Genomic DNA, 144,179 nt, shown 5'->3' with positions numbered 1-144,179 from the left:
ATTAGGAGAAAGCCTTGGGTATAAAGCTTAGGGAGAGATCCTATATTTGGATCTTGGTTCATCCATAAGGAAAAGCTCAAGAACAAGAGAGAAAGGTGATCTCTCTTGTGCCCAATATAACCGAAATCATCATTGTAAGGACATGATTTCTCCTCTATTTTATTATTGTTTGCATGCATAAAATCCGTTTTAATTTTATGACAAATTAATTTATAACATATATGAGTATGTTAGTTTGTATATGAATCTACATTTCCTTCAAGATTGTCGTTGTCGGTAGGAACAGTGATGATAAGAGACGGGGTAATTGGGTATGAATGTGTGTGTGTGGCATTTGGGTTATGCGGCTACGTGAGCTTCAAATGTCTGCGTGGCTTTTTTTATCCTACGTGGCATTGTCTACGTGGACTTAATTAGCCATTTTAGGGTAGCCTTTTAATAATTTTTATAGATTTTATTTTATTGATGTGAAAATAACTCTTGCCACGGGCTGGCGTATAAGCTTAAAGCTTGCTCAAAAGACATTATTCTCGATCAACTTGCTTAATCAAATTGGTTTGAGGGGTTGGTCCAATTATTATATTACATGTTATCTTGTTTTAAAAAAAATTGACAGGAACATTGTTATCCTGAAAACTTATAACTGAATATAAATATACAAAATGTGATTTATGTGATCAGTGATCACCTAAATTTCCAAATTATATTTACTATGCGTGCTACTCCGTATAACTTGTTGAGATCTATACCTTTTTTTTTTTTAAGTATATGTCCATAAACAAACTTGAGGTGCTTCTTCGTAAACAATAAACTTGTCTACTACTCCCTCCGTCCCAGTCAATTGTTGTCCTTTGGTTTTGGCACAAAGACCAAGGAAAGAGGAGAATGCCAATAACTAAATGACAAGTGGAACAAAATTGAATGAGAATGATCAAATTACTCATCAAGTTCATTCTTAAAATAGAAAGGACAACAAATGACTGAGACACCCCAAAATGGAAAAGGACAACAAATGACCGGGACAGAGGAAGTATATAGCTAGGCCAAAATTGGTTTGAGATTAAAAGATGAATAAAAAATTTCGATGTATGTCACCTCGTTTAGTTTAAATTTGAGCCGGGTAGGACCGGGTTGGATGAAGCCAATCAGCCATGCAGCCGCATCATTGGACACATGATCGAACGTAGTTTTTTTTTCGACAATTGTATCGAACGTAGTTGTAATAGTCCAGGTCCATCATTCTTTGCTAGGTTTTTATTTATGTCCTACATTGTGTATAAATAGAAAGATCCCTCAACTATATACGGAGTATATTGTAAATTACAAGTTACAACACCTTATCGCCATCAATAAAACAGAAACCTTCCCAAATATTTCGCATTTATTTCATCACCATAATGGGTGATAAAGTTGTCCCTCCCATATTTGGACATTGTTGAATTGTTAGGATTCGAACTTGAGACTTCTTGTTAAGCTAAAATAGCCTTAATATATTTTTGTAATTCAAGAGTTTTCTTTTACATTTACTTTATTTTTAAAAAAAGATTCAAAAAAAAAGTTGAATAATATGTTTAGTTAGAATCAGAGGGGGACCCAAGTAATAACAAAGTGTAGAACTAGTACCCAAAAAAGTTGAATAATATGTTTAGTTAGATTCAAACTTCCAAAAACATTGTTAAGATTATCGACTTTTACAACCAAAAATTCTTAAATATAAGATTTTAACATAAGTATAAAATAACATGGGAAAAATTCGCCACCCAAAATTTTATTCTAAGTCTACCCCTGGTTAGAATGACTATTACTCAACTTATCAGTAAACCATGGATAACAACTTATCAGTAAGTATACAAACGTTATTCTACTTCAATATCTCAAAGAAGCACATTGTAGTTTGACTTTGCTCTTCGTATATAGGATTAAGATATGTCAAACAGTAACACGTTATTATAGAGATAACAGCTCTTTGCTTAATGGTAAGTAAACAATGCATTACAGAACAAGAATTCTACATAACCCAGTTTGTGGAATTTTTTTTCAAAATAGGGTTATGGAACAAACTATTTCTCGTTTTGGTGTCCGTTTGAAACTATTTCTCGCCAATGGGTCCACGTCATCACTTTTTTTTTTCCCAGATTTGTACCAAATCGTTAACTGGGAAAGCGATTTACCTATTTTCATACGAAATCGCCAAGTGTTTCTGCGATTTGGCTCTAATAATTTTGGAGTCCACAAGCTAAAGCTGCATTAATAACTTAGGCTAATCGCTTACCAGAATGGCGATTTGGTTTGCTTATATAAAAAAAAAAAAAAAGACGCGTCATTCTTTTACCTTTAATTACCCATACATTACACACACAAAAAACCCCAAATTGTAAACCCTAGAAATTCGACTAGTCTAATGTATTTCAATGGTAAACTTTGCGCTTTTTGTGGTGTTATAATTGAATAATGACGATTGAATGTGGAGCATTGCTGGTTGTTTCGGTTTACAGGAATTTCTTCATATTTTTTTGTTGAGGTACTGAGAACAATCGTTAGTTCTTGATATGGTACATGCCCAAATCGCTAGCCAACAAGACGATTTTGCTGAAACTCAGGTAAAATCGCTATATTAAATGGCGATTTGCTTATTTGGGTAATTCCAAAAACAAACAGAAGCGTCTGTTTCTTCCAATTGATGAGATGAAATCGCTTTCTGGCCAAGCGATTTGGCTCAATTCGAAAAAAAATAAAAAAGAAAAGTGATTTGTATGAAAAGCTCAAATCGCTTTCCGGGTTAGCGATTTTCTTCAAATCTGAAAAAATAAAGAAAAGTGATGACGTGGACCCATTGGCGAGAAATAGTTTGAAACGGACACCAAAGCGAGAATTACTTTGCTCAATAACCCTATTTCGAAAAAAATTTCCAGTTTGTGAAGCTTTTAATTATTGTTTCTTTAGTAATCCAAATAATTATGATCACAAAGTTATCATAGATGCAGTCATGCGGATGTTAACTGACTTAGTTGGTAAAGTCATGAGAGTTGTTAACCATAACCTGAGTTTAAACTCCGGCATTATTAAAAACGTCCTTGTGGCTCCTTTTACGCCAAAGAAATAACAGAGCTATCATAGATATTTTCAAACAATGATTTAATTTGTTTAATTATGCTTATAATAAAGCGGCTTATATTTGTTCTCACTAATCATGTTTGTGTCTAATATCGAACTAGGACAGACCGACAGACGAATGGGTCCAAATATACGATTAAATATACTCCTTTGGAAGGTTATACACTTATATACGGAGTATTTAATAAACTTCTAGGTCTAAATTAGGTACTATTCAACTTAGGTGATTTTGCATGAGATACTGCTCACCTAAGCCGATGTAATAACCACAAAAAAAATAGTATTTGTAAACACATATTACAAAAGCATGAATATATTTTTTATTTAATAAAAGAGGAATCTAATATATATGCTCTAATTTGCAAGTCGGCCTATATGTTCGTGATGACTAGGGATGACAATTGACGTCCTTTTAATCTCATTGTGATTTTTCATATATGCAACTAGTTTTTATACCCGTGAAAATCATGGGTGCGTTTAATATTAATTATATAAGTTCATGCATAAACGTGACCTAGTTAGTTTGAAATTTTTTAACATCTTTGTTTTCTTGTATTGTATACACTGGCACGCAAAAATATGCATAAGAATTGTACTTCATGTATTTTTGTGAGAAGCAAGAAACATCTTCATATTCAATTTTACATAAGTTAAAATATTGACCGGTAATTAGATATAGACTTAGTAAACAGGTAAGTTGAGTCTGGTCGGGGTCTGGCCAGTTCGAGTGTCACATTTTAGGGTTAGTTCGCGTCAAGTGGGGTCATTTCGAGTTTTAGATTTGTTGGTCTGGTCATTTTCGGGGCAATGATTAATAGAGGAAAAAGTTCATTTAAAATTGGATCAATTATTGACAAAAACATCCTTTAATGTTGCACTTTTTAAAATTTAACACCTTATGAAAAGTTTTTTAAAATTTAATACCTTAATGTGCATTTTATTCACATTTTGGTACCTTAAGTGGATTTAAGCCAAAAAATGGAATATTCCGGTCATTTTTTAAAGACATGACGACGTATTTATGTTGCACTCCGTTCACATTTTCAACCTCTCCCCTTCCCTCTTATAACTACAAGTCGTGGTTGATTCAATCTCGGCAGTCACTACTACAGATACAGGCTATAACAACGGGTAAAAACCGTTGTAAAAACAAAAAGCGGACGTTGTTAAAGCGGCCGTTGTAGAAGGTATTTACAACGGTTTGGTTATTTAATGAAACCGTTGTCGAAAGTCACCACGGTTAAAAGTCGTTGTTGTTGGGTGTTCTCCGTTGTGGAAAGTGTTTCAAAAATTTGGAGGGAATAATATAACAAGGGTTGTCATATGTATAACCGTTGTTGTAACTTTCCCTCCAAAATTGTGAAGTCTTTTGACAACGGGTTTATGCTACATACTCGTTGTTGAAATTGTTAGTAACAACGGTTCTTAGTTTAAAACCCGTTGTTGTAACTTTACCTCCAAAATTGTGAAGACTTTTAACAACGGTTCTTCGTTTAAAACCTGTTGTTGAATATTATGCGCGGTATTTGTGAAAGTCATTCACAACGGTGTTTATTTTTATTAACCGTTGTGAAAGGTCTTCACAACGGTTTTTTTTTTTAGTAACCGTTTTTATTACGAACTCCTAATGTTTTGAAAAATTAAATTTGTTTCATGCCATTCAAAACCTCGCATATATCAAGACACCATATATACCAAAGACCAAAGATAAATCACAGCTGGGTTCATCAGAACTCAATAGATTCAATTCAACCACAACAGCAGCATCATATATATATATACTTACAAGGAGTTGAATTTACATGAACTAATCATTCCCTAACTTCAACAAAAAATTTACTAATAAGTTGATCTAAACTCTGAGTATCATGAATTTCTATTTTCTAAGACGTAATTGCCCAACATGTCTCTTACCTCGTATATATCTATACTTGAGTACTCCTCAATCTGTTGTGACGGGTTGATTACATACTGCGGAAAAAACAAAGAGAAGACATTATTGTAACAACATCAATTACTGCATAGCAACATCATGGTATATATAGCAGCAAGCAAGACAACATTAGCTCTAATTTAAAAAAAGTAATAAACACATTATTAAATTACTAACCTTTTCTGGAATAATGATATATCTTCGCCTAATAATCTCCAACATGAACCGACAAACGTAGTATCCACATTGTATGCTATGTGGCTGGCGAGGGGCCTATTATTACATAAAAACAAACAGACGAGAGAATGCTCACATCAGAATCTTGAACTTTAGGTATTGTATTAGTATTAAACACAGATTTTTGCACTTAATGTTATTGTATTTGAGCACGTACCCTTGTTATCGTAATAAAATCGGGGCGCATCGAATCTTTCGTGGGTTGATCCGCTTTCGTTTGCTCTTCTCTTCTCAAAGGCCCTTTTTTAAAAAAATAAAAAAGGAGGCAGAAACTCATTTTTTTAGGGGCAAAAATGAGCTTTTTTCTATAAATAAAAATTGAAACTTAATGTTATTATAAATAAATCAGTATTATAAACTTACTTATTAATCAAGTGCTTAAAAGTCTCGCTTGGTTGATGATGTATAGAGTCCAACCAGAAAACTTTATTCCTTGTCGGCATGATGGCTGCTAGCACCCAATGAGTCCTACATCAAGAGACATCATCATTATTAACAAGTACATATATTAGTTATGAAAATGCAATTGTAGGGGAAAACGTAATATTAATTTGTTTATTACCCTTTTTCATTATAAGCGCCAAAAATCAGCTTCTTGGTTGTCGCCAATTGCTGAGCAATATAATCTACCCGTTCTTCGAACGAGAAATTCGGAATAAATAAAGATAAAACATAGGGGCACAGGAATCCGTATTGATCAGATGGAATATTCTTCTCGGGGATCACTCTCAACTTCAATATCCTACATTATTACGGTATTAATTCCGGTATTTAAAACACTATCTAGTAGTCAGAATATTAGAATATGAAATTATTTATTAAGAAACTTACTTCATCCAAACAAATAGGTGTTGGACATCAATCTGGTCTAGGCCAGCCCAAATGGCTAGCATATCCCATAATAGATGTGTTTGGCGCTCAACCCCTAGAATATCCTCCTCGAGCGGAATAACTATTTTCAATTGCTCGGTGGCTATGCGATGGCCAGCCTCCTCATGCAGTTTCCTCATCGTCACCGTTCTTACTTTTTGCATGTAATCCTTCCCAGTATATTGTGTGGAGTCTAAACTCCTAACTTCTTTCAGGTCCGGGAAAAATGAGTCTTTGATTTTGTGCTACTACCACCAGCCTACACATGTAGTAGATAATTAAAATAATAAAAAATCCAAAGGTAACATATCCTAGTTGGAGTAATAAAAATAAAAGCGTACTTAATTAAATACCTCGTCAACCTGCTCTTTCAATGATGAGGTAGTAGTAGCAGGTAAGATTGGGGACTTAGGCTTATCAGTCTTTTTTGTCCCCTACACAAAATTACCATGCTTTTTATAAATACAGACAAAATATAAATAAAGGGAGCGAGGTTTTTAAAAAAATGGAGAAGTTAATTAAATACCTCATCAAGTTGTTGTCTCGACGAGGTCGTTGGCATGTCTGTGGACTTAGGCTTATCCGCCAAAGCCGGCTTTTTTGTTCCCTACAAAAAAAAATAACATATAAATTTAACATATAAAAACATTCAACAATTAAAAATTTAACATATATATAAAGGTATTTCTTCTAACCCCAACTGCTTTCCGCTTCTGAGGCGGAGACGGTCGAGCCAAGTAGATGTGAGTTTTAGGCCATTGGATGAAACTTCCAACCGCATCTCCCAGAATGGTAATGTCGTCACGAACTGGGACAGGCAGTTGCAATTTTTCATGGCCTGGAAAGACTATAGTTATCTCTACTTTGGTATGATTCGGCAAAAGTTTTTCGCCATGAACTACGTTTCATTGCCTGCAGATTTGGTGTGCATTTCTACAAGACCCCGGCCAACACGCACATGTGGCTTTTCGGTTTTAGGGTCAGCAAGAATAACTAGCCTCTTGTTTACGGCCTGAAGAATATACACATACATTATTATATCCCAAAATTTAATAGAATTCATATAAATTTAACTAATTAAACACTTCATGCATACCTTACAAAAAACAGGAACCGACTTGAAGGGGATGTATCTTGTTTTCCATCACCGTCTTCTCAAGTTGCATCTCCTTTTCGGACCCATTATTTACCTAATAAAATTAACCAATGGCACGATGTCAGAAGTTATAGCATTAGAGTTGGCAGGGAACACACCCCCTGATCTTACCAAAAAAAAAAAAAAAAAAAAAAAAAAAAAAAAAATAAGGAAGTATTATGTACTGACGATCGGCTTTAGTTGTTACAACTTGAAGTATTATTAGGTACTGATCTTTCTGAATCTCGTTGACCGATACTTCCTTCTCATGTATTGCCAAGGTAGTAGCGGCCTCTTGACCAATCAGTTGTACCTTATTATTACCCCCTTTAGAAATGACATCCTCCATCATCTTCACTTCTTCTTCGGAAAGCTTGCCTCCAAAGCATTTAGCTTTAGTAGTACGGATGCCATTAATCAAGTCGCTTGCCAAGAATGTAATGTGTCGGCAATTTTTATCCCAACAATAACATGTGAATTGAACTTAAATGAAAATAATAGAATAAATGTTACCATGTCACCTTCTCGGACTTAGTCTTCCTTTTCTTCTTTATCGGGGCAGTTGTCCCATAATATTTCGTTACTCCAACCTGTAACGGGACGCCCCTCAAACGACCTGGATGTTCGGGTCGGCCGATCGCTCTAGCAAGAACGTCATTACGACCACTGGGAGTGAATTTCCTTTCTTCTACCTCTTTCAATACGTTGTCCTATAATATATTAAATAAACTTCAAATTATATTTGTGACTAAAATAATAAAGTTAGTAATGAACTCGTCTTAATAAAATAATGCTTACTATGTTGGCCAACACTTCCTCATCATATTTGTCACGCGACCGGGATCCTTTAGGCGTGTGCCCTTCTTTATAAGTTAGATGCCGATCCACCTCTTTCACTCCCTTTGCCACCTACACATTAACATGGTAACATTTATACACGTAAATGTGTATCAATGCAAGACCAAGTGTGATTAAAAAAATAAAGTCTCACAGGGGAATGAATAATGCATGCTACTTACGAGGTTCTCTTCTATCTTTCTGTAACCGCCTCGAGAACCATACCATTTCCCCTTCTTGCATGAAATGTTAGCACGATTTTTTCTGCTAACGGCCTTCAAATAATTATATAAAAGCGCAAGTAGATGAGATAATAAAAAGATTATATAAAGGACTCATTAATTAAAAAAATGATAGGTAAATCGTTAAAAGGCGATGATATTTAACCTGAAACTTCTCAGTAGTTCTCATCTTTTTGAAAAGATCCCATTGTTCCTGACTGATGGTGGGACACTTGTTTTCCGGTGAGCTCTTACGCATCTCCCTCGTTGCCTTGTCCACATACAACCAATCCCTAGCAACGTCACACCTCCACTGCATGTGGACATCCGCTGCCTTATGCATTAAATACACATCATGGCTTTCATCGGGTATAATAAAGCCTTCCTTTACACGAGCCAAGTATAACTCCGCCAATTTTGGATTCAAAGTTCTAACATTATCTAAATGGATAGGCACAAACTGTCTTGTGCAAGTACCAATCCAATCGGAGAAAAACCCGCATTTGGACCAAAGAGGGAAACCCATCTCACTCCATGTTATTTCCAACGGCTGTTTAGCGGCTATAGCTGCAAGGACTTTCTGGCACTTCGTAGAACCCCTCTCACCAGGCTTATTATCACCAGGCTTATTATTCTTTTGACTTCTTTTACGTTTTTCACCCATGATAATCCTAAAACCCAAATATGAATGATATAGGAAATGAACAACTTAACAACATACATGCAGAGTATTAACTAAAACCCTAAACCCTAATAGGAATGAAAATTTAAAACAACAGATTGAGCTTCTAAAATCCTAAACCCTAATAAGAGGAGTGAAGTAGATGATGCGGGATGATAAAGATAACAAAGAAGACGAAAAACAAACAGATGCATGAAAAAGAAAAAAGATGATCGTCTTAAAACCCTAATGACGAAACACAAAATTAAAGTGAACATACCCGATGATGATGATGATAAAGAGAACGAGCAGGATGATAAGGAAGGCAACGGAATCAAGGCGTCGGAAATTGGGCGGACGGCGCAACGAGAATGTAGAAAGCGAGGAAGAGAGAAGAATTAAGCGAGGATACCAACGGTTGAACTAATGTTGTGTGTGTTTGTGTATGGTATGTTGTATGGGTTTGTAAATTAGTTTTTTATTAAGACAAACTATTGACAACGGGTGCTCAAAGAAGAACCGTTGTTATATGTTAATAACAACGGGTCAATAAAAGTCAACCGTTGTCAAAACTTTATTACAACGGTTAAAATATACCCGTTGTAATATATTTTCACCAAATTTGCGCCAAAATGAAATATGTCAAAAAAATCATTGACAACGGGTAGAGGTACTACACCCGTTGTTGAAAGTATTAACAACGGGTAATTTAAATATAACCGTTGTTATTGTTGAACCTTTTTTTTAAAAAAATTACTGTAATTCCATTACAGTCCAAACCTGTAACAATACATACTGTAACAGCAGAAGCACCATATACTGCAACATTATTCAGCAATTTCAACACCAGCATCCACATCTAATAATAAGATCAACAAAATAAGACAACACCAGCATGCATGCATACTGCATATCTAAGCTACAGGATTTACCATGCCATGCAAATTTGGGAATTTTTATTTAAGAATATAATGACCATTATTGATTTACCAATAAATTAAACCATTAAATTATTGGTCTGAAAATGACTCAAAATGTTGGTCGTCCATATCACTGTGTCCTGATGAACTATCTGAGGATCGGGGACGTTTCTTGGATGTCATAGTTTCTTCGTTAACCCAAATACGTTCACCATGGTCATCACGCATATAGATGCTTTCAGTGTCCTCATGATCAATGTCAACATCATCGAAATAAGATACAGTGGTAGACTGATCCATTCCCTCAAAAACGACATCCTGATCATCATCACCATTATCGGATGGACTACTCCTTCTACTCCTTATAGACAGTACAACAGACCACTTCTTATCCATAGGATCGGTGACATAGAACACTTGTTTAGCTTGGGATGCCATTATGAAAGGATCATCCTTATTATTGCCAACCTTACCCAGATTGACCAACGTAAATCCCATCTTATCCTTTCGGACACAATGGATGTTGTTATCAACCCAGTTACATCGAAACAAAAGCATTGTGAAATCAATGTAATCTAGTACCAATATTTCTTGAATAACACCATAATAAAGGCATTTTCCCCAAATAGGCTTTTTATCTTTTGAAGTAGCAAAGTGCATTGCCTCAAATTCAGAACTCACACCACTATTTTGCATTGTGCTCAACTCATCTTGCTCGCGGGTGTAAAAAGTATATCCATTAATGGCAAAACTATTGTAAAAGGTGACCCTGGCATTTGGACCTAAACCAAGACGTAGTAACCTAGGAGAGATGTCATCACCAGTTTGATCAGTACACTCTAAGACAATATTCCCAAACCACTCTGCAAACGTCTTCGTATGCTCGTTCGCAATCCACTTCTCGGTCTTGTTTGGGTGATCGTATTTGAGCTCATCTTTGTGTTGTTGAATATAAGGTTGCACCTCATCTTCGTTGTTTAGCACATACGTGTGTGCTAAATACAACATTTCACGTGTCACAATTTTTTCAACCCGGCCCCTAATACCTTTTCCGGTCATCCAGTCACTATGACGATTCTTAGGAACGTCAATCAACTCCTCAGGGGAGAGATGAGCGTAACAATATGAAAGAGCTTCGTCTAAAATAGCGCGTTCAGCAATACAACCTTCCGGACGATACCGATTAGATGTATAGTCCTTGTAAACTTTCATCAATCTTTCGAAAGGATGGTATCTCAAGTACACGGGCCCAAGGTACAAAATCTCCCTAACCAAGTGAATGGTCGGATGAATCATGATAGTGAAGAAAGAGGGTGGAAAATACATTTCCAACCGACAAAGAGAGGTTACAACGAGGTCCCGCAATGAATCGCGTCATCGGGATCGATGACTTTCTCGCATATGGACTGGAAGAAGAGACAGAATCTAGTTATAGCATATCTTACCTTTTCAGGTAAAATGGAACGAATAGCCACATGTAGTAATTGTTGCATCAAAGTGTGACAATCATGTGACTTTAACCCGGTGAGTTTTAGGTCTTGCATCGACACTAGGCTTTTGATGTTCGACGAATAACCATGTGGCACTTTAATTCCATTCAAGCATGCACAGAACTCTTTTTCTCATTCCGGGAAAGGGTATAAAGTCTGGCGGTAAAAATGTACGATTACCTCTCTTCGTGGTGCCAACTCTAGCCTAATACCCATCATTTTCATATCTTCCCTAGCTGCGGCGTTATCCTTTGTTTTACCGGGAACATTCGGAAGGGTATTGATAATATTATCACAGACATTTTTCTCAATGTGCATGAAATCGAGACAATGTCCGACCTCCGTGTCGTGCCAATATGGAAGTTTATCAAAAAATATGGATCTTTTCTTATACCCACGAGTAGACAATTTAGAGCCGCTCTTCTTCCCATAATCTATCTCAATATGCTTTACTTTCTGATAAACTTCATGCCCACTCAAAATTCTAGGAGGTTGACGAAGTTCTTGTCTTCCATTGAATGCTTTCTGCATCTTGCGATAACAATGGTCATGATACAAGAACCTCCTATTTTCCATATACACATACTTACGAGAAGACTTCAAGTATTCAGACTCGATATCCTCCCCACACAATGGACAAGCCTCTTTCCCATGAACCACTACTACAAATCCAGGCAACTACAACGCCCCTTTAACAACGATTATTCACGAAAATCACAATAGACGTTGTAGAATGTATTGCGCGAATTTTACTAAAATTAATTACAACGGGTATGGTTATATAAACCGTTGTTATTAGTTTTAACAACGGGTCACACATGCACAACCGTTGTTAATAATTTGGCGCAAAGTTAGTGAAAAGTAATCACAACGGTTACTTTTGTAACCCGTTGTTAAAACTTATTTGACAACGGGTGTTTTTTACAACCGTTGTTAAAACATATTTCACAACGGTTGTTGTTTAATAACCGTTGTCAATACCTTCCATACTATAAACCACACAAACACAAGTCTGCTGCAGCCACAAAACACAACCCTTAATACACAAACACAAACACAGCAGACAAACACAAACACAAAACACACACTTTCTCTTTCTCTCTTTCTCTCTTTCTCATCGTCGCTTTATCTTCTCGCCGTCACTGTTGATTTCATCGTCTCTTACGTTCTGTATTTATCAGGTAAATCTCGCCGTCACTGTTAGTTTCATCGTCATTATTTTCTTTTTCTATTTATTTCTTTTGCATGTATGTGTTTTTATCGACCATTATGTTATTTGTTTAAGTATTGTTCGCATAATTAGTTAGTAAAACAATGAAGAAGCAAGATGAAGAAGCAAGATAAACATAATTAATATATATATCGTCATATATTTTCATAGAGGATCTTATTCTCCTCTATCGTATCCGTCCTCTCCTCCTTGGCTATTTGGAGGTTCCGTTCAGCAGTTGCTATATCGTCATATAGCCGCAAACTCTTCTTTGCTCCGTCAAGCCATCTTCTTTGGCGTGCTTCAGTACGGATCGAGCATCCGCAAGGTAGCTCCTGAAACTTTCCTCAATATGGAGGAACCGGCGGATGAAGCTGTTGTTGTTCTCGATCATAGTAAGAGTCTTAAGGATGAAATCATTCATTTTGTTGGAGTTTGGAGTTTGTTTTGAAAAATTAAGTAGAGTTATTTATTTGGAGTTTGTTTTAGCAGTTAGGGTTTTGAGATGTATATATTGAGATAATGGAAATGTTAGTTGAGATAATGCAATGTATTTATACTAAGCAATGTGTGGGTTGAGTTGTTTTTTAATTAATATATATGTTAGGAAGTTGTGCCATAATCATCATCATATCTCTCAATGCTGCTTCAAATATTATTACTAACCCTTCTCATTCCATATTGTCCGTTCATATGCACAGTGATGTCAGTAATAATGCATGCATCGGAATTCTAACGGGCCGTAATTATGCATGCATCTAGTAATATTTAATTTTTATTTTATTTTTTAAGAACAAACAACAACGGTTATTTACAAACAACCCGTTGTCTTTAGTTATAACAACGATTTTGTATATTAAAACCCGTTGTTATAACTTTTCCCCCAAAATTGAGTCACACTTTCCACAACGGGTTTTTATACTTAAAACCGTTGTTAATATTTTTAACAACGGTTTCCTTAAGAAAACCAACCGTTGTTAAAACCTTTTACAACGGACGCTTTAACAACGTCCGCTTTTTTATATAACAACGGTTTTTGACCGTTGTTATAGCCTGTATCTGTAGTAGTGAACTGTGTGCCCAGAAAGGTCGCCATAAGCCGGATAGTCAGTTATTGTACACAATAACATCGATCTCAAATTGAAAGTTTCGTTCTTATATGCATCAAATACTTCTATCCCACTATCCCACAACAATCGCAAATCATCTAGAAGAGGTTCCAAATATACATCTATATCATTTTCAGGTTGTTTAGGGCCGGAAATTAACAACGACAACATCAAATACTTTCTTTTCATGCACACATATGGAGGTAAGTTATAAATAGCCAACACTACTGGCCAAGTACTATGTTGGCTACTCATGTTTCCGTGTGGGTTCATTCCATCAGTGGACAGCGCTAGACGTAAGTTTCTAGGTTCATTGCCGAACTCGGGATACTTAGCGTCGAACGATTTCCATTGCTTACCATCTGCCGGGTGTCTTAGCTTTCCATCATTTATTCTTCCTGTTTCATGTCAAGTTAACATTTTTGCATCATCGGGATTCGCATAAATCCTTATGACTCTTGGTATCAATGGAAAATACCACAACACCTTAGCCGGGATCCCTTCCTTATCCTTATAACGCCACTCCAAACATTTAGGGCAATTGGTTAAGTTTTGATATAATTTCCGATACAATATGCAATCATTTGGACATGCATGTATTTTTTCATATTTCATACCCACTCCTCTTATTAGTTTTTTCGCCTCATATGTCTTAACAGGTAGAACATTACCATCAGGAAGCAACTCCTTTATCAAGGCTAAAAAACTAGTGAAACACGTGTCACTCACCCCATTTGCCCCCTTGATATTATACAACTTCACCACAGCCGACATTTTTGTGAACTTACAACCAGGATACAAAGGTGCTTCAGACTCACACAACTTCTCATACATATTGTTAAGGTCATCCCAATTACTAGTGTCATCACCTACATCTTCAAAAGCAATGGACTCATCATCATTCTCTTCATTATCTATAGACCCAACATTCAACTTCTCTACTTCCAACTCTTCCAACTCAAAAAACTCGGCAAACTCAGGATCATCAGTTAGCCTTTCGTGTCAACAGCATCTTCTTCAGAGTTATTCTCTTCCTCTAATGATTCCCCATGAAAAATCCAACGTGTATAGGATCGACTAAATCTCCACTTTTCTAGGTGTATTTTAACGTCCGGAAAAGCCATATAGCTAATATTACCACATCTTTCACAAGGACATGCAATACTAGAAGAACCTTTCAAATTGTTTGAAACGAATTCATAAAATTCAGCTAAACCATCCTTGTAGGTGCGGTCACTCATATTTGCATCAATCATCCAAATACGAGTCATTATTCTACATTCGTAATAATAGGCAACTAATTCAGAAAATACAATAATAGGCAAACAAATAAACGAAATTCAGGAAAGCAATTAAGCTAAATTATCAACAAATTAGATAATAACCCAAAAAATCCTATATCTATAAGCGTTGCTAAGAAACATATATATACCTGATTGATAAACACGATGAGGGAGAGAAGACGGTGACAACAGTGACGGAGATGAAGACAGAGAGACGATCAGGGAGGAATGGAGGATGATATAGTAGCGAGATTAGCTTGTGTTTGTGTTTTGTAGCGTATAGCAGAATAAAGCAATCTGTTGTTCTTAAGATTTTCATAACATTAATAACAACGGTTATTGAGTCTACAACCGTTGTTAAAAAGTATTAAAAACGGGTTCTAATATAACCGTTGTGATTACTTTTCACTAATTTGGCGCCAAACCATTAACAACGGTTAAAATTTAACCGTTGTTATTAGTTTTTTCATTAACAACAGTTTTTCAAGTATGACCCGTTGTTAAAACAAATAACAACGGTTAACAACACAGAACCGTTGTAATTAAGTTTGGTAAAATTCGCGGAATCAATTCTACAACGTGTTTTGATGATTTTCGTGAATAAGCGTTGTTAAAGGGCCGTTGTGGTTGCCTGTATTTGTAGTAGTGAGTATTTAACATTTCTTTTTTGGTCTAAATCCACTTAAGGTACCAAAATGTGAATGAAGTGCAAATTAAGGTATTAAGTTTTAAAAAACTTTTCATAAGGTGTTAAGTTTTAAAAAGTGCAACATTAAAGGGTTTTTTCATCAATTGATCCTTTAAAATTACTAAATATTTATAGATTAATTTTGATAATTGATTCTTTATTTTAACGTAAGTAATATTAAGTGTGTTTTCATATTTGTCATTTCAAGTTATTTTATCTCAATTAGAGTTATGTTTTGTCGCGTTATTTTTGAGTTAGGTGTTTTCAGATTGGGCCAATTACTGGTCAACAAAGCTTACACCACGTTTGGATCGGCTCGGGTTTTAGTTCACATACAGGTGTTGTAGTTCGGGTCAATTTAAACCTATTAACTAATTTTTTTCAATTATGGATCTTAATTTGATTTTAGAACATATATTTGATCTATTTTATTAGAAATTATTCATTAAAGTCAATAATGTTTCTCTTTTCCCCTTTCAATATTTTTCCGTTTTATTTAGGGTTTGATATGGTTGGTAGCGGTTTTGTTATAGCCAGACATAAAAGAGTTTCGCTCGGAAGGGCGCGAATAGTGGTGAGCAGTGGGTGAGAGGGGTTTTGTGTTGAGCAAGTCGCCAAGACGGGCAAGTCATGTTGGTGGTGGGCTTGGAGGGGGTTGATGATAGGTTGGTGGTGGAGTGGAGTGTTTTTTATTATTTTTAAATCTCTATGTAATGTTAGATTTGTTTGATTCTCTCTATTTTTTTCATTTTGTTTTTTTTTTTTGAAATGAATTTTTTTCATTTTGTTTTATTTTCTCACTATAATACGGGTTTTTACGTAACCTTTTGTTGCGTTTGTTTGTTTTCACTTATGGTAACACTTGATTTTTTATATGTATTTTTTGATAACGTCATTTTAAAATATTTTATATAGGGTGCTTTATATTATGCGTTTGCAGTATGATATATTAATTTTGCTATGCTATATAATATTTGAAGATGTTACATGAAATAAAATATATAAAACATTAATTTTAAGCTCTCTCTACGTGTCTAATTCAATGAAGTTGATGGGCTACATCGGTACATATCAAAAGAGGAGATAATATTTTCAAACGATGTAAAAAATTTGAGTAGCATAGTGTAATTTTTATTTGTCATATAATTTATACAAACATTAAATCCCCAATATTTTAAATTACCATTTACTTTAATGTTTAATTAGTTTATAAAATATATATAATTTGATGTTGTACTCTAATTTTGTATTTAATGCTTCACATTTATTCAACTTTTTCTTTTTTTCTTTTTTAAATAATAATGATGATGACATGGCTTGTTAAAATGCTATTAAAAGCGAAATGATGAAGTTTGGTGCTTTGTCTAGCCTTTTTATAATATATATAGATTCGATGCTTGTGGCATATTTAGGGATAACGAGTAACTTTATGATCAATAATATGCTGGAATTTTTTGGATAATGAGTGTTTATTAGCAAATTAATTAGGCAATTAGCGTTCGTTTGAAACTATTTTGGTTCTTAGCTAGTGTCCACGTCATCACTTTTATTTTATTCCAATTTTTATATGAAACCGCCAAGAAACCTAGCGGCTTCACTTAGTTTTTTTTTTTTATATGAAAGGCATAACCGCTAGGAATCCTAGCGGCTTACCATGATCATTACCATTTTGTAGTGTACCTACTACTACAATGTTGTTGGACAATGTTGGACAAAGCCGCTGAAGAACTCAGCGTTATTGCACTTTTTTTTTTTGAAATTTTAATCTACTAGCTTTATGGAATGTTATGAAAATAGTAAAGTCGCTAACTATCTTAGCGGTTTCATATAAAATCATAAAAAAAATACAAATGATGACGTGAACACTATGAACCAAAATAGTTTCAAACGAACGCTAATTACCTAATTAATTTGCTAATAAACACTCATTATCCAAAAAATTCATATATGCTAGTTTGACGTTGGTAAATGGTAGATTTCGGTGATATTTTAAAGACAATTTACTATTTTCCGATATGCTTCAAAGAATAGCATATTTTAATAACAAATTCACCATCTCATGTTTTAGTTATAAAAAAATAAATTCATTGTTATCTATCATTTACCAAACTCTAAGTGTTAATTTTGAGTACGTAGTCAAACTTGCTACTAAAATATGGAGTATTGACCTTATTCTACTATGCTTACCTGCTATTTAAACCCCAATTCTGCTAATTCTCAAACGGGTGAAAATATATACTCATCTTTTATCGTACAATTTTCTAATTTTGGAAAAAAATTAATTTTTTTTAGAATTTGAAATTTATAACTCAACTCGAAGAAAAAAAAAGTCTTATATAAATAAAAAATGAAGGGAGAAACAATTCTTTAAAATGCAGCACTAGTATTAGTATTTGCAACTAATGCTAAATTTGAGATAATAAATAATAACATGTGCTTGCATTTAGTGTCACAAGTCACAAATTCTAAATGATTGAGAAAAAAAGTGAATAAATGAAGGATGAGGCATTGAGGCTGCTTGCTCCTATTAATGGAAATGAATGTGTCCATCAGTCCATGTGCTCATGTGTGGTATGCATGGTGCCCTTAAAGACTAGAGTAAGTCAATTTTATAAATTTAAGCCGCTCTTTGATCAAGCTTTAAAAGTATTTTTGTAAGTGAAAAAGTAGTAGTTAGGTAAATACTTTAATTTAAGGAGTTTTAAAACTACTTATAAAAAGTTAAAAGTTGATAGTTAACCCCTAAAAGTAGAAGTAAGTATTTGCTACTTTTACTTCTACTTGTGCAAATAATTCATTACTTGCCCTTTTTTTATACTCCAAGAAAGAACAGCTAGTCTTGCTTGTGACGGACTAATCCCGTCACAAGCTTGTGACCTCTCACAAAAAGGAAGAGGGGATAAGGTGGGGCACCTCCCATGTGCTTCTCACTCACCTCTCAATGGGCATTTTATGAGAGGAAACGGTATCCGTCACAAGCTTGTGACGGATATCGCCCGTCTTCAATGAGATTTTGTGAAGAAACAATTACTTCTTTATATATGTTGTTACTCCACTTATTTTGATTTGCTTCCCTCCTCTCACAATATTTGTTGACATAATTTTGATTTGACAATGGTGTGTAAAATTAAAAATTGGAAGAGTAATTATATAGTTTTAGTATAATTGTCGAGTGATTACATAAATTTTTTAAACGTTAATTTTTATTAAAATGATGAATCTACAAATAACATGGTTAACGAAAAAAAAAAAAGAATAAAAAAAGTATGAAAGTAGTTAGGTCAAACATATAAATTTTATAAGAAACCGCTTTTACAAAAGTATGGCCAAACAATCAAAACTTTTCCAAAAAGTAGCTCGGCAATAAACTCATTTTAAAAAGGAAAAGCAGTTTTACACAAGCAAGGTCAAACAGCACCTAAGTTTTATTTAAATATCGACTGATAATGGCTTAATGGGTAGAGTAATTCGTTGATTTATAAAACTACCTGAAAAGGTAGTTGAAACCTGAAAAGGTAACTGATAAGGTAGCTGAAAATTAGGAGCTGATAAGGTAACTGATTATATAAAAATGTGTTTGGCAAACTAGCTAAAAAGGTAGCTGATTTTGGTAAAATGACGTAAAAGGGTATGAAAATTATTTAATATTATAGAATAAAGAGGTACAAAATGGGAAATAAGTCATTTCAGATACCTGATTTCTGAAATGCTACCTGAGGTAAGGTAGCATTTCATTTCAGGTACCTTATTTGACCAAATAAGCTACTTGCCAAACACTTGCAAAAAAATGTAGCTGAAATTTTGGTCAAATAAGCTATTTTGGTCAAATAAGCTACCTGAACTGTCGTGCCAAACAGAGCTTAATTTAAAATACTTGTATTCGATGTTTATCATAAAATTGAGCTATTTCTTCACCTTATGAATATGAATTTATAAACGTATACAATTAGTCTTGCTGAAAACGGGTCGGAGTAAGTGACGGATAATACCACTCATAAAACGGATAGGGGGACAAGGTGGGGGCACCCTCATGTGCTTCCCTCTCTCCTCTATTTGGGCCATTTGTGAGGGAAAATGGTATCCGTCACTCCAAAGTGACGGATACGTGCCGTCACAAATGAGATTTTGTGATACGGCATATATGTATATGATTTTCTCTTTCATACTTTAACCATTGTCATTCCGCCCATGCAATAACACGAGTTAATTTTTTTAATTAATTTTTATAAAAGTGGGAATAATCCTTGAAAGATGAGTTTATACCCATGGGATTAATTCTTAATTTAAAACACCCTATCAAAAAGATGATGATTGTCGTGGTGCCCTCTTTTTTTTTTTTTTTTTGAGGTGGTCGTGGTGCCCTCTTTTAATCATTTATTTAGTAGACACATTATTTAAGCCTTAAATTGTCTGTCTTCATCCATTACTACGTAATCTCGTCATCATACTGCAATTGGCAACATTTGCATTCTTAAAATAAAAGTTAATTCAACTATCACAATCATTTAGAAGATCATGGAAATATTGCCAAGGTTTAGATAAAACAAGTGGGATTAATAATTTACAATTTATTTATTTTGGGTTTAGAACGAGTCACGAAGGTGAATTCGTCGTTGACGGAACTTGAAGCCAGGTATTGAGTACCAACCCTCGTGACTTAATTTATAATTTACAAATTAGTAGTCTGGTACCATAACTTAACGATGTAGTCGTGTATTATGGTAAGTACGCATCGTATAATGTTGGACCAATATATGGACGGAGTAGAACAAATTGGTTGCAAATTACGGAGTATATTGTATTCATATTATCATATGTGTGTACTGGTTGCAATTAACTTATGAATATATGCGGCAAAAAAAAAAAATGATTTTGACTGGCTCAAATATATATTCAAGGCCGTCCATAAGCAGGTTCAACAGGGCCCCCAAAATTTTGGGGCCCAATATCTGTCCAAAACTCTGCAAAGTACAGATAAGAAACAAAAAGAAAAAAAGCCCAATTCAAGAGAGTTCAACTGCTTCACTATCAAAACAAGCCTTCCATCTACTTTAATGATTTCCCAATTTTTCTCTATCCTCAATCAATCTTTCCAAAAAAAAGTCAAATTTCTTAAATTAAACAAACCACCATTTTTTCCCTAAATCAAATCTCCTCCAAATTAGAGAGCAATTTTCAATAATTACCTATAAAAAATAGCGGTATTTGCCTATTTGGTATTCAATTGCAAATTCTCTTAATCATCAGCCTTATCACAATTTTCCATAATTATTTTGAATTTTCGTTTATTCTTTGTTTTTTTTAGTATGCGATATCTCTACCTTTGATGGTTTTGATAATAATTGGATTAGCTATGAACTATTGAGACTAAAGTTTTGGTCTTTTGGACACATTTTGTTACGATGAAATAATCGATGATTTTGTTTCAAAGAAGTCAAGAACATTTTTTTGTAATGTCTGCCATTTTTATAATTGTGAACTTGTGGAGAACAATTTTTTGTGTTTATGAAAATTTCCATCTTTGCAATTTTTTCCTTAACTAGTTGCGCGCCGTCCCTCAAGTTATTTTAATCGTTTACGTTTCAAATGCATAGTAGCGAATCTTGATTTGGTTTGGTTTTCTACATTTTGATTGGCGATCACAACGAAATTCTTGTCGTTATGATTCTTTGGAAATTTGAATCGATTGCAAACAAGATCACATTTGTAAATATTTCGTATCTAACTTTGTTGGGAGCATAAATATATGATATGGTTCGGTTTATGCGTATACGTTGAAGTGTCGATCACAATGAAACTCTTGTTGTTATATTATTTTGTTGGTTGAATCGATTGCAAACAAAATTACAACAATTCGTAAATAATTTGTATTTAACTTTGTTGAGCATGAATATCCGAATATAACTACACTTTTTGCTTAGATGGTTAACTGTTAAAAAACATAATTACATGGAATACATAAGACATTAGTATTATATTATACTTTACGAAGTAACGTAAACATCACACCTCCTCCTCCCCTTTCTCTTAATACTAATCGTTCTTCTCCCCTTAGCCCTCCTTACTCCTCTTCTTCCTTCTCCCTTTCTCAACCCTCCTCACCCCTCTACTTCGTCATCCTCTTTTATCTCCCTATTTTCTCTTTAACGTCGTCGCATCCTAAACCACCTTTTCTTCGTCAACCTCGTAGTCCTCCTTTCCTTTTCCCTTTCTCTTTCTTTATACCTTCTATGTTTTCCTATCCTCCTCTTATGTATTCTTTATTTCCCCTTCTCCTCTACTTGCTCTCATATTACTTCTCCCATTTTTCCAAGTACTTCTCGTCCTCCATATCTTTCACTTTCTCCTCCCCCTTCCTCCCTCTTTCCCTTTTCTCTTATCGTCCGCATCCTTTCATTTTCCCCTCTCTACCTCCTCTTCTTTACCCTTACTCTCTTTCTCAACCTTCATCCATTTCCCCTTCATCCTCCCTTATACCTTCCATTTTTCCTCCTCCTCCATTTGCTCGCATATTATTACTCCAATTTTTCCTCGTACTACTCCTCCCCCTCCCATCCTCTTATCGTTCACATTCTTTCATTTCCCTCTCCTTGCCTCCTATTACTTCCCTTTGTTCTCTTCGTCGACCTTCATCCCTTTCCCCTTTCCCCATTTGTATTCTCTGACTTCCCTTCTCCTTCTACAATTTGTCCTACTCCCCTTCCCCATTTTTTTCATCCTTTATCAAATGAGTCTAATATCAATGTGTTTAAATTAAAAAAAGTATATGACTTTGTAAAAAGAAAAAATGAGATTAAAAAAAAAGATATCTAAGAATATCATTAATTTATATTCAAAAAACCGTAAAAAAATGGAAACTCGACTTTCCAATAATAACGGTAAAAATAACAAATTATAAAACCCAAAAATTTATATAATTGCAAATAATGATAATGAAGTCAAATTAATATAAGTGTGAAATAGTAGAATGTAGATATGGATAGTGCGAGGTATAATAAAGTATGAGAGAGAAGGAAAATGGAGTGAAAATTGGTGAGAATTAACTAATGCGGATGCGGATGCAGATGCTCTAATACTGAGAAAATGTGAGTTGCGAAATTTGGTGATGCTATAATACTGAGAAAATGTCAGTTGCGAAATTTGGTACTTGTTTTGTTTGTGTAATGAACATGTGATGATGAAATAAGAAAAAGGAAACAAATGGCTAAGACTAAGTTGAGGAACTAAGGCCCAACTTTTAATAGGAAAAATGCCAATCGAAAATATAACTTGCTAAACAATAAGCCCAAACAACACCTACATACATTCCCCTGGAAAAAAAAAAAAAAAAATCATACTATTCACTTTGTGAATAGTAGAAGGTCTTAGAGACTTTTAATAAGGTGTTGATATATTAAATTTAGGGCCCTATTTTGAAAATTTGTACAGGGCCCCAAAATTCTCCCAGACGGCCCTTATATTGATGATTTATTGGCAAAATATTATTGATTCCTCCATTTCATTGAATGAAGTTATTAATAGAGTAAATCTATTGTAAAATCGTTTTACGATAAAATACTGTAAAATGATCAATTACAAACCACCTTAACGTCTTTCTGACCCAAACATCTTAATAAGTAGTGTAGAAGTTATTTTACACACAGAATATTTACTACTTCTATCAGACAGTACATTTGAAAAAGTTGGTGTGATTAAACTACGCGATCAAAATCTATAGGGAGTAACATAAATGAAAGATAACACTGAGTAATAATTTGTAAATGTCATTCCTCATATATTTCAGTACTAGTTTGAATGCCCGTGCGTTGCAACGGGGTAATTAACTTATTTATAATGGAAAAAAAATATAAGAGTTTAATGTTTACATTCTATGTCTAATGATTTGTTTACATATTATTAAAATATCTCTTTCAAAAAAAATAAAAGATTAATATATTCGTGGGTTAACTCTTATTTATAATCATATAATCACCCCCACCTTATACTAATCTTTCGATGTGGACAATTCTACTATTTATAAGTAATATATTCACCGAACTTGGATTATGTTTCTGATGTGAGACAATTCTACTATTTATACGTAGTATATATTCATCAAACCTCCATTGTTTTTCAATATGAGACAAATAACATACTCAGAATTAGATCATCTTTTTTGCACTTAGTTCGACATCCAACCAGATCCCGAATACCGAATACGGACAATTGCTACTCATTATATATACTTCCTCCATTCAACTCCACTCTACCACTTTGTTTTTTCACGTTTGCCAACGCGTGTTTTACGCGCTAAATATCTTTAGCTACGTATTTGCAAAAATTATAAAAGTTAGATATTTTTAATGTACTCGTAAAGATGAATCAAACAAAATCCCACATGAATATATTTTCACTTATTTATTTAAAGAAAATTAGAATTGAATGTTAATTTGTGAATAGTTTACAAAATAGAAAGTGGTAGAGTGAAGTTGAATGGAGGAAGTAATAGTTATATTTAAATTTAGTAATATGATCAAGTACTCTCCATTAATATTTGTACGTTGTTTTTCTTCATTTTTTTTATCATAATTGAGATACGGAAATGTCCCGTGGTACCCCTTAATTTTGTCAGATTTTCCATGTTACCCTACTTTTAAGAATCTGCCTATGGTACCCTTAAGGTTCTACTTTTTTGCATATGATACCCCCTAATGTAAAGGCTGTTAAATGGACGTTAAGTTTGATGGCATGTTAATAAAATAACAATTAAAGAATAATATTCCCTTTCTTGTTTTATTGGTACGAATATCTCTCTCTTTTAAATGAAAATTTAATTAACTATATTGATGGGGCATATTCTGCACCCACTGACCAAGTCAACACATTGAGCAAGGTCAAAGATATCCACAGCAAGTCAACGGCTTGGACAGCCTAACCGACGAGGCCTGTCGGCCTGTCAGATGGGTCCCGGCCGGGGCAATCAGCCAGCCGGGGCACACATCCGCGAACTCATATCCAAGACCCCTCGGCGGTGAGTCAACAGGGCCCGCCGGCCTGCCATAGGTCCCTCGGCCGAGGGGTAGATCAGTCTTTCCACCTGCTAGCCACTTGGCCACTTGGCCACTACGTGACAAAAGGTGAAAGTCTATAAATACTCCTCAACTACCATTGAGGAAAAGATCCACAATTTAACCTAAGAATCACTATTCATCTGGTAATATCTTCTTTATCTCTCTACAATACGTACTTTGCCAAGTAACAACCACTTACCTCTCTAAGTTACTGACTTGAGCGTCGGAGTGAGTTCGCTCGGTCCAAAGCCGAGCCCTCAGTTTGTTCATCGTTTCAGGAGACCGCAAGGAGGATTCAACTAAAGACGTCATTCTACGAGCACGGGCGGTAACATATAACTGCTCTGGAATTACACCCGGAACAATTGGCGCCGTCTGTGGGGAAAGATACTAGAAGCTAGTCATATTCATTCCCGAACAAAACAAAAACCCACCCAAAAAGCTAAGAAGATGTCGAAACAACCAGAGAAGGTGTTGGTGGAAAACAAATTCTACCAAGACGACACATTCCACAACTCAGAAATCGGGCAGTCCCCCACCGGCCGTATCACTGATACGACGAACGGGACGCCAAAGGAACAAGATATGCCGCTGCCCACCGACCAAGTCACCGTCCTGGGACATGTGGTTGATGCAGCAAAGCTGAAACTACTCCTGGACATAATCGCTAGTACGCCGGCTCACACTGTCACACCGACAAGAGCGGCGGAACCTGTCCAGGAGACCAGGGCCCAAAATGTGACCCCAAGAGACTTGAATGGAACACTGGAAGAAGCCGGCCCTGTCAAGACGCCGGGGGAGCCCAGAGCGCTTGTGGTAGACCTTAGTCCTTCCCGCACTCACGGGAGGATGGCGTCGCCGCAGCGCCGACGAGGCACCTCCCAGAGGAGTGGAAGAAGTCCGACTCACCAGAGTCGGAGAAGAAGCCCGACTCACCAGAGTCGGAGAAGAAGCCCTTCCCGCCACGGGGAGAGGAGCCGGACTAGGGATGCGAGGAGCCGGTCGTCGCGTGGCATTCGACACATGGTCAGACAGCCCCTCAGCGCCTACGTCCTAGATACCCCGGTGCCGGCTAAGCTGAAGTTGCCACCTATAGCATACAGAGGAGAAGGCGACCCAACCGACCACGTCGAGGCTTACGAGTCTCACATGTCAGTATGGGAGCAACCCGATGAGGTTTGGTGCCGAGTCTTCCCAACGACACTGCATGGGATGGCACAAAGTTGGTACAAGGGGATACCCGACGGGTCGGTATACTGTTACGCCGACCTAAAGGACACGTTCCTAGCCCAGTATTCCTGCAACAAGAGGAGGGTCGTGGAGACCTCGGACCTCCTGACTATCAGACAGGAAGGAGGCGAATCTCTCCGAAGTTATGTGAAGAGGTTCGACGCCAAGGTTCAGCAGATTCGTGAGCTGAACAGCGAACTAGCAGCCTTCGCGCTGATGAAAGGCCTCCCGAGGGGAGACCTAAAGAATGAGCTCATCAAGTGCGGCGGCCAAAGATTAGACTCCGCCAGGAAAATGGCCGATCAAGCCATTAAGGTGGAGGACTACCACAAAACCTGGGCAGACCCCAGCGAGGCCGAGCACTCAGAAAGAAAAAGCCGCCGAGAGGACAACCCGGATGAAAGACGCCGTGACGATAATAGGTCACGGTCTGACAGGTCCACCAAGAAGCAGAACTCGGCGGACGCCGGGTGGAGTTCGGGAACGAACCGCCAGAGGCGGTACAATGATCACACCCCCCCTGGCCGTGTCTGCCGCCGAGGTTTTCGCCCTGAGCAAGAGCGAGGGTCGAAGTGGGAGAGGCCTCCCGGCCGAGGAGTGACGGTGACACGAGCCGATCGCGAGTACCACGGCCACACCGGTCACCTTATCGACAATCGCGTCGGCATCCGAAGAATGCCATTGAAGAAGCGATCCGGAAAGGGAGCCTCGGCAAATATGTTGCCAAAGGCCAAAAGCGATGCCGACGATTCGGATAAGAAATCCGTCTTGAACGGATAGGAGTAATCCATGTCGTCATCGGAGGCAACGAGAGCGGTGGGTCCGCTCATGGGCACAAACGGCACCGAACGAGCCGTATCGGGCCATCAACTTTGTGCCCAACACGGCGACTCCCCTTCCAACATCCCCGATATAACTATTGGGAAGAAGGATTACGAGGGAGTCATCGCCCCTCACAACGACCCACTCGTAGTCCACTTGGACATAGCCAACCACCTGGTGAAGAGGTGCACGATTGACAGCGCCTACACATACGTTATGTACGGCGAATGCTTTCTCAACCTCGGTCCGAAAGTTGAAGACTTGAGCCCCGCACCAACCCGTTGTACGACTTTTCGGAGCTACTGGTACCCTTGGGTCAATCAGCTGTCGGTGAGATTCGGCGAGGGAAGTGCGGCCAAAAACGTTATGTCTGAGTTCGTGGTCATTGACGGCTCGTCCGCCTACAACGTTCGATAGGCCGAGTCACCCCGAGCGAGGCCGATGCGGTAATGTCCATCCGGGCTCTGACATTGATGTATGTCTCGGACCGGGGGGAAGCGCATAAGCTCGTTTCAAAGAACGAAAAGGACGAAGCGGTCAATGTCCAAGTGTCCGCCCGAGGGTGCAACAGGCAATCCTTCAAAGTGGCGAAAAAGTCAGAGAAGGGGAAGAGCCCATCCTTGCAACAGGAGGGCGAGCACATGGATGCCACCGTCGGCATGGTTGAAGGAGCGGAGACCGAAGAGGTAGAGATTGACCCAGGCCGCACCGTAACTATCGGTGTTAACCTGGAGCCAAAATTCAGAGCCGCACTCCTAGACCTGCTGAGAAAGAACAAAGACGTCTTCGCCTACTCAGCGGCCGAGATGCCAGGCGTGAGCCGGGAGGTAATTGTTCACAAGCTGAACGTACTCCCCACCGCTCGCCCTGTCAAGCAAAGGATGAGGAACTCCTCAGCCGAGAAGGATGAGACCATCAAAGCCGAGGTAGATAAATTACTGGCGGCGGGCTTTATCATGCCTTGTACTTATCCTGAGTGGTTAGCTAATGTTGTAATGGTGAGGAAATCATCGGGGGCATGGAGGATGTGCGTGGATTTTACCAATCTTAATAAAGCATGCCCCAAAGATTGCTATCCCTTGCCTCGAATAGATAGTTTAATCGACGCGACGGCAGGCTACACTATGCCGAGCTCGCTAGACGCCTTCTCGGGTACCATCGGTGTTCATGGCCGAGGAAGACATGCCCAAATGCGCATTCATCACTGCTAACGGCACATACATGTACAAAATGATGCCGTTTGGTTTAAAGAACGCCGATGCAACTTACACAAGACTGGTGGACAAAGTGTTCCAAAATCAAAAAGGGCGAAACATTGAGGCTTACGTCGACGATGCTATTGTAAAAAGCAAGTCCGACAAATGAGCACTTAGCCGATTTGCACGAGACATTTTGTTCACTAAGGAAGTACAAGATGAAGCTCAACCCAATGAAATGCAACTTCGGTGTCCGAGCAGGTAAGTTCCTCGGCGTACTTGTCGGCGCCCGGGGAATTGACGCCAATCCGGACAAAGTCCAAGCGATCCTAGACTGTCGGAGCCGAGGAATCGAAAAGAGGTCATGATCGACGGGAGGATGGCGGCTCTAGCCCGTTTCATCTCTCGGTCATCCGACAAGAGCACCCCATTCTTCAAGGTGTTGAAGGGGAATAAAGACTTCTACTGGGGGGAGGAGAGAGCGCAGCTTTCAAACAACCGAAAGCTCATCTTCGACTCTCCCAACCCCGTCTGTGCCGATCCGGGGGAAACACTATATCTCGTACATAGCGAGTTACCTCGGCCACGGTCGGTCGTGATCGTCGAGAGAAGAGGACAAGCAAGCACCCAATCTACTTTGTCACCATACATTGTTGCCCGCCGAGAGAAATTACCCGCCGATTGAAAAAGGCCTTTCTTTGTCGTCGTCGCCGCAAGGAAATCGAAACCCTACTTCGACGCACATCCCGTGACGGTCCTAACCGACCAGCCGTTGGAGAAAGCATTGGAAAAATTTGAGCAATCCCAGCAGCTCATCAAATGGGCAAGAGAGCTATCCGGCCGGCATTCGCACAAGCCGAGGCCCTCGATAAAAGGACAGACCGGCGATTTCTGGCCGAATGCACGTACCAAGAAGAGCAAAACCCCGGAGTATGGGAGGTATACACCGACGGGTCCTCCACGACGAACAGCTCAGGAGCCGGCATACTTATCATCAGCCCAAACGGGGACGAGTTCGAGTACGCCTTGAAATTTACCTTCTCGGCCTCAAACAACGAATCCGAATACGAGGCGGTGATAACCGGAGTCGAGCTAGCTAGGGCCGCAGGGGCGGAGCACATCATTTTGAAAACATACTCACTTTTGGTGGCTAATCAAATCAGAGGAGAATACGAGACTCGAGACGACGGAATGGTAAGATACCTGGAAAGGGTAAAAGCTGACACCTCAAAGTTAAAATCTTTTCAGATACAATGCATTCCCAGGTCTGAGAACAACCGAGCCGACGCTCTCTCAAAACTCGCCAGCTCAACCATCAAGAATGTCAGCCGAACCGTGCTGGTGGACATCAGGAATGCCAAGAGCATTACTGAGGCCGTCGGCATGGTGGGTAACATAGAGACCGAGACAACGTGGATGACTCCGATAATTAAATACAAATTGACAAGTGAACTACCGGAGAACCGCAGTCTCTCGCAGAAAATAAAGAGGATCGCAGCAAGGTACTTGGTGTTTGAAGGGGAATTGTACAGGAGGTCCGTGACGAGGCCACTCTTAAAATGCGTCGGTCCAGCCGACGCGAGCTAATCTTCGACAGAGATCCACGAAGGCATCTGCGGCCATCACATGGGGGCAAGAACACTAGCCCACAAAGCTCTCCGAGCCGGCTACTTCTGGCCCACCATGCTTGCGGATTCCAGAGCCAAGACCAAAAAATGCAACAACTGTCAAATGCATGCTCCGGTGATACATGCGCCTTCCCGAGACCTGCAACCGGTACTTAATCCCCTTCCTTTCGCACAGTGGGGGATGGATCTACTAGGGCCATTTCCAACGGCATCCGGCGGAAGAAAGTTCTTGATTGTCGCCGTTGACTACTTCACCAAATGGGTTGAAGCTGTAGCAGTACCTGCAAAGACGACGGCAGCCGTAAGAAAGGTAATCTGGGAAAATGTCATAACTCGTTTTGGGCTACCCCAAGTCATGGTATTCGACCACGGCCGAGAGTTTTGGAGTGACACACAATAATGAGGTGGTGGAAGAACTCGGTATCAAATTTGCATACTCCTCCGTCTGTCACCCACAGAGCAACGGGCAGGCGGAGGCAGCCAATAAAACAATCCTCAATGGTTTGAAGAAGACAGTTGAAGATCTAAAGGGAAGATGGGCCGATGAACTACCCGGCGTCCTATGGTCCCTGCGAACCACGGAGAAGGAAGCAACGGGGTACAGTCCGTTCCACTTAGTCTACGGGTCCGAAGTCCGATCCCCCAATTGAAGCAACGGTGCGACATTTAACGGCCACCTTTAACCCGGTTGAAAATGAGGAAGGCTTAAGAACCTCCCTAGACCTAGTTGAAGAAAGCCGAGATACAGCACGCCTCAACTTGGCGGTATACCAAAACCGAATGAGAAGAGCTTACAACCGAAGAGTCCACAAAAGGGACTTGAAAGTAGGGGATCTAGTCCTAAGAAAGTCGGCCGCCACCAACAAGGGAAACGTTCATGGTAAACTAACGGCCAACTGGGAGGGTCCCTACAAAGTGGTTGAAGAGATGAGGCCGGGTACATATCGGCTGACCGACATGGAGGGTATGCCTCTAATGAGCCATTGGAACACTGACAATCTCAGGAAATACTTTGTGTAGCGGCGGAGGTGTCCAAAACAATTGTTGGCACCCCAACGCATGTTTACATCTAACGAAGAATCACCCAATCTTTCCATCAAAGTGTTTACCCCCCCCCGCGGTCATATCGAGGTAGACGCCCGCCCAAGCCGGCAAATACCCCAAGAATCTTTGTCGCGTCGTAACCCCTAGTCGCCTCGGTCCGCCGACGGCCTGGCAGGGGACACAACGATCGATACGCCAACTTACGCTGTCGCGTCGTAACCCCTAGTCGCCTCGGTCCGCCGAAGGCCTGGCAGGGGACACAACGATCGATACGCCAACTTACGCTGTCGCGTCGTAACCCCTAGTCGCCTCGGTCCGCCGAAGGCCTGGCAGGGGACACAACGATCGATACGCCAACTTACGCTGTCGCGTCGTAACCCCTAGTCGCCTCGGTCCGCCGAAGGCCTGGCAGGGGACACAACGATCGATACGCCAACTTACGCTGTCGCGTCGTAACCCCTAGTCACCTCGGTCCGCCGAAGGCCTGGCGGGGGGACAACGATCGATACGCCGGCTTACGCTGTCGCGTCGTAACCCCTAGTCACCTCGGTCCGCCGATGGCCTGGCAGGGGACACAACGATCGATACGCTAACATGTTCACAACGGCGGTTGGGAAGCACAAATCCGACGCCTCGGTCAGACCGAGAGTGAAAGAGGAAGCGGCCAACGCGCTAACATGTTCAAAGAAAAAGACGTTAAACGCAGTTGAGATACGCATTCTAGCTGCCTCGGCTAGGCTGAAGGTAAAAATGAAAAAGCGCTCAATTAATAACGCAAGAAGACAAGAAAAGACCTCGGCCAAGCCGGAGGCAAAACAAGCAAACTTTGATTAATGACAACAAGGTTACAAACGAAGAAGAGTGCGGGACGACGGCCGTCCCCATAGGGATAAGCCAAAACGCAACCTACCAAAGTCTTACATAAACAAGGAAAAGAATAGCAAAAGATTACAGACATGATATTTGAAGCGCCAAAAGATGGCGGGGAGGAAAGGCTCGATGGTTGGCCCCGAACGCCTAAAGCTATCCGAGATGCCGGGTGAGTCCGGTGACGACCGCCCGTCTCCCTACGCTGATGCCGCCCACCATCGCAAAGCAGCTAGCGTCAACTTCGGTGGCCTGTCCGAGGAAAGCTTGCCATCTCCACATGCCTTGACCTTTCACCTCCTCTTGGCCTCCTTCACCTTTGCATCATAGGCCGCCTTGGCCTCGGCTATCCGATCCGCCTTCCGCCGCCTCCTCTTTTTCCGCAACCGCCTTTTCCGCGGCATCTGCCATCTCGTCCAGAAGCTGTTCAAATTTCTCCCACGGAAAGGAGTCTTCAGGAATGAGCCTCTTGATTGCCTCCCTGGTCGCTTCCTCGGCCTGATCCCGGAATTGAGCGCACAGGTCAGGGAGGATCTTATCTTGAAGCACCTCAATGTCCTTCTCCCTTTGGGCAAGAACAGCCCTAGTGTCCGCGAGAGCCTCCGACTGAGCCTCATACATCCTCCTCCATTCTTCCCTTTTGGCAACAACGGCGTCGTAGCCACCCTTATACCTGTCCCGCTCCTCCAGCAACCGGGCAGAGGTGGCATCAGCAGCCTCAACTTTGGCCTTCTCGGCCAGTAGCTGCTTCTCAACTTCCTCCGCACGCTTCCGAGCAGCCAGGAGGTCAAGCTTAGCCTTCCCGGCTTCGCCCTTTGCAGCGGAGAGATCAAGCTTGAGCCGTTGGATCAGTGGCCCAGCCTGGGCCATGGCCATGGCCATTCTTGCTCCATAATGTAGGAGCGGCCGTTGAGTCCACTTCGCCCTCTTGGATATTTTTGTACCCTCCGCCACAAGCTCGGCGGGGGAACCTTCTCGGAGTGCGGAGTCAACGGTGACATTCCTATCACCCGCCTTCTCAGTCGCTTCTCTAATTTCCGATCGCAAGAACGGCGGCGCCGCCGACGGCGGATCTACAAAAAATTTACATAGCGCATCCATGTCAACATTCATCGACACATCGAGAGTCTCGTCATCGGGAATGCATAATGAACCGACTAAGTCTCGAACCACGAGTTAGGTCCGTACCAGTCTGGACCCTCTTAGTTGGAGGACCGGGTGAATCGTATTTTCCCCGCAGCGGGCAGGCGGCAATGGCTCTTTTCTCTTCTTGGGAGAAGGAGGGCCCTTCGCAACGGTCACCATCTCCTCGGGGACATCGATGACCTCCACATGCTCCTTCTGGACCGTTGGGGTTGAAGAGGGAGCTGGGATCGACAACGTCGCAGACACTGGACCTTGCCTTTGATGTTCTCTTGACACACCCCGAGAACCCGTGCTTGAGCCGCCGCCGATCCAGCGCTTTCACCGCTTGTCCATAAGTTCGTTGGGAGCCAATCTACGATCACGCGTGTCAGCCTGAGGGTGCTGCTCAACGACGTTCCCGTCCTTATCAAGCCCCAACCTCTTCAAGGTCTCCTCAGACAGATCCTGGCCAAACCGGTCTGCAAGAAACCAGACAAGAGTTACATAAAAGAAGTAAAACCAAGCGCTAAAAACAGGAGCGTAATAGGCAAAGATGGGCCTCACACCGACCCTACTCACCCTGGTTGAGGGCCGGTATGAGGCCGACGCGGCAAAGCAGCTCATCCTGAAGAATAACTGAGTCGGGGCACCCATCCCTTCTCAAAGCATCAAACAACAGATCGCCCGCTCCTCGTCAAGCACTAAGAGCAACCCCGCTGGCATCCATCTTGTGCTTACTCGGGAGACCCATTTTTCACGCTCCCTTTTACTCTCGCACCGTAAGTTGACTTGGTCTTTGGAAGGACCGGGGCAACGGATAGTCATCCCAAGACTTTGACATACACCCACCACCCCTTCCAGTCCTTGCAAGAAGAAAGCTTATCAACGGAGAGGACGCCGGCTCCATCTCGCACGCTCGTACCACCCCACCTTACCGGTGTCGATGCCCGAAGATGATGAAGCCGGCAGAATAAATTAACTGTAGGTACCTCCCCCTTGAAAAGACAGAGCCACACGAAGCCAACTATCGTCCTAATGGCCAACGGATGCAGCTGAGCCACGGCAACGTTCATAGCTTTGACGATGGCCGCGACGTATTTATTCAAAGGAAACCGGAGGCCATACTCCGGATGCCACGATATATACGCCGATATGCCCCGGAGGAGGGCAACAGACCGACCCTGACCCTTCCGGGGATAACAATTTTGTACCCCTCACCGAAGTAGAAATGACCCTCGAATAGAGTTCCACCGAACAATCGGCGAATTTATTGGTCCAGCACGGTCGGGACCGATCGCGCACGCCTCGCCGTGGTCCGAATATGCGGCCTCTCCTCACCGAAGGAATCCCTTCCTCACAGCCATCATCAACATCATCATCCCCACCCTCCGGAGCTTTTGGATCGACTTCAGGAGACGGAGACCTAGGGCCCCCAAACCTTATCGGGATGGCGTTTAGTACCTCCTCCTCATCAAGACGCGACGGGAACCCCCGCGCAGCTTACTAGGTCCAAGCACCAGCAGAAGACATGTTACAACAAAACTTACGAGTTAAAGAGAGAATTTATTTGTTTACCTTGAAGAAAATCGCCACGCGTAGGAGTAATGATTCTGAAAGCTAGAAAGAGGTTTCGTCACAAGGGCTAGAAAGAAGAAAATTTTTGAGAAAATGAAATTGGTGGCCAATTTCAGGGACTAAGTACCCTATTTATAGAGGAAAGCCCATGAAGAGGGACCAATCAGGGCACAACCCATGAAACGTCAGCCAATCAACAAACAGACACGTGTCGAACATGCAACCACGAAATGTCAATCGTTGCAACAGTTGAATGTCAATCAATGCAACAGTGACCAAGCGTCTTCAACACGCCCCTCCATGTCTCTCTGCCTGTTCATCTTCCTCAACAAATTCCTAAGTATCCGCTTCTCCGCCGGCCACATGATCAACCAAGCCAGAAAGCACCGGCCAGGGGGCAATCAGAAACAACCGGCACTCTCCACCCTGGTCTCAGCCAACGTCATTGCCTTTTCCACATCGGATGTCCATTACACAACCATGTGGAGGGGGAATATGGTACGGCCTAAGCAGAGTCACGCCGAGGTAGAAGGAGCCGGGGTAGAAATTTTTCACTTGTGCAGAATATACGCTCGGCATACATCAGAGCCCATACCACGGCATAGACTACGCTGGGGGCAAATTGATGGGGCATATTTTGCACCCACTGACCAAGTCAACACATTGAGCAAGGTCAAAGATATCCACAGCAAGTCAACGGCTTGGACAGCCTAACCGACGAGGCCTGTCGGCCTGTCAGATGGGTCCCGGCCGGGGCAATCAGCCAGCCGGGGCACACATCCGCGAACTCATATCCAAGACCCCTCGGCGGTGAGTCAACAGGGCCCGCCGGCCTGCCATAGGTCCCTCGGTCGAGGGGTAGATCAGTCTTTCCACCTGCTAGCCACTTGGCCACTTGGCCACTACGTGACAAAAGGTGAAAGTGATCGAGTCCATTTCGTGTTCACAATTAAGCATATGTGGTCGTTGGTCAATGGTCGATACAAAACACAATTTATACTTCACAAACAACTCTACAATTAGTAAAGAGGCAAGTAAAGGTCGGATCCCAAGGGACGGGTATTGAAATGAAGATTCTATTGTAACTAGTGGTGTCTAGGGGTGTCACAAATTAGGTTGATGTAGAAGGTTACTAAACTAAGATAGCAATGAAAATAAACTAACAAGGTAAATAAAATAAGGGGTGTAAACAATTGATTAAAGGCACTAGGGTGTCATGGGGTCATAGGGGAATCATGGGATATGATCATACAAATATGTTCTCAAATTATAAGCAAGCAATTATTGTTGTGATGGATTGAGTTGGGTTATATCTTACAATCCTAGGAAAGTTTGGGTCCCGGAGCCGAATCTCTTGGATTGTACAACACCTACAAGTCGACTTAATCTTCCCTACTTAACACATGCATGGTCTAACAAGACTCGAGTTGGGTTATGTCTTACAAGTCAAGTTGAAAGGATAGAAGATGATAGTAAATGCAAGGATTCATAGGCTTAGCATTTCATCAAATATAACATGTGCATGTATTAAGATCAAAACAAGCAAGCAAATAAGATATGAAAGCATATTAATTTAAGCATGAATCATTCCCCATGTTGGTTTCCCCTAATCACCCATTAAACCCTAGCTAAGAGACTACTCACTCATTATCATATTGATCATGCTAGAAAGGTTGTCAATCATACTAACATAATGAAACATGATGAATAAATGAAAGTAATTAGCAATAATTAAAAAGGGATTAAGAGATTATACCTACTAATGATTCCAATAATAAAGCAAGAATAATAGAAGTACTTGAATCCTAGATTGAGAGGTTGTCAATCTCCCAATAATAACCCAAATAATCTTCAATTACCCAAAATAAAGTAAGAACAAGAGAGAGATTAAAGAACTAAAACTTGGATTAAAACTTGATTAATATTTGATTACAATATTGAAGAGAGATTTGATTGATATTAACTACACTAATTATTGATAAGAAGAACATGCTCCTCTAATTGGACTAATGGGGTATTTATAGTGAAAATTAGGGAGGATGCATTAGGGTTAACTAAGGGCTAAACTAGTAATTACACTTTTTAAGTTGAGCAAGGAGACTCCGGGATTCTCCGAGAGAAGGGCTTCTCTTATCGTTGCTAGAAGAATGCAAACGTCTTTGTGGCCGCAATCCGTGCGGATGGGAGTCGGGACGGCCGGATCTGGGCTGAGGAATCCGAGCGGATTCTTGGGCAAGACGCTCGGATTGGCGAGGGGGAATCCGAGCGGATTCCTTTGCGGGACGCTCGGATTGTGCTTGGGCGGACGGACGGATTGTGTACAATCCGTTCGGATTGTTTGTCAGCATCTTTTCTTCTTCTTTTCTTCCCTTTTCTTCATGAATTCCTTGGGGATTTCCTTGGGGACTCAAGGATCCTTTTCTCAACATTGCTCTTCTACTATGCTATGTACAAAGGCCTTCTAGTCTTGTCTCTCCTTGATGCTTGGTCATTGAATATGATCAATTTAGCCTTGTTTTGCCATGAAAATGCAAGATTCTTACTCCTTTCCTACCAAGGGATCAAAATCTCAAAGAATATGCAAAACAAAGAACTAAAGATAAGAAATGACCCAAATAGGCACTAAAAAGCATGAAAACAATGGTAATTCGGGGGCTAAATATGCGCCAATTATGGTCACATCAAATATCTCCAAACCGAACCTTTGCTCGTCCCGAGTAAAGAGGTGACAAAGACTAGGACCAATACTAACCTAACCTAATAATAATAGCCGATATGAGACAATTAGCGGGTCTCACTCCGCCCCTTCAACTCACAACAAGACAACCATGAGGTAGGATGCCTTCTTGCAAGGCAAGGTGGGTCTTGCCAAAATGGCGACACATCCAAACATTAAGCACACAAAAACACATAATGGATGCATCTACAAGAGAATAGCCACTTTCCTCATCTAAGTGGCGGAAATTATCTACAAGGGAAGCAATTCAAGGGTACACAATCCTTCATAGATGCAATTTGTTCAAACTACTAAGCCTAGAAGGATACCAATAAATCACCTCCAAGTTGTGTCAAGCTAGGGTACCTTTGTCCTCAATCGTTAAATGCTTTTGTCAAGAGTAGACTCCCTATGGTGTTAGAAACACTGGAGGATCGCGGAATTCCCCCTCTTGCCTAGACAAGAAGAAGGGTCGTCCCCTCTCTACCATGCACAAAAATGGATATGATGGATAAAGGGATCGATAGTATTTGAGTTTCATTTTGGGAGTTTGCTTTGTTTTTGTTTTCCCCCCAATTTATTGTGGCATATAACATTTGAGAACACTTTCTTTTTGCCATTTCTTTTTGAACATTTTCAAAGTCACCCCAATTAGTAACGAGGGTGCCTTGTATTTGAAGTTTTAGGAGTTCTATTTTTGCTCCTCTTTTCTTTTGATGCATTTTTGCAAACTTTCTTTCATTTTTCATTTCTTTGAACTCAAATTGATTTTCTTTTTGTGCCCATTCCCTTTGATGACAAAAATATGGTAGAACATGGATGAATGATAGAAGTATGCATGGTTTCAAGGGTCACCTTGGAATAAACGGTAGCCAAGGAGTTATCACACCACAAGGTACTCTTGACTCGGCTTTAAACCATGGGTCAAAGGATACTAGCATGACACATCCTAGGGTGTTTTACAAGTATTCTAACAAGCAAAGTCTTAAGAATAAAAAGCATCTACTAGGGCCTATATACACTTGTCAAGCTTCCCAAGTAGACGGTTTCGCAAAATTTTCTAACATGCAACTACATGCCATGATGCAACTAGCATATAAACATCCTAATGCATATGATTCTACCAACTAATATGACATATAAACTAAATGCAATCCTAAGTTCACATTGTTTTTACCGCATCAATCAAAATAAAGCCACATAGTCATTAATATAAAGAGGAAAAAGGAGATTGGAAAGATCATACCATGCGGTCTTCAATATCCTCATGTCTCGGATGTGGCGTAGTCAATCAAAGTGAACAAGGATGAACAAACACAATATATACAAGACAATATATACAAAGGAAATGAACTTGTTTTTGGTTTTTCAATTTTTCAATTTTTATGATTTTTTTGAAATTTTTCAATTTTTATGGTTTTTGAATAAAAGTTAAGTGTTAGAATTCCCATCCCCACACTAATATGGGCATTGTCCTCAATGGCCAAAATGATGGAAATTATGCAAAGATGATGCATGATTTCTATACTAAATGCAATTCTACACTAAGCTATACTACATGATGCATGGTTTTTGTTATGACGGAGAGGATAATTTAGATTACCTCCCGTTGTGTATGCATTAACTTCCCCAAACCAACTAAGACACTATTGCTAATGTCAAAGCATGGGGGAGTTCATGCACACACTATGCTATGCATGAAACTAGATTGTCATTTTGGATTTTCAAAAATGGGAACAATAAAGAAAGAACACCTCAATGGAACCGAGGTGTGAGTCCTTTGGTGTTGCTAGGACTAAACCAACAATGATCAAAATGAAATAAAATACAAAGAGATATAGACAAACCATGGGAGTGTAGGAGTCTCCAAGGCTAGTCTTCCATCATGCTATTATCATCACCACTTCCCTCATGAGAAGTGGTCACATTGCCACTTTCCTTGGCACTTTCTTCCTTGCTTTCTTCACCATCATCTTCCTCATCTCCACTTGCTTCTTCCTCAATATTATCATCAATTTCTTCACCATTTCCAACAACCTCATTGTCTTCTACCACGTCCCTTGATGCACCCGGAAATAAGGCTTCTCTATCCGCCCAACTAGGCAAAGGACAAGATGGATCAAGGAGTCCTTGCCTAGCTAGATGTAGGAGGGGAGGATATTGAGCCAAATATGCATTCTTCCGATCTTCATAAGCTTGCTTGTGCATGGCTTGCATAAGAAGAGTGACATAGTCTTTTCCAATTTCAACTCCTTGCGGTTTGAACTCTTCATACACAAAGGGGTAAGGCGGTATAACAATGGAAGAGGAGGGAGTTTCATGATCACCCTTTTGTTGTTGAATGATGTACTCGGCTTCTTCGGATAGGGGAAGTAAATAGTTGGTCCGGTGGACACTAAGACGGCAAATCTTTGCGGGTAAAGTGAATGATCGAGCCTCACTAGTAAGCCACCCATACTTGGTATCAAGGGGATTGTGAGCAACCCACTTAAACTTGTTAATCAAGATGGACATATCAATAAGATGGCCACCATCCTTAGCCTTGTACTTGCTATCCTTATTGAAATTAGGATCAAAGTGCTTGGCTAGGACCGTGACAAGGCCGCCATTAACAATAACGGTTTGACCCTTCTTCCCACTATCTATATGGAGCCATCTATCAACCAATAGCCTCAAAGAATTGTAAGGCTTGGTGTGAATTCTTCCAATATTCAAAGTTGATTCAAGGAGAATAAAATCGAGTCCCGTGAAATGATTGGTGTCTTTCCTAGCAATTATGGTATTTCCCACAACTTTGTGCCATATTCTTATGCCCGGATGATGGACCAAAAGAGCACGACAAGCTTTAAAATCTTCAAATTTCTTCCCGGAGATTGCCTCCCAAAGAGGCTCGGGATCATACTTCCCATATTGCTTATAAAATTTATGTTCATCGCTAAGACCCAAAATTTCACCCAATTCCGGAAAGGTAATGCGTCTACTAGTGTTAGCTAGACGAAACTCAATATTTTCCCTATTCTCAACTTTTGTCACTTTTAAAGAACTTAAGAATTCCAAGACAAGGTAGGGGTATGTTACTTCCTTCATTTCAAACAATTTCTTTAAACCCATGGCATTGAAAAAGACTCTTGTTTGTTCAAGAACACCCAACTTCTCTAAAGCATCTTGGCATATGAATTTGGTGGATTGAATTTGTTTCATAGCAAACTTGACAAATGTATTTCTATGGGAATCGGAAATGAATGTTACCTCCGGATAATGCAAGAGTTGATTAATTACCGGAGTAGAGGGTGATGCTTCCATAGGAATTTGTTGTTGTTGTTGCACTACCAAGCTTGGTGTTGATACCACCATTGCCAAAGCTTTCTTTGCTTGTAGAGCTTTTTGCCTTTGAGAGAGAGCCTTTGCTTTTGGTGCCTTTGTTGCTCCCTTTGTTCTTGCCATTTGATGAACTAACCAAGAAAAAGATCAAAAATCTTCAATTTGTAGAATGCCCAAATCGATTTTGAAGGTGAAAGGCTTTGCCTTTATGAGAACAAAAATCGACTCAAAGGTGAAGATTTTGTTCTTGGTTTTGATTGTTAATGAAGATGGAGTGATTGATTTGTTATTTGAAAGATGGTTTGATTTGATTTTGGTGAGTTTTGTTGAGGGTTTTTGTTTTTGAGATGGAGAGGATGAGGGTTTTGATGTTATGGGTAGTGTTTATGAATGAATGAATGAATGAATGAAGGTGGGGTGGGTATTTAAAGAATTCGACAATTTTAGGACGCAGGCACAATCCGTGCGGATTGGGCGCAATCCGTGCGGATTCTCTGACTTCAAAAATTTCAAAATCCCGCCTAAAGACGGGCGGATTCTGGGGAATCCGCTCGGATTCTTCTGAGATGAGACGGGCGGATTTCGTGCAGAACGGACGGATTCTTGTCCAGAGATTTTTCTTTGTTTTTCTTCACCGCAAGACGGACGGATTGTTCACAAGACGGACGGATTCTGTGAGACGGGCGTCTTTCCAGAAATCCGCTCGGATTCTTCAACAGTCAAGAATTTTTGCAATTTCAGCTCAGCCCAAGACGGGCGTCTTCTCATCAGGACGCTCGGATCTTCTTCAGACGGGCGGATTCTCAGGAATCCGCTCGGATTGGTCCTGTGTACACAGATTGATTCCATCCGTGCACCAACGCATTCCCTTATCATTCTTTCTTTCAAATCTTGTGTTCTTCATTGTGGGGGCACTACTAAGGCATGAATAGCCTAGGCAATTGCCATCCCCACACTAAGGTAAAGCACTACACAACAATTAAAATTATTAGTCCCTCCCTCACTTCTCTCTTACATGACAATTATTTTGATCAAAGTAAAAATAAATCCAAAAATGACAAAAATGCAATACAAAAATTAAATGTAAGTTAGGGAGTTAGAAATATTTACAAGTGGTGGTTTAGGGAGGACTCCACCAAACTCTCATTCTTGATGAGATGTCAAGGGGGCATGTTCAAGGTGTTGTTGATGTTGCTCAACACCTTGAAGAAGTAATCAAAAGCTTGTTCATTGTTATGGTAGAGGTCCTCAATAGACCGTGGCCCTTGTTGTTGATCATGATCGATGGCATGCCCAATGTAGGGATTAAAGATCCCTTCAAATTCGTCGTCCCAAAGACCACAAACTTCATTGAGTTGATCATTGAAAATCTCTTGCTTAGATGGAGACAACTCTCCCAATTTCTTTTCTTGGCCAATGAGGCCATCATCTTCTTCCTTGGTTGATTTTGATGAGCTTTGCAAGCTCTCCTTGTCAAAATTCACTTGCTCTTTGAATGGAGCATCTTCAACTTTCTTTCTCCATTGGAGTTCCGATTTCTTCTTTTCATCTTTTCGGCTATAATGATCAATCATGAAACATGGCTCATGCAAACGAGGAGCTCTCATGGTCTTGTCAAGATTAAAAGTTATGCTTTCATCTCCCACTTCTAGAGTGAGCTCTCCATGTTTCACATCAATCACCGCACCCGCGGTGTGTAGGAAAGGTCTTCCTAAGATGATTGGAATGTTGGAATCTTCCTCCATATCAACAATGACAAAGTCCACCGGGATGAAAAACTTCCCAATTCGCACGGGGACATCTTCCCATATCCCTAATGGTGTCTTCGTCGATCTATCGGCCATTTGAAGAGTGATATTGGTGCATTTAAGCTCTCCCATTCCCAACCTTTTACTTACCGAGTACGGCATGACACTCACACTAGCCCCTAGATCACATAAGGCTTTGTTGATCGTTGTGTCGCCAATGGTACACGGTATTGAGAAGCTTCCCGGATCCTTTAACTTTGGAGGTGAACTCCCTTGAAGTATTGCACTACTCACCTTAGTGAAGGCGATAGTCTCAAGTTTCCGGATCGACTTCTTCTTTGTGAGGATATCTTTCATGTACTTTGCATAGGCCGGAACGTGATTGATTAATTCCGTGAAAGGAATTGAGACTTCTAAGTTCTTCACAATCTCCATGAACTTCCCAAGTTGATCATCAAATTTAGGCTTGGCTTGACGACTTGGAAAAGGAAGTCTAATCACAATGGGCTCCTTTTCTTTGGCTTTGTCTTCATTTTTTTTTGAGCTTTCTTCTTTTGATGATTCCCCTTCTTGCACCACAACTTCATTCTCACTAGCTCTCACAACTTCATCCTCAACTTGCTTCTTTGGTGCTTCATATCTTGTACCACTTCTCAAGTGAATGGCACTAACCGTTTCATGTCTAGGGGATTACTTTGAGGTGGTAATTGCCCCTTTTGTCTTTGTGAGCTCGAAGATGCTAGTTGGGTCAATTGTGTTTCCAACATCTTGGTGTGAGCTAGAATGTTGTTGATGGTGGTGTCTTTTGCTTGGCTATCTTTTTGCATTTGGGTGAAAAATTCTTGTTGATTCTTTTGCATTTGGAGGACCGCTTTTTGGACATCAAAACCTTGGTCATTGTGGTGATTGTATGGATTTTGATTTTGGTAACCTTGGTTTTGATTGTAAAAGGGTCTTTGATTTTGATTTCTCATGGGTGGTGGAGTGTATGTTGTTTGAGGGTTTTGGACATTTTGGCTTTTGTATGAGAGATTTGGATGGAACTTGGTGTTTTCATTGTAAAAATTTGAATAAGGGGTACCACTTTTGTAAGCTTGGAAAGCATTAACTTGTTCGGTTGTTCCCCTACACTCACTTGAGTCATGACCCAAGGTTCCACAATTCTCACATATCCCGCTTGGGATTGATGAGGATGCCGTCATGGCATTGACATGATGCTTTGATGATTTTGAGTTTTCCTCAAGTCTAGCCATAGCTTGTTCAAACTTCAAGTTGATTGTGTCAATGTGAGCACTAAGTTGAGCACCCAATTGAGTAACGGTGTCCACTTCATACTTTCCTCCTCTAGTAGCCTTGCGAGGCCTACTATATTGTGAATTATGGACCGCCATTTCCTCAATCTTGTTCCATGTTTGATTGTCATCAACTTCGGTGAACATTCCATTTGATCCCATATTGAGAATGTTCCTAGAATCTTCATATAAACCATTCCAAAATTGTTGCACTAAAAACCATTCGCTAAGTCCATGGTGAGGACATGAGCGACAAATACCTTTGAACCGCTCCCAAGCTTCATACAAAGATTCTTCATCCCTTTGCTTAAAACCCGTAATTTGAGCTCTTAGCATATTGGTCTTTTCCGGTGGGTAAAATTTTTTGTAGAAAGCTAGAGCTAGCTTCTTCCAAGAATCTATTCCAAGGGTGGCCTTATCAAGGCCCTTCAACCATTGCTTTGCGGTGCCGATTAACGAAAAAGGAAATAAGACCCATCTTATTTGGTCTTGAGTCACACCCGTTTGAGAGATAGCTTCACAATAATCGCAAAAGGTTTCCATATGAGAATGAGGGTCCTCACTAGGCATTCCCCCGAATTGGCTCCTCTCAACTAGTTGAATGAAGGCGGACTTGGCAATAAAGTTTCCGGTAAGATGTTGTGGGGTAGGAGTACCATTTGGTAAATCCTCCTCGGTGGGTATAGAGTGTGACGAGAATTTAGGCATTGTAGGTGGATTTTGTGTGGTATTGTTTAATGGGTTTTCTTCTCCTTCTATTGCGAAAGGATTGACAAACTCACTAGTGGGTTGAACAACTTCACCAACACCTCCCAAATTCCTCCTAACAAGTCTCCTATTATTCGTCAAGGTTCTCTCGATTTCACGGTCAAAAGGTAACAAATCTCTTTGTAACCTTCTAGACATGCAAAATATCAAACAACTCGAAAACAATTAGAACAAACCTTGAGGAGTTTTACTTCCCAAGGTGAAAAAGACACAACTAAAAACAATAAAAGAAATCTTAAATCAATTAAACACCGTCCCCTAAGAACGGCGCCATTTTTGATCGAGTCCATTTCGTGTTCACAATTAAGCATATGTGGTCGTTGGTCAATGGTCGATACAAAACACAATTTATACTTCACAAACAACTCTACAATTAGTAAAGAGGCAAGTAAAGGTCGGATCCCAAGGGACGGGTATTGAAATGAAGATTCTATTGTAACTAGTGGTGTCTAGGGGTGTCACAAATTGGGTTGATGTAGAAGGTTACTAAACTAAGATAGCAATGAAAATAAACTAACAAGGTAAATAAAATAAGGGGTGTAAACAATTGATTAAAGGCACTAGGGTGTCATGGGGTCATAGGGGAATCATGGGATATGATCATACAAACATGTTCTCAAATTATAAGCAAGCAATTATTGTTGTGATGGATTGAGTTGGGTTATATCTTACAATCCTAGGAAAGTTTGGGTCCCGGAGCCGAATCTCTTGGATTGTACAACACCTACAAGTCGACTTAATCTTCCCTACTTAACACATGCATGGTCTAACAAGACTCGAGTTGGGTTATGTCTTACAAGTCAAGTTGAAAGGATAGAAGATGATAGTAAATGCAAGGATTCATAGGCTTAGCATTTCATCAAATATAACATGTGCATGTATTAAGATCAAAACAAGCAAGCAAATAAGATATGAAAGCATATTAATTTAAGCATGAATCATTCCCCATGTTGGTTTCCCCTAATCACCCATTAAACCCTAGCTAAGAGACTACTCACTCATTATCATATTGATCATGCTATAAAGGTTGTCAATCATACTAACATAATGAAACATGATGAATAAATGAAAGTAATTAGCAATAATTAAAAAGGGATTAAGAGATTATACCTACTAATGATTCCAATAATAAAGCAAGAATAATAGAAGTACTTGAATCCTAGATTGAGAGGTTGTCAATCTCCCAATAATAACCCAAATAATCTTCAATTACCCAAAATAAAGTAAGAACAAGAGAGAGATTAAAGAACTAAAACTTGGATTAAAACTTGATTAATATTTGATTACAATATTGAAGAGAGATTTGATTGATATTAACTACACTAATTATTGATAAGAAGAACATGCTCCTCTAATTGGACTAATGGGGTATTTATAGTGAAAATTAGGGAGGATGCATTAGGGTTAACTAAGGGCTAAACTAGTAATTACACTTTTAAGTTGAGCAAGGAGACTCCGGTATTCTCCGAGAGAAGGGCTTCTCTTATCGTTGCTAGAAGAATGCAAACGTCTTTGTCCGCAATCCGTGCGGATGGGAGTCGGGACGGCCGGATCTGGGCTGAGGAATCCGAGCGGATTCTTGGGCAAGACGCTCGGATTGGCGAGGGGGAATCCGAGCGGATTCCTTTGCGGGACGCTCGGATTGTGCTTGGGCGGACGGACGGATTGTGTACAATCCGTTCGGATTGTTTGTCAGCATCTTTTCTTCTTCTTTTCTTCCCTTTTCTTCATGAATTCCTTGGGGATTTCCTTGGGGACTCAAGGATCCTTTTCTCAACATTGCTCTTCTACTATGCTATGTACAAAGGCCTTCTAGTCTTGTCTCTCCTTGATGCTTGGTCATTGAATATGATCAATTTAGCCTTGTTTTGCCATGAAAATGCAAGATTCTTACTCCTTTCCTACCAAGGGATCAAAATCTCAAAGAATATGCAAAACAAAGAACTAAAGATAAGAAATGACCCAAATAGGCACTAAAAAGCATGAAAACAATGGTAATTCGGGGGCTAAATATGCGCCAATTATGGTCACATCAGAAAGTCTATAAATACTCCTCAACTACCATTGAGGAAAAGATCCACAATTTAACCTAAGAATCACTATTCATCTGGTAATATCTTCTTTATCTCTCTAAAATACGTACTTTGCCAAGTAACAACCACTTACCTCTCTAAGTTACTGACTTGAGCGTCGGAGTGAGTTCGCTCGGTCCAAAGCCGAGCCCTCAGTTTGTTCATCGTTTCAGGAGACCGCAAGGAGGATTCAACTAAAGACGTCATTCTACGAGCACGGGTGGTAACATATAACTGCTCTGGAATTACACCCGGAACATATATCATTATAATATTGGAAATTTCTCATGGTAACCTTGAACTTTGATAGATTACACATGGTACCCCTAATTTTAAGTTTCTAAAAATAATACCCATGTGTTCACCTTTTTCTTTCCCAGAATACCATTTGACAACTTTCGTCATTACTCCTATGACTTGTGACTCTTTTTTCTTTTGTTATCTATTACACAAATAGTTCATCATCTAATTCCTAATTCCATATTTTATTTAATAAACTGACATTTAATACCTAAATAATAAAACACAAATAGTATGACATGCTCAGTTACTCATAGGAGTAACGACATTATGAAAAAATTAAACACAAGGGTATTATATGTAGAAACTTAAAATTAGGGGTATTATGTGTAATCTACCAAAATTCGAGGGTACAATGAAAAATTTTCGTTGTAATATTTACCATTTTATCGCTCTTCCTCCCACCTAAAAAATGTTACAACTTTAAAAATTTAACATTTAATTCAAGATTATGTTTAAAGTCTCTTATATAATAAGTATACTTTGAGAGATTCAATATATTTGGGGTGATACCTAAGTTCCAAGGATAAATCCTATTTATAAACATGGGATCACCTCACCTTATGATAATCTTCTGATGTGGGACAATTCAACTATTTATACGTAGTATATATTTATCACACCTACATTATTTTTCAATGTGAGACGAATAACATATTTAAAAGTAAACCATATTTTTTTAACCTAATTCGACTCCAACCCGATTTAATAATAAGCAAATACTATGTTATCTATTAATATTCATACGTTTGTTTTCTATTTTTTTTATCATAATTAAAATATATGCAAATGATATGAACCTATACTCTAATAATAGAATTTTTTTTTAATACAATTCTAATTATATTATTTAAACGTAGTATATTTACCACACCTACATTATTTTTTAATGTGGGACATATAAAATCTATAGGTAAAAACTAATAATATAAACTTTAAGAGATCTCCAAGACAATACTTAACAGACTCAAAAGATTTTGGGTTATGACTTCTATTTATAATCATAAGATCACCCTACCTTATGGTAATCTTCCGATGTGGGACAATTCTAATATATATACATAGTATATTCACCACACTTACATTACTTTTCAATGTAGGACACATAACATACTAAGTACACCATTTTTTTTCGCACCTACTTTGACATCAACTCGATTTAATAATGAGAAAATATAATAGAATCTACACTCTAATGATAGCATTTTTTTGTCACCATCTAATTATATAATTTTCATACGATATTTTTTTGTCAAATGAAATATAAAGTTTTTGTCAAAATTATAAACATCACTTTAATATAATATAGAAAATGTATATATATGAGACAATTCTATTATTTATACATAATATATTCACCACACCTACATTATTTTTCAATGTGGGATATATAATATACTAAAAAGTACATATCTTTTAGGATGCCTCCTATTTAAATTTCACCCTACTAAAAAGTACATATCTTTTATATACTATTCTTTCGATGTGAGATACATAATTTAATTATTTAGATGTACTATGTTCATCATGCCTACATTATTTTTCAATGTGAAACATATAACATACCAAGAAGTAAATGTCTCTTCTTAAAAAAACCATTATTGTATACGTATTATTTTTCTTTGAAGGTAAAACCACTTAGTCTCGATCGACGATTATTAGATAGGGATCTTTATATCGTACATATAACGACACATTAACGCTCTATTAGTGCATTCAGAAGACAACCATTAGTAAAATCTTTAGTTTTGTACTGTCTTAGGAGACAACCATTAGTAAAACTCTTGGTTTTGTATTGTGCTTTAACTTTGTGTATGTTGTAATATTGTTCATTATAGGTTGCCTATATGACACCAACATTAAGTGATTTTTGCTTCTCTTGTTCATGTTCTTAACTCTTTCCCGAGTAGTTATCATGAATCTCCACTTTATTTTTTATATCATATCGTAGAGATAGTAATAGAAAATCTTAAGAGAGCTCTTTAAAACAATATTTATGAGACTCAAAAAATTTTGGGTTGATACATAAGTTTCAAATATGTCTCTTATTTATAATCATAGGATCACACTACCTTATACTAATCTTTCGATGTGGGACAATTCTACTATTAATATGTAGTATATTCACCACACCTACTTATTTTCCAATGTGGGACAAAACATACTAAAAAGTACACAATTTTACATATTAAGAAGTACACCATCTTTAATATGTGCAAATAATATGAAATATATACTCTAACGATAGCATTTTTTACCACAAAGCTAATTATATTATTTTCATAATTTTTTAACGATATTTTTTTGGCAAATGAAATGTAAAAGTTTGATATAAAAATTAGAAATATCACTTGAATATAATTTAGGAAATATACATATTATAATAATTAAAAGATTCTCTACTTTATTTTTTACATCAAAAATTATACTTTCCTAAATTGATTTTTGATGATGTGGACGCTCTCATATCGCTCGAAAAAACTCTCTTTTATATATATACTAGATTTAATGCCCGGGCAATACCCGGGCCATTTGGTAGAGAGTCTTTATAATCAATTGTTACATCTTCAAAATCAACTATGACAATGTCTTGTCCAAAATGATCAAGATGAAGCATAAATACTTAGCAGAGATGATATGTCAGTAAGTTACTGAGTGATCATTCTAACTATTTTTCTTGATCATCTTATTCTTATCGTGAGGGCAAAGTGAGTCTTTATACTTATTTTCACAATAAGTGTACGATATAATGGCTTTAGGTCTTGTTTTTTTCGGCTAAAAGGAGTTGGACTGAACTGAACTAAACTAAAATGAATGAAGGTGAAGTAAGAGTTATTTTTTGAAGAAATGAGTTAAACTGAACTGAATATAGCTGAAGTAAGAGTTAGGCCTTGTTCTTTTTCGGTTGAAGAAAGTTGAGTTGAGTTGAGTTGAACTGAACGGAACTAAATGAAGTTGAGCTTAACAGAACTAAACGAAATTGAGCTAAACTGAATTTAGCTGAAATAAAAGTTAATTTGTGAAATAATGAGCTGAACTGATTAGAGTTGAACTGAAATTAAACCAGAAAGAAGAAGTACTAATTTACGAAAAGATGATTCGAACCAAATAGAGTTGAACTAAACTGGACCGAACTAAAATTAAACCAGAAAGAACAGATACTCTAATTAACTTATGAAAAGATGAGCTGAACTGTATTGAATGAAGCGAGCAAAATGAGAACGGACTGCCATTGTGAATGTTATCTCGTATATAAATAATACATAATGATAATAGTACGTAAAGTTAGTGATCGATAAGGAACATTATAATATATAACGAAACCCGATAAAATATTATATTTGATAATAAAAAAAATAGGAAGGATAAGATGGTAATCTACTCATTTGCAAATCCCGTATGTTGTAGGACCCGTTACACTGTTGGTACGAAAACCCTTTTGTTTACTACTCAAATTCTTGTCATAGGGAAAATGATCTTAATATAAGGTTTTTTAATTTTCTCGTTTTGTCATCTTTTTATTTATAATTAAAATAATTACAACTTCAAATAGTAATAAAAAGTATAGCGGCATGTTAAGTAGTTTTTGCAATCATGAACTCTATTTCGGCATTATTAAATTCATTACTATAGATAATAGTATTATAAACAATCCCATCACTCACCAAACTCATGCAAATTAGAATTTTTTTTTTATAAAACTACATATTAAAATCCTTATACTTACCCAAATTCAAGTTAATTATATTATTAAAATTGGTAAAAAAAATTGATGCATATTCTATTTTTTAGCTCACAAACTCTACCCGGAGAGTCATCATCTTATTAACTATGTAACTAACCCTTATTATGTCACAAAATCCGGATTCTTGATGTTGTTTGAAAATCATTCAAAAACGTTGGACTCTAGGATGTAGTATCTAATCTAATACTCCCTTCAATTTCATTTATTGTTCCCCTTTCTTTTTGGCATAAGAAATAAGGGAATCAATTTGGACCACACAATACACATGACCCCACATCAAATTGATTTTGGACCACACAAAGTTGTCCAAAAAAGGAAAGAGGGGATTTCAAAAAAAAAAAAAGGAAAGAGGGAACAATAAGGAAAATGGATGGAAAGGGAAAGAGGAACAATAAATGAAATTGGAGGGAGTAGTTTATAATCAAATAAAAAATTCAGATATCTTTTCATTATCATATTACACAAATTCTTAACAAAATTATTTATTACGTTTACAATTTTTAATCTGGTAGTCTTCAATTTGACGGGAACTACTACATACTCCCTATATTGCTAAAAACTGGGAAGAAGAAGTTGTGATGAATAGTTTACCGGGCTAAGTTGATGATAAGTTGGAGTAATGAATACCAATATTCATATTCACATTAAGACTGGCAAAAAAAAGTATTCACATTAAAGATACTTAACAAAATCCACATGTTTGTAGTCAAATTTCATCCTCATAAACTTGTAGATATAATGAACTTTTCTCGATCATGTAAATAAGACCAATATTAACTTCCCCATTCCTTTGAACAATAAGATAGACTTGATAAATCCTTTTTCATTAATATCAAACTTCAGAACTTCTCATGGCAGATTGTCAGCCTTGTTTTGCCTTGTTGCCTTTTGAGTAACTAATTATACGATTTTATCGTACCGTATGAAATAATGATATACTGGATTAAAAAGACATTTCAATTCAATAATTAATAAGGGGAAGCAAATTTAAGGAATCGTGGATTAGTCTCCAAGACTTGCATCTCTTTCTCCTCCAAGAATTCCGTCCTCATTTAAATCATCATAATAATCAGTAAAGAAGATGTAATTCCTAAACATCGGAAGTTTTCCATTATATGTTGGGACGATCCAATTCGGTTTCCCCAACCTGAAATCTGCCTTACTAAATCCAAACTTACACCAACTACTAACATGGCACACACTCGGATTTGCTTGGCAAAAGGTTTGTTCCGCAATCCTTCGATCTTTAAGTATCTCCTCTACTCCATTTACGTCTTGATACACTTCGATTTCTCGATTTGGCCTTCAAAATGGTACTATGAATTTCCCCAACAAGCTCTGGGAATGGCCCTTGTATGTTGCATTGCTTATCATATCAGCTACGAAATTCCCCATTGAGTTCCTAGGAAATGGCGGGTTGGTTCGTGCCCTAATGTTAATGCTCATTACCGTAGCTGTCGTCTCTGAATCTAAAGTTAATAACACCACGTAGTTGTATGCAAATATATTACTCCGTATATAATAAAAACATTGAAGCCAATACTATTTATATAGGTTAGTGGTGTTTCCAACCTAGTTGAATTCCGGTACCTCAAAGTCAATCTATTCGTTTAGTTTTTTTCTGGCCAAGTGACCGTGTCCTACTGAGACTCGGCTAACTTGACTTTAAACGTTAGTTACAGATTTAAATGAGAGTATATCTTAATCGCATAAATATTTAATATATCAAATAGGTAGTCGGTAAAAGTTGGAGTCTCTAGAATCGCTCGAAAAAAGCTTCCTTTAATAATATAGATAGATAGATATAGATTGCTCATGAAAATCTCAATTTTGATTTCATGATCATAGGAGCTTATACGATCCAAAACGCTATGGTCTATCTAATCCCGATTTTTGGTAGAATCTTAAGTATATAGGATACTGCAATTTAAATTTAAGAGAAATCCATTAGTTGTATAATCGCTTAATATGATCTTATTTCTACTTCACAGTAGTTATATATACACAACTTTAGAAATTAATCGCTTTATAAATTACCTTTAATCACACTACAAAATACAAGGACTGTTTTTTCATACAAAACACACCGCTTAATCGCATGAAGAGTTAATAGTATACTTGCCCAACAGTCGTATTGATATTTATAAAACTATATGTTGTGTTGTACTCACAATATTACGATTTTCATTTTCGAGCTAGAATCATTTACCAAGGACGCAAGGGGGTATACAAGGGTAATGTCGAATTGCGAAAATGTCATGGGAATTAAGCAATGTATCTAGTACTATATGTTACCCCCTCATGGGATTTAAAAATGATTAGTACACTACTGAACTAGTGAGCAATGTTTCAATGGAACAGACGAGACAAAAGCTCTAATGGGCAACTTGGCGTAATGGAAGCCATGCAATTTCAGTATCAGCAGTGTGACCTTGTATCAGAAAATCAGCACAGTTCTTTCTACAGCCATGGTTGTATGGATTTCGAAATCGGCCTTCTGGTCCACGAAGATATGCGTACCGAGAAGCATTTGCCAATTCATTAGTTGTGATATTCCGAGCTATCTGTTGAAGTAGAAAAGAAACTAGTGAGAGTAAAAGAGAGATTTCAAATCCGAAAATGTCAATTTAAAATCGACAGAAATTCGAGTAAATGGGTTGAAAAAGGAACACGCCATAAAAATTAAACAACAACAACAACAACATCAGAGCCTTAATCCCAAAATGATTTGGGGTCGGCCGACATGAATCATCTTTTCGAACCGTCTATGGGTGAACGCACGCCTCAAAATGCGAATAAAAAAAGGGAAGATGAAAAACAAAAAGGAAGAACGAAAATGTAATGGAAAGTCAAGGTGAACTTAGGGGTTTTAAAATCGAATTCCGTCTTTCTTTTATAAAAAAAACTTAAAATTTAAATCGAGAGAAAAGATTAAAACGATTTTTAAAAACCGAAATAGAGTTAAGGATCTGGAATGAACCAGGTAAAATCTATAAGAAAATGGTTGGTGAAAAAGTGTAATAAAGGGGAGAAAAATAAATAAATTAATTTCTTTAAATTAAATAAAAAAACACTAAATCTGTCAAAAAAAAACATCAAATACTAAAAATCCACATGTATCCTTTCCCTCCATTGTGCCCTCTCCGTCACCATACTCTCCTCAAGCCCCAAAACTCTCATATCGTGCTCTATCACTCTCAACCATGTCTGTCTCGGTCTTCCTCTGCCTCTAGGGACCTTTTCTGTTCTCCAAGTCTCCAGCCTCCTAACGGGTGCGTCCATAGGTCTCCTTCTCACATGGCCAAACCATCTTAGTCGGTTTTCCATCATCTTGTCCTCTATTGGCGCCACCTTTACCTTTTCCCTAATCACCTCATTCCTTAACCGATCTTTCCTTGTATGTCCGCACATCCACCTCAACATGCGCATCTCCGCCACACTCATCTTTTGAATGTGACAATGCTTCACGGCCCAACACTCGGAGCCGTAAAGTAGGGAAGGCCTAATTGCCGTGCGATAAAATTTTCCCTTTAATCTTTGGGGCATATTTTTATCGCAAAGAAACCCTGAAGCACTCTTCCATTTCAACCATCCCGCTTTAATTATGTGAGCCACATCTCCGTCTAACTCCCCATCTTTTTGAATAATAGATCCTAGATATCTGAAAAAATCCGAACCCTCAACAACATTCCCATCGAAAATAATACTCCCCGCCTCTATCGATCTCAACCCCGCCACCTTAGTGAACTCACACCTCAAATACTCAGTCTTACTCCTGCTCAACCTGAACCCACGAGTCTCTAAAGTCTGCCTCCACAATTCCAACTTTCTCTCCACCCCCTCTTTTGTCTCATCAATCAACACAATATCATCAAGAACATCATCATACACCAAGGGATGTCGTCCTGAATATCCCTTGTCAACTCATCCATAACTATAGCAAAGAGAAAAGGACTAAGTGCGGAACCTTGATGCACCCCGATGGTAATAGGAAATTCTTCCGTTCTCCCAACATTAGTGCGAACACTTGCACTAGCCCCCTCATACATGTCCTTTATGAGGTCAATATATTTTCGCGACAGCGCCTTTCTCGCCAAAGCCCACCAAAGTACTTCTCTTGGTACCCTATCATATGCCTTTTCCAAGTCAATAAAAACCATATGTAAGTCCTTCTTGTCCCGATGGTATTCCATCAACTGTCTCATGATAAAGATCGCATCCATAGTCGATCTCCCGGGCATAAAAATTAAAAAAGAAGAAAAAACGATACTACGTAGAATGCTAAAATATCAAGGCACAAGAGAGCTCAATTGCACTGCTCTATTACGTTGTCAATATCATCCAACAAAACAGGGTTGTGACAGCCAAGAAACAAGAAATGGAGTAGTCTCTTTAATCCAACCAAAAGAGCTCACGTTTTATTAAGTAAACCGGCACCAAAGCTCTAAGTCCCTTTCAGGGAAACAAAAATAACCAAATTACCCTTACAAGATGAATATTACGGTACCTGGCTAGCTTGAGAGACTGACAGAGTTGTAGAAGCAGTGAATATTATGAAATCCAGGATCAAAAAGACGATAAACCCAGGATGTTGAGTAGCAATATAATGCATCCATGTTTGTCCAGATGACATTGGTGGCACAACCATCCAAATTCCTGCAATTTTATTAGTGTTATCATCTAATTAAAGGGAAAAATGTCATCATAATAAGGAATAATCTTGGAACTAGCGCATCTGTAAGTCGCTAAGTAACATACTTAGAAAAGCTACAATCCCAGAGATGGTTGAAGTTGCAAATCCCAGACAAAGGAAAACGAAGAAATCCCATTTGTTTTTCTGCACCAATATGAACATGGTCAATCCAAATGCTACTAGAAAGTACAGGATAATACATACTCACTCAGAGAAGTGCCTTTTAAATATGATTTAAAATTCTCATAAGATCACACCAATTTGAATACAGAAAAGTTTTGTTTTCAGTCAAGAATAAGAAACGTTCATTCCTCTTCTTGAATTGTATACATACTACCACTAGAAAGTTTGACGAAGGTCAGAGAGGCCTTTTCGCCTTTTCCTTTCTACTACTTTGACAGTTGAGGAGCATTCTCATACCAAAGACAAAACATGTCATATAGAAAGGAGTTTGTTCTTCAGATTTTTTTTCCCACCATCAGGTTTAGTCAAGATTCAAGCCGAGTAGGAAGCGACAAGAGCAGCAAAGCTCTGCATGCTGAGTTGTAATATCGTTCAATGCCTAGGGAATTGAACACGATGACTCCTTTAGCTAGATCAATCTCTTATCAACTGATCTAAGTGCTAAGTGTATGTATTCTTGTAATTGTGGTCTTCATTACTTCATTAGTCTTGTGATAATCCATCATCCTTTCATGTACTCAGCTCAATGAAATGAATTAAAGTATATTACATACTACTACTTATCTAAAAACTCCGCTACAATCAAAAAGCATTTCACACAAAACTACAAACAAGGCCAACCTATCTCTTCAGCATGAGCACACAAATGCCATGTAGTAGGCAAACGTGATCATTGCATTTAGTAAAGAAGAACATGCACCTAAGCGATGTTAGCATAAGCCATAGATTAGATTTCTAAATATGGAGCACCAAAAGAAGAGCTGGACAAGTGCATGGTTACACCTTATTATGATCATAAATTCTTGCATTTAAATGATGCCTAGTTGCCTACATAGTACATGATTCAGAACCTCAAATGGACTAGACTTGACTAAATAAGGTATCATTCTATTAAAAAGGAGTGGCTATTAAGATTTTCTAGGTCATCAACAAAATCAGAAATAAAACCATAATTGGGCAAAATGCGAAGAAAAAAAAACTGCTTTATTGTTCCCTGCTGGAGCCGGACCTCATCCGGCATGCGGCTGGATACTATGGATCTACCTCTGATTTAAAGCTATTCACTGAACAAGCAACTAATTCAGAAATTTCCCCCAGTCTAACTGCTGTTAAGCCGCCAAGGTGAATGAAACTATAACTATTTATGTTGGTTGCTTCCTTGTAAAAGCTTAAAACCACTCAGGGCGCGCTATTCCCCACCCTCATTACTGCTGGTGTAAATATTTTATCATTGCTTCTTGCATTGTGATCTGCTAACTTAAGTACAGCAAAAGTTTTTAATGCCATAGTAAGAAGGGTAATAGAAACTATTTCAATATATTGTTATGGACAATTGACACGCCCATTGTGTTAACCTTCGAGGATCATGGAGCAATGAAGTTGGTTCCTATCAGCATTTTTGCCTGCTGGTAGTATATAGGAGAGACACTTGACTACCGGAGCATCTAAATAATTCAGTGAACAAAAAACAAGTTTCCTGATTGTAACATATAGACTTCTTAAACAAATATTGCCTCTGTGTTTCGATTGCTTGTCTCCTTGCGCGAAGTAGTTACGAAGATCGATAATATGTGATGGGAAAATGCAAGTTCGGGAGAATTGTGAGGTCCCAAATGATAATGACCACGGATAACTTGGCAAAAAAAAAAGGAGAAAAAAAGAGAGAAAAATAGTTCAAGTAGCAACTTTAAATGTGGACAACCTTGACAAGTGGCGTAGATAATAAAGAGCTGAACTCAAGGAGGATTGAATATTGATTACTGATGTTTCAAATGAAATCTTCAAAAGTGGTTATAAATTTTCAAAAGACTAAAAAGGAGCAAGTGGAAAAAATCAAAGAAATGCACCAAAATAGAAATGTTTTAAAAATCAGAGAAAATGGAGTACATTTTGTATGAAATAGTGTCAAGGTTAATGAAGAAAAGTTCTGTCACCGATAAATAATCCAAATTATAAAATCAAGAACTAGGCAAAACTGCATCAAAAACTAACCTTCCCCACACAGTTAGAGATCCAAGGGCAATGATGATCAAATTGCTCTATGCAGTGTTTACATGTAGGGCAGTGCTTTGAGCGGATGGGTCTAATTATCTGTGGAATCAAAAAAACATGCTAATTTGTTCAGTTGACCTTTTGCAAACATAACAGAAAGAAAAGAGGAATCAGATAACAAAACAAATTGCCCCTAAAACTTTAAATTCGTGATTTTTAATAGAAGACGCTTTGCGTAATAGCGCAGACCTTGCACGTAGGGCACAGCTGAGACCAATTTCCCGTCCAAACAGAGGTGTTATTGACATCGATATTCAACAAGGGATCCTGAAACCAACCAAATGTGAAAAAATAGTGTAAATAATTGGAAGCATTTGCCAGCGAAAAGCTAGTATAGAATTAAAATAATATAATCTTTTGTTAATATAATCTTTTGTACAGACAAGGTGAAGTAAATGCAAAGATGACTATGAGCTTTGAAAACAACTTCTTCTAATTCTTGAATCTGTCATTCCTCTTCCTTTTATTCGATGTGTTTTTCAGCACCATACATTTATACACACCATTATCCTTACAAAAGTTCACCATTACTACTTGAGTCACAAATTGTTTTACGAACCAAAATTATAATTGGTGGTACAATCTACTCAAATAGTGCTTGGAAACAACAAATTGATTTTACTGTCATGATGTCAAGGGTAGAAATTTAAATGTTCTAATTCAATTTCATAAACCTGGTTGGAGATCACGTGGTATTCAATTCCGAATTTCAATTTCTCAATGACTTCCGGGAAGCCCATGGAATTGGAATTAGGCTAGGCAGGTCTGGTTAAGGGTGGATCACATCCTATTTGACAGGTCTACGATAGGAGATAGGATAGTGATGGACTCAGATGCACTGATGGAATTGAAATGACCACTCTGGGGTAGGAATTTGAGATCCCCAAAATTTAACTAGGTTGGAATTGAAAAAGTATAAAGCCGAATTCCAATTCCGAATATGGAAGTTTCTCCAACGCTAAAAATGTCCTAACAACGTATTTCAATTTCAATTTTAGGTTCCCAAACACATCCAACAATTGCCTTGCCCTAATAGCTAAACTTTATTTATTTTCAGATAAAAGGATTGCTTTTTCCTATTGTAAACATTCTCGGGACATTAGTTGAATACTACTTGAATCTTTCTTAGGTAAATTGCAAAGTGATCATTGGGGAAACATCGGCATTTGATTATTTTTGTTAGTTGTTACTCCCTCCGTACCATACAAATGATAACGTGGTAAAAAAATGGGGTTTTTAAGAAAAGAGGGTAAAAGAAGGGGTAAAGAGGGAAGAAAATAGGTGGGGTATGTAATTGTGGGTTTAATTGTGAGTTGGTAGGTGGGGTATGTAGTGGCATTTTATGTAAATATCAAATGGGTATAAGGGTAATTTGGTAATGTTGTGGGCCAAATAAGGAATGTTACCATTGGTGTGGTACGGCCGTATTAGGTAAGTGTTACCATTGGTCTGGTACGGAGGGAGTAGTAGTTAGTTTTTACTATTGAATAAATCCATATCCACTGGAACCGAAAACTCATACTTCTTTAGTTATGAATTATGACGGGATAAAGTAAAATGACGTGACCAAATGGTTGTGCTTCTTTTAATTGTGAAATGGAAGTCGTTAGATGCAATTAACTTGACATAACCTTTCATTTTGGGTCATTTGAAAACAACCTCCCTACATAGTTAACTTAAGTGTAAGGTTGCGTACAATGGAAACCTCCTTACCTACCCTTTGCGGGAACCATTAAGGCACTGAGGTAATGATGTTAGTACTGGACAAAAGGAAGTATTAAAGTACTATACCTCAACTTCCGTGTTTTCCCTGGACTTTACAGATCTTTGTATGTAACCTGGATCTTTACTGCAACAAAAAAGCAAGCCATAAATTACCTGTTTTATCAACAAAAAGCTCTGCAATTATATTTGCTACTAAAAGTGACTCAAACCAATACAACATACCCAAGTGAAAACATCCAAAATCATATATTTCAAATTCAATAAAATGAGTGGAGGCTACACAGATAATTTTAAAATAAGATGATGAAACAAAATAGTCTCCTTAACGTTTTAATTAATTACAGTAGCAATAAAGAGTTACTTAGAAACAAATTCTCGTGGCAAATTCCCCCTCCCCTTTCCCCCTTCCCTTTCCAAAAAAAAGAAGAAACAGGGAAACAGAGGAAAGTCGGAAACATTAGCCTGCTTATTCAGTTAGGCAGCAAAAATCAAACAATCCCTTTTAACATTCCAATCACAAATAAAGAACCTAATAATAAGGTCAATGAAGAAATTACCTGCTACAACGATAAAACATCATCAATGCACCAACACACAGAGATACAGCTATCCATCCCCAAAGCGCAACAACAGCAGTTACCTTGGGAAGGTTGGGAGCTGGCAATATATTTTCATGGCAGTCCAAAAGTTAGCAAAAATTGTCAACTATAAATCAACTTATAAAAAGAAATTAAAACATCACACACCTAAGAGAACTGAGTTTATGAAGACTATCATGAGACTGAAGATGGTGCAAAACAAAAATGGTGCATAACCGCCAATCATCTTCCCGGAACAACACGTGCCTTTTAGCTGCTTATTGTGTGCTCGCTGAGCATTAGACTGAATACAAACAACATTGTATCACCAACAGCAACAAATCAGCAGACTAAATTTTGAAACAAAGCTCTCATGTTTCAGCAAATGGCGCAAAAAAAAAAGCCCTAGCCTTTCAACAAAGGGAAAGGACTTCACATAGGGAGGCAAAAGAAACCGCGAGTTACATTTGACCTCATTGTGTTGCCTTTATAGCAGTTTCAGCAACACTACATACGCACTAATAAGTGAGCAAGTGAGCTTGCTTAGCCAGTACAGTCATTGAGGGGTAATACTCATGATACGAGTACGGAAGCGATTAAACTAACAAACTATGTTGGGGCGAAGGATCAAACTCGTGTCTCTCTATGTCGAGGGACGAGGTAGGCTTCATGAGGGATATTTGCTCAGATTAGACCTATCATCTGAACGATGGTGAATTATGGTCAAGACCTATTGACTATAACCCGTGTTAAAGCTTGAAAACGCGTCAAACTGTAACAAAGGTTGGATCGAAAACTCATCGAATCCGGGTTGCACAATTGCACACAATCTGTGTTTTTTTAAATAACTTGAATGAATAATTAAGATACAAACTAATGCTATTTATAGGTAACAAAAAAACGTCCTATGCTAACACAAGACTTAAACAAACTTAATCAAACAATAAAATAATTAAATCTACTAGCTAAGGTTAATCTAACAACTCATAACAACCAAATAATTAAATCTAATTGCTAAACTTATTCAACAAAGTAACAGCTAATTAAATCTAATCCTAGAATTAGTTTTATTCGACTAAACTTCTGATTAATTAAATCACATTTGTATCAACTCATGACCTAAGTTTAAGCTTGTCAACATCAAAATTCCACCTATGGCCTCTCTTTACACCAATAGACAACAATATAGCAGCAAATCCCAAGCACAGAAAACAAAAGCCAATTTGAAAATCTCTTAAACAGCTAGTAGGGCTATACACTAGTTTATATCATTGCAAATTACGTACAAGCAAAAGAGCGATTTGCCGATGACCTTTATCAAGTGCCAGTTGAACGGGGGTAAATCCAGCCCTATCTTTGACCACCAGTTCCTCCTTTGTGCCCGCATGCACAAGTACATTGGATGATTCTATGTGTCCTCTAATGACAGCCCAGTGTAAAGGAGTGCAGCCTAAAAAAGCAAATTAGCATCAGAAGTTAAAGAATGTAAAATAAGTGAAGTTGACTCTAAATGTCATTAGAGAGACTTATGCATAGACTTGTGTTATCTAACTTGCTCGTACTTCTATACTTGCACTCGGCTACTATAAATGTGGAAGACAGAAAGTTTAAGAGAGTGAGAGACCAAGAAGGATTTTCAGAGAGTAAAATGGAGTATTAATGAATTTGGTCGTTGCTACATGTATAGCAATTTAAAGAGGAAAATGCACTCAGCACTAGATGGATAATTTAAAATTTTGACCGTTGACGAAGTTAGCATACAACAACAACATTACCCCAGTGCCTCAATGGCTCCCGCAAATTGCGGGGTAAGGGGGGGTCGGATGTACGCAGCCTTACCCTTGTGTTAGCAACACGAAGTTAGCATATTGTGTAAAAATTACACTACCATCTCAGACTATTTTGACTGAGATGTCCAATTATTAGTACTCGCTGTGATTTAGAATTCCAATCCTATAGGTTATATAAGCTCCACTGTGACAATGATTTCAACGAAACTATCAATTTAGTTTCTTTGGCTGAGTGATCAATATTGGCATACTAGTGTTTGGTAATGTCTTTTGCTAAAATAATGGATTCATGTTTATCTATTTGTTTTGGCAGTTATTTTATCTAAAGTCTGAACCTTTAACAGAAATGCATTGTTAACACTGAACTCCTACTGAAAACAGAAATAAAATAGGAGTATAAATGAAAGGTTTATAAATACCCCTCACTATTCTTGTTTTGGCTAATCAGTAATAAAATATAATGCTTCAAAGAAATCTTAAAATTCTAAAATTGAAATGTATGATCATTTTCCGAATAATTATAATATAGGATGCTTTTACCACTAACTAAAAGGTTAAAATACTAAAATAACTGACACTAGAGAGTGCAGGGTGCAATTTCCTTGTTTAATACTCTCTCTATACTATTTCTATTGTCCCCATTTTTGGTCACAAACCTTTAATGCGAATGCTCCCTTTGTTTCAGATTACACGCAGTTTTCGCTTTCGAGGTAAGCTTTTGACTTTTGATATTACAAAAATAATTTGGAAAAAAGTACTATGTATGAAGTATGAACTTATATCATTAGTTTCATGACAAAAAAAATACATAAATAATGATATACATTTTACGATATTAACTCTTACATTTTATGACAAATTGAAGAGAATAGTAAGAACCTAGAAATGTATGAATACTTATAACACGAAACAATGGAAGAACGAAAAAGTAGTGGAATGGTAAATCAACCATGACAAATGTTGCATTGTAAATCTACATATATGTGGAAAAAGTAACCGTCTAAGTTGACATTGGTTGACTACAGTAGTCAAATAAGGATGATACATCTGGGATGGAGTTAGCATTATTAATGCGCAACTAATTTTCCTATGCAAACTTTCCAAGAAAAAGGAAGTAGCTCACAAATTACATACCTTCTTTATCCTGTCTCCCCTGGATAGCATCTCTAAACAGAAGCAATCTGATTGTATCAGCAAACCCTTTATAAGCAGCCCTAATTAACAGACAAATAATCAACTTGCAAAGTAGCAGTAGAAGGCCGATGGAATGAACAAGGGAAGATAGGTATGATCACAAAAACGAAAAAACATAGAAAATATTTTATTCAAGAAAGATGTCATCAAGCTTAAATCCGATATTCCGCACACAAAAAAAAAAAGGAAAAAAAAATGTTTTCATACAGAGAGCTTAATCCTCATTTTGACAAGCGCAGGATCAGAACAAACACTGAAGTATTACTCATCTACAGAAGCACATACACATCGAACTCCTCAAAATGTAAAACCTCATCCGAGGTCTGGACTCTGGAGTCTGGACCATAGAGATAATGACAGCCATGCATCAAGCATAATATGTAAGAGTGTAAGACTATTAAGTTAGCTCATAGATTCATATGACTTCAATTTCGTTAGGAAAATTAAAATAAAAAAAACACCTAAAGCTAAAACAGAGAGATTGATCAAAGTTCTATAAACTTTCAAATCTACAGTCATTGTATCATTGGCACGAATTAATCATTAAACTCTTATCACACAAAGTCCCAAGTCATCAACTCTAACACTCCATAGCAAGACTACGTAAGCATTAATCAAATGCATCAACAACACTACACAGTGCCTCAAGGGTTCCTGCAAATTGCGGAGTAAGGGAGATCGGATGTGGGCAGCCTTACTCTTGTGTAGCAACACAATGAGACTTTTTATGGAACACCAAGCCACCAACACCTCAAACTGAAGTCTAGCAACTACTGAAATCTTTCTGGACACAAGTTTGGTGACTAAAATGTTATGTTATTAATGTGTAATGACACAAATGAAATTACTTCATTAAATACTTAGGTCACACCTCTTTCCAATAAATATTTAGAATTTTTTATCTTGAAGTCTTAGAGTGCTATCCAGCATTTTTCCCATAGTAGACGGTTTATATCTTTAGATAAATGGGGTCAAAGTGAAAGGTTCACATTGATGGTACAAGGGTGTTGGGAAAGTTTATGTTATTTAGAGCAATAATCTGCAACTATTATTCAACGTAATCTCAAATGTGTGTTTGAAACATACCAATGCAGAGGACTTCTCCCATCATTATCTGGAGCATCAAAATCGGCATTGTATCTTGCAATAATATGATTCAAGAAAGCTGTTTGCCCATACTGAGCAGCAACATGAACAGCCTGTCAAACATAGAAAGGCCGCTAAGTTAACCAAAACTCAATAGATACCACTACCTCACTGTAACACAGATTACCAGATAAGAAACAGGAACATTAAATAGGAAAATACTCAAATTGGTCCATCAAGATTTAAGCTAATTTCAGATAGACGACCTGAGTTTTCACATATTCCACTTTGATGACATAAGAATATGAGATCTGAATTATTTCCCGCTTTGGTGATCTAAGTGTCACATAAGCAAAAATTTATATACTACAAATGTTTATAAGCATAAAATTAACTGTTTTCGTCGTAAAACTACATGAAATTCACCTTACAATTTACTTATAATTTGAATATGTCACCTTTTAGGTCATCAAAATTGAGAAATTGTTTAAACCACAATTCACCAAAGTGAGGAATTGTACAAACCTCATGTCACCAACCTTGAATTTGTGAGAGTTGAGGCTACCAAAGTGAAAGTTTTCCTTTAAAAAAGTATAAATAGCCTTTGCAGTGTGTTTGGAAAGCATTTGAGAAAGGAAGCATTTGCAATGTGTTTGGATAGCATTTGAGAAAGGAAGGGAATGGAGGGCGGACGGGGAATGGAGGAAGGGAAAGGAAAAGCATGGAAGGGAAGGGGGAATAGAGAAAGAGAGTTCTTCCTCAAAATATATGTTGGAGGTAATTGTACACCTCACCACCCAAACATGAGGCGTCCCTTAACTTCCTCCCTTTCCCTCTCTCCATCCAAACAAAGGGTTACACTAGCACATAGCAGTTCCTACTAGCTAAATACAAAAGCAATCTATTAAGCAATTACCCTGTACCCATTAACATCTGCAGCCTCAACTCGCGCTCCATTCTGCAACAGCAAATCTGCAACTGCGGTGGAACCTCTAACAGCAGCCCAATGCAATGCAGTTTGCATGCCATTGTCCTCGGCATTCACATCTCCACCATGCTTTAGTCAAGTTAAAAACCAAATTAAAATGAATCCCAGTAAGCACGACGCAGATACATAAAATGCAAGAAAACAATCAACTTCCAAAGTATTACAGACAATCTCACTAAAATAACCTTGTACACAATCCTGCACATTTGAGTAACAGCAGACTATAATAGGAATTAAAACAAATAAAATGACTTGGTTCCAGCTTCAAAAATCACACAAGCTGACAAGCTCTTTTACATCACATCCAGCCCTTTTGCCATTACCCCTACTAACCACAAACATGCTGTCTTAAGCATAGTAACTTGCAGGACAGCTTGTTGTAGATCAGACGGCTTATTTAATTTTAGGGATATTCTACGTTGTACCCTTTAGTTTTTGAGTTTTCTAAGTTGTACCCCTACTTTTTTTGCAATTCTATGTTGTACCCCTGAACTCTATACTATAGTCTATAGCATGACCTTATTGATTGTCTTTGTTAACTTAATTCGTTAGTTGATCGATTACTTCACTCATTCAGCCACCAATCACTCATTAACACGTTTGCATACTTATTAGCTCAACCAATTATCCACTAACTCGCTTAATAATCAATTAACATGTCCAAAAATGCACAAAACTTTCATTATTGTTTTATGCTTCTTTAAAGAGGTTTTAAAGGTAATTTGTAATTGGTTAAAGTTAGTTTGTGATGATTATCATAAAAGAAGATGATACGATATTAATTAGTGAGATTTGAGGTTAAAGAACGATTGGGGAGAGATAACAAGTGAAGAGAGAGTTGAAAGAGGTCATTATGTAGACGAAGTAAATAGTTCAGGGGTACACCGTGGAATATAAAAAAGCAGGGGTACAACATGGAAATCGTAAAAACTCAGGGGTACAACATAGAATTTCTCTTAATTTTATAACAAGAAGAACGTCTTAGCCCCAAAATCATTCAGAGACAGTTCACATAAAATGTCACGTTAAAGTTAAAGTATAAAAACTGGACCAAGAAAATCAGTGTGTTCAATTATACGCTAATACACATAATTTTTCATGGGCTAAGTAACTTGTGAAAACAAAAAATCAAACTTTATTTCTGGAGATTAATCAATTAAAAAGCGATAAATATCAAATACACTACATCAACATCCTTTAATCACTGAATAAGTAATGGCCACTAAATTCCTAGTTTTAAAAGGACGCGCTAAGGCGATAGGGGGGCATGGTGAAGTGAGGAAACATGGGCACCTCATAGACACGACAAATGCTGTTTTGCAAAGAAATTTGTATTCTTAAAATGGAAGTTTGTGCAACGAAGCCCTTTCTGAGATTTTAAAGAGAGCTAACATGTAAATGAATAAGAGCTAGGGAAGAAGTGGCAAAGAGAAGAGTAAGGAACGGAAGAAGAAAACAACTCGAAATTGCATAGTAGTATGTCTCGCTAGCCCTGCCTTATGTACAAGGTGCACTTAACGCAGGCAGACTCGTTTGGCTAGTGCCTCACTAAGCCTTCAGCTTAAGCGCACCTCAGGCAGGCTTCTTTAACCAAATACTTTAATAGAACCACTTGATTTTCCTATCAAATGATGTCCATATGTTCACTAGTTTCGGTAATTAACAAGCAAACTCTATATTTTCTTGTCAATTTCCTTCTTATAAAAACTGTGCACAAGATTGCTAGCTTGTACGTTTGTGATAAAATATAAATAGCAGAATCTCGCTTATTCTTTTAATTCCAAATTCATGGAAGCTCGCAACTAATAACTCATAGCAAACCTAGAAGATCATTTCGAAGCCCAAATTGATAAGAATTTTACAACAATCAGCAATATATTAAGTAAAGCCAAATCATTTCCTAATCAATGAAATGAGAGCAAGATCACAGCTTTCAATAAAATTTGGTAAAACCAAGCTAAACCCAGATCAATTATCTCTGAAAAAGATAATGATGTACTATACTCAGAATCACAGATACTATATACTCCAATAATATGCTACATTGAGCTATGGACAGTCTCTTTTGGATCTTCTCCAATCTTCTCCTCTCACAAACCGATAAAAGTTGCTACTTTTACTAAGATGATTAAGCAAACTAAGGTAAAACCTATACCAAATTGAGAGAAACTACCTAAATTTCAACAAAGCCAAGCAAAACTCAAATAAACCCATGCCATTGATAGCTCAAATTTACTCTAGAACAATAGCATTACTCTAGTGCCTCGAGGGCTCCTGCAAATTGTTGGGCACAAAGAGGCTGTTTCCGAATTATCTAAGATGAAAATCGCGTCAAGAACTGCATCGAATGACTGATACTTCACACTAAAAAGAAGCACAAGCATTGCATGAAAAGAAACTGCAATTGACAGAAAATACCTCAATTATAAACTGAACAAGATGAGGGAAATTGTTGAGAGAAGCCCATTGTAAAGCATAGTAACCATTAGGGTCAGGTTTAGAGAGAGAGGCCCCATCTTCTACAAATTTTCTAAGTTTTTCTAAGTCACCATATACTGAAGCTGTATAAATATCACTAATTACAACAATTTGGGGATTTTTAGGAACTTGCTCAATTGTTGATGTTGTTGTTGAATTTGGATTATGGTTTTGTTTGATTGAATCTGGGACAATCTCTATCTCTGTTGATGATGATCCCATATTAGGTTGGATTCACATAATCTTCACAAAAAGAATTGGGGATTTCTGGGGAATTATTAGGGTTTTGGATTTTGATTTTTCTGGGTTTATTTGATTGGAATTTTGAAGTGTTTGAGATTGGTTCAAGGTTGGTAATCCTGCACATGTCAGGTGTCGGTGGTTAGTTAAAATGTGCCGCCAAGTAAGTGTGATGAATACTCATGTTATTCTACGTTTCCAATTTTCTCCCTTGTTCTAATCGACTGCGCCGGGATTCGGGCTGTCGACATACCAATAGTCCAACACAATTGAATGGAGGGGCACGGATCAGTACGTAAGACGACATCGACTAGCGTTACAAAAATGAGCACAAGTGTGACACGTGTAGATGTGGCCTAGGGTTGGAGTGGGCTTGGGCCACTGAACCCTGAATCGAACTATGGGGACTGGGGAGGGCCGGTGGAATAGGGTCGATTTGGCCTTGACTTGCTCGTGGGGGAGGGTTTAGGCTTGTTGGGCAAGCGTTGAACTAAGACTCTTTTGAGCGGGTCATACTAGGGGAGAATGACCCAAAATTGCCTCAAATGGAGGGTCGGATTGGACTGCGGGCTAGACGTTCTCATGAAAAAATGTTCTACTTGTCGGATCGGGTCAACCCACTTGATTGGTCATAATAGACACGTGAGTGGCATTACCATAATAACATAAGGTTCGTGCGTAGTTGTGCATACTTGACCTTCGAATCTTTCAAATCTATTAGCGAAATCCGGGAATCATGACAATTTTGAGTTTGGGTAAGAGCACGACAAGACACCTTTCAACACTTATATACCACTAAGGCTTACAATATGAATCCGTGTGTTAGATGTTAATTAAAGTTAGAATTTTTAAACCCAAATTAGAAAAGAACTAATTTGTAATTTGTAGAAGCTTTATAATAATCACAGCACAAAATACGTCGTGAAAACTGTGATACCAAGCTTTATCCTAAAAATATCACGACTAAGCATAAGGTTAATACAACACCCAAATGAGAATCACATGCCTATCCTAAAATGTATATTCTATTTCGTTCAAGAGACCATTTTATACGACCTTCACCTACAGCGTCGAAGACTCGAAGGCAACTTAGCTTGTTTCCTAATTCCTACATGGCTATATAGACGCGATTGAAATAAGTGTCCTAACTCGTGACACTCGCCGATCCACATTCGACAACTACATTTCCAAGAGACAACTTGATATATATTTTATTCGTCCAAGAGTCATTTCACCTTATATTATTTTACTGCTGAAGCTAAATGTAAGGGTGTCCGGTGTCGATAATATTGTAGTTGACTCATGCTGTATTCGAAACCTACTTTTATCAATTTAGCATAACACTAACACACCACGCATATAAAGATGGATATACATTTTATAATTGAGGTGGTTGCTCGTGGTCTGGTTCGAATACATCATGTACTGGTCTAGGCTTTAACTCTCACATTATCGATATACTTCTTTCATCCTTTCATTCGTTTGTATTTGATTTTGGCACAAAGACCAATGAAAGAGGAGGGCGTCAATTATTAGATGACAAGTAGACCAAATTGAGTGTGGAAGATTCAACTACCTATCAAAAGCATTCCTAAAATAGAAAGACAAACAATTAACTGAAATAATAGGCAAACAAATAACAGAAACGGAGGGAGTATCTATCAACGGGCTACCGATTTTTGTATGACACCAATCATGGACTTCAGCTGGGCTAGGCCTTCTTCTGTAACACCAGGCCCAGACTACATCTTCCCAGTGAAACATTGGAGATGCAGAACTGCGCCTGGGCTAGACTTTGACTAGTTTCTCTTGTATTGTATGGGCATCTAGACATGAGAAGCTGGCATAAAATAAAGAAGTCAAATTTATTGATTTCACGACAGCAGGTCTTCCTTCATACGGTTATTTCGTCTAAAGGATTCAGACAAGTTATATGTAACCTATTTATAGTTAAATATAATCTAGTTTAAATGGTAATATTTTGCCATAAAAATGTCACTCGGTTTAAACAATTATATTTTATCATAAAAATGGTCACATAAAACTGTCTAAAAGCTTCAGACGGAATAATCCGTCTGAAATGAGAATTAGGGTTCATGTGAATTGACGAAGAACAAAGATTCTATGTGAAAGCGAATATCAATGTTGGGTTGGAATGAAGTGTGATTGTTTGTATTACGAATACGAGCCCAGCTTAAAAGCCGCACGTGAAATTCCCATGCACCGCTTTGACTTTCGTGTATTGTCCACCGTCTTCACTACCATGTAAAGCCCCATTCAATTCGACTTATTTACAATGAGTGCACGTTATAGACGGATCTTTTCCGTCGGAAATAAAACGGACAAATATATAATCATCTATAAAATGTAAATATTTCTTTAAAATATTACTACAATGAGTGCACGTTATAGATAACAAAGCATATCAACCCTCATAGTATGTTTCCAATCAATAAACTTCACTTGATCGGGAAATTCCGGGTCAATTTGTTGACAACTTTAATTATAACATTTTATTATTATGATTAGTTTCTATTAAAAATATCAACATTTTCTTGTTTTATGTTGAGAACGTCTCAAAGCAGACCTACTCGTTGTACCGAGAAAGTGAGGCTTATTCGGCCAAATACCTAACTAGAAACAAACTAAAACAGAAAGTTTATTTGATAACGAACTAGTATGAATCCCGTGCATGCATGCACGGTATATAGTTCAATTACTTTATAATAATAAATGTTTTATTTATGAATATTAAATTGACACATAATTAATTTTTCATATTTTAATATGAGAATAAAAAATGAAATGGAAAACTAATCAAAAGAATTGAGTAGAGTCATGAAAAATGTATTTTAATGAAACTTTTTTTACCACATACTCCGTAAATAATAAATAATTCCAATTTATAAATTTTCTCAAATAGTTTTAATGAATTTTGTTTTCATGAAATTAATAATTTCAGTTCATAATTTTTTTTATACTAATTAAGTACATGTTAATGTTTGTTATACGAAACTAATAATATCAATTTATAAGTTTTTCATATACAAATTTTTAGATTTATACCCCAGTTTTGTTTAATTTTAATTAAATGAATATAAATTAGTTCAAAAAATATTATAGTGATTAAAAAATTATATGTTAATCAAAAGATAACAATTTAATAAAAAGAAAGTTTTGTTTCCTTATTAAAGCAAACTAGTTTTCAACCCGTGCAATTTGCACGGGTATGAATTTATAATCACTGAAATCACTGTAAATATTTAAAAAATGTTAAGTAATATGCATGGATATTTTAATTTGTATTTCTTTTATATATTGATAATAGAATAAAACACGTGCTAAATTTGCAAGGATTGAAACTTGCACATGTTTTAAATATGTGATATAAACCCCACAAATTCGGTGTTGTAACATGAAATATAGTATATAGTATATACTCCCTCCATACCACACCAATGGTAACATTGAGAATCTTGGCACTATTCATGGTCGTAGAGAAACTTCGATATTATTCTTAATCTATAAGACAAAATATAGTCATGTGAGATCTTGTTTGATTTATCGTCATGAATGCTATAAGAATATCAAATTTTTATAAATTTTAATCATATGTAACTAAAGATATTCACGTTGCAAAACGTGTCTCGACAAGTGTGAAAAAGTCAATGTTACCATTGGTGTGGTATGGAGGGAGTAGTATATAGTATATAATAAATACAATATATGGGAAATAATAAAAAGCAAACAATATAAATATCGCTATAAAATGGAAATAGTTATCAAATTTGAAAAGAGTTTACAATCAAATTGAAGAAACATAATTGTAGAATTAACGAAAATAGTCTAATATCATTCCAAATGTTGGAAAATTTCATGGTAGACTACATTAGTTGTTGTATTCGAATAATTAAATTAGTACGTTCCGAACAATTTCGCAAATAACATCAGAACATACGTTATTTTGTAATTAATTCCGTAGTTTTCTCTGTGGGACCCGTATTTTTGGAATTTTTTTTTAAAAAAACTTGCTATGATGAAGTGGCTGCACATAAATCCTTTAAATGTTCTTATTTTTATTAAGATAAGATTCTTTTGGAGAGAAAATGTTTGAGAATTTTTATTCTCTTAATATCAGGAGCGATTCTAGGATTTGATAGATGAGAATGCGTAAAAAATTTTTACAACGAAAAATCAAGTTATACCATTAAGGTGAGAAAACATGTCACAAACCATTAAACCAACATAATTTATATGCTCATTTACCAAACAAATTTGTATTTATGTTTGACAAAGGGGGTGCGGGTGAATCCCCTACACCCCGTCATAACCGCCACTGCTGGATATACAAGAGGATTGCTAAAAAAAGTGGGTCAAATATGTTAAGAGACAATAAAAAGAAAAAATAACTACGAGAATATTTTTTTTCCAAGTTTTCGTTTCATGTCGACCTTTGTATATTTTATCGATGAGTTTTAACTTACTCTTGGATTTAAACATGTTAACGGATCATATGATTCCAATTTTTACGCGAGTCATTTCAAATATATGTTCATATTCGAATTGGATCAATTCTATTGTGGGTCGAGTCATATTATTATTTTTCATAGAAAATATTAGGATTGAAATCACCAACAAAGGTAATTAAAGTGAGGCCAAATTTGGGAAGGCATTGTGTTATACAACTGGTCTTGCTTGTGACGGGTTAATCCCGTACAAGCTTGTGACCTCTTTTTAAAAGGGAGAGGGGATAAGGTGGGGCAGCCCCCATGTGCTTTCCGCGCACCTTTCAATGAGTATTTTGTGAGAGAAAACGGTACCCGTCACAAGCTTGCGACGGATACCCTCCGTCATTTTAATTTGTGTTATACTTCCTCCATTTCATTTAATTCCATACATTTCCCTTTTTGAGCACTATTCACAGGTAGGGAGAATTTTCGATACAACTTCTAATATATAGCATAAAATATAATCATGTGAGATCTTGTTTTAATTGTCTTACCGAGTACATTGTAAATAATAAATTTTTATAATTTTTACTAATATGTAACTAAAGATATGAACAAAAGAAAACGAGCATTGATATACGTGTATAAAGCAAATGTATGGAATTAAATGAAATGGAGGAAGTATTATAGACGTTGACGCTTTAACGAGAGCAAATAATATTCGTTCCGTCGTTTCCCGGGAAAATTACAAGCAGTTCCTGAAATCCTGAGTTGCCTATGCACACAAGGTACCACACTTTCAAGTAGTGACGACACCTTTAGCTACACTGCCATGGCTATTTAATAGCCTATCTACTTTTGCCTTAAACCAAAAAGAAAAAAAAATCACAAAATCTCATTTGTGACGGCACGTAAAGTGACGGATACCATTTTCCCTCATAAATGACCCAAATAGAGAAGAGAGGGAAGCACATGTGGTGCCCCCACCTTGTCCCCCCTATTCGTTTTGTGAGTGACATTATCCGTCACTTGCTCCGACCCGTCTTCAGCAAGACTAATTGAAACTTGGGTGAAATACCCAGGAGACTCAGGTTCAAGCCTTCCCAAGAGCAAAATCTTGTGGAGCATTCTTGGCCTGAGTCCATTCCTAATAGACTTCGAGCCTGTCAGCCTCGGGTCATAAGGAAAAAACATTAAAAATAAAATAAAAAAAATGGAGCATCCTTTTTAAGGCAGACATAACTATCTTAAACAATAAAATGGGTCAAATAGAAATATGATACAAAAAGCAAAATGCGTAGAGAATGATAAACTATCGCCTCATCCACCTATTAGGTTTAGTATTTAACCTAAAGCAAAATGTGTAGAGAATGATAAACTATCGCCTCATCCACCTATTAGGTTTAGTATTTAACCTATCCGTTTTAAGGGATACCAAACTTCTATGTCATATGAAACTGATATTACCATCTCAAGGAAGACCAAATTTCCATATATCATATGAGATTTTTCACTTAAAAACGGATACGATCGTATTAAGGGAGACCAAATCTCCATATATCATACAAAATTTTCCACTTAAACGCATATGGGTCATATGTGAGATTTACAAAACGAAAATCATGAAATTTTTTTTATAAAAAGTTGGAAAAAAATTATTAAAATAAGTAAACACAAGTTCTTATTTATGACGAACATATCCGGTTTATGCGATCAAAAAAAAAAAAAAAAAAGTGGCAAGTGGGGAAAAGTCGAGTTGAGTTTGTGAGAGGTCACAAGTTGAGCTTTGCAGTGGTGATGTACGTATCATGTACAAGTATGTAACACAATCATAATGAGGTATTGATGGACAAAATTTGGTAGATAGATTTGACTGATTTGTTAGATGTAGTCACGTAGCTCAATCACAAAGATATGGAGTACTCCGTATAGATTAGCCAAGATAGGTTAGGCTTCTGGACCATGATATCATTTTTTACCGTACTACTATTTGATCTCTTTCACTGATAAGATCTTGCTACTTGGTATATATAGTACATTTTCTTACTGTCATTACCCCTGTCACGTGCCTGACCTCTCTGTTCCACTTGCGTGTGCTGTTTTTTACCGCTTTCAATTACCACCACAAGGTTAAAACTTAATTAACGATTCAGGAGTCCATTTTTTAAATAATGGTCAAAAATAAAATATTTGTCGTTTTGGGTCGGTTTGAAAATATTTATCAAAATAGTGTTTACGTAGGCACGGGATTTCTAGACCTGAAACACGCCACTACTAATGACGTGTTTTGTGAAGGAAACACACCATTAGCAGTGACGTGTCTTTACAACAATTTTTTTTAAAAAAAAAAAAAAAAAAAAAAATTACATAAGACACGCCATAGGGGGTGGCGTGTTCCCCCTCCGAAACCCGTCATTCCCAATGGCGTGTTTATTTTAGTCTATTTTTTAATGAAGTTTCTTTCCCTACTCATTATAAACACGTCATTGGTAGTGGCGTGTTTTAGGTCCAGAAATCCCGAGCCTACGTGGACACAATTTTGACAAATATTTTCAAAACCGACCCAAAACGACAAATATTTTATTTTTGACCATTATTTCAAAAATGGATTCACGATCCAGGTATGTTTGTTTTTTACTCAAAAATAAATAAGATGAAGAGTATATGTTTTTTCAATTGGTCTCCCTTGTGAAGGGTTACCATTTGTGGCAGATATTTTGTGAGATAAAATGGTAACAAAATGGGTTAGTGGAGAAAGGGGACCACATGAATAGTGTTGCAGAGAGAGAAAAAGTGGGTACTTTGTGAGGTAAAATGGTATCTGTCACTCAAGAGTGACGGATATGTGCCGTCACAAACAAGAATTTGTGATGTTTTTTATTTGCCCGCCAGATTTTGGTTAAATTTTACGGAAATTTATCATGCTACTCTCGTACTTTGGCAATACCTTTCGAATTAACTTTCTTTCTATATCCTCTTCTACTAAAAGAATAAGAGCTCTCTAAAAAAATTTCGCCTAAGTGAAATACTCTATGATTGGTCCTGATCTTCACATTATATCATAACTAGTATTGGTGCCCGGCTTCACCCGAGCTACCTCTACTTAATTAATTATTTTATTTTAAGGAAATTGATCATCTTAATTAATTAATTTATTTTAAGAAAATTGACCATGTTTTAGTCTCTTACAAATGTTTAGGAAAATTACCAAGTTTCTATATAATTTAATTTTAACTCAAACTATATAATATTTGCATTGAGATCCCTTAATCGGGTCTATCACACGGTGCTAGTGATTTAAAACTATATAGTATAATTAATTTGTATAACTTTCTTTAATTACATCGAAGTCCCTTGGTTTCTGGATTTAGGCCCTGTTCTTTTGGACTGAAACTTATCTGATCTGAACTGAACTTATAGGATCTGAACTGAACTTATTGGATCTCGAATCGAATCGAACTTATAGGATCTCGAATCGAATCGAACTTATAGGATCTCGAATCGAACTTATAGGATCGAAGTGAACTTAAATTAAGTGAGGTATAAGATCCGAATCGAACTTATAGGATCTCGAATCGAATCGAACTTATAGGATCTCGAATCGAATGGACTTATAGGATCTCGAATCGAACTTATAAGATCGAATCGAACTTATAGGATTCGAATCGAATCGAACTTATAGGATCTGAACTGAACTTATAGGATCTGAACTGAACTGAACTTATAGGATCTGAAGTGAACTTATATTAAGTGACTTTAAGTCCAAAAGAACAGGGCCTTAGTATATAGTATTGATTGATTGATTATATCATATTAATTCTATACCATAAATAAGAGATACTACTACTAATTTTTAATGGGTGCTGATTTTCGCAGTACGCATTTTACTCATCTTAGTACGTTGTTGACAGTTATACCCCTCTCATTTCTCCTACCACTCTCTCTCTCTAACCTCTCTCTAATATATTCTCTCTAATTTCAAACATTCATTCCCCTCTAATTTCACAAAGCTTATACCACCGTCATCAACCACCAGCGTCAACCACCCTTGTACCACCGTTATCAACGACAATGAGAAGAAGTTACGTTGATAATATTATTTCCAATCTTTAAGAATTGAATTAAAAATTTTTTTGAAAAAAAATGAAAATTACTGAAACAATGTAGTACACCATCAGTAGTCAGTACTACGCCTACTACCCCAACAATCTCCTACCTCTCAGCCACTACTCCACCTGCCATTAAACCTGCACCCGTCCATCCTAAAGCTACTCGTCCCCCGTCCCCCATATCATCACCACCAGTGTGACACCCTCATTTCTAGCAAAAGATAAAGGCGTAAATTCTACGGAAAAACTGACAGGATATGTTTGTAATTGGTTCAACTAGATAAAACCTGTAATTTCAAAACCTTTCCTAAACCATTCACAAACATTTCCAACCTAAGAGTGCCCAAAACCTGCAAAAGCTAATGAACTAATTTACATAACATAACTAAAGATAAGAAAATATAGTGATACAAACCAAAACAAAAGAGGGAGACATATGTCCCTTCAAAATATATACACAACCAACTATTTAAAGGTTTACTACAAAAATAGCCAAACTAGGTCCAAGGTTCTTTTGCTCACTAGCTCGTCTGTGTACCCCATCTAATCATCTTCAACCTGTCAATCGCATTTTATACAAACACGAAAGCCACAATTCAGTGGGGAGTAACTTCGAGTCCTCCCAGCCACGAAATGTCATTTTTAATGTAACATGTAGTGTAACATGTAAACAACATGATAAACAATCTAATTATCAAGTATTCTAACATATGAATACTAAACTGACCAAATTAAACTATCATGTGAAACATATAACAAGCAGTAATCCAAACTTTATCAATTGTAACCGGCTTACATCTCACCTATTACAATTCATAAAATCACCATACAAGAAAGAGCAATATATCAAAGACAGGCATAAGTTCATAGCACCGTCAATAGTCACTCTGTAACTCGAGTCTATACCACGAGGTAGGGAAGGTAATCGAACCGGTATCTTGGCTCAGCGGTTCTATCAAAACATGGACAAGACACAACACAACCCTAGCCTAAAATCTGCGCAGACCTAGACATGCGGATACACACCACCGCACCCAAGACCCACAATTTTTCTAAAACAAAGTGAGTACCCTAAGAAGTCCACCAAAGGGTTGGCTAGTACTTAAGCTGACCACTTACTATCAAAATAAGTAACGAGGTCATGCCCCAACTTGGATATAATCCCACCAAGTCAGGAACACAAAGGCTATTAAGCAGTGAACATATACTCGTCAAAGACTATAAAGACCTATCTATGACAAACACAACAACCTGCAAGAAATATTCAATACCCATTCCAATTCTAGCAATTTTAACAATATTAAAGGTTTCAGGGAATCTAAGGCCGTTTTTACAATATAAGAAACTATTAAATTCAACCAACATCACATGTGAACTAAAAACTTAATAAATGGCCTAAAACAAGAAAAAGGCCGATTATCCAATTCATACAAAATTTCATCCAACCGAATTTTTACCCGCAACCCCAGTCCTGCGACAGGTACGGGTTAAATTGCGGCTGACCAATCACTCAATTGACTGACATCGAATTAGTCAAAGGGACTAAGGCTCGATTTTTGCACAATCATCAAAACATTGCAATTATTGCTATAAAATTCATTTTGAGCCTATTCATTACAATTTCATTTTATAATCTAACCTAACATGTGTCAACTACCATAATAAGCATACTTCATCATCAAAATTTTATTTACTACTAACCTTATTCATTTCCTAAGACTACCCACATGTTACTTTTACTAAACATATCATTAATAAACCCGAAACTACAAGTAATGCATGAAAATCCGCGAAACAAGCAACGGGCCAACCCGGGCCAACCCCAAGGCGCCGTGGCCTGCTGGACTCGCCGGAACTCGCTTTGCCGCCACCCCCGTCCCTCCATTTCTCCATTTTTGTTCAGTTTAACATCGTCTGAAACATCAATTAATCATTCCTATACTAATATGTTAACTTAAACTAACAAAAGACAAGCATTAGACATGCATGCAACCCATTTTATCATGTGAAAATTTACTACTCAAACAAAAATCACAAAAACATACAAAAAGCAAAGAATGTGACGATTATTCGTCGAGTAACTCGAAATATGTTACCTTAAGCTAGAAAATGAGCAATTAGCACCTTGAATACCAAACCCTAACATACAACTAGCCACTATCTTTAACAATATACGAGTCCCCAAACTCGTCTTCCAAATCTTCACCTAAATAAACAATAAAAACACAATTATAAGTATAAAAACCGAAATATGTCCAAATTCGTCTTAAAACAACATCAAGAAAACTGAAATTAAAACATACTAGGATGTAGATCTTGAAGAGAGGATTCCGAAAATATAAATTATGCGAAAATCCGACAAGAAACGAAGAAATTATGATGAATTTAGCTTGGATTAAGATGAAAATGGTGGTTTTTGGTAGAAGGTTCAAGAAAATGAAGAAGGAAAAGAAAAATCAGAAAAAAAAGGAAGGGGAAGGGAGGTGCCGCGGGAAAGGAAAGGAAAGGAGGAAGGGAGCGGGTTTTAGTTGGGATTTTACGAGTCGGTTTTGGCTCGTTTCGATAACAATTAGAACCGTTTGTCAAACACAAATTCCGACAAGACCAAAGTTCTTAAACACGAGATTACAAGAAAATTGAATACTCATACGACCCATTTCCAAAATCGTTTGCCCAATTTTCAAAAGAGTCGTCATTTTTCCCCGATATGCCCTTATTTCGAAATAAAAAGTTTTTACACGGTTTAAACTATTTTTAAGCATTTCAAAACTATCAAAATAAATACTTTTCTTCAAAATATAATAAAATTATATTTCTTTGAATTATTATTACTTCAAATACATTAATATCAAATTTTACTTGATTAATAAATTACTTTCGCAAAATAATAACGGTCCGAAATTACGGGGTGTTACAACCAGTCTTGCCACCTTATCCGCCCGACAATCACCGGCCCACCATATCCTATAAGAAACCCACATAACGCTACCTCGTGCTTATCTAGGTATCGTCGTCCCCTTGTGCTACCCTCGTCGTTAGGCCACCACCGGGTCCACCGCTGTTGTCGCTGACCCACTTCTACCCAACAACCCAAAATTACCACAAAGCCTAATTAAAAATAAATTTTCTAAATAAAAATCAGAAACAAAATTGACTTGATTAATAGATCATAATTAACGTATTAATTAGTTGTGCTATATTCAAGCTATCATCTAGAATTGACAATTTTGATTGATTTGGCACAACGTTTCATAGTTACTGGCCGAGGGATTTAGGGTTAGAGCTTTTTTCTGACTAGGGGTATACAAATGGAAAATAAGGTGCAAAAAGTACTGAAATGAGTAAAATGTGTACTGCGAAAATAAATTCCGTTTTTAATTTGTAAATAAACATTAATGAGATATTTTAATTTTGTGTTTTTTAAAATAATTCTATTTCCTGTCTTTTGATACAAAGGTAATACAAGCTGACTATCTCCTTTTGCAAATTCTCTATTTTTATTTTATAATTAAATCATTACTTGAAATCATTCATTTGGTAAATTTAATCGTATAATATTTTTTTTAAATAATGAACTAATTTATATAATTAGGTTCAGTTAAAACGTCAATCTTATTTGGTGTGAAAATGATGCGATTTCGCAGCGGACATAACACAAACAAAGATATTTGCCGTAACTAGACCTATAGCTACGTCAATGGTGATTGTATTCAAGACCTATTGAATACGAATCGGGTTAAAGTTTGAAAACGCGTCAAACAATAACAAGGGTGAATCGAACGCGTCAATTCAAAAAACAATCGAACGTTAACCTAACGTAACAATTGAACAATTTTGATTTCTTTTCTTTTTTTTAACTTCTGTGTTTTACAATCAAATTGGATTGGCTATTATAGCCTTACAATGCTCCAATTGGAAAACTAAAGGTCTAGCTATTAAGAATAGCTATTATTACAATAATTAAGATAGACAATAAATAAACATTATTAAGGAGCTAATAATAATAATCATAAAACCATATAATAAAGAATATTAAGATGTGAGCCAAATAAGTCGGACCAGCCTTTTTATTTTCTTTTTGCTTAGTTATTTGTAGCGTCGAACAAGTAGTCGATAAACACGAGCATCCTTTAGTTGTAATTTCGTATCATCCAATGAAGCTCACTCGTTTAATGAAAGCTCGAAATACATTTAATCATTCTCGAGAACAATTAAACTGATTTCCGACTTTCAATAAACTCCTTCCTTCATTGACCCGTAGCCCAACTCGTACAAGAAAACTATCAAATATTCTCTCTTATACCGTTTAAGCGTGTTAACAAGGTATAATATTTAACGTCTTCGAACATTATTATCCAAACAAACTGCACATTTGCGCGGGTTCTACACTAATATGGTGCCCATGAGTTTAACTTTCCCTTTTGTATAACTAATTCACACGTTTATTTGTCTTTATCTTACACACCAACACATCCTTTACAAACTTTAACCCAACTTAAAACCATCTATCTCATTATCTCTCATCGTCTCTCAACCTATTCATCTTAACTCTCCAATCATGCATTTAGATTAAACCATAACTAGTTTTCATCCCGTGCAAAATTGCACGGGTATGTTTTTAAAAACATTGATATAATGATTAAAATTGCACGGGTATAATATAAGATATTAACTTATAGAAATAATTTTTTTTATTAATTTTTAATTAATTTTGCTGAAGTTTTGTTAATGGGCTAGTCTTATGCATAATATATAATATGGTCTTATGTAATAATTTGGGTCGATATTAATTCTTATAAAGTTTGGACCAAAATTATACGGAGTACTTTTACTAAGAATTCATACCCATATTGGTAAATGTTTTATTGATAATGTCATTGGTGAATTTTTTTGAAGAGATATGTCTCTTTATCCCGTTTTTAATTCGTTTTTCTCTTCTTCTTTTTCAAATCATTTTTTTCCCGATATTAATTAGAGTTTTAACTATTATTAGTATTTCATTGTTAGCATTTTCTTAATTTTCTTTATATATAATTGTTGCTTTAATATCCTGCTATTAATTAAATACAACATTTTTTTATACGTTTTTAAGGAAGTTTTTGCCTTTTTTTGTTGTTAAAATTGTTCTTCATTTTTATTTTCCATATTATATGAGTATTATAGATGATGATCATTATTTTTTGGGATTTAAATAATTAATATTCATGATGAACAATTTTCACAGTTTTGTTATTATTTTCTTTTTATTACGAAAAATATTAATATTAAAATTGGACATATTTAGTAATATATAATGTTTACTATTTAATATTGGTAGATTGAAAATATACTAATCAACATATTATCAAATCAGCGTATAAACACGGTAAAGCACACTGAAATTAATTCAGTTGTACGTACAAAAGGGCCCACCATTACAACTTTTTTGGAAAAAAAAAAGAAAAAGAAACTTGTTAGTGATGACGTGGATGCACCAAATTGCTTAAAATGTTTCTGTATTTATATAGATAAGATTTTATGGTAGTTTTGACGATGCCCGCCCGAGCTACCTAATAAATTTACCTTTTCAATTTGGTTTTGTATTAAATATAATAAGACCAATTTTGCCTAATTATACTTTTACAATTATAGTACACTATGTATGACATTAAATAAAATTATAATTAAGATTAAATTTGTAAACCAAACTACAAACATGTTCCATTCCGTTGTCACTACTTTTACTTTCATTACTTCATTGTTATCACTACTATTTCCACTACTCTCGTTGTTACTTTTATTATTTCTGGTTCTGCTACTATTACTTTAATTACTCACACTGTTATTATTATGACATTTCTTAAAATCGTAATTAAGAATTAAGATATTCCCTCCTAAATTTGTAAACCAAACTACAAACATGTTCCATTCCGTTGTCACTACTTTTACTTTCATTACTTCATTGTTATCACTACTATTTCCACTACTCTCGTTGTTACTTTTATTATTTCCGGTTCTGCTACTATTACTTTAATTACTCACACTGTTATTATTATGACATTTCTTTAAATCGTAATTAAGAATTAAGATATATTCCCTCCTATTCACTATGTCATTACACAATACATTTTCCGTAGTTTTTAAGAGGAATGAAATTTGAGGTGGAAAATGGAAGAAATGGAAAGTAAGAGAGGAATGTGGGGTCACAAATCATAAAAACTATAAATTATAGACTAATAAAAAAAATTGGAAGATCTTAGTGAATTTGTCATTTTAGAAAATGTGTAAGATGTTAGAGAATACGAGGAAGTAGTTTAATAACCAAATTATGAGTCATACTCAATAGTCAATACTGTAACACCCCCGTACGCCAAAATGCCTTACCAAGGACCATCCCAGTGTATGACGGTGTCACCATCTCGGTTTCCCGAGGAGGTAGATCAAATTAGATAATAAAAGAACAATTGTAAATATTAATATATCTTATACAATACAACTCAATACAACGTCTTTGTAATAAAGGTTCAACCATAACACTCATGACATTGCCTCTCTAGACCGGTAACGTGATGACTCGATCCCTCCAATCCTAGCAGCCACAATCAACAATACCTGCTAAGCCAACTGCTCACCATCCCCGAATGAATCACCGCAGGTTTTACAAAACAACAACAACGGGGTCAGTACTTGTGACACCCTTAAAAAAAAAACGTTATCTAATTACTTAAATGCGTAAATTCTACGGAAAAACTGGTAGGATATGTTTGTAAATGGTTCAACTAGTCAAAAACCTGCAATTTCAAAAAAAATTTCTTCCTAAACCATTCACAACCAATCCAACTCAAGAAGTCCAACAATCCCAGAAGCGGGTGCCAAGACCCTGCAAAAGCTGATGAACTACTTTACATGCCATAGCTAAATAAGAAAGTAGAATGATACAAACCCAAAATGGAAAAGGGAGACATATGTCCTTTCAAATTATATACAAACCAAAAGTTAAAAGGTTATATACATAACCAAAAGATAAAAGGTTTCTACAAAAGAAAACCAAACTAGGTCCAAGGTTCCTTGCTTACTAGCTCGTCTGTGACCCCAACAAAGCATCAACAACCTGTCAATCGCATTTTATACAAACACGAAAGCCACAATTCAGTGGGGACTGGGGAGTAACTTCGAGTCCTCCCAGCCACGAATCGTCAAAATTAATGTAACATGTAGTAAAACATGTAAACAAGATGATAAATAATTCAATTACCAACTATTCTAACATATGAGCCCTAAACTGACCAAACTAAACTAACATGTGAAACATATAACAAATTGTAATCCAAACTCTATCAACCATAGCCGGCTTGCATCTCACCTTCTATGATTCATAGAATCATCAAACAAGAAAGGGCAATATATCAAAGACAGGCATAAGTTCTTAGCACCGTCAATAGTCACTTTGTAACTCGAGTCTATACCACGAGGTAGGGAAGGTAATCGAACCGGTATCTTGGCTCAGCGGTTAATATTAATAAAACATGGCCAAGAGACAACACAACCCTAGCCTAAAATCTGCGCAGACCTAGACATGCGGATACACACCACCGCACCCAAGACCCACAACTTTTTTTTAAAACAAAGTGAAGTGAGTACCCTAAGGACACCACCGAAGAGTTGGCTAGTACTTAAGCTGACCACTTACTATCAAAATAAGTAACTGAGGTCATGCCCCAACTTGGATAAACATCCACTAGTCAGGAACACAAAGGCTATCAAGCAGTGAACATATACTCGTCAAAAACTATAAAGACCTATCTATGATGAAGGCCGAAGTACTCACCTAGGACCTAGTCCCAGCTAGTCCCAGCTTGAACACTTTAGCCCACACCACACAAGACTCACCACACAAGTCAAGTAAGACACCCACTTAACCATAAGAGGGCAAAAAGTCCTACTTACCAACATAAATTCTAACATTCTATCATGTGAAAGGCTATATAATTGTCTACTCAAAGATACAAATCCAACAAAGTGTCCTCAATAAGAATTCAATACTAACTTCCAATTCTAGCAATTTTAACAATATTAAAGGCTTTAGGGGAATCTAGGGCCATTACTACAAAATAAGAAGCTATTTAAATTCAACTAACTAAATAAGAAGCTGTTTAAATTCAACTAACTACACATGTGAAATAGAGAGATAATAAATGGCCTAAAACAAGAAAAAGGCCGATTATCTAATTCATTCAACCGAATTTTTACCCGCAACCCCACCTGCGACAGTGCACGGGTCAAATTGCGGTGACCAATCACTCAATTAATCGACATCGCATCGTCAAAGGGACTAAGGCTCGGTTTTTCAAGACAATCAACAAAACATTACAATTATCGCTATAAAATTCATTTTGAGCCTATTAATTACAATTTCATTTTGTAAACTATCCTAACATGTGATAACTATTAATATAAGCATAGTTTTACCATTAACATAATTTTTATTACTAATATAATTCAATTCCTAAAGTGTACTCATACTATCTATGTCATTAATAAACCTTAAATGACAAATTTTGCATGGAAAACCGCGAAACAAGCAACGGACCGACCCGGGCCAACCGTGGGCTAGCCGTGGGCCTGCCACGGGCCGGCCTGCTGCCCGTCCCCCTACACCACCATTTTTTTCCATTTTTATTTAGTAAAAGACCGTCTGAACATTAATTAATCGTTCCCAATTCAACTTTGTTAATTTAAACTAACAAAAGGCATAATTTAAGCTAACAATTGACATGCATGCAACCATTCTAAACATGTGAAAATTACTACACCAACAAAAATTACAAAACATACAAAAACAACAAAGATTGTGACGATAATCCGTCGAGTAACTCGAAATATGTTACCTTAAGCTAGAAAAAAGAGCAATTAGCACCTCAAACCCAAACCCTAACTAGCAACTATCCGCTATCTTCGATAATATACGAGTCCCCAAACTCGTCTTCTAATCCTTCACCTAAATAAACAATTAAAACACAATAATAAGCACATAAAACCGAATTTCCGAAAATTGGTCTTAAAACAACTTAATGAAAACTGAAATTAGAACATACTAAGTTGTAGATCTCGGCGAGGGGATTCCGGAAAGGTAAATTTCGTGAAAAACCGATAAGAAACGAAGAATTTATGACGATTTTGGCTTGAAATTTGTGAAAATGGTGTTTTGGAACAAGGATGAAGATGAAGGAAGGCAAAAATCAGAAAAAAAAGAAAAGGAAGGGGAGGGGAGCCGTGTAAGGGAGAAAGGAAAGGAGGAAAGGAGGTGCGGGATTTTTAGTCGGGATTTTTACGAGTCGGTTTTGACTCGTTTCAATAATAATTAAATCCGTAAGTCAAACGCAAATTCCGTCAAGACCAAAGTTTTTAAACACGAGATTACAAGAAAATTGAGTATTCATACGACCCATTTCCAATTTCGTTTACCCAACGTTCAAAAGAATTGTCATTCCCCCCCCCCCCCCCCGATACGCCCTTAATTCGAAATAAAAGATTTTACACGGTTTAAACTATTTTTAAACATTTCAAAACTCTCAAAATAAATACTTTTCTTCAAAATATAATAAAATTATATTTCTTTGAATTATTTTTACTTTAAATACACTAATGTCAAATTTTACTTGATTAATTAATTATTTTCGAAATATATTAACGGTCCGAAATTTACGGGGCGTTACAGTACTGACTAATCAAATGTAAGACAGAATAACAATGTAAACAGCTGATCATCCTCTATCCCAGTCTCACGACCTCGCACAATAACCGACTACACCCCGAAGGGTGTAGCCCTGCCAGATTACCCATCGCAACAGGTAATCCTCGCCGCCAGTGGGTGACCGCAGCCCATCCCACCTAGTCCAGCTCATCAACGAGCGACTAACAATCCCTGTCCCTTAATGTGCACATCCCCTCCCGTGGCGGGTTCCACGGAGGGCGAACTAGAGTGTGAAGTCACTCCCGCAAGTGACTCCACCGCTATCACAACACACACAGCCTCACAGCTGTCACAATACCACAACAACACCACCGTCACCACTACACCAATACTCCGATGATCAGCAGATAACAATCATACACAGTACAATCACAATATTAAATCAATTAACAGTAAACCGAGTAGGGAAACCCTACCTCATCGCAAAGCATGTAAGACTTCCATTTACAGCCACGCACGACTCCAATAAGCATCCTAACAATGATAACCATCTCCTATTATACGACTATACTCAAAGAATCACTCAAAAGAACACAAGGCAGAAACTTACCTAACCTTACATATCGACGGTGACATAGACGACCACTACACACGTCATCCTTCCCCAGCGAATCCTGTCCTTCCCATGGTGGAGGTTTAGGCTAAAGCATTAGAGTGTGAAGATATGGGGTGATAGGAGAGGGAGATAGGCTAGGGTTAGAGAAAGAGAAACTGTCGAGGAAATGAGAAAATGAAATGAATCTCGCGAACTTGCGTTTATGTTAACGTGTCGACAGCAGCCATACTCGGTCGAGTACGGGAGTACTCGGCCGAGTAGGCTCTACTCGGTCGAGTATGGGTGATACTCGGCCGAGTAGCCTTAGCTAGGTCGAGTAAACAATCCTATAAAACTCATGTTACAAACCTGATCCCTCACCCATTCATCCCTAAGGTCTGTTTGGTCAACAAGATCGGTCAACAGCGTTCTTAAATATCCTGGGTATTACAAATACTCCTACTATTACTACTGTTACTTTATTTATTCCCATTGTTATTACTTACTTTTACTACTTTTGTTACTATTATTGTTACTTTTACTACTATTGTTCCAACTATTATTATTTTCACTAGTCTTGCAGTTATACTGTTGTATGTTGATTTCATTATTCTCGTTGTTACAACTCCCGATGCCATTATTGTTAATTATACTAATCTCGATGTTAGTTTCATTATTGTTAATTATACTACTCTCGTTGATTGTGGACCTCCTTAGTTCCCTTGTAGAGGTTAGAATAAGGATGTGCACACGCGGAACGAAGGGTAAGAAATGATTAGACAAGTTAGAAATTAGGCAAGATAGAATCTAGGCAAGGATTATTTGATCGACAAGATAGACGTGGTTAGTCGAGTTTGTAATACCTCGATATTTTGAGACTTTTAAACGAACCTTGGGATACGTGAGAGAACTCTTGGGCTCGACGAGAGGATACCTATGGGCAAAGTATGGCTGTGCAATAGAGCCAGTGTAACCTATACTAGATCGAGTGAGTGCGCAGTGGACCGAGTGGAGGATGGAGTGGACCGAGTGGGTGACACTCGACCGAGTACGAGCAGTACTCGACCGAGTGGTCTGGCACTGAACCAAGTGCACCGTGTCAATAGGCGATATAACCTATGTCGAAACCTTTTCCCACCTAACCTTAAATCATTTAATTCCCCCTCTCTAGGCCTCCAAATACTCTCTAAAACCCTCCTAAACCTTCCGCAATGGATTCCAGGCTTGAGTTTGAAGATTTACGCCCTTCTCATTCTTCCTGTCACCTCGTAAGTAAGATATACCTAATTCTTTATGAACCTTAACTTTTTGGGGTTTTTATGGGAGTTATTAATTAGTAATTATTTGTAATATGGGTAATATGGGTAATTAATGGGTAATAATAATGGGTTTTGTATTATAAAAGAGGATAAGATGTGTTGTGATAGTTATTATGTGATTTGTGTAGGATGAGATAGTTTTATGAGGCGGATATTGCTTGTTTCGAGTTGCTTATGGAGTATGCTATAAGGTAAGATTTTTCTACTCGGTTTTGGTAATATGAATGCTTGTTTGTTTGTCCATTGTCATTATTTCCATGGTAGAGGTAGTATTTCATCTTATCATGATATTGGGGATTTTGTGAGTCTTATGTTGATACCGGAGTCGCATTATAGCATGATAATGGAATATGGTGACTCAATAAGTCGGGTTTATCATGAAAACTTGTTCATGACATATACTGAGATTGTGGTTCATGAGGAGTCGCATACTTGCCATGTTGTATTACATATTGCATACACGTGTTTGTTGTATATGTTGGAGGTTGTTGGCGGAGTTGTGGTGGTGATACATGGTTGTTGAGGAGACGTAAGATGGGTCGGGAGACCGTCTTACTCTTGAGTCGCCTCTTGGAGCTTCTCACTCCAAGAGGGACGTGCACGTTTATAACTTGAGTACGGATGGGCTCGCGTGGTGCCACGACACATGGCAGGGGTCCGGTTAGCGCCCGGTACCACGGACGTGTACCTGTTTTACGGACTGCGGTCCGGCTGTCTGGTGGGCGGTGCCGTCACCGGGATATATGGAGACGCGGAGTGGTGGTGGATGGAGATTGTGTCATATGTGTTTCATCATTGCATATCATATTCATGTTTACGAGTCTTGTCTTGAGTATTTGTATCATTGAAACTAACGTGTGTTGGTTATGTGTAATTGTCACATGCTTTAATTGAGGTGGTCTGTGTTGATCCATATGATATTTCCAATCATATGGGAAACAATTTGAGTACAGGTTTGGTTTTGGTAACTAGCGGGAGACGGGGCGAGCTATGGACATTTGGAGTCGAGTTGCTTAGTTGGTAGATGACATAAACTTTAGTTGAGTTGTAAATGTATAATTCACACTTGTTATTCATTCATTAAATATGTTATTTATATAAATGTTACTTAATTGTAGTTCCGATTAACTGTCTCAGGAAACCGAGATGATGACATCTCGAGTTCGTCTCAAGTTAAGTTAGCTACATTGAGTTTGATTGTGTAATGTTGCCTTATTGTCTTATTTCCAGTATAGATTTATTCTTACTCAACTTTTGGTTCCTAGATTTTTTGGCGTGTCCTATAAATTTGTTGTATGTGATGATGCATATGGTAGTACATTTACCGGTCATAATGGAAAGTAGGTGTATGCATAATCCGCTCCGGACCAGAATCGACTCGATAAGAACCGAAATTAAAAATTCTAGTCCAGACTTCGTCCCAAGTTTTTTATGGATTTCCGTTTCTGGTATGAACTGGTTTTTTTCGCTCTGGACGAAAGAACGTAATTTTTTTTTAACTTTTTTTTTATGAGGTTAGTTTACATAAAATTCTTTATAAATATTGTTCAAATATGCTTAATTTGTCGTTATTAAACATTGTTTTCGTGAAGCCAATAAAATTGCTGACTTTATGCCTTCTATTGAACAATCATGTCCTACCTTTTCGATGTGGTTAGAAAGTCGGTGACTTCAACTTAACTCACTCATTCGAAAGAATGATATAGTTGGTCCTAGAGTTGGCCATCAGCACGGGCTGACCCGGCCCGGCTCAGACCCGACCCGCCTTGGCCCATTATTTTATGTAACTTGGCCTGATCTGGCCCGGCCCGGTCGTGGTCCGCCCTGGCCCCGGGCCTGGTCCTAAAATTCCAGCCCGGCCCGGCCTTGGCCCGTCATTTTAGCAAAAATAATAAGAAATAAAAATAAATTGGTAAGGCCCGTCAGCCTGGCCCGCCTCGGGCCTGGTCCTGGTCGAGCATATCCCAACCCGGTATGGCCCGACCAAGACCGCCCCTCCCCTGGCCCGGCCCGGGTCTGACTAGGAGAACCCGGCCCTAGAAAAATTAATCTAATTTTGTTACCTTAAAAAAAAAAAAAAAAAAAAAAAAAAAAAAAAAAAAAAAAAAAAAACTCGAGCTGAGCTTGACACAATTTTATAACGGCCTCTAAAGGGCGCTTCACACAAATGTCGAAGGTCATAACTCATAACGGCCTCTAATTAAGTTGATGGCTCTTTTTATTTGTACTCGATAGTTCAAATAAATTGTTCAACTGCAAGGTCACTATCGTAGTTAATGTACATAACAGAGGTTATTCTTGTAAACCACATCTGAAAATTCAAATCTGTAAAACAAAACGAACACGAATAACAAAATCAACACAAATTTGTGTATGTTTTTTTTACTGAACTTTGCGCATACAAAGGAAATTCAGTTTATATAGAATTATAGTAAGACTGGTCCAAAGAATAATACTCCGTATAAGTACAAGAACACTGAGTTTCCTTCCAACTTATTGCATGTACTCCTCTACCGGATTTTTTTTTATCTCGGTTACTTATTTACGTATTCGCTTCATGTATTAAAAATTGTTTTTCTTTCATATACGCGTTACTTTTCGCTTTTTTATATTACTCCTTAATATACTTTCTTTGTGCCAAAAACAAACGTGTGACATAACGTTACCTCCGATTCACTTATATAAATAATTTGACTTACTCAATTATTCTTATATTATTACTCCGTACAATAATGTTATAACAAAATTGTATTAGGAGTATATAGGAGAGTTTCCATTTTATCGTACTAATTTCTCTCTAACTTTTTTTAGAATCACTCGTTTCGTTAAGTTTTACATTATTTTTTATCTCGATATCTCAATTATTCATTTACGTATTCATTTCAAATATTAAAAATTGTTTTCTCCCATGCACTCTACTTCGTCTTTGTGCCAAAAACAAACGTGTGACAGAACGTCATTTCCGAGTTTCCGACTCATTTTTAAATTAATTTGACTTACTCAGTCACATAATAACAATATTAAATTACGAGTATATAGGAGAGTTTTGAGAGTATTCCACTCTTGTGTTTATTTTTCTCCTTTTATCAAATTTCCTTTACTTTCTGCGGAGTATCTTATTTTTTTCCAACTTTAATTTGTTCTTCTTCTTCTACTACTTCTCTTCTTCATTATTCCACTCTTCTTCTACAAATATTCTCCTTCTTTTCCACACTATTTATTTATCTCTTTATTTTATTTTTTATTTTTCTTTTGTTGGAGAGAGCTTTGAAGCTCTCAACAATGGCGGATATAACTCATCTTCCTATGGAACAACTCCAAGACCTTGAATATTGCATAGACTCCAATCCTCCTTGGGGTACTTTTCTATCTTTTTTACTTTTTTTTTTTCTTCACCTCAAAAGAATAAATGAATTTCAATTTAGTCATAATTATTTTTTCTTTTTTCCTGCGTAACGGGAACCACAAGGGCAAATATGAAATTTGATGCTGACGGGATTTAAACCGAGTGTGTTTCACTTTATATAATCATAAACCTTATTATCTCCTCATTTTGAACATCAATGTCCCACCACCATTGAAAAAGGCTTCAAAAGAGACTTCATTTTTACTGGGTTTTTGAAAATAAATAATGGGTTTACATTTTTTTTTTCTGGGTTTTATCATTTTTTGAGTTTTTAGAAATTGCACTTATTATACTCTTTCCGTCTCGGTCATTTGTTAATGAAAGGTAAACAAGTAATTGAGACGGAAAGTGGTGGTCCAAATATTTGAAAATAGTTGTGGGAAATGGAATGAAATTAAATGGAAGAATTTAAGATTATGATGAATTTTATTATAGTTTATTTAATTAAAATTGTCGGGGTTTTATAGTCAAAAGTCACAGCTTTTTATGACTGGTAATTGCCTGCTTCTATATTAATGTTACTGTGTCACATGTTTAAAGCTTCATTCATGTTTGTCATTTCTCAAGTGGGTTCAAAATGCCTACATTATGCATTTTGTCAAATTTTATCTGCCATTTGTTGGTACCCAAATTATCATTTATTACGCGTGACAAGCCCCTGACGTCTCACAACCAGTAAAAATAATACTCGTACTCGGTATTTAAGATGAGAGGTGATTGTGAGATGTTACAAGTCACTTTTCCTTGTAAACAAGAATAACTGGTTGATAAATTATCACATATTTTTTGTAAAATATTATGTGAGATTAACACACGAGGGCATGTGAGAATGTGGTACCGTACCTAACAGTTTCCCTATTAGTTTGTTTGATAATAATTCACATAATAATATTACATTTTATTTTGATTGTGGATAATAATAGAAAATATCCATTAATTTTAATTAATTAATTTGAATGATCAGTAAAATAAGTAGTTAGGAGATTTTTTAGGCAGGTTAGTTAGAGAATTACGCCAATTTAAAATTAATTTATCCGTTTGTTATTTTGTCACTAATACAATGTTGTTAGAAACTAGAGCTTTTTTTGGAAATGATTAATGTGTGACCATGAAATTTGGTTTCTGTTAAGAGTTAGGAGTTTCACTTGTTACTTCACGTCATGGCTGCAATTTTCACGTCACATAAATTGGATGAAGTTCCTACTTGATCTCTTAATTTTAACTCGGGTTGGAAAATTATCGAACCTTCTTGCATCAACTAGTGAGAAAGATCGGATTTTTGTGGTTTGTCATGAAATTTAAGTATGCTTTCGGATAAATTGTTTATCGTGTTCTGTATGTATTCAACTTAACTCGGTATTGGATTTTGTAGACTTTACGAGATAATATGCATGGCGTTTAGGACGGGTTAGATTTGATTGTACAAAAATCGAATTAAATAGGAATGGAATAACAATTGTAAGCAAATTTCTTGTGAGGATGCCTTACTCTAGATGTTGTAATTGTTTTAATCCATGGTTTTTGGGTCGAAAGACAAACAGTTTACATTAGTGTAAGGACTAAGACAATCTTATACAAGTCTTTAGGTTCATCAAATATGTTAACAGTTAAAACGCTGGTTCTGGAGTCTGGTCGATGTTTCTTAAAACAGTGCTGAGGATCAAGGAGGTTAAAATTTATGTGATACAATTCTGTATTCGAGGTTGTGTATGCTTGTCGTCCGTCCAAATCTGCCAATATTGGGAAGCCCTGTCTTCCTAAATTGGCGATAGATTTTGATGCTGTACTGCTTAGTCAAATTGAGAGTTTCCCATCAGTTATATCATCAACTCATCATTAGTATGTTATGATACGAGTAGTTGAACTCACTGTGCCTTATTGGATGAGATACTCGGATTACTTGTGGCATTGTGGGGGGTAAATACTTGTCTACGACTCTACGTTTATTTGATGTGTTGGAGAAATATTTTGCAGCTGAAACCATCATTCTAGCATTTCAGAACTACATATTGATGCTGGGTACCAGTGTAATGATTCCGACAATGCTTGTCCCTGCAATGGGTGGATCTGATGTAAGCTATTTGCCCTTCTAGCACCAACCTTTTAAAGTTAATTCAGTTTGGCTTGCTACACTACTATGCCTTTGTTGAACATATTATATGACACCTTGATCAAATGACTAGGGTGACAAGGCTCGGGTTATACAAACTCTGCTATTTGTGGCGGGCATTAACACACTACTGCAAGCACTATTTGGGACAAGGCTACCAGCAGTAGTTGGAGGATCTTTTTCTTATATCATCCCCATAGCTTACATCATCAATGACTCATCCCTGCAGACTATTCCTGATAGTCACGACGTAAGTTTCATTTTTCACTTGATCTAACTCTTTGGAAGTCCCTAATTTTCTGAATTTTTTTCTTGCATTTCTTTCGTTTCTATTTATAGCCATGGTATTAAATCTGGTTAGTCATACCGCATCAGAATCGAGTTATGAAGCTTCTCAAAATTATTGTGACAACATTTGAAGCAGTATCGGCCGCATTTAGGGCAGCACAACCAAGAGTTGACTGTGGCTACCAATTCCATGATCGTCTCTAACCTAGATTTAATATCATGTTTAAAAGACTTAAATCACAAATCTAGCTAGTTATAGAATTATGAATGACTGAGATATTGAAAGTATAGAGCAGCATGCAAAGCATTCAAGGAAAAGCAACCGCATTGTGTTGCTTTACAGTTTCTCTATATTGGCACTACAGTTAGTGGTCTGAAAGTAGTTAAAAATTGCTGAATGCTGATACACAACTTTGTTGTATTCAGAGATTTATACAAACTATGCGAGCTATTCAAGGAGCTCTGATTGTGGCTTCAAGTATACAGATCATCTTAGGTTACAGTCAGTTATGGGGCCTTTTTTCACGGTATGTCTTCTGGAAGCGAAGATTATATCAGTTTTTCCATTGCTTCCTTTTTTTTAAGAAAAAAGCTCCACAATTTTATGACGTTTAGGTTTATTTATACGCTGACTATTTTTGTCGCATTTTCCTTGCTTCCTCTCTATTATTCTACGTGTTTTTAATGGTTTCAAATGATAATTCATGTTTGCTGGCCCTAAATCATCATTTCGGTTTTAAGGCTCTTTTGTTGAATTATTTTGCTGCTTGGTATGTATTATTTCGATAATGATGGGTGTATATGATTACTTCCCTCACAGGTTTTTTAGCCCTCTGGGAATGGCACCCGTGGTGGGATTAGTGGGCTTGGGATTGTTTCAACATGGATTTCCCGCGGTAGGTGCTAGTAAGAGATGCACTGCTTTCGTTCTTGAATATCATTTGATTGCTCTCAAGTTCACTATTTTATGTCTTTCATTCCAGTTAGGAAACTGTGTGGAGATAGGTCTTCCAATGCTGCTCCTAGTGATTGGAATGTCCCAGGTAAGTTGAAGCATAGAGCAGTATTATGATATTAATGGCCGTTGATTGATTTAATTACTGAGCTTCTGTGTGCACTGCAGTATCTGAAGCATGTGAGACCTTTCAGAGATGTACCAGTTTTCGAGAGGTTTCCGATTATTATATGTATCTCTATTGTATGGATTTATGCTGTTATCCTAACAGCAGCTGGAGCGTATAGACATACACCCATTCGTACTAAAAATAGTTGTCGGACTGACAGAGCAAATCTCATATCAACCGCTCCATGGTAATCATCTTTTGAAGCCAACACACTATTTCTTGAGATTAATTCCATGATTTTGAAGCCAATTTTTGCTGCAGGTTTAAATTTCCATATCCATTGCAATGGGGCCCTCCTACTTTTGCAGCCGGCCATTGCTTTGCCATGATGTCAGCTGTATTCGTATCAATGGTTGAGGTAGGATGAGGATTGCAATAGAAAAAAGAATTTTTAAAGAAAGTTCGACAAATTCTCATATGAAGCAGTCTCATGAATATGATAAGACTATCATGAAATATTAAGTTCAATGAGTGAGGCTTTCAGTTCTACGAAAACCGTCTCCCAGGAGACTGGTTGCAGTTTGTTTTTCTGTTGTAATCTTTCGTTTAGTGACTTCTACATCAGCACATGACACTTCTCTTGGATAAATGATGCAGTCAACAGCGGCTTATAAGGCAGCATCCAGGCTTGCGATTGCCACCCCTCCACCAGCTTATGTCCTGAGTCGGGGCATCGGATGGCAGGTAAATCTTTATAGATAAAAGTCATGACTTGTTCCTTTGACACTTTGTATTACTTGTGCGTTTTTGGACTTCGAGGTATCTAGAATGATGAATATAATTACTTTATTATTCCAGATACCTCCTCGGATGCACTGTCTGTCATCGTATGATATAAGATTTTCATCTAAATTCTTGCCTCAAAAATTTCAGAACCTGAAGATATGTGTTCTCCTTGTAGGGGATTGGAGTTCTGCTAGATGGTCTATTTGGAACATGCAGTGGATCTACTGTTTCTGTGTAAGAACTGTTATATAAGCCATTATTATTCACTCGAGTTTCTATTGACTTCCTATAACAGAACAACCTAAACTCACATCAACTTTCAGGGAAAATGTCGGATTGCTTGGGTTAACCCGAGTTGGAAGCCGTAGAGTTGTTCAAATTTCAGCTGGTTTCATGATCTTCTTCTCTATTTTAGGTTGGTATTAGTTTTAACTTTGCATATTGAAAGCTCCGACTCTTAACGGTTTCCATGTTCATAGACTTGAGCCTTGTATGAGACGGCCTTACATGTTACACCAACCCAAATCCTTATGTATTCCTAATTTAAGTATGGGATTAATGTGTTGGGATGACGTGTAAGCCCGCCTCATATAAGTTTTTATGCTCCCCCATCCCTGAAAGCTGTGAACTAATCAGTGATCCAATTTGCTGCAGGCAAATTCGGCGCTGTTTTTGCATCAATACCTTTACCCATATTTGCTGCTGTATACTGCGTTCTCTTTGGTCTTGTGGGTACGTGTTACAATTCACAGCTAAGCGTAACAGTTTATCCAAGTTTTGTTATATCTCCCTTCGTCAACTGCGATGTTTGTTTTGCAGCTTCTGTTGGACTATCATTTTTACAATTTACGAACATGAACTCAATGAGGAATCTGTTCATAACCGGTCTCTCACTCTTTCTGGGAATCTCTATACCTCAGTTCTTCGTCGAGTATTTTCCTCATCATGGACTTATTCGGACCAATGCAGGATGGGTGAGTTTTACCCAACTACTCGAGTCAGATTTTGGTTAGACCATTACAGGTTATTCTGATGCAGTCTGGTTCGAGTTTGTACCTTTTTTTTTTTGTCATATTCGGGTTCTGGTCTACTTGGTTACTAACATGATTCGTTATTGGCAGTTCAATGCATTCGTGACAACCATATTCATATCATCTCCGACAGTAGGCTTAATGGTCGCGGTATTCCTAGACAACACATTAGAAGTGGAAAGATCAAAGAAAGATAGAGGAATGCCATGGTGGGTCAAGTTCAGAAGTTTTCGTGGCGATAATCGAAATGAAGAATTCTACACATTGCCCTTCAATCTCAACAGATTCTTTCCTCCTACTTAGTCCTTATTAATCAAGCTTTGGTAAATCTAACAACCTCAAGATTTCAGAATTTCATGAAGATGGAAAATTCATCATCACCCAACATCTGGCATAAATTTTGATGCAAAATATGCCAAAAACTTGCTTTTTTTTTGGTGGATCATGTGCAGCAAGATCTGTTCAAGGTTAGAATAGTAGTAGTAGTAGTAGATTATTCATCCCAATAAATAAAAAGTGCTATTTTTTGAACTTTGCTCAACTTAGCTCAAATGGTTGTATGATTGGTGGTTAGCAGAATTATGACATTGATTATGTACATTCCTTGGGTAACCCTTATATCAATTATTGTAAATCCATTCCATTTCACCTTTCTCCTTTCTTTTGATTCTTGTTCGTAGCCAAATTTACCCGATAAAATCGGAAAAAAGTAATTTTGGATCAGTCGACATTTATGATTGGATAAAAATAAATATATCTCCTTTTCAGGATCATCGTTATTTTTATTCCCCGTTTTAAGTTAGAGTTGGATAAAATCTACTCATGTTTCTTTGTCCATCAGCTTGAAACCAAAATGTATGAGAAAACGATACATCATACAAAAGATCTCCATCCTAACCGACTCTTTATATTTTTTTTAGTGTCAAATGAGGTGCAAAGCCAACACATATAGGGGGAGAGGGGTATAGTCTCAAGTCTTAACTACTAGTCTAAGAGCTCTTCATTAATTAATTCTTTATATTTTAGTTCATTTGTGAATAGTATTTAACCAACGAGAAGGAATCAAATGACACCGATGAAGTACTTGTCGAAGCAATCGATTTCACATAATTATTTTTTTTCGAATCACCACATCAAACCAATAATTGTCAAAATTTCCAAAGGACATAGTAGAAAAACACTATCCAAAAAATTTGCTATTTTAATGTGGAAAATTGCTTTTTGGTTCTCGAGATAAAGTTGGTAGGGCAGAAAAGATGCTTGGCATGAAGATAATTGTTTGGTGCATTGGGTTACACAAGATGCTTTTGGAATATTGACACTGCAAAAGTTGACATGAAAATGAAACATATACTCAGCAATCAAACTATCATAGTACTATCATTTACCCAATCAGAAACCCTTGTTTAATATCCCATCAAAATCGCCCTCGTGACTCCCTTTACACCGAAAAAAAATCATTTAGCCAATCAGAATGCCATGTTTAATACAGCCTGAAAAACTATACAAAATAAGAACACCATGCTAATTGAAAACAAAACATTGGCTTCTATAAATTAAATAATTGATGAAAATACATTCAGATAAAAAAAAAAAAAAGAAAAAAAACAGAAAGGACTAACATATTTCTATTATTTGTTCTACGGAACGCTATGTACACTTTTGTCGAAGCCTGTGCGGCTGTGCGTGTTAGTTTCTCCACCCAAAAAATGGTTGTAACTATGAGCTTATAGAGCTATTGCAGTTATGCTGCATTTGTTGCCTCATTTAGCAAGGGTGCTTTATTTGCGGCGTTGGTTTCGTTGAGAGTATGTTCACTCTCGTCTTCATTGAATTTGTCAGTGCTATGCAAAAAGATCCCTGCAGCATACATGGAGTTGTGAATTCATTACCAGCATACAACAGTTGCACTAAACAAGAAATCAGATGTGAGTGTATGCATACAACCAAATCACTAAGGTTGTATTCCTCGATTGATAATTTAATGGCTTAGTTGTGTGCATACAACCGTCTCACATAGTAGTCACAGATGAATGTATAATGTATTAGGGTCAACACACTGCTTCGACAGTTACATGCCCGATGGAGGTAGTGACGGTCTTACCTATGAACCATATAGCCGCAGCAAGAAATAAAATTGACGTCAAACTAAGAGCAGTCGTTCTCCAATTTTTAACACGATCCTGCATCACATTTAATCCAAGTATATAAGCTATGGATGCCAGATGAGTTTGGTGCTTACGGAAAAAGGAAATCGCAAAACAACAAATCCCACATTAAGTTACTCAGTTGTAAGTTGTAAGTTGTAACTACAACATTACCCCAATGGCTCCCGCAAATTGCAGGGTAAGGGGGGTCGGATGTTGTAACTAACACCAATAATTTATAGCTTGAAAGCTGTCATCTGAATTAGGATTTATGAAAAATTGGCATGAAGATTCTTCAGTTGGTAGGGCCTTGTTTATTGCCAAATGATGTTGAAGTTTGGCACATGTCAGCTATGCTGGTAGTCATTGAGGTATACTACTCAATGAGTCATGACCCGGGTTTGAAGCCTGCCTAACATTGAAATTGCCTTTGCGGTTCCATTTACACCCAAAGAAAGTACGGGAGTAATTGTTTAAGCTAAACATTTACCTGGAGAACTCCCACCAAGGGTGATGAAGGCACATCACCAAAGATGTGTATTGAAACTGTCGACATGGCCATAGATAGTGGTCGTAAACTTGGCTTAACACAATGCAGGCAAACATAATTCACCGGAGCCTACAAAATGTGACAAACATCAACAAGCGTAATAAATTGTTTTTCCTACAATATGTATCAATTTTTTTTAATAGTGTCCATTTCCAGTGAAGCCAAATACTGATTGCTTTTTTTATCACGAATTATGATGGCATAGAGAAAATTGCTCACTAAACAAGTTGCACTTTTTCTGGAAGTATCCGCCCTAGGCGCCCTTAAATGCATTATTCAACGCAATTTTATTATGGGTTATCTGGAACCAACTCTTTATGTTGTTAGCACGGGAAAGACTTTGTACATCCGACCCCTACTCCGCTATTTACGGGCGCCCTTAAGGTGCTGGAACAATGTTAATATTTTCTATGTTCTTGCCATTAAGGTTGCTATTTTGTTTTCCTTTGGTATGACGCCGTAACCTAGGCTTCATGTGGGAATATTTGGGTTTTGCGTAAAACTACACTAGGAAAATCACTTTGTATTACATCTCATGAGTTGAACCAAACAACAAAAAAACGGAGGCACTGGATACCTGGGTGGCAAAGACAAGCAGTTCGCCAACTGCAAAAAATATGAGGAAAAGCATCTCTCGCTTGAAACAAAAGGCACTAAAGCAAAATACTGCCCCCAAAAACGTCGATGCTGAAAGAAGCTGCATTTTTTTTACCAAAAAAAGGATTAAGAAAGATGCTTTAAGTGCGTTCATATAAAAGAAGAGCTGTTGACGACCTATTTTTCTGGCATAACACAGAAAAACATAGCAGTGCATGAGAAAGCAGTTTTACATGCACAAGCTACTTTCCTTTGAGACCGTCTCATATAAATATTGTGAGGATGCAATGAATATAATAGTGGTTAGTTAGCGGGGAAATGGAGCGGTCTCACAAAAGATAATATGTGACAGCATCTTGTTAGAGAATTGTGCTACCTTAAAAGCATTTGAAATTGTAGAGTTCATGTAGTCGAGAAGGAGACCTCCGCCAATAGTCCCAGCTAACCCACAGCCGACTGTAATCCCTCCGAAGATCATATCAGCATTTTCCTACGATTTGCAGACCAGAAAGTAAATGACAATGAACAACCCAATTACATTGTAAATGTCCTCCTATGACTAGAGAGTTTGGTAATGTTGGGAGAGAAAAATCTCCAGAACAGATTAAAATGAGAACACACCATATTGTAAATATTGTAGCCAGCCTTTGGTCCCCAGTATGAGTATGCACCGATAACAAAGTTGTATGCAATGTAACCTGGAAAAGCAGTAATGAGTTATTGACAGGCTAAATAGAAACGATAGCATTTGACTTAGAATCACACGAAAGACTATCACAAGCTAAATAATTTGGGCATAAAGTTGGCAATATACGTCACGGGATAGAATGAAGAATAGACTGTACCTAGAACATTGACGACATAAACCTTGTCAACCCAAAGCACCTTCATGTCCTTAAAAAATCTCATAAAAACATTTCCCTCGCTTCCTGATCTGTAGCAGATGGTGCCGAATCCAAAAATATTTAAAAATAATTTCAAAGAGGGGCGAGATAATGATAACATAACATATAAAAGTACAAGTGATGTGGCATTAGTCAAAGATTAAGTTTATTCTAAAAGTTTTTTTTTCTAGATAGTAAACAATGGTGTCGACGAATTTCAGAGGCGTAGGCACTGCTCTTAAATCCAAATGAGTGTGTGATGTGTAGAAAATATTGTGAGGTAGGGACACTGATGGTATGTTCTTGAGCGCTAAGTCAATTAGGATCAGTAAAAACAAAGCCGGGAATAATGGAAATGAAGCATAGGAAGTCAAAACTTACTCGGAAGCTTCATGAACATTTAGACGATCAATTTTTACTTCGTCTGGTGTTATGCTGCTTTCAGCTTTTAGAACATCTGAATATAACAAAGAGTCACAAAAGAAGAAGCTAATAATAAGATGGTATGTTCTTGAGCATTCAGATAACTTTACAAAAATCCATAAAAACTGAGATCAGATTATATCCCACCTTTTGAATCACAGGCGTCTGTCTCTACCGGACACGATGCCTTCTTGGATCCAATAGGAGCAAATCCTGCTCGCCAAACAAGAGAAAGCTGGCTATATAAGCGCATAGGAGCGTCGTTATAAGCTTAATTACTCATGTTAGAAGAAATCCACAAACCTTTTAATGGCACTGGTTTCATAACGAAACCAAAAATAACAAAGGGAACCATCAAAATAGCCTCGATAAAGAAAGCCCACCTCCAAGCCAGATGCTTTCCAACCTAGAATATCCAATGATAGAAATTTGGGTAATCACTATTAGCGCAACAAACCACGGACCATTGCTCATAGAAAACATGTTATTGGCAAGATATTCTCTTTTTGCGATTAGGAAGCACAACGCTTAATTGTAGAGTCAACCGCCTATATGCTTGTACTTGATTGTAAAGTCGACCTTTACACATTTTTCCTGATGGCCACAATCCACGGATTTCTCTGATAACTAGTTTTTAAACCCGTTATAAATATAGTCATTCTTACCTACGGGGAAGATTCATACACCAATTGGGGATACAGTAAATCTAGGAGAAGAGAAAGAATGTACCTGGCCAATGAATTTGGTCATTCTAACCTATGGTGAAGGTTCTTACTAGTGTAAGACAAAGTAAGAGAATATTTTTTGTTATATGGATTTCTTTATAGGGAGTACTTAGTTTTGGCACAAATTTTAGGAGATGAGGAATGGAGCAAATGGATGACGTAATACTCATGAAATCGTAGGGTAAAGCGATATAGAACCGATAAAGTTCAGCAAACTTACCAACCCTCCATAAATATAGCCAATTGCATATCCAACTGGAATACACATGTAAAACAGTCCGAGCCACGCTGTTTTCTATTACAAAGAAATACAAACTGTCAGATGCACATCCTGGATAAAACAGTCATGCCCAAGCAAAAAGAAAAAAAATAACAAGAAACACTCCGCGTGACAGTCCTACTTACTCATGATATTTAAAATATTTCTTATTAATTATAGGGGTGATGATCGGTAAGGACCATCTCATAGTGGAACGGTCTCATGCATGTATTCTTGAAATTATGAAGGAGGAGAATAAAGGATACCTGAGTGGCAGGGGCATTATCGTCAATGAAGGGGGCTGCAAGGCTGATAAATGAAGCCTCACCTACACCAACCAGCCTAATGAAAGCAAACATTATGTAAGTAAACTAATCAGAAGGACAATACAGTAGTGCACCAGATCGGACCTTACATGCGAAAAGCGGAAATGGACCAGAAGTCCCACGAAGATCCACAACCAACTACAGCAGCAGTCCAAACCAATAGGCCTACACCAATCAACCGGAATGGATTCACTCTGCCAAAAGTTCAATGAACACCAAATAATCAGTCACTAGACAGACCACTTGACATACGAAGTAATGGTTAAGCGTCAATATCTAGAACAACCATCAAGGCTCAAAACACGCCAACACACACAATAATGATATAGATGGAGTAAGCCTGTTGTCCTTTGGCTTTAGGTTATCCAACTAGACATGGTTTGACCTCTATCAAAACCTCTAACTCCAAGTTTAATGAGTCATTTTGCTTTATTCCGTCTTAATCTAGAATCAAATAGTGTAAGTCTTTGGCACTCTTAACGCCAAAAAAAAAAAATAGATTTTACACTTAGCAGGTTCGACATGGTTGACCCTTAGATCAAGGTATCAGTTTCCTTGGCATCAATCAATCGACACATGTTTACAACTGGGCTGAATGCTGATCAAGCCTCAGTGTCTGATTTGAAGAGTTTGCCTCCATGAGCCACAGCTTAGGTACAAGCAGCAAAAGTTTGAGTGGAACTATTTTCAATAACATTCATATGAGTTATGTAATAATGTTCAGGCTTTTTGGTGTCGAATGAGCCGCGACAGCAATCCGATTACAAGGGGGAGGAGGTTTTGAAATCTGAACCTGCAACCTATTGTCCACGTGTTGTCAGTCTAAACCAATGGCCCAATACCTCATTGGCTATTGTACATGTTTGTGTAGGGTCAACATTTCCATTGTCCAAGTTTTTGGCAAGTAATTCAAAATGTCCACTCTTTCATAGAGACTACAACTTTCTCCGAGTCCACAACATCTTCCAGGGAACAGGAATACAGATACAAAAATATTAGAGAAATCAGTCACCTCTTTGTTAATGAAGCAAAAATGGGTGAAGCGACCAGGAGACCGACCATGAACGCAGATGATATCACACCATCTTCAAAATTGTTCAAGTCAAACTGACCCCTGGATGCATCAAATACAGTTTCAAGATCAAATAAAGGAAACACAAAGAGGGAAGTCTTGAAAATACAGTGAGTAAACTAGCGATAACAAGGGACAGCAGGATGAGCAATTTACGGGCTTACAGCTCCGCCTCCCATCATCCCATTTCCAATCTTGTTTTTTGGATATCGTGGGAGCCAATAAATAATTGAAAGGTAATGACTTTACAGCTTAATCACTAGACAATGTGCAAATATTAGTATCAGTCTCATAATGCTTACTGAATGCCACTGCCACCAGTGCAAGTGCCATTATTGCAAATCCGCCTACTTCCATTCACACCGTTGCTGGCAATCGCTCCCCGGTCTAAATAATTTATTAAATTGATCACACAGAAAATTGCAAGCAACCTGCATAAATCCACACAATAAGTATCAAGCAGCAGCAGCAACCTCCTCATTATTGTTTCCTAAACACACTCAAACACTACTACTGAGCATCAAAATTCTTAACTTTCGATCATACAACACATTTACCTAATTTACCTGCATCAAGTAATCCCAAGTTTCAACTGCCAGTGTAAAAATACATAAATAAACTGAGACACCAAGCACCAAAATCCAAACTTTCCATCATCAATAATTACCAGCAGAACATCACAGCTACATTCTAACCACTAAGAACTTACCATAGTTACAGTTAAAACAACACCATATTACATAAATCCCACCTCAAACAATTACCCAATTGCAAAGATTCAAACTTTCACCAACCCAAATCAGATAAAATTGAAAACCCAAAATGGCAAAATCAAATCAACAACAACATTACTCTTGCAAATTGCGGGGCAAGGGGGAGTCGGATGTACGCAGCCTTACCCTTATATTAACAACACAAATAGACTATTTCCGAACGACCCAAGATGAAAATTACGTCGAGAACTACCTTTTAGGAGTAAACCAGGATGGATTCATAGTAGTAGAATCATTAATCTGAGGAACACCCATTTGCCCAATTTCAATCTTTGTCTCCTTTTCAGTAACAACCTCAACAGCTACTGAGGATTCCTTTGTTTCCTCCTTTGATTTACTATTTTCTTCACCCATCTCTATCACAAATAACCCAAATTCTTATTTACTGTTCTTGGTAATTTGACTGTTTGAACTTGTTATTATCTCTTAAATGTGATGTGATGTGATGTGATCAAAACACAAAAGACAGTATAAGGACAAAAACATAGAAGAAAAAAGAGTGAAATTTGTAAAAAAAAAATTGATCTTTTTTCAGTGTTTCACTAAGATTGGGTTCAAAGATTTGATTATTTTTGGGTGTTATGTCAATATCAATGCCGTAGTAGGCGGATAAGTTGTTGATTGCTTTCCAAAATAAAGTTGGAAAAACTTTAATTAGTAAATATTTAGTATTATTTAATTTTATTATTATTATTATGGTTTTTTGGTTAAGATTGGGTTTTGGGAAATATGATAATAATAACAATTTTAACAGAATTTTGATGTTAAAAACAAATTTAACAGATTTATAAATCAGTATGATGATGAATGTTTTTGAAAGTATGATGATGATGATTGAGTTTGTCTAGTCATGCGGAGCATAAAAATGGTCAGATTTTTAGGATCATGTTTTCATGATTCTTTTCCTGCTTACACTCAAACTCTTCACATGGGTTTTCTATAATTTCAAGGATACGTATGATATTGACTATGAGTATTTGCGTCTTTTTCAAACACAAATGAGGCAATTGCGATTCTCTTCATTTCTTTCCCTCCATTTACTCTTACAAATTCATTTAATAATATTTTCCTTTTACATACTATTAACCTTTTTATTTCTATGCATAAATGTGCAACCGTTCGATATTGGCAAGATGCAATTCGGGCCGTTAAAAGGAACTTGCCTCTCCATTACTTTTAGGAAATGGAGAGAATTTTGACTCTGAATGAGGGTACTCATGCATTGACGCAAGAAGCTAATTGCACCAGCCAATTTGTGATTTGGAATAGACACCCTGTGTATGTAGTGGGAATACGAGGTTAGTGTTGCGGTACAAGAGTAAAAACGGGTTGGGAAAGGGGTTTTGATGCAGCAATCGGGTGGGCGGCATACACTGAGAGGGGGTTGTTTATACGCAAAGAGGTATAAAGTTGAAGGCTGAGTCTGTATTACAAGTTGAAGCGTTATGAATTAAAAACGTCTTGCAGTGGGCTAGCAGTAGTAATGTGTTGCATTTGGGAGTTTTCTCGGATTGTTTTCAGATGTTGAATTAACTAATCGGGATAGAGAAGGAACATTATCTTGTCCCAGACATTTTAAAGGACATCTCAAGCCTCTATTCGTCGTTCCACTGTTTATCCTTTAACTTTATTCCTAGGCGTCTAAATAGGGTAGCACATGGCCTCGCACGCCAAGCCATGAGAATGTAAGAGCATCTCCAATGGTTGAACAAAAGGACTTGCTTGCAAATTCTAAAAGTTTCAAGCTAGTTGCTCAACCATTGGAGAGTTTCACATGAACTAGCTTAGTTTGAGCAACTAGCTCCATGGAGCTAGTAGCTCAAATGGACCCACAAAGAGATATGTGCCAATTAAATAAATGTATATAAGTCAATTTAAGCAACAATTCTTATAGCTTAACCATTGGGAAAGTTTGTAGCTTAAAAGTGTTCTAGCTCAAAAATGTGATGTGGAGAGTTAAGCTATTAGGGTTGTTGCTTACCATTGTGGATGTTCTAATACACTCTTAACGCTGTCAAAAAAAAATGTCATGTTTACAAAGTTCAGTAGGTACCCATGAGCACTTAGATCAACTGACAAGGGTTGCTCTAACTTAACCAGAGGTCTCGTGTTCGAGCCCCGAGAACGCAACAGTGTTAAAACTCATCAGGGAGAGCTTTATCGCCTTAGTGGTCCTACCCGGCTCGAATCAGTTCAGATGGTTTACACCAAAAAAACAAAGTTCAGTAAGTGTTCCTTAACGGATATATCCGTCTTTAGCTTTTGGAATGGATTTGAATCTATTCCAATACTTTGAACCAAACGGCCTCTATATTTTATTGTCTTATGTGTAATACTTAACCCGTTTTAAGGTTATATCTCAAGTGAGAGTTTTGTGTACAAAGTTACACAAATTCTCATTTTAGGCAACTTTTTTCGGTCTGAAACCTTCAAACTGGCCATATATAATTTAAATAGTTGTCTGAAATGAGATCTACTGACAAAGTTATAGGTTGAGCTAACTTAAATGGGGTACAACTACTAAAGCTTTTGTTTAATAATTTCTAACCAAATTTAAAGGTGATGAACATAAAAAGGGCCATTAGATGAAAAAAGTTTGAAAACGTAGTGTTAAGAATTGTTTTTTATTGCATTATATAGTACTTCAAAATATATTTATTTATGGTAGATTGAATTAGTTGATTGTGATTATTCAAATTAAACAATGTAAACAAACTTATATTTAAAATATGAGATATATTAGTTCAAAAGAGATGACCATATCGTTGTTTCAATAGTATGATAAAGTTAATTATTTCATCATGATCGCTCGTAATTCAAGGGTAGTTTTTCAGGCTCAGACAAGGATATATATAAGGAGATACAACAAGTCTCCCTTGTGACGGACATATTCGTCATAAGCTTGCGGCGGTTTAAGTACTACTACCCATGTAGGTAGATAAGACAAAACATATTGCTACTCCCTAGGCACTCTACTTTTATCTTATCTACCCCACATAAGTAGTACTTGACCCATTGCAATCTTACAACAGATATGCTCGTCACAAATGAGAATTTGTGAAGGAGATAAATGAGGTTACAAAATAATTTTACTCATAAGTTCCGCTAATGCATGATACACACTTGGCCGTCCCAAGACAAGCCGGGCTAGGGTCGTGCCAGTTTTGTCCAGTTCAAGCTCAACCCACTAAGTAACGGGACATGGTCAAGCTTGGGTGGGCCTCTATATTTTATTTTTATTTTTAGTATTGGGTCGGGCCAAGCCAACACTATCTTGGCCCGAGGATAACACCGGCTTATCCATGGCTTGGCCGGGCTATAAAAGCATGGCCAATATGACCGGACTAGGCCGAGCTGGCTCGCACCGATAAATAGCCCTACATAGGAGACCCGATAACATACTAAAACATCATCCTAGCCCAATTCAAAGATTTTGAAAACAAAACCATCCTAGCTAGGTAGTAAGTCTAGTAACTAGTAAGGGGGCGTTTGGTTGGAATAGAATGGATTGGAATATGAACCCATAATGGTATAGGGTTCTAAATCTATTCCTTTATAAACTTGTTTGGTTCATCTAAAATTGTAGAAGGGAGGCATGAAGTTAGATACCAAGGGGGGAAGTTGGGTATGAGATTCTAGGGGGTTGGAATGGAGTTAGAATCCATTGGGTATCTAACTCTATTCCAAAAGACTCTAACCAAACATTGGAATGGAGCAAATCGATTCCAATCCATTCCAAGAGAGCCAACCAAACACCCCTAAGTGTAGAACATAACACAAAATCATGCACACATAGTAACAAAATCTTTATGCATTTCGACCATTATCCAGGCAAAATTCAAGAAAATGGGAGTCCACATTCTAAGAACCTCACCCTTTCCTTCCTCATCAACCACCACCATCTCTAGGAAAATTCTCTTAAACTTACCAAAATTAAACTACGTTACATCTTCGTATATACCACCATATCATAAAAATCCCACAAATTATTCACTACCCACTTGCTCAAATCAATCAAAGTTTAAAACTTTGGTATCAAAATCCACTAATTACCCAATTTTATCATCTGGGTATCTATTGCAGAAGAGTAATTCAAGGTTTTTAACAATGGCGTCGTCTGCTCCTGGACCTGTTCAGAAATCTGAAGAAGAGTGGCGTGCTGTTTTGTCTCCTGAACAGTTTTATATTCTTAGGCAGAAAGGAACTGAGTATGCCCTTTTTTCAATTTCTTATTTATTGTTTTGTGATCTTTCAGTTTGGTTACATTTGATTTAAATATCCGTCACAGAGAATAAAAATAGGTAAACAATTGATTGAGACGGAGATCGTATTTGATTTTGCATGTTATGTTTGTAATTTTGTATGATTGTATGTTGGATGAACCTTTGTATCTTGCTTGATTAACTAATTCAGTGTCTGGTGCTTGAGTAATTGGTGTAAAGATTGCAAATTTGATTGTGGGTGGCACGAGTTTTGTCAAAAATACATGTTTCTAGGCACGTGCAATTCTGCCGTTTATGTTGATATGGTTTATTAGCAAGATGTTTTTTAGTTTGTTCACTTGTTGGTCTTTGGTTAACAGAAGCGTGCTGCGTACAGCTGACCCCTAACTTGCAATTTCCGGGAGCCATTGAGGCACTGGGGTAATGTTGCTGTGGTTTATTAGCAACATGTGTTTAGTTTGTCACTTTGTTGGTCTTTAGGTGCTAAGTCAAGTTGTAGTTGTTATGCAGCAAGCTCCATCAAATGACTAAAATGTATTGTTATTCATTCTTGTGTAAAGTCGCCTTACACAAACATTGTGTAAAACCGATCTACTAATTCAAATATCAGGACCTATTTTAATGAGAAGTTAGTTCCTTAGTAAATCTGTTTTACACACTTCTTGTGTAAGGCCACCTTAACGTAATGTTATCATTATCAATGAAATAATGTCAGGGAGTTATTATTCAGAATGTTTACACTTGGATTAGTTCCAAAAAATCGTTACTTCACTTCTTTATAAGTATAAAAAAACAATGCAAGAATGATCATGTCGTTTGTGAATTTTGAGTGGTCAATTGTCACCCTCTTCCGCCCCTCTCCCGACTTCTCATTCCTATTTGGTGCACCGGATGGCCTTAGCTAATCCCCATATTTAGAGCAAAATTTATAAGAACACCCAAATCAGAAATCCATGAGAACCAAGCATTTGTTATGAATGTTTTCTTAACTAATGCAGCTTGCTTAGTGTCATCCAATTGGGTATAACTCTTATCCTTTCAAGCTCAGCGGATGATTTTGAATTGGTACGTGGGGGATTCCTGTAATCCTTTTGCACAAATTGTATCAGTAAGTCTCCCTATGCTTGTAAGCGGATTGCGGATTCAATAACATATTGCTAGCACTAATTAATGTTCATTATTAACCGTGCTCATTAGTTACCGTGTATATGGGTTAATAATGAGCATTAATTAGTGCTAGAAATATGTACAAATGTATATCCATCAAAGTAAAATGGGTAGTTTTTAGGCGAGAGATCTGTGTGTTGAGGACATGAGGTATTTTTGGTGACAGTCTATTGTGTCGAATATCAGATTCTTCATCTGAATTTTCACATGATCATAGACATCAGGACATATACCAAACCTTTATTTTTGCATGGGTCACAAATTAATTTCAGAAATTTGTAACATGTGAAACTATAGAGATTTTAGGGCACAGCCTGAAAGGTACTTTGTTCTTGTAATCATGACCTAACTGGATTAAAAGGTTCGGAGATCCTTCTCGCTATCTTGAACAGGAACATGTTATTTCTTATTAGTGACGTGTTAATGAATTCTAGAGCATCTGGTCCTTTTTATTGACTGCCTACTGCCTAGGACCTGGGTTATGTTCCTTGTGTAATGAGATTTTAGATGAGGGTTATCCAGTTATGCCAACAACCATTTTTCTGGTGATCGCAAATTTGCTTTGTTTAGATTTTGTTGTGTATAGTGCATTTGGTGCCTTAGTTTGCTCTGCATTACGGAGTATTTACTTTCAAGTAATCATAATCATTGCTGCAGGAGGGCTGGAACTGGACAATATAACAAATTTTCCGAGGAAGGAATCTATACATGTGCAGGATGTAATACCCCTCTCTATAAATCTACAACAAAATTCGACTCTGGTTGTGGTTGGCCAGCTTTCTTTGAGGGTCTTCCTGGAGCCATAAATCGCACTGTAAGTTTCTCTTTTACTTGTTGGACGTTTGGCTAGTTAGGTCATAGTTACCCGTGCATGCTATATTATCATTAGTTTTGTTATTTGAACGAAATGCTGGTTTTATATACGGAGTATAATTCAGGCCACCAAATTGACATATAGGTCCAATCCTAGGTCAACGTAGTGAATTTTATTCATACAAAACCCTTGTAATAATGGAGGAAATGTCACCATACGAATACTAACACAGAGTTTATTGTGTTTCAGCCGGACCCAGATGGTCGGAGAGTTGAAATCACATGTGCCGCCTGCGGTGGACATCTAGGACATGTCTTCAAAGGTGAAGGATTTGGCACTCCCACAGATGAGCGTCACTGTGTCAACAGCGTCTCCATAAAGTTCACTCCGGCTAATTCAGATGCGCCACAGTGATGTGTCTGTCTACTTCTGGTATCGGGTGTTTAGTTCCATCTATTGTCGGGTCTTAATAATAGTTTCATTTCTCTCTGTCTACTGAAAATCGTGTTAATTACTGGAATTTCAAGAAATGAACTTTGTGCTATTTTAATTCCGATTTTATTCTTGAATCTAAATCGATGCCTAGTTGGTAAATTAGAAGACTAATAGAGCGTTCTTCTTGCTTTCTTACGGGACGCTGTGGCATGTACTCCATACTCTCGTACGTATGTATCAAAATATGGCGGTGCCATATTCATCAAGATGAGTTGACACATTTATCAAATGAATTGACAGAAGAAAATGCAATTACTTTTGTCAACTCATTCTGATCAGTATGTTATATGTACTCGTACTCGCTACACTTGATAAGTATGCTATATTTATGTGGGGAACTTCGGTAGCGTACCTCATGGCGAAGGGTCTGCTGCTCATCGGAATTGGGCCTCATCGCAACATCATTGCATTTAACAACTGTTTTCGCTAGTTGTGACGCCTATGAGTGGTCTCATATTGGAATTGGGCCTCATCCTGACATCATTGCATTTAGCAATTGTTTTGGCTAGCTGTGAGGCTGTGAGTAGTCTGGTCTCATATGAGACGGGACGGAAATCGGGTGGCTCACCGTTGAGCCTCTTTTCCCTCTCATAAAAGACCATCTCATGCCATGCTCAATTTTGCTCCATCTTTTGTTCTTGTTTATTTCAAATGAATTGATACATCGTTAGTCTATGGTTATTATGAGTAATCTCGCAGCTGCCAAAAAATATATATATATATATATATATATATATATATATATATATATATATATATATATATATATAGAAGAAGGGTTCTTCTAAGGTCCCTATCATATAAGCGCCCTAAGTCCTTATAAGGCGCTTTGGATGGAAGGATGGAGGGATGAGATTACATCTCAATGGAGGGCTACAAATCTCCCTCCCTAATCTCCTTCCCTAATTGTGTACAACTCTACCACCATTCTAATCTCCCAACTCACTTCCTCATTCACTCATCCTCTCTCATTTCTCACATTCACTCTTTCTCTCTCATTTTCTTCCCACCCTCTCTAAACAAAAAAAAAAAAAAAAACCAGTTGATAAAAAAAACCCAAACTAAAACAACAAAAAAAAAAAACCCCAAAATAACCCCTCCTCTAAACACCACACCCGACCCACCACCACCCCACCACACACCACACCCGACCCACAACCCGCCACACACCAGCAGACCCGCCAACACCACCAACCATTCCCGACTCCACCGCACTCCACCACGCCGCACCACACCGCACCAAACTAAAAAAAAAAAAAAAAAAAACCCAAAACCACCCCTCCTCCAAACACCACACCCGACCCACCACCACCCCACCACACACCACACCCGAACCACCCACACGCGGCCGTCCCTTCCTCATTCACCAACACCACCGCACCACTACCACACACATCTGCTCGTGCCGCCACCTTCTCGCCAGATCTGAAGGTTGCTTGCCACAAACCACCACCGCCATATGCCGCCTCCCTCCTTTTCTCCTTTTTTTATGGGTCGAATTTGCAGGGCCTTTTTTTCTTTCTTTTTTTTTCGTCCTTTCCCTGCTCTTCCTTTCTCCTTTTTTTCTTTCCTTTCTCCTCCCTGCCGCCTTTTTTTTCTTCCTCCTTTTTTTCTTTCTTTTTTTTTCGTCCTTTTTTTTCCGCCTAAACACCTTTATGTGTTTTTTTGTTTTTTTGATTTTTTTTTGTTTTTGTTTTGTTTATTGTTTTTTATTATTATTGTTATTTGGTATTTTGTTATTTGGTTTTATTATTGTTATTTGTTTTATTTTAGATTTTGGGTTTGGTTGGGTTGTTGGTTTTTTGGTTTTATTATTGTTATTTGGTTTTTTGTTTTTGTTATTATGAGTTTTTTTGGTTTTTGTTACTATTCTTTTTTTTTTTTCAAATTTTTCATATTTATTGTTTGATTTTTTTACTATTTACGACTAAAGTTATACATTTTATGACTAAAGTTATACATTTTATGACCAAAGTTATACAAAAAGAGAATAAAGTTATACAAAAATTGGACTAAAGTTATACAAAAAATTGGACTAAAATTATACAAAAATGAACCAAAGTTATACAAAAATGGACCAAAGTTATACAAAAATGGACTAAAGTTATACAAATATGGACTAAAGTTATACAAAAATTTGAAGTTATACAAAAATAGACCAAAGTTATACAAAAAAGACTAAAGTTATACAAAAATTGGACTAAAGTGATACAACAATGGACTAAAGTTATACAAAAATGATCCAAAGTTATACAAATATGGACTAAAGTTATACAAAAATGGGTGAAGTTATACAAAAATAGACCAAAGTTATACAAAAAAAGACAAAAGTTATTCAAAAATCGAATCGTGGAGTTATACAAAAATGCACCAAAGTTATACAAAAATTGGACTAAAGTCATACAACAATGGACTAAAGTTATACAAAAAATTGGACTAAAGTTATACAAAAATGAACCAAAGTTATACAAAAATGAACCAAAGTTATACAAAAATGGACTGTAGAGTTATACAAAAATACGAGAGTTATACAAAAAATTGGACTAAAGTTATACAAAAAATGAACCAAAGTTATACAAAAATGAACAGGAGTTATACAAAAATGCAGGAGTTATACAAAAATGCACGAGTTATACAAAAATGGACTAACTTTTGTATAACTCGGTGCATTTTTGTATAACTCTGTGCATTTTTGTATAACTTTGGTTCCTTTTTGTATAACTTTGGTTCATTTTTTGTATAACTTTAGTCCAATTTTTGTATAATCGTCGCATTTTTGTATAACAGGTCCATTTTTGTATAACTTTGGTTCATTTTTGTATAACTTTAGTCCAATTTTTTGTATAACTTTAGTCCATTGTTGTATGACTTTAGTCCAATTTTTGTATAACTTTGGTGTATTTTTGTATAACTCTGGTCGATTTTTGAATAACTTTGGTTCATTTTTGTATAACTTTGGTTCATTTTTATATAACTTTAGTCCAATTTTTGTATAACTTTAGTCCAATTTTTTGTATAACTTTAGTCCAATTTTTGTATAACTTTAGTCTTTTTTTGTATAACTTTGGTCTATTTTTGTATAACTTTGGTTCATTTTTGTATAACTTTAGTCAATTTTTGTATAGCTTTAGTCCTTATTTGTATAACTTTAGTCAATATTTTAGTAGATCTTAGTTGAAAAAAAGTACATCACCAAAAAAAACGATATTTAAAACCCGAAATTTTTATTTAAAAAACGTATAATAAGAATAGATTTGAAAAGAATAAATAACAACAAAAACTAACAAAAATTAAGAAATAGAATAAACCGACCCCAAACAACTAATTTAACACAAAATCGAAAAAAAAAAAAAAAAAAAAAAAAGTGACGAAAATAAACCGAGACGCAAAATCTGGAAAAAAAAAAAAAGGAGTTTATATAATTACCGACGGCGGTGGTGGAGGTGGCGGTGGATGTGGGCGGTGGGTGGTGTCGGGTGGGATAGTGGTGGGTGGTGGTGAATGAGGAAGAGAGAAATGAATGATTTATTTGGTTTTTTGATTTATTTGGATTTTTTGATTTATTTGGATTTTTTGGGTTTTTTTATTTATTTGGATTTTTTGGGTTTTTTTTATTTATTTGGATTTTTTGGGTTTTTTATTTATTTGGATTTTTTGGGTTTTTTTTTTAGGTTTTGAGAGAAGAGAAGAGTGAAATGTGTGAGATGAGAGAGAAATGGGTGGGTAGAAAACAAATATATAGTAAATTAGTGGTTAATTAGGATGGATTAGTAAAGTGTGTTAATTTGCTTGTATAATGACTTTTGGTGGGTTCATCTCATCCCTCCATCTCCCTCCATCCAATGGCTCATAATAGAACTTATGGACTCAAATATATCTTTGGCCTTAGTTGATCCTTCCTCTATATATATATATATATATATATATATATATATATATATATATATATATATATATATATATATATATATATATATATATATATATCTTCCATTTTTCTACGTTGCAAAATCCTTAAAAGTTGTTCAACTTAAACTTTATAAATTCTTATTAATTTACAGGGCCGGCCCTAAGGCATGTTTGCTGGGTTTTTTGACAAGGGCCCATGTTTAATAGGGGCCCAATTACGGAACTAAAAGTTGACTTTGTAGGCTGTAGTCTAAGCTTTTTGTCAATTAGAATTATTACATGTAGAATTCACAATTAGCAAAGTAGTCTAGTGGTAACCATCTTAGCAAATTGTAGATGGTCTTGTGTTCTATCTAAAAAAGTATTGGTGCAACACACACGTTTTTTAATCAATGTCGTTAAAGATTGAATTGTATTGGAATATGACACGTGAATTACTTGAACAAATTTTTTAAAGGGGCCCTATTTTACAATTTTGCCTAGGGCCTCAAAATGTACAGGACCGGCCCAATGACGAATCTAGGATTTATAGAACGGGGGTGACGGGTGTCAGGGTTTTAAATCTCAGTATCGGTCGCGATCGAGGTGGCACGTAATCGCTCCCGAACCGCTTGTCGCGGACCAAAATTGCTCATCGCGGTCGATTTTTGTTTTACAAGGTTTTTTGGCTATATTTTTATTTATATATATTTCTAATGTTATATTATGTCTAATATGGGTAAAACAACGTTATTACTTATTAATACTTAATAGTATGATAAAAATCTCGGTCGATATAATAATCCCCTATCTACTAAAATAGAAAAATACTTGTGTACTCCAGGAGGACGGTACTCCTTACACTCAAAAACAATTCACAAAATGGAATATTTTAATAGCTCGAGTGTAAGGAGTACCGTCCTCCCGAAATACACAAGAATTTTTCACTAAAATAATAGGTGAATTTCCAAATTTTCCCGCGTAAAATTTAAGAATATAGACTTGGGGTTTATTATTATAGTCTATTCTATAGGTGTATCTTGAACTATAAATGGATATAATCTTTTATTTGGATATATTCATAAAATTGAAATGCTCACACTATGCACAAATTTGATCTGCACAAGATTTACCTCCACGGTTTTTATGAAAAAAAATTAGCTAATCAATTTAAGTAAAATATAAATAGCAGGAGTAGTGAATTTGTCTCATAATTTATTTGATCGTAATTTTAAGATATGTCATAAAAAAATATATTGGTGATAAATTTATGATTATGCAACTTTAAGTAGTTTTATTTAATTGAAAATAAATTTTAATAAATAAAGGTAGTTCGGAAAGGCCCGGATACCAATACTAGTTAATAAGAATGTAAAAAACAAGCTAGTTAAATAAAAAACACGATCCATTTGTCTACCCATAAGCCACATCTCCACGGTCCCACCACTAAACAATAAATAATATTACAAAAATTAATTCATAAAAAAATCATGACCCACCCTATACAATTGGTAAAACAGGAAAACAAACTTCATCATCATCCTTCGTCTTCATCCCTGTTATCCTTATCTCCAACCCAGAAAAAATCCCGACCCAAACCCAGAAAACGATCAATAAAATAAAATCCTTGCATCTCCTCTATCATCGGCTCATCTTCATCACTAAAATACAATTGGTAATATTTTTTTTAACTATTTTAATTTTTTTTTCTAAAATTAATGGGAGTGAGGGTTCACCCCCATCACCCCCTGTAGATTCGCCCCTGGACCGGCCCTGTTAATTTATAGCTCACAAACACAATAAGTAGCGTTGTAGTGTGCCACCGATAAACGTAACATCAATCACTTAACGTGAACATGACCAAATTACTACAAATATACTAGTATAAATAACGCAATGTGATTTGTTTAACTCATTTAGATACACACAAGTGCTAATTTAGGTAGCACCAAAACGGACACGGATACGGGACACGGACACGACACGGACACGTGACACGGCATCCCTTGAAATTTAGGACACGGGACACGTAATAAAATATATATTTTATAATTATAAACGTTCAATTTTTTTTTATAAAAATATTTGATATTAAATTTAAATAAGTGAAGTTAAAACTTGCCATTGATATTAACTCATTTTAATTTACCATCCAAACGAATCTTTTAATCAATCTCTTTCAATAGCTCATTTCACGCTTAAAGAACATCATTCACCCCAAATGATGTCCAAATGTCATGGACACGCGTCGCACACGGCCGAAATACCATGGACACGTGTCGGACACGTGCCCGAATAAATGTTGAAAATTAGACACGGCTTTATAGGTGTCCGACACGTTTTGACGTGTGTCCGAGGAGTGTCGGTGTCCGACACGGTGTCGGACACGGGACGGCTGATTAGGAGAAGTGTCCGTGCTACCTAGGTGCTAATTGCCTACTTGACCTACTAATTTACGAGTATTCATTTAATTAAAATTTTAAAATAAAAATCATACCCTACATAAAAAAACCTGATCAATCACAAGTCACAATCTAGGGGTTGTTTGGTTACCCACTAAACAATGCAGGAACTTAAATTTATGTGAATTGCAAAATGGGTATGTTGTTTGGTTACCTCAATTCACATAAATTGAAAGTTTTCATGAATTCCAATTCCTCTATAATGGAGGAAGTTGCTTACCTAGGCCCCCTAGGTAAGTGAGAATGCCTACATGAAGTGCATTTCCTTCATGACAACCAAACAATTTTTTGCAATTCACGTGAATTCTAAAAATTCACGTGTTTTATGACTTTTTAGGCAATACAAATTCCTATATGCAACCAAACGACCCCTAGTTACCCAGATGAATTATACTAGTCCAGAGGAGTATTCATTTGATTGCCTACTTGACCTACTCATGTGCCTTACACCTACTTGAGCAATGAGCCATAGAATCAAACTCTACTATGCAATCTTCTATTGCTTCTATGTCATATTTTAAATTGATTAAATGTTTGTTAACTCTACCTTAATCTTCATCATTCACATATTTTGCCGATTAATTAAATCCCTTTTGCAAAACAATCTCACATATCTTACCAATTAATTAAGGGAAATGCTATATACAACCCAATGGGTTTTGATGGGGCATATTCTGCACCCTCTTACCGAGTCAACATACTGAGCAAGGTCAAAGATATCCACAGCAAGTCAACGACTTAGACAGCCTCACCGACGAGGCCTGTCGGCCTGTCACTTGAGTCTCGGCTACGGCGACTAGCCAGCCGGGGCATATATCCGCGAACTCATATCCAAGACCCCTCGGCGGCGGGTCAACAGGGCCCGCCGGCCTGCCATAGGTCCCTCGGCCGAGGGCAAGTCAGTCTTTCCACCTGCTAGCCACTTGGCCACTTAGCCACTACGTGACAAAAGGTGAAAGTCTATAAATACTCCTCAACCCTCATTGAGGAAAGGATCCCACAACTAAACCTAAAATATACTATTCATCTGGTAATATCTCCCTTATCTCTCTACAATACATCCCTAGCCAATTAATATACAACTTATACCTCTAAGTTCACTGACTTGGGCGTCGGAGTGGGTACGCTTGGCACAAAGCCAAGCCCTCAGTTCGTTCATTGTTGCAGGAAAGGCCGAGAGAGACGATAGGAGCGAGAAGGGTTCAACCAAAGACATTATTCTACAAGCCACGGGTGGTAACGATACTTGCTCCGGAATTACACCCGGAACAATTGGCGCCGTCTGTGGGGAAAGATACTAGAAGCTAGTCACATTCATTCCCAAACAAAAAATAAACAAAACAAAAACCCACCCAAAAAGCTAAGAAGATGTCGAAACAAAAGGAGGTATTCGTGACCGACGAAACCGAATTCTGCCAAGATGATACCGTCCACAATTCTGGGGTTGCGTAGCCCTCCACCGGTCGAGGTCTTTTGCCCTGAGCAAGAATGAGGGGAAGAAGTGGGCAAGGCCCCCCGAGGTGACGGGGGAACGAGCCGAAAAATGCAATCGAGCCAAAACCTCGATCACCTCGGCCAAAGCCGGGAGTGACGGGGGAACGAGCCGAAAGATGCAATCGAGCCAAAACCTCGATCACCTCGGCCAAAGCCGGGAGTGACGGGGGAACGAGCCGAAAGATGCAATCGAGCCAAAACCTCGATCACCTCGGCCAAAGCCGGGAGTGACGGGGAACGAGCCGGTAAATGCAATCGAGCCAAAACCTCGATCACCTCGGCCAAAGCCGGGAGTGACGGGGAACGAGCCGAAAGATGCAATCGAGCCAAAACCTCGATCACCTCGGCCAAAGCCGGGAGTGACGGGGGAACGAGCCGGTAAATGCAATCGAGCCAAAACCTCGATCACCTCGGCCAAAGCCGGGAGTGACGGGGGAACGAGCCGAAAGATGCAATCGAGCCAAAACCTCGATCACCTCGGCCAAAGCCGGGAGTGACGGGGGAACGAGCCGAAAGATGCAATCGAGCCAAAACCTCGATCACCTCGCCAAAGCCGGAGTGACGGGGGAACGAGCCGAAAGATGCAATCGAGCCAAAACCTCGATCACCTTGGCCAAAGCCGGAGTGACGGGGAACGAGCCGAAAGATGCAATCGAGCCAAAACCTCGATCACCTCGCCAAAGCCGGAGTGACGGGGAACGAGCCGAAAGATGCAATCGAGCCAAAACCTCGATCACCTCGCCAAAGCCGGAGTGACGGGGAACGAGCCGAAAGATGCAATCGAGCCAAAACCTCGATCACCTCGGCCAAAGCCGGGAGTGACGGGGGAACGAGCCGAAAGATGCAATCGAGCCAAAACCTCGATCACCTCGGCCAAAGCCGGGAGTGACGGGGGAACGAGCCGAAAGATGCAATCGAGCCAAAACCTCGATCACCTCGGCCAAAGCCGGAGTGACGGGGAACGAGCGAAAGATGCAATCGAGCCAAAACCTCGATCACCTCGGCCAAAGCCGGGAGTGACGGGGAACGAGCCGAAAGATGCAATCGAGCCAAAACCTCGATCACCTCGCCAAAGCCGGAGTGACGGGGAACGAGAGCGAAAAATGCAATCGAGCCAAAACCTCGATCACCTCGGCCAAAGCCGGAGTGACGGGGAACGAGCCGAAAGATGCAATCGAGCCAAAACCTCGATCACCTCGGCCAAAGCCGGGAGTGACGGGGGAACGAGCCGAAAGATGCAATCGAGCCAAAACCTCGATCACCTCGGCCAAAGCCGGAAGTGACGGGGGAACGAGCCGAAAAATGCAATCGAGCCAAAACCTCGATCACCTTGGCCAAAGCCGGGAGTGACGGGGGAACGAGCCGAAAGATGCAATCGAGCCAAAACCTCGATCACCTCGGCCAAAGCCGGGAGTGACGGGGGAACGAGCCGAAAGATGCAATCGAGCCAAAACCTCGATCACCTCGGCCAAAGCCGGGAGTGACGGGGAACGAGCCGAAAGATGCAATCGAGCCAAAACCTCGATTACCTCGGCCAAAGCCGGAGTGACGGGGAACGAGCCGAAAGATGCAATCGAGCAAAACCTCGATCACCTCGGCCAAAGCCGGAGTGACGGGGAACGAGCCGAAAGATGCAATCGAGCCAAAACCTCGATCACCTCGGCCAAAGCCGGAGTGACGGGGAACGAGCCGAAAGATGCAATCGAGCCAAAACCTCGATCACCTCGCCAAAGCCGGAGTGACGGGGAACGAGCCGAAAGATGCAATCGAGCCAAAACCTCGATCACCTCGGCCAAAGCCGGGAGTGACGGGGGAACGAGCCGAAAGATGCAATCGAGCCAAAACCTCGATCACCTCGGCCAAAGCCGGGAGTGACGGGGGAACGAGCCGAAAGATGCAATCGAGCGAGAAGGGTTCAACCAAAGACATTATTCTACAAGCCACGGGTGGTAACGATACTTGCTCCGGAATTACACCCGGAACAATTTGATGGGGCATATTCTGCACCCTCTTACCGAGTCAACATACTGAGCAAGGTCAAAGATATCCACAGCAAGTCAACGACTTAGACAGCCTCACCGACGAGGCTGTCGGCTTACTGTCACTGAGTCTCGGCTACGGCGACTAGCCGGGGCATATATCCGCGAACTCATATCCAAGACCCCTCGGCGGCGGGTCAACAGGGCCCGCCGGCCTGCCATAGGTCCCTCGGCCGAGGGCAAGTCAGTCTTTCCACCTGCTAGCCACTTGGCCACTTAGCCACTACGTGACAAAAGGTGAAAGTCTATAAATACTCCTCAACCCTCATTGAGGAAAGGATCCCACAACTAAACCTAAAATACACTATTCATCTGGTAATATCTCCCTTATCTCTCTACAATACATCCCTAGCCAATTAATATACAACTTATACCTCTAAGTTCACTGACTTGGGCGTCGGAGTGGGTACGCTTGGCACAAAGCCAAGCCCTCAGTTCGTTCATTGTTGCAGGAAAGGCCGAGAGAGACGATAGGAGCGAGAAGGGTTCAACCAAAGACATTATTCTACAAGCCACGGGTGGTAACGATACTTGCTCCGGAATTACACCCGGAACAGGTTTTAATACCCTTCTAAATTTGGTCTTAATTTAGAAATAAGAGAATAAATTACGCATTAATCAATGCAATTAATAGATATATTAAGTGTTTATTTCTTTTTTAGTTTCTTAAATACAACCCATTGAGTTGTATTTAATATTTATCATAACCCATTAATCCCTTTATAAAATCATCTCACCATAATTCTTAATATGAAAAAAATATAAGACGATTTATAAGGAGTATATATGATCGTTTTATAGGAGCACTAACTAATCACAATTCACGTCAAAAAAAAAAAAAAAAAAAACTAATCACAGTTCACAAGCAATAATTGCACAAATTGGATAACAACACATACGCCGTAAAACAGTTAAAATAGGAGAGTACAAACTTCGCACGCTATTGAAGCTGATACGTTTCGCACCAAATACCCGCTCAAATTTGCGACTCCTAATTTTCCAGACTTCCACTATTCAATCCACAATTTCTAGGGTTCGTCTCTCATCCCTAATTTTTTTTATTCAATTTTACAATTTTGCATAATCTTTAATCTATTTGTGCCTTTAATTTCGTGTTATCAGAGTATGATGATGATGATCATGTTTATTATCTTCGCGATTTCGTTGATGAATTTAGAATTTGGAATTTGGATTTTGATTTCTGGTATCTTTCGTGTTTGTGTGATTCGTATGATTTTGTTTTGTAAATTTAGCGTCTTGTGAATAATTTGGTGGTATATTTTGCATGTGGATTGTATTATGAAGGAATTTTATGATTGTGACGAAATAAATAAACCCTAATTTTGATAACTGAATCTAGAAGGATGTTGGATACAATTATTGGATATGTGATCTTTGAAGGATTAAATTGTGGAATTGAAATTGGATAGGTGATGAAATATTCCAATTTTTCGGCACATATTTTGAAAAATGTACACAGTTCAATACCATGGGCTCACGGAGGAAGGAGTAAATTATAAGTTGGTTGCATGCTTTGCCGGAGTTATGTGAGCGATATTTTGGTGTGGTAATGGTTTGGTTCATGACAGACGTGGTTTACCTTAGCAGACTTAAAAATGGAATATTCATATTGTTTTTACGATGATGTTCACGCTAGGTGGTTCTAAAGGATGATTCATGTCAGCCGACCACATTTCATTGTGGGATTGAGGTTCTTGTTGTTGTAAGGCGGTTTACAATAAGTATTTATGTTGTGTAGATGTGTCTTTCAATTCATTTTATCATTGCTTTTGCAATTAACCAAAGTCACACTTGTGAAGTTTGTGGTTTGTGAGAAAGGAAAAGAGTAAAGTGGTAGTTATTATCTGTTTCATGGTAAAAGGAAGAAGTTATTTTGAATGGGGGGATGTCCCTGTTGCAGGGTAGAAGTTTGGCATTTTTTCTTGTGGGGTGGGGGGAGGTTGTTTCTGTTGCATGGGTAAAGTGGTAGACTGGTAGTTCACTGATGTGGTTGAAGGTATGTTTAATGGTTTGTTTGAAGGAAGTGTTTAGTATTCGATTTACTCGGTTATCTGTATAAGACATCCTACACTTTGAAAGTAGGGCATTTGCATTGTTTTTAACCCTTTGTTTGAATACAAAAGAGGACAGAAGGAATGGATGGGGTTCATTTTCTTCCAAATGTCTCCTATCTTTGAATGATTTTAGTTCAAAGAAAATTGCTTCCGTCCCTTTCCTTAATCTCAATTTCCCTCCAAATCCTCTTTCATTCAAATTAGTCCTAACTGTTGTAACTTGTAACCCCATTGGTTATTTCTGTACATATTTGTTGCAGTTGCTTAAAGCCTTAAATTTTTCAAAAAGAAAGGCAGCACCTTGTGAAGCTTGTAATTCTGGTAGAGCTGTATCAGTCTTTTAATACTCTGTAGCTAGGAATTTTGAACATAAGAGTCCTTTTCATGTATTTGTCACTAGAGTTTCCGTTTAGCGTGTAAATTTGGTTAGCTCATCTACTTATTGTTTTAGGTTCCTGGAATGAGTGTTTTTGTTTCTTAGCCTCTTAGACCAAAGATCATCCTTACGAATGTGTTAATATGTGGTCTGATGTTTATTCATACACATAAATGCGGCTTGGATTTCCTTAATTTCGCCTGTACACTTTTTTGCTAAAAGGAAAACACCACACTTTTTTTCTTCCAATATATGCAACTAAAAATGTTTTGAACAGGTGGAGGAAATGCTTTTGGGTATGTAGCTTAAGGTAGTACGTATTTTTCAATCAGTAATTATACAATCTTGTCATCTTTTTCTTTTCTTTCCCTTGCAGGATCTGTTAGGTGGTGCGTGTCATGGAGCTGAGTGCCTTGCGTGGATCTTTCGAGCATGTAGCGAAGAAGCAAAAGCTGTCATCCTCAAAATGTTATGAAGTGGTTGATACAATAAACAATGAAATCGAACAAGCTTTGGTAACATTGCAGTCAGATCAAGACCCCTCCCTTATGGTTGATCACAAGTCCACTTTGACACAGCTTAAAATCAAGCTTAAAGCAATTGGTTCGGGAAAAGAGTTAGAAAGCACCCAGAAAGAGCTGAACACAAACATTACCAAATATCTTAAGCTCCTTGAAAAGGTATTTAATCCAGACATATCCAAGGCATATCGAAACGTTGATTTTGATGTCCAGACTATTAATGAGATCGTCTCAAATCATTTCTTCCGGCAAGGACTGTTCGATATTGGGGAGTGTTTGATGAAGGAGGCTGGCAGACCAAATCCCAATGCTATGCAAACTCATTTTACTCAATTATATCAAATTTTGGAGGCAATCCATGCCAAAAATTTACAGCCTGCACTAAATTGGGCATCCGCAAATCACGAAAAGCTCAAACAGAATGGTTCAAGCCTAGCCCTGAAACTTCACCAACACCACTTTGTAGAATTACTGAAGCAAGGAAAACGAGACGAAGCTCTCCACTATGTCAAATTACACATTTCTCCTTTCTCTTCTTCACACATGCATGAAGTACAAAAACTTACTATCTGTGTTTTGTGGATTGAAAAGCTTGACAAATGCCCATACAAAGAGATGCTGTCTTCAACAACATGGGAAACATTAGCGGACGAGCTGTCACGAGAGTTCTGTGTTATACTGGGTCAACCCTCTCGGTCCCCATTGACTGTGACTTTGGAAGCAGGTCTTGAAGGATTACCGATTCTAGTGAAGTTGGCAACTCTTATGGCTACGAAACCACATGAATGGGACATAATGAAGCAATTGGCAGTTCCATTGGAGCTCGGTAACGAATTTCTTTTTCATTCGACGTTTGTTTGCCCAGTTAGTCGGGAGGAAGGAGCTCCAGATAACCCGCCCATGTTGTTGCCTTGTGGGCATGTCTTGTGCAGGCAATCGATCATGAAAATGTCAAAGATGAACAGCAGGACATTCAAATGTCCATATTGCCCTCATGATGCTTCAGTTGCACAATGCAGGCAACTTTACTTCTAATTGGTTTATACTCAGTTTATTATCTTTTTAGGTATATAGTTCTCTCTTTGACAATTATAGCTGATTGTCCAGGTTTTTCAAATTTGAATAAGTTAACGAGATACTCCGTCTTAGCTGACGATTTTGGTGGTCAATGATCGTAGTGTAGCGGAAGTTGTGCGTTTGCTTTAGCATTTCACTACTTCAACAGGTTTCAGAAATCAAGTATACTTGGTTACTTACACCACCAGTAACTTTCTATTAACAATTATGAAAGCTCCTGTAAAAAAAGATTGAATATGTTCTCCCAGGTCTTATAGTTGCACTGATTGTGATTATGCCAGTTTCCATGGTTGCAATTCCCCTAGCTCTCGCAATTGAATGCAATGCATTATAATGTTCGAATCCTCGTCTGTACCAACCAATCTGCTGTTACAAAAACCAAAGACAATCTTCATTATGCTTTCGTAATTTTGTAAAAACAGAGATGAAGAGCACGGCAAAAACCAAAATATTTTTTTTAACGGTCAGTCGGCCAAAAATTTCCAGATGCTCAAAATCTTCAAAATAAACGAAGAATATATAAGGTGATAGTATCTGTATCTGAGAAGATGCACACCATTAATTCTGGCGTGGAAGGAGTACAATACCGGTACAATTATAAAGGAAAGGGAATTAGACTTGCGACCTAAAGTAGAAAAAATGCCTATTGATCTTTCAAATGAATCATATCTATGTTTTGTTGTTACTTGTTAGGACTTAGGAGTGTGTCTTACATACATACACTGAAGTCTAAACAAGATGAAGTCGAGCTTCTCACTTGGCGAGTCAACCTGACAATGTTAAAACTCTAAACTAAATAAGTATCGCCACCTAGATGTCTTCGAATCAATTCTGCCAGTATATCAACCCAAGTGTCAGGAACGCCGGGTAGACACCAATGCATGCAATCTTGGCCCCACACGGCAACTGCATCCTTCTTTCCAAGCCAGATAGCGGGATGAGCATCTGCTCTGTACTCGCTAAGATGAGTCAAGTCTAGCATCTGGATATCGCTTCCTTGTAGTGCTGCCTTGATCACTTGATTAAGCTGTCTTGCTTCTTTGTTGACTCCGTTGTTACTGGGATCAAACCACAAGTCAAGCTATCTGGGTATTAGTTACTGACAAAAACTTCGACTTGTCTTCTCGTATTCAATAATGAAGCAAACAAATTTCAAACTTTTATTCTCCCAAAGGAAAAGCAAAACAACTCAAATTGAGATATCAGCACATGATATAATGCGTTGATGGCCTGATAGTTTCGGCTTTTCACACTTTAGCTACAAGAATCCATGAGGGGAAGTACCATGACTAGAATCCCGTTTGCACCAGAAGTGCCACTATGGCTTCCTTAACATAAAAAAGGGTAAAAATAAAAACTAAACAAGAAGCCGGCGCATATTTTCACATTTTATTGAGCAAGAGTAATACTAGGAGATGTGATATGAAAATTTCGATACTCAAGGATACATAGCTTCTGTGACGTACCCCCTATGTTTCTTTGATTCTTTCCAACAAAAAAAAAAAAAAAAAAAAAACTTGGGTGTACAACAACATATTTTTATCTTCTATCCTCATATAGTAGTTTGGTCATTTCTTTGCGAAAAAAAAGCCAAATAAACATTTCAAAATGAGACTTGGAAGATATAGAGAAAAAAGGGAGTATGAGTTCCTGCTCACAAAGTTTTAACAAATGGAGGAATCTCTGAGCATTTTAGCAAATCAATACCTGAGATTCTTCAAGGGGTTCGTTTAACAAGCAACTGCCATTTTGATTCCACTCTCCACCGTAAAAGTGTCTAGGAGACTGCAGGCGCCATAGCTTGAGTGTGCTACTAGGAACTTCTTTATCAATGTATGAGATCATACTCTGTAATACAACTTTAAGGCCATCCATAAAATCAAGGGGCGGTGAAATGGGTCGTCCTTTCTGATAGAATACAAGAGGCGTCTCTTTTGGAAATTTGTGAGGACCCCACCTAATCAAATCGAAATTCAAATTACTGAGACCACGCACACTTGTGTAAGGCCGTCTTACACAGACTTTGTGTACAACCACTTTACTCAAAAACATCACAACAACAACAACAACAACAACATTACCCCAGTGCCTCAATGGCTCCCGCAAATTGCGATCATTTAAAAAAAAAATATTATATATTATTAGTCTTTTTAAGTATCGCCAATAAAGCAATAACCATCTTCGGTAGTGATCTTTCTATTCTCGGTGATTATTTTACCACTGATAGTGATCCATATTAGTTAGTAACCTCTTTTTGTTATCAAAATGTTTGTAACGGTGTAACCTTTTTTTCTTACCAAAAAGTTAGTAACCTCTTTTAATCATCATCAATACATGAGATAATTTAGCGTGAAACCTAGTTAACTGTTATACAAGTATAGTAAAATACCAATGGCCAGTGTTAAAGACAAGGACGTCATAGAATTTGGTAACGTGAACCCATTCATTTGCAGGTGTATCAACATCCACTCTGTATATGCCCTTCACACCATCTTGATCCGATTGCTTCTCCTGCCACCTACATCATATAATCATAAATCAGGTATTTATCTCAGGCAGTTCAAGAAAAAAAATTAGAATAAAATTATGCAAAGTACAGTCGAAAGATATGGCTTGACAAATAAGTCTCATTAACCAACTATAATCTGACCTAACCTAAAGTTTTTTAAGTAAGAGTACAAAACTAGGGGCAATAAGCTTTGACGAGAGAAAGCGAGGGACTCTAAAGTATAAACCAAATCCTTATATACACAAGATATTTCTTCCAATGCAACTATCTCTAGCAATTCATATGTGCAGCCACCGGCATCAGCATGTCAGGGGCAGGAAACAGAAAACTATTTCTCGTCTGCTTGCCACTACCGCATAAAATGTGCTTGTAGCCTGTAGGCGTTTACATTTTCATCCTTCAGCACAAAATTCTACACAAATATTGGGCACTCTCTTCTACCAGAATGCATACTGCAGTATCTTAGCCGGCCAGTTAAATCATTCAGTGGGACTCATAACCTCTTACAACTTTTCTTCTTCAAATTCACACTTCTTCGGAATGCAACAACAGATTCTTGTATAAGATCACAAGTACCATTTTTTTGGATTGAATTAGTAGGCCTTATAAAACTATAATCAATGACTCAATAAGCATGAGAAATGTAAACAGGTTAACCTCAATACTTGCATTTTTGACGTCTGAACAGTCTGATACAATGAGGCACTTTCATTCAACACTTAAGTCTAGATAGATAAGAACATGTTAGCTGCTGAACTCTATCATAATTGGTTAGGTCAACCATTCTGTGCCTTAGAAAAACGCCTAACTGCAGCTCTGAGTAATTCCTTGTCTCATTGACCCAAAAAAACCATAAGTACCATGTGTACTAATTACTAAACGGTTTCTTTATCATATCTTACAGTAAGAGCTAGAATGAAAATGAACTCAGAAGTAAGTGACTGGCAGCTACTCCTTCTATTGAAGGATGCAGAACTAGGAATTAAATCATTAACTCAAATCTTTCCTAATACGAGTATCAGACTAAGATACTTGTGGCTCAAACTCAAAACCTGTTGAAACCAACATTGCCTATATGACTCCCTTTACTCCAATTCTAGGCCAACACTATAGTTTCATAATTCTACAGCAAACTAAGCGAGAATGAAAATGAACTCAGAAGTAAGCGATTAGCAGCTTCTTCTTCTACTGATTAATGCAGAAATAGGAATTAAAGCATTAACCCGGAAATGCCCTAATACGAGCAGTAGATTAAGATACTGGCACAAACTCAAAACCTGTTGAAACCAACATTGCCTAAATGACACCCTTTACACCAAAACTAAGGCTAGGTGAATATCATAACAACCATACTAGCTTTCCTCAAATGACAAAACACGAACATTCCACCAACACCATAGTTGCACAACACAAACCCTATGATCCCAAACTACCAGCAACTCAAACTGCATAATTCAACAACAAACATATCTAACTCTCCCTCCGTCCCGCTCAATTATTCACAATTTCTATTCTTTTCGACAACATTTTAATCAAAGGTAAACAAATGATTTTGAGACAGGGAGTAGCATCATTGCAACTCAAAATCCGCTGAAACATTGCCTAAATGACTACTTTTACATCAAAACTAAGGCTAGATAAATATCATCACAAGCACTAGCTTTCAACAATTGACAAAAAACACACTTTCACTAACACCATAATTCTACAACAAACAAATCTAATACTCCCTCCGTCCCACTCAATTCTTCACATTCTATTATTCACCACATTATTTAAACCAAACGTAAACAAATGGCCGGGACGGAGAGAGTAACATCCATCCACCATCGAAAACTAATCGAAAAAAAAAGGCCAGAACATCAACTTACTGATACTTAGAAAGCAAAACAGCACGATGATAAGCAACAGTAACATTAAACTTAGGAAAATAAGCACCTCTCCAAGCACCCATCTTTTTCCACTTCTTAACACCATTATCAGCAACTCTCAAAACACAAACAAAAGACACTAAGAAATTCTCATTTAATGAATCACCAACAAACCCAATATTCTTATTCCTCATAAACCCTAGAAATTCAAAAGGATCAATCTTTCCTAAACTACAATTTTCAGGCACCCATTTCCAAGAATTGATTAAACCCATTTTCTCTCTTTTATTTCTAAGGCAATTCCATGCGTTTCTGTGAAATGGGCATGTTTCATCATACATGGGTTTGTTATTCGGGTCGAATATCCAGTTTCCTTTGAATAAATTACAGTGATTTTGTGAAGAATGTGGCAAAAAGTTGGGGAATTTGGTGGATTTGAGTGAGGATAAAGAGAGGAATGTGGTGTAGAGGTAGAAGAGGATGAAGGTTGAGAGGATTAGTGATGTGATTAGTGCTTTTGTGGGTTTTAGAGGCATTTTGGGTTTGATTTGTGGTAAACATCAGAGTATTTGGGAGATGGAAGATGAAGGCAAAGATCTGATTTCCGGTGTTGGATTCGAACTCTTCACTAGAAGTGAACGACAGTGAGAAAGTAGATTGGAGGGTTGGATCACACACAACACAAGTACGGATGTCAATGAAACGGATATAAAGTGAGTTTTGCATCGCACCTGCCCTAATTGAAACGGATATAGATAGAGCTTTCGCGGGTGGTGTGACGGACATGGTACAATAGTGCACCCGTCATTGGTGATGGGGCAGAGACGCAGAGTTGATTTTGTATCATACTCATCTCATATCCGCTCACCTAGATTGGCAAACGGGTCAATTGGTTTGGGTTCGGGTTATTTCGGTCGGTTTGGATCATTTTTTGGTCTGTTAGACCACACTTGGTTGATGATGCCAAGTTTCTTTATCATTTAATGGTTTGCTTCTTAGTTATTGTTAATAGCATTTGAAGCTTACAATTACTCCTCAAGATGATGCAAGAATGATCATGATGAAGAATATCCCTAGCCTAAGTCAAATGTTGTAAATGAGTTAGTGTAACATTCTCAATTTGTCAAGTGATAGTAAAACCATGCAACAGTGCAACGTACTGTGGTTTCTGTTACAACGTATGGAGAAATTTTCAAAGGAAATAAATTTCGAAAAAATGCAAAGCTTAAACTTCCATAAGACTTCTTGTTTTCAAAAGATAGGGTTTTATAAATCTGAAGCACAAAAAGAATATGCTTTCTAGTTGATTCAAAAGATACCAATCTTGTTCTTACAAGTCGATTTTAATTCCAAAAATGGGTCTTCTCCTTTTTCTACTTTTAGCAAAAATGAGAGTTCCCATAAAAAATTATAGAGAACACTCCATGCATTCAAAATGAATATTTCTTGAGCCTTGCAAACTGATTGTTCTCTATAAGCATTTCCTTAATGAGAATAAATCTTATTACTTTTGGATAATAGAGTGAAGAAGTGCTTTTAGGATCTTTCCTTCACACACCTCTTCTTCTATAAATAGCCATCTCAATTCTCATTTATGACCAAGACTTTGAAGAACATTTTGAGTATTTTGCAAATCATTTCTGAGTCAAAAGCTTTGTTTTTTTTAAGTATTTGCAAAAACGTTTTAAGTCTTAAAGTATTCAATTGTTTTCAAAAGTGCTGAAATGTCTCCATGTAACAGTACGCTGCACTGTGACATATGAGTTTGTTCCATGATCTCGTGTTTAAGTCTTAATTGTAATCTCCATGTTCTTAAGTGAACCACTGAGATTCTGACTCTGTAAACCTGTGAGATAGAACTTATAAACTCTTGGAGCGGAGTAGCTTTAAGTTTGAGTTGCAACCGGGGTTGGTTGGCGGGTTATTTTCATTGTAAGGGGTTTAGTAGTGTGAGTAAATTTATAAACAAGCAATAAAATAACGGTTGGACGTAGGCCTCGGAGTAGAGGTTGAACCATTTTTTAAATATCGTCTTGTTTGTCTATTTAATTTTACGATTCATTTATCATTACTTATTTCGTTTTAATCTTGCTATATGCTCTATGTCACAGTCAATCACACTGTGACATAGACCTGTTGTATTTCTTGTGAACTTAAATTCGATTAAGTTTCTCAAGTATTGTGCTTAATAGTTCTTACCTGTGTTATCAAATAACCAAGTCAAAGACAACATTTTTAAAAGTACACATAATTCACCCCCTCCCCCTCTTAGGTGTTAATCGTTCTTAACTCTTCATGGTCAACTATTTATTAATTTTGATGGGGCATATTCTGCACCGCTGACCAAGTCAACATATTGAGCAAGGTCAAAGATATCCACAGCAAGTCAACGGCTTAGGCGACCCTAGCCGATGCGGCCCCATCTGTCGTCACTGGGTCTCGGCATGGCAACTTGCCGGCCGGGGCACATACCCGCGTACTCACATCCAAGACCCCTCGGCGGCGAGTCAACAGGGCCCGCCGGCCTGCCATAGGTCCCTCGGCCGAGGGGTAGATCAGTCTTTTCACCTGCTAGCCACTTGGCCACTACGTGACAAAAGGTGAAAGCCTATAAATACTCCTCAACCTTCATTGAGGAAAGGATCCACAACTTAACCTAAGAAACACTATTCATCTGGTATAATCTTCCTTATCTCTCTACAATATACATTTAGCCAAGGAACAACTTATCCCCTAAGTTACTGACTTGAGCGTCGGAGTGAGTACGCTTGGCACAAAGCCAAGCCCTCAGTTCGTTCATTGTTGCAGGAGAGGCCGAGAGGAACGATAAAGATAAGAAGGATTCAACCAAGGACGTCATTCTACAAGCAACGGGTGGTAACAAATATCTGCTCTGGAATTACGCCCGGAACAATTGGCGCCGTCTGTGGGGAATCGCTACTAGAAGCTAGTCACATTCATTCCCAAACAAAAAAAAACAACAAAAACCCACCCAAAAAGCTAAGAAGATGTCGAAACAACAAGACGCAGTCGTGACCGACGAAACCCCATTCTACCAAGATGATACCTTCAACAATTCTGGAGTCGTGCAGCCCTCCACCGGCGGAGTAATCCAACCGGAGTTCGGGATGCCAATAATACCGGACACGCCACGCTTCGCCAACAGTGTCACCATCATGGGACATGTGGTTGACATAGCAAAAGCGAAAATGGTCCTGGACCTAATTAGTAATACGCCCGCTCACACTGTCACGCCGACAAGAGCGGCGGAAACCGCCCAAGAGACCAGGGCCCAAAATGTGACTCGAGAAATTTGAACGGAGCACTAGGAGAAGCCGACCCGGTCAAGTCGCTGGGAGCCCAAAGTGGGCGTGGTAGACCTAAGTCCTTCCCGCGCTCATGGGAGGACAGCGTCCCCCCGCAAAGACGAACGAGGCTTACCCCAAAGGAGCGGAGGAGTCCGACTCGGCAGAGTTGGAGAAGAAGTCCGAGTCGAAGAAGGAGTCCTTCCCGCTACGAGGAGAGGAGCCGGATTAGGAATGCGAGGAGCCGATCGCCGCGTGTCGTTCGACACGTGGTCGATGACCCCTCAACGCCACGTCCTAGAAGTCCGGTGCCAACTAAGCTCAAGTTGCCACCCCTATCATACAAAGGAGATAGTGATCCAGCCGACCACGCAGAGGCTTTCGAGTCTTACATGTCGGTATGGGAGTAGCCCGATGAGGTCTGGTGCCGAGTTTTCCCAACAACTTTGCATGGGATGGCTCAAAGTTGGTACAAAGGGCTTCCCGACGGCTCGGTATACTATTACGCCGACCTAAGAGACGCCTTTCTCCCAAAGACTCTTGCAACAAGAGAAGGGCCGTGGAGACATCGGACCTCCTAACTATCAAACAGGAGGGGGGCGAGTCTCTACGAAGCTACGTGAAGAGGTTCGATGGAAAGGTCCAGCAGATTCGAGAAATTAATCCCGAACTGGCGGCCTTCGCGTTGATGAAGGGCCTCCTAAGGGGAGACTTAAAAAATGAGCTCATCAAGTGCGGAGGCCTGAGCTTGGATGCCGCTGGGAGGATGGCCGACCAGGCCATCAAGGTAGAAGACTATCACAAGACGGGTAGGCCCCGCCGAGGCCGAGCACTCGAAAAGAAGAGCCGCCGGGAGGACAACCCGAATGAAAGACGCCGTGACAACAACGGGTCACGGTCCGATGAAAGACGTCGTGAGAATAATAGGTCACGGTCGGACAAGTCGCCAGAAATGAACTCGGCGGATGCCGGGGAACTCGGGAACATACTACAAAAAACGGTACGATGATCACACCCCCCTAGTCGTATCGGCCGCCGAGGTCTTCGCGTTGAGCAAGAACGAGGGCCAGAAGTGGGAAAGACCCCCTAGGCCGAGGAGTGACGGTGACACGAGCCAGTACTGTGAGTACCACGGCCACACCGGACACCTAACCAACGACTGCCGGCATCTGAAGAATGTCATTGAAGAACTGATCCGAAAGGGGAGCCTCGACAAATATGTTGCCGGAGGCCAAAAACTGGATGTCGGCGGGTCAAATAGCAAGTCCGTCTTTGAACGGGTAGGAGTAATCCATGTTGTCATCAGGGGCAACGGGAACGATGGGTCCGCTCATGGGCACAAACGGCACCTGGATGAACCATATCAGGCCATCAACTTTGTGCCCAACACAGCCACCCCCGCTCCCAACATCCCCGATATGACCATCGGGAAGGAGGACTACGAGGGAGTCATCGCTCTTCACAGCGACCCACTTACAGTCCACCTGGACATAGCCAACCACTTGGTGAAGAGGTGCCTGATTGACACAGGCGCCTACACGAACGTTATATACAGAGAATGCTTTCTCAGCCTCGGTCTGAGGGTTGAGGTATTGAGCCCCTGCACCAACCCGTTGTACAGCTTTTCTGGGGTCGGTCTGGTACCCCTGGGGTCAGTCAGATTGCCGGTAAGGTTCGGCGGGGGAGGTGCAGCCAAGAATGTTATGTCCGAATTCGTAGTCATCGACGGCACGTCTGCCTACAACGTTCTCATAGGTCGGGTCACTTTGAGCGAAATCGACGCTGTGATATCCATCCGGGCCCTGACATTGATATACATCTCGGACCGGGGGGAAGCACATAAACTCGTCTCGAAGAACGAGAAGGACCACGGCGTATGGGAGATACACACTAACGGCCCTTCCACGACGGATAGCTCGAAAGCCAGCATCGTTATTTTTAGCCCGAACGGAGACGTGTTTGAGCACGCCTTGAAGCTTACATCCTTGGTCTCAAACAACGAATCCGAGTACGAGGCAGTGATAACCGGAGTTAAGCTAGCCAGAACCGCCGGGGCGAAGCATGTCGTGGTGAAAACAGATTCGCTCTTATTGGCCAACCAGATCAAAGGAGAGTACAAGGCTCGGGACCATAGGACGACAAGGTATCTAGAGAGGGTGAGAGCCGGCGCTTCAAAATTAAAATCCTTCCAGATACAGCACACCCCCAGGTCCGAGAAAGACCGAACCATCAGCATGGTTGAAGGAGCAGAGACAGAGGAGGTGGAGATTGATCCAGGCCGCACCGTAACCGTCGGTGTCAACGTGGAACCAAAATTCAGGGCCGAACTCCTGGACCTGCTAAGGAAAAATAAGGACGTCTTCGCCTACTCAGCGGCCGAGATGCCGGGCGTGAGCCGGGAGGTAATTACTCACAAGCTAAACGTACTTCCCACCGCTCGCCCCGTCAAGCAAAGGATGAGGAACTCCTCAGTCGAGAAAGATGAGGCCATCAAAGCCGAGGTAGATAAACTACTTACGGCGGGTTTTATTATGCCTTGCACTTATCCTGAGTGGCTAGCCAATGTTGTGATGGTAAGGAAATCATCGGGAGCATGGAGAATGTGTGTAGATTTTACCAATCTTAATAAAGCATGCCCCAAAGATTGTTATCCTTTGCCTCGAATAGATAGCTTAATCGACGCCACGGCAGCTACACCATGCCGAGCCCGCTAGACGCCTTCTCGGGGTATCACCAGGTATTCATGGCGGAGGAGGACATGCCTAAATGCGCATTCATCACCGTTAACGGCACATACATGTACAAAATGATGCCGTTTGGTTTGAAAAAAACGCCGCGCAACGTATACAAGATCGGTGGACAAAGTGTTCCAAAATCAAAAGGGCGAAACATTGAGGCTTACGTCGACGATGCTATTGTGAAAAGCAAGTCTGACAGCGAGCACCTGGCCGATTTACACGAAACATTTTGTTCACTAAGGAAATACAAAATGAAGCTCAACCCAATGAAATGCAACTTCGGTGTCCGGGCAGGTAAATTCCTCGGTGTAACTTGTCGGTGCAGAGGCATCGATGCAAATACGAGACAAAATCCAAGCAATCCTAGACTGCCGGAACCAAGGAATCGAAAAGAGGTTATGATGCCGACGGGAGAATGGCGGCTCTCGCCCGTTTCATCTCTCGGTCAACCGACAAGAGCACCCCATTCTTCAAAGTGTTGAAGGGGAATAAAGACTTGGTGGGGGGAGGAACAGAGCACGGCTTTCAAGCAACCGAAAGCTCATCTTCAGACTCTCCCAACTCGTCTGTGCCGACATCGGGGAGACGCTATACCTACACATAGCGATTACCTCGGCCACGGTCGGTCTGCCGTGATCATCGGAAAGAAGACAAACAAGAACACCCAATCTACTTTGTCACCATACACTGTTGCCGCCGAGAGAAATTACCCACTAATTGAAAAGGCAGCCTTCGCCGTCGTCGTTGCCACGAGGAAACTAAAACCCTACTTCGACGCACACCCCGTGACGGTCCTAACCGATCAGCCATTGGAGAAAGCTTTGGAAAAATTCGAACAATCCGGCAGGCTCATCAAATGGGCGTGGAACTCTCCGGTTTCGGCATTCAAGACAAACCAAGGCCTTCGATAAAGGGGCAAGCACTTGCAGATTTCTTGGCCGAATGCACATATCAAGAAGAGCCAAACCCAGGCATATGGGAGGTTTACACCGACGGCTCCTCCACGACGAACAAAGCTCGGAGCGGCATCCTTATCATCAGCCCAAACGGGGACGAGTTTGAGTACGCCTTGAAATTCACCTTCTCGGCCTCGAACAACGAATCCGAATACGAGGCGGTGATAACCGGAGTCGAGCTAGCTAGGGCTGCCGGAGCAGAACACATTGTCAAGATGACTCACCGTTGGTTACTAACCAAATCGAGGGGAGTTTGAGGCTCGGGACGACGGAATGATAAGGTACCTAGAGAGGGTAAAGGCCGACATAGCGAAATTGAAATCTTTCCAAATCCAATGCGTTCCCAGATCCGAGAACAACCGGGCCGACGCTCTCTCCAAACTTGCAAGCTCAACCATCAAGAATGTCACCGAACCGTCTTTGGTAGATATCGTGAATGCGAAGAGCATCACCGAGACCGTCGGCATGGTGGGCAACATAGAGACCGAGACAACGTGGATGACTCCGATAATGAAATACAAACTCACGGGTGAATTGGGAGGACCGCAATCCCTCGGCCAAAATAAAAGGATCGCCTCAGGTACTTGGTGTTCGAAGGGGAGGCGTACGGAAGATCCGTAATAAGACCACTCTTGAAGTGTGTCGGTCCACCGACGCAGAATCGAGCATCGACAGAGATTCATGAAGGCATTTGTGGACACCACATGGGGGCAAGAACACTAGCCCACAAAGCTCTCCGAGCCTGGCTACTTCGGCCCACCATGCTTCAAGATTCCGAACAAAGACCAAGAAGTGCACGAACCGTCGATGCATGCCCCGGTGATACACGCTCCCTCCGAGACCTACAACCGGTGCTTAGTCCCCTTCCTTTCGCACAGTGGGGGATGGACATGCTAGGGCCGTTCCCAACGGCCTCCGGAGGAAGGAAGTTCTTGATCGTCACCGTTGATTACTTCACCAAATGGGTTGAAGTCGTAGCAGATCACCGGCGAAGACCACAGCGGCCGTCGAAAGGTAATCTGGGAAAATGTTATAACTCGCCGGATTACCCCAAGTTATGGTATTTGACCACGGCCGAGAGTTTTGGAGCGACGATAATGAAGCTGGTTAGAAGAGCTTGGCATCAAGTTTGCGTACTCCTCCGTCCGCCACCCACGAGCAACGGGCAAAGGGCGGAGGCGGCTAACAAAACAATCCTCAACGGTTTGAAGAAGACAGTTGAAGACCTTAAGGGAAGGTGGGCGGATGAACTACCCGGTGTCCCCGTGGTCCCGCCGGACCACGGAGAAAGAAGCAACAGTGGTACACCCCCTTCCACTTAGTCTACGGTTCCGGCGATCCTACCAATTGAAGCGACGGTGCCAACATTCGAACGGCTACCTTTAACCCGAGTTGAAAACGAGGAAGGCCGAGAGCTTCCTTAGACCTGGTCGAAGAAAGCCGAGATACAAAGACGCCTCAACTTGGCAGTATATCAAAACCGGATGAAAAGAGCCTACAACCGAAGAGTCCACAAAAGGGACCTAAAAGTGGGAGACCTAGTCCTAAGGAAGTCGGCTGCCACCAACAAAGGAAATATTCATGGTAAACTGACGGCCAACTGGGAGGGTCCCTACAAGGTGGTTGAAGAGATGAGGCCGGGCACATACCGGCTGACAGACATGGGAGGTGTGCCTTTGATGAGCCATTGGAACACCGATAACTTAAGGAAATACTTTGTATAGCGGCGGAGGTGTCCAACCCCTTGTGGACACCCCAACGCACGATCATAACAAGCAAATGAATTACCCAAGTTTTCCATCAGAGTGTTTGTCCCCTCCACAAAATTGCCACCAGGCGGGCACTCAAAGAGAAGAATTGCTATCGAGCCATAACCCCGATTACCTCGGCCTTAGCCGAGAGCGACGGGGATACAATGACCGATACGCTAGAAGAATTGCTATCGAGCCATAACCCCGATTACCTGGGCCTTAGCCGAGAGCGACGGGGACACAATGACCGGTACGCTAAAAGAAGTGATAAAGACGTTACGCAGTTGAGATATGCATTCTAACTGACTCGGCCATGCCGACGGTAAAAACGAAGGCACTCGATTAATAACGCAAGAAAATAAGTAAAGGTTCGTAATCAAAGTCCCGGCCAAGCCGAGGACCGAAAAGATAAAACTTTATTGAAAATGATTGCAAGGAGAGTACAGACGACGGCCGTCCCCATAAGGATAGCCTAAACTCTACCTACCAAAGCTTTACAAAAAGCTAGGAAACAAAAAAAACAAAAGGTTACAGACTTGGGATTTGAAGCGCCAAAAGATGGCAGGGAGAGAAGGCTCAATAATTGGCCCCCGAACAGCTAAAGCTATCCGAGACGCCGGGTGAGTCTGGTGACGACCGCTGTAGACACCTCGTTTCTGCACCCCTCGCAAACCACCCGGTGATGATTGGGCCGCATGTTTGATACACGGAACGATTTGTGACAGTTCGTAAGATTATCGTCAAGTGATTGCTCAAACATTAATGTCAACCTCTTAGTTGTCGTCTACGTGCCGATACGGTCGTTTTGGCAGTAATTAGAGTACATTCGGAGTCCGGGTCAAAAACCGTCTCCATTTTCTCGATATTTGTTAAATCCGAGTCGAATGTTCGGAATGTTCCGGATATTTCTATTCCATATTTCTCAAATTTTATCTTTTGGCAAATAATATCCCGTAATATTCAAAAGATAATCGAATTATTTCCGTCCTACCATAACTCAAACGCGGAAATCTTTCTTAAGCAGGAGGAAACCTCCTGGGAATAGACGCAGCAGTCTGCGCCTCTTCCAAGAGACGATGCGGTCGCCGCGCCTCTTCCCAGGCCCTTCTTTGCATGATTTACGTATCTTTTTATATCTTTCCGAGATTCACTTCCAAAGAGTCTCCGAAACCCTATTCCTTCACGTGATTAGTATAAATAGGAGCTTTCGTTCCTCATATTTCTCACGCGAGTGTCCGCCCTTCTCTTCTCCCTTTGCATTCTAGACTTCGTTCTTACTAATTGGCGCCTACGTGCTTGGACTTCCGACCACGTAAGCTCGGATCTTTCCGGGTACCAGCCTCTCCGTTGCATGACCGACCAATTTGACCACTACACTCAATCAATCTAATTAATCAACTTGTTTAATCGTTTTCCTCTTACGAGGGCACTCTTTCCTTGCATTCGCGTCGAGCATCACTAATCGATCTTCTTAGTTCTTCTCGTTCCGTCAACATGTAAGTCTGAGGGTGTATTAATCTCTCTTTTATTTATTGTATTTTAATTATTGTATCATTATTGTAAGGTTTATGTCGAAAACACCATTAAAACCGATTTCTAAAACCGTCTTTAAAACCTTTTTTTTGCGGATTTCCAGTAGACAGACGTCGAGAAAAGACGCAGCAACCGCTGCGCCTCTTCGAAGGAGCGCAGCACCTGCTGCGCCTCTTCGTGAGGCTGCCGCAGTTCCTGCTTCTTTTCTTCTTCCTCCGTCCTCTGTAATTCGTATCAAATTAATTTCTTTTGTTTTGTTCGTCTGTTAATTCGTTCACATGATAGTTTAATAATTCACATGTGTATTATCCATCATCATTAACATGTTTAAATCATCATAAATCCGACTTAAATCCCAAATAATCAATATTTGCGGGTTTTCGTCATTAAATTCAATTCGAGTTTTAGAAATTCAATTCGTTCATGTTGGGTTTCTGGGATTCATTGTTGATATTGATGGGGCATATTCTGCACCCTCTTACCGAGTCAACATACTGAGCAAGGTCAAAGATATCCACAGCAAGTCAACGACTTAGACAGCCTCACCGACGAGGCCTGTCGGCCTGTCACTTGAGTCTCGGCTACGGCGACTAGCCAGCCGGGGCATATATCCGCGAACTCATATCCAAGACCCCTCGGCGGCGGGTCAACAGGGCCCGCCGGCCTGCCATAGGTCCCTCGGCCGAGGGCAAGTCAGTCTTTCCACCTGCTAGCCACTTGGCCACTTAGCCACTACGTGACAAAAGGTGAAAGTCTATAAATACTCCTCAACCCTCATTGAGGAAAGGATCCCACAACTAAACCTAAAATATACTATTCATCTGGTAATATCTTCCTTATCTCTCTATAATACGCATTTTGCTAAGTAACACCAACTTACCTCTCTAAGTTACTGACTTGAGCGTCGGAGTGAGTTCGCTCGGCCCAAAGCCGAGCCCTCAGTTTGTTCATCGTTTCAGGAGACCGCAAGGAGGATTCAACTAAGGACGTCATTCTACAAGCACGGGTGGTGGCAAATAACTGCTCTGGAATTACACCCGGAACAATTGGCGCCGTCTGTGGGGAAAGATACTAGAAGCTAGTCACATTCATTCCCAAACAAAAAATAAACAAAACAAAAACCCACCCAAAAAGCTAAGAAGATGTCGAAACAAAAGGAGGTATTCGTGACCGACGAAACCGAATTCTGCCAAGATGATACCGTCCACAATTCTGGGGTTGCGTAGCCCTCCACCGGTCGAGGTCTTTTGCCCTGAGCAAGAATGAGGGGAAGAAGTGGGCAAGGCCCCCCGAGGTGACGGGGGAACGAGCCGAAAAATGCAATCGAGCCAAAACCTCGATCACCTCGCCAAAGCCGGAGTGACGGGGAACGAGCCGAAAGATGCAATCGAGCCAAAACCTCGATCACCTCGGCCAAAGCCGGGAGTGACGGGGAACGAGCCGGTAAATGCAATCGAGCCAAAACCTCGATCACCTCGGCCAAAGCCGAGAGTGACGGGGAACGAAAAATGCAATCGAGCCAAAACCTCGATCACCTCGGCCAAAGCCGGGAGTGACGGGGGAACGAGCCGAAAGATGCAATCGAGCCAAAACCTCGATCACCTCGGCCAAAGCCGGAGTGACGGGGAACGAGCCGAAAGATGCAATCGAGCCAAAACCTCGATCACCTCGGCCAAAGCCGGAGTGACGGGGAACGAGCCGAAAGATGCAATCGAGCCAAAACCTCGATCACCTCGGCCAAAGCCGGAGTGACGGGGAACGAGCCGAAAGATGCAATCGAGCCAAAACCTCGATCACCTCGCCAAAGCCGGAGTGACGGGGAACGAGCCGAAAGATGCAATCGAGCCAAAACCTCGATCACCTCGCCAAAGCCGGAGTGACGGGGAACGAGCCGAAAGATGCAATCGAGCCAAAACCTCGATCACCTCGCCAAAGCCGGGAGTGACGGGGAACGAGCCGAAAAATGCAATCGAGCAAAACCTCGATCACCTCGCCAAAGCCGGAGTGACGGGGAACGAGCCGAAAGATGCAATCGAGCCAAAACCTCGATCACCTCGGCCAAAGCCGGAGTGACGGGGAACGAGCCGAAAGATGCAATCGAGCAAAACCTCGATCACCTCGGCCAAAGCCGGAAGTGACGGGGGAACGAGCCGAAAAATGCAATCGAGCCAAAACCTCGATCACCTTGGCCAAAGCCGGAGTGACGGGGAACGAGCCGAAAGATGCAATCGAGCCAAAACCTCGATCACCTCGCCAAAGCCGGAGTGACGGGGAACGAGCCGAAAGATGCAATCGAGCCAAAACCTCGATCACCTCGGCCAAAGCCGGAGTGACGGGGAACGAGCCGAAAGATGCAATCGAGCCAAAACTCGATTACCTCGGCCAAAGCCGGGAGTGACGGGGAACGAGCCGAAAGATGCAATCGAGCCAAAACCTCGATCACCTCGGCCAAAGCCGGAGTGACGGGGAACGAGCCGAAAGATGCAATCGAGCCAAAACCTCGATCACCTCGGCCAAAGCCGGGAGTGACGGGGGAACGAGCCGAAAGATGCAATCGAGCCAAAACCTCGATCACCTCGGCCAAAGCCGGGAGTGACGGGGGAACGAGCCGAAAGATGCAATCGAGCCAAAACCTCGATCACCTCGGCCAAAGCCGGGAGTGACGGGGGAACGAGCCGATATGCTAACATATTTACAACAGCAGACAAGGACGTAAACTCGATTGCCTCGGCCAAAGCCGGGAGTGACGAGGGAAACGACCGACACGCCCCTTCATGTCTCTCTGCCTGTTCATCTTCCTCAACAAGTTCCTAAGTATCCGTTCTCCGCCGGCCACACGATCAACCAGGCTAGGTAGCACCGGCCGGGGGCAATCAAAAACAACCGGCACTCTCAACCCAGCGTCACTTTCTTTTCCACATCGGATGCCCTTTACCCGTCCATGTGGAGGGGGGATATGGTACGGCCTAAGCAGAACCAAGCCGAGGTAGAAGAAGCCGGGGCAGAAAATTTTTACTTGCGCAGAATATACGCTCAACATACATCGGAGCCCATACCACGGCATAGACTACGCTGGGGGCAAATTGATGGGGCATATTCTGCACCCTCTTACCGAGTCAACATACTGAGCAAGGTCAAAGATATCCACAGCAAGTCAACGACTTAGACAGCCTCACCGACGAGGCCTGTCGGCCTGTCACTTGAGTCTCGGCTACGGCGACTAGCCAGCCGGGGCATATATCCGCGAACTCATATCCAAGACCCCTCGGCGGCGGGTCAACAGGGCCCGCCGGCCTGCCATAGGTCCCTCGGCCGAGGGCAAGTCAGTCTTTCCACCTGCTAGCCACTTGGCCACTTAGCCACTACGTGACAAAAGGTGAAAGTCTATAAATACTCCTCAACCCTCATTGAGGAAAGGATCCCACAACTAAACCTAAAATATACTATTCATCTGGTAATATCTTCCTTATCTCTCTACAATACGCATTTTGCTAAGTAACACCAACTTACCTCTCTAAGTTACTGACTTGAGCGTCGGAGTGAGTTCGCTCGGCCCAAAGCCGAGCCCTCAGTTTGTTCATCGTTTCAGGAGACCGCAAGGAGGATTCAACTAAGGACGTCATTCTACAAGCACGGGTGGTGGCAAATAACTGCTCTGGAATTACACCCGGAACAGATATATTTTCACCTGTTTGTTCATTAATCCATCATTAATTCATCATGTTTAGTTAATAATTCGTTTAGTTAGTTAGTTTAATTAATCATTCATTAACATCGACCCTTCACATAATTAATCCGTCTTATTTCCGTCTTAACCATGTTTTACTGTTTTATGACCTCAATCATATGTAAATAATTCATTAATCACTTCCATCCGAGTCTAAAATCGTAATCAATCCAGTAAATCACCAATCAACATTAACGGTTTGCAGTTCCGGCTTCACAGCCAGAACTCACCCTTGGAACAGACGCAGCGTCTGCTGCGCCTCTTCCAAAGGGCGCAGTGTCTGCTGCGCCTGTTCCAGGGTGAATTATGTCCCTGAACTCCTTTTCTGCCTTGACCTAGTTTAATTAGCTACGTATTAACTAACTAATAATCGTATTATCACCTTCTGACTTGTTCGTATTTCTTTGTTTTATTCTTTTATTCTTTTATTTCTTTTTCTCAAATCATCCGTTTTAAAGGTATTTTCGACACAAATCGCCTATCCGTTGTAATTATTGTAATTTTCATTATTGTAATTCATAATTATTGTATTTCTTTCTTTGTTTGTATGCTTCCACATGTAAATCAACATTAAATCCTACTTCGACTTAATTGTATGCTAATTAATTGTTCAACCGACTTAGTCTAATTCTCACATGCTAGGATTAATCTATGGATGTTGCATTGCATGCATATAGCCGACAGTATATCAAGTACGAATAACTTCCCTAATCATTAGTAGAGGCCGCTATCGAGGCGGGCGGGATTAGGTGTTCGATCAAAAGAGCCTCCTAATACGTACCCTCACCCCTTACTCCAGATCTCCGTGAGCACCCGTGTTCATTGGCATCCACGAGAGTCATTCTAGACATAGAATGCTAAGGGTAACGATTGCTTAGTGTTCATGTCATTACTTTGTGTCTTGACATGACGCGAGGTATTCGAACGGTTCCAATTTCCCATAAAAATTGGTGGCGACTCCTTACAAAATGCAAACGCTTGTTTTCGAGCCCCTTCACCAAGCGCCCCCGTGGGCGGCCCGTTGTCCACAGTTTGGCGACTCCGCTGGGGAAATACACTTACGTGTAGCTAAGGGTGAAACTTGAACAAGGTTAGGGAATAAGTTTGTACAAGACAATTGTCGGTTTTCATAACTCGGTCTTCCTAGACCGTTTAAATCGGCCTTCCTAGGCCCAACCCAACCCATTCGACCAATCGTCCCGTCTAAACGGTCCTAATTCTTATTTGGGCCTAAAGATGGATAGCGATTGACGTCATCCATACCATGATGCTTACTCTTGTTTGTATCAAGGGCCTTCACTACTTGAGGAAATGGACTAGGAATCGGCCTTACTCTTGTTTGGCACGAGCCTCTCCACA

General features: G+C 38.7%; 6 protein-coding genes, 1 long non-coding RNA gene and 1 other non-coding gene across 9 annotated transcripts; 4 read left to right on the top strand and 4 right to left on the bottom strand.

The window, feature by feature from the left end:
- Positions 1 to 43,551: 43,551 nt before the first annotated feature.
- On the top strand, positions 43,552 to 43,658 carry LOC141616363 (small nucleolar RNA R71). The gene has a single exon (XR_012530715.1). It is a non-coding gene; the product is annotated as a small nucleolar RNA R71 (small nucleolar RNA).
- An 8,664-nt stretch (positions 43,659 to 52,322) lies between these two features.
- On the bottom strand, positions 52,323 to 67,358 carry LOC141611386 (putative protein S-acyltransferase 23). The gene is made up of 13 exons (XM_074429911.1): positions 66,915 to 67,358; positions 64,425 to 64,565; positions 63,509 to 63,621; positions 62,363 to 62,442; positions 60,725 to 60,888; positions 59,607 to 59,742; positions 59,418 to 59,517; positions 58,927 to 58,984; positions 57,325 to 57,402; positions 57,076 to 57,174; positions 54,966 to 55,044; positions 54,715 to 54,863; positions 52,323 to 52,771 (listed from the first exon to the last, which is right to left on the bottom strand). The coding sequence occupies exons 1-13, from the start codon at positions 67,194 to 67,196 to the stop codon at positions 52,583 to 52,585; spliced, it is 1,668 nt and encodes a 555-aa protein (XP_074286012.1). The 5' UTR covers positions 67,197 to 67,358; the 3' UTR covers positions 52,323 to 52,582.
- Positions 67,359 to 76,150: 8,792 nt separating this feature from the next.
- Positions 76,151 to 78,232, bottom strand: LOC141613292 (uncharacterized). The gene is made up of 3 exons (XR_012529238.1): positions 78,075 to 78,232; positions 77,868 to 77,977; positions 76,151 to 76,329 (listed from the first exon to the last, which is right to left on the bottom strand). It is a non-coding gene; the product is annotated as an uncharacterized LOC141613292 (long non-coding RNA).
- An 11,871-nt stretch (positions 78,233 to 90,103) lies between these two features.
- LOC141611384 (nucleobase-ascorbate transporter 1) lies at positions 90,104 to 96,691 on the top strand. 2 transcript variants are annotated; one of them, XM_074429909.1, is made up of 14 exons: positions 90,104 to 90,716; positions 92,739 to 92,836; positions 92,948 to 93,124; positions 93,589 to 93,689; positions 93,983 to 94,058; positions 94,146 to 94,205; positions 94,286 to 94,473; positions 94,548 to 94,644; positions 94,884 to 94,970; positions 95,188 to 95,246; positions 95,336 to 95,427; positions 95,667 to 95,744; positions 95,832 to 95,986; positions 96,134 to 96,691. In XM_074429909.1, exons 1-14 carry the CDS (start codon positions 90,641 to 90,643, stop codon positions 96,344 to 96,346), a joined length of 1,557 nt encoding a protein of 518 aa, XP_074286010.1. In that variant the 5' UTR covers positions 90,104 to 90,640; the 3' UTR covers positions 96,347 to 96,691. The 2 variants fall into 2 exon arrangements, with proteins under 2 accessions (XP_074286010.1, XP_074286011.1); XM_074429910.1 differs by having other exon boundaries at positions 90,430 to 90,716; positions 95,832 to 96,035.
- Positions 96,692 to 97,571: 880 nt separating this feature from the next.
- Positions 97,572 to 104,451, bottom strand: LOC141611383 (putative sphingolipid transporter spinster homolog 2). The gene is made up of 16 exons (XM_074429908.1): positions 103,993 to 104,451; positions 103,329 to 103,457; positions 102,967 to 103,068; positions 102,044 to 102,148; positions 101,895 to 101,970; positions 101,590 to 101,664; positions 100,948 to 101,050; positions 100,792 to 100,857; positions 100,603 to 100,678; positions 100,183 to 100,271; positions 99,959 to 100,035; positions 99,714 to 99,827; positions 99,318 to 99,437; positions 98,681 to 98,809; positions 98,148 to 98,226; positions 97,572 to 97,903 (listed from the first exon to the last, which is right to left on the bottom strand). Exons 1-16 carry the CDS (start codon positions 104,151 to 104,153, stop codon positions 97,788 to 97,790), a joined length of 1,617 nt encoding a protein of 538 aa, XP_074286009.1. The 5' UTR covers positions 104,154 to 104,451; the 3' UTR covers positions 97,572 to 97,787.
- Positions 104,452 to 107,559: 3,108 nt separating this feature from the next.
- On the top strand, positions 107,560 to 110,578 carry LOC141611382 (peptide methionine sulfoxide reductase B5-like). Its single transcript, XM_074429907.1, has 3 exons — positions 107,560 to 108,007; positions 109,847 to 110,003; positions 110,253 to 110,578. Exons 1-3 carry the CDS (start codon positions 107,646 to 107,648, stop codon positions 110,415 to 110,417), a joined length of 684 nt encoding a protein of 227 aa, XP_074286008.1. The 5' UTR covers positions 107,560 to 107,645; the 3' UTR covers positions 110,418 to 110,578.
- A 10,694-nt stretch (positions 110,579 to 121,272) lies between these two features.
- LOC141611388 (protein RMD5 homolog) lies at positions 121,273 to 124,522 on the top strand. The gene is made up of 2 exons (XM_074429914.1): positions 121,273 to 121,414; positions 123,209 to 124,522. The coding sequence occupies exon 2, from the start codon at positions 123,231 to 123,233 to the stop codon at positions 124,386 to 124,388; it is 1,158 nt and encodes a 385-aa protein (XP_074286015.1). The 5' UTR covers positions 121,273 to 121,414; positions 123,209 to 123,230; the 3' UTR covers positions 124,389 to 124,522.
- Positions 124,523 to 124,931: 409 nt separating this feature from the next.
- LOC141611387 (protein trichome birefringence-like 12) lies at positions 124,932 to 129,499 on the bottom strand. Its single transcript, XM_074429912.1, has 4 exons — positions 128,811 to 129,499; positions 126,820 to 126,948; positions 126,138 to 126,387; positions 124,932 to 125,511 (listed from the first exon to the last, which is right to left on the bottom strand). Exons 1-4 carry the CDS (start codon positions 129,344 to 129,346, stop codon positions 125,218 to 125,220), a joined length of 1,209 nt encoding a protein of 402 aa, XP_074286013.1. The 5' UTR covers positions 129,347 to 129,499; the 3' UTR covers positions 124,932 to 125,217.
- Between the last annotated feature and the right edge of the window lie 14,680 nt (positions 129,500 to 144,179).

The sequence above is a fragment of the Silene latifolia genome, chromosome 11 (assembly GCF_048544455.1).
Source record: "Silene latifolia isolate original U9 population chromosome 11, ASM4854445v1, whole genome shotgun sequence".
Lineage (NCBI taxonomy): Eukaryota > Viridiplantae > Streptophyta > Magnoliopsida > Caryophyllales > Caryophyllaceae > Silene > Silene latifolia.
The sequence above is the reverse complement of the archived record's forward strand: the minus strand, read 5'-3'. Positions and strand labels throughout refer to the sequence as shown.

Bases quoted from the DNA above. Each gene is read 5' to 3' on its own strand.
- LOC141611386 (XM_074429911.1), bottom strand. From the start codon at position 67,196: ATGGGATCATCATCAACAGAGATAGAGATTGTCCCAGATTCAATCAAA. The intron at 58,985-59,417 runs GTAATTTCTTCA...TTTTTGTTGCAG, and splicing joins ATGTTTTATCGTTGTAGCAG to TAAAGATCCAGGTTACATAC. The intron at 57,175-57,324 runs GTCTGCGCTATT...TTGATTCCACAG, and splicing joins AGCTGTGCCCTACGTGCAAG to ATAATTAGACCCATCCGCTC.
- LOC141611384 (XM_074429909.1), top strand. From the start codon at position 90,641: ATGGCGGATATAACTCATCTTCCTATGGAACAACTCCAAGACCTTGAA. The intron at 94,059-94,145 runs GTAGGTGCTAGT...CTTTCATTCCAG, and splicing joins TTCAACATGGATTTCCCGCG to TTAGGAAACTGTGTGGAGAT. The intron at 95,428-95,666 runs GTTGGTATTAGT...AATTTGCTGCAG, and splicing joins GATCTTCTTCTCTATTTTAG to GCAAATTCGGCGCTGTTTTT.
- LOC141611383 (XM_074429908.1), bottom strand. From the start codon at position 104,153: ATGGGTGAAGAAAATAGTAAATCAAAGGAGGAAACAAAGGAATCCTCA. The intron at 101,665-101,894 runs GTATCCTTTATT...TCTTTGTAATAG, and splicing joins ATAATGCCCCTGCCACTCAG to AAAACAGCGTGGCTCGGACT. The intron at 100,679-100,791 runs GTGGGATATAAT...TGTTATATTCAG, and splicing joins AGACGCCTGTGATTCAAAAG to ATGTTCTAAAAGCTGAAAGC.
- LOC141611382 (XM_074429907.1), top strand. From the start codon at position 107,646: ATGGGAGTCCACATTCTAAGAACCTCACCCTTTCCTTCCTCATCAACC. The intron at 108,008-109,846 runs GTATGCCCTTTT...TCATTGCTGCAG, and splicing joins CTTAGGCAGAAAGGAACTGA to GAGGGCTGGAACTGGACAAT. The intron at 110,004-110,252 runs GTAAGTTTCTCT...ATTGTGTTTCAG, and splicing joins CTGGAGCCATAAATCGCACT to CCGGACCCAGATGGTCGGAG.
- LOC141611388 (XM_074429914.1), top strand. From the start codon at position 123,231: ATGGAGCTGAGTGCCTTGCGTGGATCTTTCGAGCATGTAGCGAAGAAG.
- LOC141611387 (XM_074429912.1), bottom strand. From the start codon at position 129,346: ATGCCTCTAAAACCCACAAAAGCACTAATCACATCACTAATCCTCTCA. The intron at 126,949-128,810 runs GTAAGTTGATGT...TATATGATGTAG, and splicing joins GTTTTGCTTTCTAAGTATCA to GTGGCAGGAGAAGCAATCGG. The intron at 126,388-126,819 runs GTATTTTACTAT...CGATTTGATTAG, and splicing joins GTCTTTAACACTGGCCATTG to GTGGGGTCCTCACAAATTTC.